Source organism: Alnus glutinosa, chromosome 12, assembly GCF_958979055.1.
Source record: "Alnus glutinosa chromosome 12, dhAlnGlut1.1, whole genome shotgun sequence".
Taxonomy (NCBI): Eukaryota; Viridiplantae; Streptophyta; class Magnoliopsida; order Fagales; family Betulaceae; genus Alnus; species Alnus glutinosa.
The window spans coordinates 3,382,887-3,525,657 of record NC_084897.1 but is presented as its reverse complement, the minus strand read 5'-3'; the positions used below and the strand labels follow the sequence as shown (position 1 = coordinate 3,525,657).

The following is a 142,771-nucleotide window of genomic DNA, read 5'->3' as shown; positions in this document are numbered from 1 at the left end:
TATTATAAGAAAAGCCCACCAGTCCGATTAAGCTGATTAAAGGACCCGCTAAACCATTAGACCCATTACAGTAATTGTGGTTGAATCCGATGAAGTGGGCTTGGAATCTTTGGGGTTTCTGTTTCACTTTTGCCTGGGTTTGAATATGGGTTTTGATTTTGGTATGATGTTCGGGAGTTTTGTCGGATGTTTGGGTTTGGATATTTATATGCAAACTTTTTTTTTTTTTTTTTTTTCATTTCTCTCTCTCTCTCTCTCTCTCTCTCCCTCTCAGCACTTTTCTTTCTTCTCTCAATCTTTCTCACAAGTCACAAGCCTCCACCACTCTTTCACCCACCACTTCCACCGCACGCTTCCGCCACTCTCTTCTCATCTCACGGCTTTGTTTGTGCATAATACTTTCTCTTTTTCAATTCTAATGGCCGCCTTGTCTCTTCTCAAATTTACGATTACAGCTCCTCTGGTCGAGGCATCTAGCACTGAGTTGTCTGACCGCTTCTCCAAGGCCGTATATATTACTCTTTGATCACGCTCCACCATGTACAACCATTTACTCGAACAATTTGCATTGTTGTAGTGTTACAAACATTATTTATTTTTCAACCGTTTTCAAAGGGTGTTTTACTATTTGACATTAATGTTAGCATAAACAAAATTATTAGGGTTAAATATACTTTTAGTCCCTAAGTTTTGAAAATTTTATTTTTTAGTAGCTGAGTTTCAATTCGCATTACAAATAGTACCTCAATTTTGAGAAAATACCAAATTAATACCTCAGTTAAATTTTCCATCCAAAAATTAATGGCCCGCCACTCGTGTTTTAGTATAAAAAAAAAATAAAAAATAAAAAATCTTTAAAAATTAATTAAACAAATAAAAAAAAATAAAAACTTTAAAAAAAATTGAAAAAAAAAAAGAAGGAAAGAAATCAAGGGTTTTGGCCCTTGAGGGTGGTTCGGCCACCCCCAAGGGCCAAAACCCATCAAAATTTTTTAATTTTTTAATTAGTTTTTAAAGATTTTTTATTATTTAATATTAAAACACGAGTCAACCCTCAGAGGTTGACACTTGGCGAGCCGTTAGTTTTTTGACGAAAAACTTGACTGATGTACTAATTTGGTATTTTTCCAAAACTGAGGTAACATCTGTTATGCGAATTGAAACTTAAGTACTAAGAAATAAAGTTTTTAAAACTCAAGGACTAAAAGTGTATTTAATCCAAATTATTATGATAAACAAATAAGCAGCAGAAAGTAAAAGAAAGAATTTAGGGTTACCTCCAACAATCTTTGCTCAAGCATTTCCAAGAACTTTTGAGAACAAAATAATAAGAGTTATCTTCTGACTTATGCCTACCGAATATCGTATTGATGGAATACACAAACTCTTTATTTATAGTCTAGGTCAGGGACCTCAAAATTGGTATACACCATAATTGTTCCTCCCAATAAGGAATAATTAATTAATTAATTAAATTGATTTGATATTAATTTACAAATCAATGCCAATGTCAATTAATTTGATTTGATTTGATTTCATAGGTGATTTAATACAATTAAATTATCATATCGTACACTGTATATACAATTTATTATTAAATATAATAAATCATATATACATGTGGCATATAGGCCATATGTAGAAGATAAAATTGTTTATCTTCACAATTAAGACATGTATATATATATTTTTATGGAAAAAATAAAAAATAAAAAAATTAGTTGCAATTGTTATTACCGTCGCTCATTTTAAACTCTCACAAGCCATTGATTCTTGATGACCGTTGTATTATATTATATTATTTTTTATTATATTTAAAATGTAAATACTGAAAAAATTTGTTTTTTAAAATTATGATAATAATTTTTTTAATTAGCTATTTTAGATTCAAACATAAAGAAGTGATGGTGTGAATGCTCTAAAGATTTGTTGAACCATTTAGACCACCCAATGTGATTCATGTGCACAATGTGAAAGAAGACTTGAAATACTTGAAAAGGTGAAAAAAAGTGACCACGTTTATTTGAATCCTATGAAACTTCAGCAAGCCTAGAGACAAAATTCACAAAATTTTTGTTAAGGTGTAATAAATTTTATTTATTTATTTATTTGAGGATTGAGTAATTTCATTGAGCACACAAAAGAACAATGTCCCAAGCAAATAATTGGTACAAAGTTACATCAGTAACATACAGAACAAACACTACTCACCCAACTAACAATTATTTGTGGATTAAATATTATTTAGCCCCTTAACTAACAGTCATTTTAATATAAGTATTATGAATTGATAAGTGTCGTGATTTGACCATTCAAACTATTTGTATGTTATTAATTACTTAACCACATTCGTCAATTTTGACTGTTATGTTGGATTGAAAATCAAAGTTGACCAAAATATTTAAAAAAATGCTCATATTTTGACTATTGAAAATCGAAATTACCATTGTATTTATTAATTAGTATAAAAAAAAAAAAAAAAAAGAGAGAAAAAAATAAATAGGGATAAATGCAAAATCGGTCTATATGATTGACATAAATTACAAATAGTCTTTTTTTAAAAAAAAATAAAAATAAAAATAAAAAAAGGTCTTTTTCTACTATTAATAAATACAAAGGGTAATTTTTGTTTTTTAATGGTCAAAATATGGGCATATCTGAAACACTTTGGTCAACTTTAATTTTTTATCTAACATAAGGGTCAAAATTGACGGATATATATGGCTAAACAATAATAGATTTGTAGTTTAAAAAGCCAAATCACAACACTTGTTACTTAATAGTGCTTCATAAAAAATGACTACTAGTTTACGAGGCTAAATAATATTTAACCCATTATGTTTACAAACAAATAAGGAACTTCAAGTCAAAACAAGGCAAATAAGCTCAACTAGCCTTTATTCCAATTTCTGCGAAGGTTCATTCTCTCAAGAATACTCGAAACTATCCCTTGCCATACTTCGAGTTCGGACTTTCCAAGCAATAGCTTTTAAAGGAAATTTTACTTAATTTTCTTGAATTTTTATTACAAAGTTAAAAAAATTTCAATTTAATGTATTGAACCTTCAATTTTTTGCAATCGCATTCCTTTCGTTAGGATTTGATGTTAAATTAAATGGTTAAATGGTCAAATAAAACCTTTAAATCTATGTAAAATTTATAAAATTACAAAATTACTTTTAAATTATTATTTAAAAAAAAAATTGCTGAAATTTTGGAAATTTCTCCCCCCATTAGGATTTTTTGTGGGGTAATATTGCAAATTTTTAAAAGTTTGATATAGTAAATTAAAAGTTTTGAACTTTGAAAGAAACATTGTAAAAATAATGAAAGTTCGAGAGAATTACGTAAAGGTTTTTCTAATTTTTATAGTATGCTCCTCCGACTTAAGTTGGCCTCCTTGTTTGATCCCAGTCCTATGTTTTCTTATCTGATAAACACATGATTAATTAGTAAAAACCAAATAATGCAATCAATTTGTTCTTTTGTTTGAGTTTCTTTCTAATTTTGTACTATAATTCTTGTGTCTTACATGGGTTAAGTTTAATCTTAACTATGTATATATAAATTTTTGGACACTTTCTCTTTGTAAGCCGGCCGCTGTGAACGTTGGCTGCTGAAGCATAGTAGTATGTTACGATCTTTATATCCCACACGAGTTAAAAGGCTAATTTTAATCATGTATACATATAAGTTTTTGGACATTTTCTCGTTGCAAACCAATTTTTAAGAATGAATTATACCCAAAAATTTATATCATTTTATTGCACATCTAGACCCTGACCCACATCTTCTAATGCATTCAATTTAGAATTTCAGACAACTTAGACAATTCAATTGAATAGTTACGAAACTTCCCTGTCTCGAGTCTTCTGTGTTGTCTTCTTCATCTTTTGTTTTTTTTCTTTCAAGATATTGTTTTCTTCACCATGCATTTAGCAGAATATTCTACGCATCCGATCCATATCCATGGGATGGGGTAGAGACAGAGCTATACCCTTGAGCTGACTTGTCTTGACGAGTTAAATACTTTTTAGTCTTTATCAATTCTGTCATCAAGTACCTCATGGCTCATACTATTAATACGATCTTTATTTTTCTCTTTATTTTATTTTTTGAACAAATTTATTTTTCTCTTTTATTACGCCATCCATACAACCAACGACAAATTACTTTCATTATTAGTCGGATGGAGTTAAAATTTTGTCATCAATTAACCTAAATACTCGCACTTGTTTCTCTCCCGGTTTGATGACCCGTCATTGAGTTAGAACTGTTAATTTTTTACACGACCTACGAACTGACACAAAATTAAAGATTTTAAATTGAAGAATTTGACTCATTTAATTAAATTGGTTAGATTATGGTTGATTTATACATATGCATCAGCACGATCTGAACCCGACACCCAGCATAATGACAAGTAATTTTTACATGACCCGAGAAACCGACACAAACCTAATACAAAATTAGACGAGGATTAGAGTTGATGAATTTGACCCATTTAATTAAATAGGTCATGTTAAGACTGACCTATTCAGTCTTATACATATACTTTGACATAATCCAAACTCAATACATGAATACGAACACAAACTAACACCCCTACTTTGCACATCCACAAGAGGAGGGGTTAGAGACTAAAGGTGGGAGGAGAAACCTACTTCCAATGAAGGGGCAAGCTCCACCTTTTAAAAAATAAGTAACAAAGTTACAGAGCTAACTTCCATATTGAAATATATATATATATATCTTTTCAAAACATTTATATATGAGATTTTTTTTAAAAGCGTTTGATTGTTTTTTTTTTCTTCAAAAAAAAAAAAAAAAAATGAAAGAGTGGGAGCCTCATATGAAACCCATTTAATAATTATTGTTTTAAAAAATATATTTAAGAGTGAAAAGACATTTTAAAATTTTACCAAACCCCAAATTATCTTTAGTCTTATCCTGTTTATCCACAACAGTACTGAAATTAACCAGTTGGATAGGCATGAGCTAATTTAACCCATAATTTAATTGTTAGATTAACCACAAATGCGAAAAGAATACCTTTTTATTCTATCCTTCAAAAAAGTTAAATTAATTTCTTTTGACTTAGGCCAAGAGTAACCACAATTTTATTTATTTTTAACTATAAAGGAATTTGTATAAGATCTACAAGGGTCTCAAAGATATTGCAAGAGTTTAGCTAGGAATATTCTCTCTAAATTTGTGAGTATTTTAGCTCAACGAAGATTAATTTTTTTTTTTTATTCACATGACTTTAAAATTTAAATGCTTTAAAAATAAATAAATAGAATAATAAAAGTTAACATAAAGAATATGTATTTTTAAAAAAGTGAATAGCTAAAAAATTAAATATATATATAATTTTTTAATTAAGTGCCCCTTAGAAGAATTTAAGGGCATTCCATTGGAGAGATGGGCGGCTCTATGGATGTAAATAAACCAGTCCGTTCGACAGCCCGCTCGATACCCGCTCGGTTTAACCCGATCCAAACTCGAGCTCGATACTGTAAAAACTCGATCGTTACTGTAGAAACCCGCTCGATTAGTAAGTGATACATACCCGACTCGCTCGACAAAACTCGATAGGAGCTCACGAGCTCAGCTCATTTAAAAGCTCGACCGAATCGCTCGCCCGGCTCGTTAGTTCAACTCGTTAGCTCGTTCATATCTTACATATATATTAGTAAATAGTAAATATAGTATAATATATATAGTATTACATATTAATTATAATACTTTGATAATAATATTTAGTATGTTAAATTAACATATTAAGTTATTAACCGTTAGTATATAACAATATAACAATATTAAATAGTTAGCATATATATATATATATATATATATATATATATATATATATAAACACATATATCACATCACACATGGTTAACAATAGTTATATATTATATTTATATTTTAGTTACTTAGTTATATAGAATATATTAGACTTACTATTTGTTCACGTTATACATATACCATAGTTTATACTCTCTACTTATATATAATAACATATTGTTAATTTGCTACTTATAAACTATAGTTATGTACTATATTTTATAATATGCATTATATAGTTACATATTATATATTTTTGTTATTAATAAATGCATAGAGGTTGTTCATAAACTTGGGCTTGAATTCTGCTTTGATTACTCATTGAAAAATTTAATAGTCTACATCGAGCTCTAATTGAGCCGAGCTTGTCCAGTTATCCGGCTCGGCTCGAATGTCATTTTCAACGAATTCGAGCTTGAGCTCGAGCTCGTCCGAGTTTTAAACGAGCCGAGCTATAAGCCGAACTTGAACATGCAATTTATAACTCGGCTCGAATTCAAGCCCGACTATTTAAGCTCGACTCATAAATGAGCCAGTCTTGAAATCTTCAAACTCGACTCAGCTCGGCTCGATTACATCCCTAGGCGGCTCAAAGTCACACTGCAACAACCAATGAAAACATCGCCTTTATCGAGCGGGGGTCGGTGATTGGTTGGGTGCTTTCACAATGTCTGAGCTGGCAGTCTACCAAGGTTGGCTTGACTTCCATTTTAGGTTGCAACTTGAGGGTGGTGACAACTGAAACCCACCAAACAGTAAAGATAAATTAAAAAAATAATAATTAAAAAAAAAAAAAAAAAAAAAAAAAAAAAAAAAAGGTATTGTAGAAGTCATCCACTGCGTAATCAGCTGCCACGTACTTTCTTCATTTTTTTGCGACTCGAATTGCTACTGATTATAATTCTTAACGGTTTAGATTTGATTTTAATTTTTTTATTATTATTATAAGTAGTTAAATCTCCACCGTTAAAATCTATGTAATTTGTTTTCTACGTAGAGGATTCTAGAAAAAGGAGATTGAAACTCAGACCACTCCCCCATCTTTATAAAACCAGCATAAGAAACTCTGCTTCGATACCCATCTACTTCTTGCTCTATCTCTTCTTTGTTCTCGATTGCTTATCACCATTTGCGCAATCATGGCACCCATCAAAGTCCACGGACTCCCTTACTCAACAGCAACACAGCGGGTTCTAGCTACCCTTTACGAGAAGGAGCTTGAATTTGAGCTTGTTCCTGTAGACATGAAAGCTGGTGAACATAGAAAAGAACCCTTCCTGTCCCTCAATGTAAGAACAAGAAACCTTTCTTGTAGCTCAAATTCTTAGGATCCATTATGTTTGTTAGTATGTATGGATCTAATATTTCCTTGTTGATGCAGCCGTTCGGTCAAATTCCAGCTTTTGAAGATGGAGATTTGAAGCTCTTTGGTAAAGTTTACATAAGTTTATATGCAACTGCCGACAGTACTTGATATACTTCATCTGCATGATTTACTGATTTTCATCCTATTGCAGAATCCAGGGCAATTACTACGTACATCGCCCACCAATATGCTGACAAGGGGACCGATCTGGCATGCGGAGACACTAAGCAGAAAGCAATCATAGGGGTGGCGATTGAGGTGGAGGCGCACCAATTCGACCCTTCAGCTTCAAAGCTTGCCTGGGAGTTGGCATTAAAGCCAGTTTTTGGAATGGTTACCGACAAGGCAATTGTGGAGGAGAACGAAGCTAAGCTGGCTAACGTTCTTGATATCTATGAGAGTCGGCTGGCTCACTCAAAATACTTGACATGTGACTGCTTCACCTTGGCAGATCTTCACCACCTGCCCGCTGTACAATACTTGTTGGGCACAGAAGCCAAAAAACTCTTTGATTCACGCCCACATGTCAGTGCCTGGGCAGCTAATATCACAGCAAGGCCAGCTTGGTGCAAGGTCCTTGCCCTGCAGAAGCACTAAGGAGTGGTAGCCGCTGCCGGCCGGCTTCTCTATGAGGATGGTCATTTGCGTTCAATAAGCACGAGTTTTAATCTCATCTAGTTTGAGTCCTAGTGTTATAGTATCCTGAGTCCAGTGAGAGGGCTGAGATTTTACGGTTGCTTTAATGAGTTATCTTGCCTGCAATCTTCAAGTTTATGAACTATTCCATAATTCTAAATGATTACTCTACTTGGAAATGATTGCCCACTTGGCCACTTCTCCCATTCACTCACAGAGAAGTGAAAACAGAGGAAACAATTTGAACAATTTCAATCTACTCTGCGTGCTATGAGTGAATTATAAGTCTCTGTTGCCAAAATTTTAACATGTTCCATTAATTAAGCAAGAGTGTGTTTTTACTTGTGAACTGCAATCAAAATTAGAATGCTGACAGACTGATCACAGTAGAAGTTTCAAACAGGCAAGTTGAGTTCTCGTTAAATATTTGCTTTGACCAACGACAAATAATGGGACAGCTTAAGAATCAAAAGATTTCATCCCAGATATATTCATTCCTTCAGACAGCTATGCAGAGCTTCTGTAGGGACATTCATGTAAGAAGATGCTAGTGAACAAATCTAGCGAACAAATAATGGTGGAAAGTCAGAGTGTTCAAAAAAACAAACATGTCCATACGTCTTCAAAAATTAGAGGGTTGAACAAGCTTTCGTGACTTGTTGGCAACTAGGGATGTCTTGTCTACTCGTACAAAGCTTTTATATTGGGGTTTTCAAGGAAATGTGAGATGTGTTTTTTGTCAATACGTGAGATTATTTATTTTTCTCACGTGGTTTTAGTATATAGCAGAGTGGAAGGGCAAAACCATGAAGGCTTATTTTTGTAGGTTGGTTTTTGGTTCTACGATTTATAATATTTGGAAGAATAAAAATGCTTTGAGACAAGGAAATAATCACAAAGGAGAAGCTTATAATTATAGAACAAACGGGGAGTTAAGATTCGGTTTATTCTTAAAGGTAAATTCAAGAAGACCATAGGAAATGGCATTCTCTGTAGTGCTTAGGGTTTACATCGAGTACGTGAAATGATTATTCTATTAGGAAAATTAATTATTTTTATTAGAAAAAAAATGTGAAAAGAAATAGTCTTGAAATAGTCATTTTTTTTATGGGCAATGAGAGAATGACTATTCCAAGTGTTAAGATGGTTATTATATACTTTAACATCAAAGCTATTCTATTTCAAATTCATCCATTCTCAATAAATATTATTCGTATTTGCTAATATAATAGTCATTCCACCGTTGTTTTGCTATTTTTAATGTGTTTGGTTGTTTGTTAATGAAAGTTACTCGTTCATTAAAAAATAATAATAACAAAAATAAAAAAAAATACAAAATCATTCCCTATGATTTATTTGATTTGCAATTAGTTCCATATATGTGGTATCAAAATGATCTCAAATGTCCTTAGATATGCAAAAAAAAATAATTTACGTCTTATAGTCAAATTACGTGCACTAAGTTAACAAAATCCGTTAGTGTGACATGTGAAAGCCAATAAAATTGTGGCACGTGTCATATTTAAGTCAGTATTACATTAGTGGAATCTGTTAAGTCAATAGATAAAATTTGAATATAAAGAATAAAATATTTTTTAAGCATACCTCACGGATCATTAAATTTATTTTGATATATATAATAAAAACCTAATTACAATTCAACTAAATAAAAAAGGAACTGATTTTGCATATCGAAGGACACGTGTTCAACTCTTGGTGTTACAACTCTAGGCTGCTCTGAATCTCTGATATGAAAAAGGAGACGAAAATGCAATCGTCTCGAACATTTTCTCCACTACACCATTTTTTTTTTTTAATAAGGTCATAAGGGTGATATGCGATCTAAAATTGTGCGTTTTCAAGAATTACTTTATTACCTACAATTTGAAAATATATGTTTTCTACGTATTTAAATAATAAATTTTTAATAAACGCAATCTCGATTTGATTTAAAATCTCACTTAAATCACAATGTCAAATACAAATTAGGATTCTCTCAAATTATTTGTCCAGATTTAAGAGAATTCGGATAGATAATTGTGAGAAACTACTTATAAAATAGGACTTACCTGACCAAATAAAAGATTAATTAGACTACTGATGCCCCTACCCCTATGCAAAACGAAGAAGAAAGCCCTCTCCTGTATAACGAGCTTCTATGGAGATGCTGAAACAGGTTCAAGATTCTCAATCCAAGGCTCACGGTTAGGTGGAGGAGCTTCAGCTGCAATTCAGAAAATTTGCAGAGGATATCAGGAAATTGGTAAAATTCAAATCTCCTATTACTAATGATCATGAGGTTAATTACTAGGAAAAATGTAGAATCTTGGATACCAGAATCTTCAGGTGGGAGTACGTAGGAATGCCCGACCCCGTCAGATGCGATTAGACCTTCACACTTTTGACGGTGAAAATCCATCCAATTCAGTATTACAAAAAATAAGAAAGGGAAATGCTAAAAATACTCCAAGTGCACTTGTCATTATATTCTTATACGTGGAAAAATCTCCAGCAGCAATGGTTTTGAGACATCCAAAGCTTCGTAACTATCCCAAACTCCTTGTAATTAATTAAGATTTGCCAGTGTATCTCATTTAAACCCATCTGTGCTTTTACAGTTTTTTTTTAAAAAAAAAATAAAAAAATAAATAAAAATTTGTTTCATCTATTGACTGCTAAAAAGTATCTTGTTCATCCCTAAGGGATAATTCAATCGGCTGGAGACCACGCCTTATGAAACGGATGTCACTAGTTCGAATCTTCCTTCTTCCTCTTGTATGGACATGTAAAAATAAAATAAAATAAAGTATCTTGTTCTGTTCCTGAGAAGGAAGACTATCAATAAAAGACCTGTGTTTTACAGGACTGTAATGAAGACCAACTCATTTTTTATTCTTTATTTGGATATTCTCTACAAATTCTTCAGATTTTTTTTTTTTTGTTAATTATCCCTCATTTGAATTATTTCTTAGTTCTTAGAATGGAAGGAATGTATTAAAAAGCCACGTCATACTTTTTGGTGATATTGTGAAGCTTCACTCTGTAGGGGTTTTTTTTTTTTTTTTTTCAAGAAAATAAGGAAAGGATCACAAGGATTAAAACACTGAAAAAAGGGTGGCCGGACTCTCCGATATCATACCCAAAAGAAAATTATGGTGCAGGAAATAGAAGGTAAAAGTAGGAAATGGGTCATAAAATGTCCCGGTCCTATAAGTAAAGGCCGCTAAAAGCGGTTTAAGTACGCCAAAACAGAAAAAAATGAGTAGCTTTAACCCTACTCAAACTCCGGCCTGCAATGTAACAACAGCAACTAAAGGAAAAAAACTGTAGAAGAAAAAGCATTATAAAATCAATAGGATCCAAAAAGGAAAGATTACTCAATTTTGGTCCAAGAACCCAAATAAGTGAAATAACATAAAGTCAAATAAATATAAAAACAACAAAAAACCAAAAAAAAAATCAACAGCTTCGACCGCAAGCGGGGCGGAGGACGGAGGTGAGTGGGAGCTGATCCACAAGTGAGATCCACGTGCCGACTCATGGATGTCAGAATGTGCATCGACCGGTGGCGTTGGGGAGCGGGAAAGCCAGCGAATGCAATAGAGTGGTGCATTGGTGGCTGGGTCTATCGAACAACACAGTGGAGGAGGCAGAGTTTTTGATGCTAGATTGACTATTTAATTTGCATAATCATACCCCCCCTTTACCTCTAACAAAGTGGTATTAGAGTGATACGAGACAGGGGCAGGGGAGGAATTGCATAGCATGCCAGCTATGTGTAAGACTAGCTGGACGTGGAGCATTCTGAGATACATGCAGATGGACGTGGAACCTTTTGTGATGTGCTGGACGTGGAGTCTTCTAGTAGGAACCTTAGTAAGGAAATAAGAGACCTGGTGAAAATTGGATTCTTGCTCATAAAGCAAGAATCCCTTTTCTTGTGGGTCACGAAGGAAATAAGGGGATTATACCCCATTAGGTAGATTTCTATAAGTAAAGAAATAAGGGAATTGCTTCCTTCCATTAGCTGTTATATTTTCCTTTTCTGTTCTACCATGTAACTCTATAAAAAGAGGAACTTATTAATAAAAAAGGTATGAAAAGAAAAGAATTATTATTCAACTCTTGTAGTTGAATGGGAGGTTAGGGTTCCTCGAAAACCCTACTATCTATCACCATAGTTAAACACAGGAAGTTAGATCCTGCAGCCTTGCCTATCTCTAGACCCATAACCCGTTCTCAAACATTAACCCATAACATAGAGCTTTGTTTACTTGCCGGTGCGTACATGAAGTGGTCCTATCTTGAAAGAATTCTTCTGACATTAATAAAAAAAAAAAAAAAACAAAACAAAAAAATCTTATAGAAGAAAACAAAGGAATAAGATAGCGATAATTACACCTTCATGATACAAAACCTTTTTGCTGTCCTTTTTCATTAAGGTTACCGGCATTACATCTGTCGGAAAAAACTGCATGTTCTAATTTCATGAATTAGTTTTAGAATGACACAAAACAGCATTATTTTGAGTAATACTCTTCAAAAAATAGCATTAATTTAGGAAAAACTTCAAATTCTGTACCATATTCTACCTAATCTAATGAAGCTTCTCGATCGGTTTTCTTTTGGTGCTAATTATATTCCCTGGCCTTCGGTTTAGTTATGTTCTCTTTCGATATTTGTTAAGGCATTTGGTTGCCGAAAAAATGTTGCGAAGTGAAGAAAATCAAAATTTTGTTTGCACTTCATTACTCAAAACAAAAGACTTGTAAAATAATTAACCATACTTGCATCAAACAGTTAGCCAAGTTGCAGAGATTTTGCTTTTTTCTTTTTTGGTTTTGAGTAATGAAGTGCAAAAACAATTTTTTAACCATAAAGGAATTTGTATAAGATCTACAAGGGTCCTGTTATAAAAATTTTACAACATGCATGTTGACACTACAAAAATCGAAGTGATTTGTGACTAATTTTTAGTGGCCTTTCAGGGCGTCTGAAAGGCCACTAAACATTAGTGGCATGTGATTAGTGGCCTTTCTAGAAGGCCACTAATCAAGGAGTCAGTATTTCTGACTTTGTGGCGTGTCATTGACTGACACGCCACTAATTAAGGTATTTTTTTAAAAAAAAAAAAGATAAAAATTCTACAATCCAAAAACCTGTAATTCTGCATTAATTCGAAATTCTACAATCTGAAATTATGTATTGATCAACAATCAGAATTTGACATATCTATCAATCCATGATCCACACAATTTATTCTTCATTAAACATATATATATGACATAGATTCATAACAATCAAACTAAAACTTACAACAAACCAAATATACAATCAATCTTTGTCCTAGATTGATACCAAAAAGTTATTCCAAAAGTTTCAATAAACATATGTCATAAATTCATAACAATCAAAACAAAGGTTTCAACAAACAAAATATACAATCAATCTTTGTCATAGATTGATAACAAAACCAGAACAAAAAAGGCAAGTACATATTTGTCAATTAAACTAAACCTAAATGTTACCCAATATCAATCATCAGCAAGATTTTCATGATCGGGTAACTGCACAGTATTTTCCGTATGATCTGCGAATGATAAAACAAATATAGTTAGAAAACAATATGATCAAATCATATCAAGTCCTAAGCATTCAACAAAGTGTGAATTTAAACAGACGTAATCATACCACGGAAAAAAAAAAAATCCATTAATTATTACCTGATCTGCTATCAACAGATGATATATTCATATAATATGCGGAATTTTTGTCTGGCACTACGTTATCATTAGACACTCCGGGCACGGATACTGACTGGCGCCACAATGACTCCATTTGGCTAAAACGGAACATAATCTGAGATTGTGCTGCCAACACCTCATCCATTTGTAACTTGTGTTGTGCCCGCTCACCCTCAAGTACTCTCTCGATCTCAGAAGCTTGTCGTGCTCGCTCAGCCTCGAGTGCTCTCTCCATCTCAGAAGTGTGTCGTGTCCGCTCAACCTCAAGTGTTCTCTCCATCTCAGAAGCAAACATTTCTTGTGAAAAGACGGCGTGCCCTCGATTTTGTGAATGTGGTTGTGATGGTGTATGGTATGAGCGTATGGACCCCCGCACAGGCCAAATATTTGGCCCAACCTGCCGAACTCTGCCGGCGTAATCCAGCTTATTACCGAGCGCCTGAGCGTACGCATCGTCATGTCTCCAGCGTACTGTTCCTTGTGTTATGCTTGACGATTCGGCAAAGTCGGTTGGCATTAGCATCACCATCCTCTCCTGCATGTATTAACTGTTGGTGCGTCAAACTAATGTGCATCGTAAATAAGTAATCACACATATAAGTAAAACAATATATAAAAGGTGAATATCATACACATCTCTCTTTTATTATATCATTTGGATAGCTTCCATCCTTCCTCGTGTAAGTTTTTATGTACGATTGTGCTCGCGTAGGAGGAGTGCCATCATTGACAGTCTGCCAAAAGAATAAAACATTATAACACATGTTTATATATATATAAAATGTTTACATTTATATGAACGGGATAAATTGGTGCACATACATCTTCGTGTGACAACCGCGCATAACTTTTGTTGCTAATTCCGCCTACGCACTTCAAGTTGTACAAATGTACAGTAGCACTCAGCTTGCTATGTTTAGTACCCCCATGAAGTGGCTTCTCTGACTTTTTAAGCATGTCGTAGTACTTCTGAGCATTCCCTTCAGCTGATTCTTCATTCCACCCAATTTCTTCACCTCCTTGAACTACGACTTCAGGCTCACAATTGTCTTCTCTAACTTCGTGCATGCCAAATGCATCACGCAATATTGAGTGCATGTCGCCGCCTTGTTCTGTGCTTCCACTAGCCGCATATGCGGCTGAGCGATTCGAGTAAGAACCTGCAACAGGACCCCGAACATGCTTCTCACCATGCCAAAACCATGTAGTGTATGTAGTCATTATTCCCTTACCCCCTATCAAGTGGGCAAGTACGACATCGGGCTGGTGACACTAGTTATTTCGACACGACTTATAAGGGTAGTGTATATTTTTATTGGGGATTCTGCAGTTACTAACTGCGAAGTCAACAAACAATCAACACCCATCTCTATATTCCCTCGTACCCCTAGACTTTGTCATCCAAGTCTTATCCATCTTCTTCTCTACGTACAATACAAAATAATAACAAAATAAAGTAAATCCCTTGTTAGAAAAGTATCGAAGTCCAACTACTCACTCAGGAAATAGTGTCTTACATTAGAACATTGTTCTCTACCTTTATTTCAAATTTGATTGACTATATACTAATCACTAATTATCAAGTCTTAAAACTTCCTCCTTTTGGTGTAAGAACATGACTTCAAAGATCTAATTAATTCTCAAGTCCCATTATGTTATTGTTTGAAAAAATATTTCCATGTAACATAAACGTGAAAAACAGTTTTGATGTTTTTTTAATGTTCATTTTCTTTTTAAGTCATTAAATATTAAATCGATTTTCATGGTTTTCATTTTTATTTTATTAGTTCTTGTACAATAATTGCACCATTATTAAATTGATCATTTTGTTTATATATATATATATATATATATATATATTTAAAAAAAAAAAAAGAATATACTTGATAATAATGCAATTTGCAAGAATCAATAAGATAAAATTGAAAACTCGCGGTTATATAACATATCCAATTGAGAAAATTATTAAATTGGTTCATGTGGTTTAAGTCATTAAATATTAAATTCGATTTTCATGGTTTTCATTTTATTTTATTAGTTCTTGTGCATTGATTGCACCATTATTAAATTGATCATTTTGTTTATATTTTATTAAAAAGAATATACTTGATAATAATACAATTTGCAAGAATCAATAAGATAAAATTGAAAACACGGTTATATATTTTACCAATTTAATAAAATTTTCAATCTAGTTCCTAGCTGTATCAAATTGTAAAAGAATTATAGTGTGGCTATCAGATGATCATGAACGGAAGGAACATCTTAGCCAAAGAAAGAAAGAAGGCCTTTCTAAATTTGATAGTGTCAAGTCAAAGTTGATCTAGAGCAACAAGTATCAAAAGTTAAAGAGTTCAGCATTGACATTCAAGTAGGAAATATCATAGGAAATCTCCTGCAATGGCATGCATGAAACACTTGAAAGAAAAACAAATTTTTTGTCCCTCAGCCAAGTATATACTGATAAAATTAGAATATTAACAAATATGCTGATAAAATTAGAATTTTTTGTCCCTCAGCCAAGTATCTCTAATCAATCTTAATATTTTAGAATACTTATATACATATAATTTTGTCATTGTTTCATGAATATATATATTGAAATAACAAATGAAAATTTATATTATTTCTTGTGAACTTGTGAATACTTGAATGTATTTTATTATTTTTTAACAATGAATTCTTTACTGATCAATGTACTAATAAATTAAACTCAACTGGATATAAAATTCCTTTTCCGCAATAATGCAATAATGCAATTTAATTACTTCATGTCTTTGCTCATGTTTTTAACATTTTTTTTCTAATATAAAAGGCATTAATAAATAAAGGAAAAAAAATCTAAGCATTTATGCATGAATTTTTTTTTTTTTTTTTTTTTGCTAAAAAAAAAAATTCTAAATTATTTTTGCTAAAGAAAAAAAAGAAGAAGAAGAAACGGAGCACTAACGTTACGGATGGACGGCGTCGGAGGTCTTGTGCGGCCGGGGATGGACGGCGTTGGTGGTGACCAGCATTTGAGCTGGGCGGAGGAGCTACAGATGAGAGAGAGAGAGAGAGAGAGAGAGAGAGAGAGAGAGAGAGAGAGAGAGAGAGAGAGAGAGAGAGCTAGAGAGAGAGAGAGGAGATGCATACTGTGTGGTGGTCGGAGCTGGTGCGGCGGCCGGCGATAGAGAGAGAGAGTAGAGTGAGAGAGGGACACAGGAGAGAGAGAGAGAGAGAGTACAGTGAGAGAGGTAAACAAAGGAGAGGGAAACAGAGGGAGAACCGCGCATCCCCGCGCGGTTCTATGAAAATTAGTGGCGTGTCATAAATGACACGCCACTAATTTACCGGCGGGTCTTACTGACATGCCACAATTTTGTTGGGACACGCCAGTATTTTACTGGCGTGCTGAATCCAACACGCCACTAATTCAGTGGCGTTTAATTCATACACGCCACTAATAATTTTAGTGAAGTGTTATGATTTAACACGCCACTAATTAGTGAAGTGTTAAAAACTCATTTACTGTAGACACGCCATTAAATGCAGAGTTTTTTGTAGTGTGAAGACGTTGACCTAACTTGTATTAGTTTATCTTAGAGTAACCGTAATTTAATTAAATAAAGATAGTTATAGTTATCTATATAAGTTAAAGTTTTTTAATTATTTGTAGCATCATGATGCGAAAATCATTTAGTAGTAGGTTTCTATTGTTTTATATAGGAGTTATCTCCATATCTATATTATCACTTATATACGTTTAGTTTTAATGGATGTTTATATCCACTTAGTCCAGTCATGATATGAGTTGTTTTTCGAGTTGTGGAACTCAACTCTACGTAGGTTATGTTCCTCTATTTAAAAAGATGAATTTATTAATAAAGGTAAATATAAAGAGAGAGAGAGAGAGAGAGAGAGAGAGAGAGAGAGAAATGCTCAGTTGTACACTCAAATCCCACTTCTATCTCACCCTTGTCTATGTGGACCAATAATGTGAGAGATAGTAGAGAGAGTGTAATGGGACCCTGGTTTTTTTAATAACATTATTAGTCCACGTAGCAAGGGTGGGATAGGATTAGGATGAGAGTGTACAACCAAACATTTCTCTTGTGAGAAATAGTAGAGAGAGTGTAGTGGGACCCTGATTTTTTTAACAACATTATTGATCCACGTAGACAAGGGTGAGATAGGAGTGGGATAAGAGTGTACAAACTAAGCATTTCTCAAACATAAATTAATTCCAAACTTTGTGTTTGAAAATGTCTAGGTTCCCTCAGAATCTAAGGTCTAAGTTTCACAAAACCTAACAATTTATCCCGTTCCGTGTTTGATAAATTATTCACGTAACATGTCCCACAAAGATATTGCAAGAGTTTAGCTATGAATATTCTCTCTTCCTTGCTATCCTCTTGTGAGCGTTCATATCTATTTCGACATATAAATTTAGGGTCAAAATGTATTTATATTCAACTAGGTATTTTAGCCTAAAAATTAGTGTTATTACATTTGCTCATTAAATTTGTGAGTATATTAGCTCACCAAATATATATGCACATGATTTTAAAATGTAAATGCTTTTTAAAAAAATTAAATAGAATAATAAAATTTAAAATAAAGAATATGTACTTTTTTAATAAAAATGAATAGCTAAAATTAAAAATATATATATATATATATATATATATATATATATGTATGTAATCTTTTAATTAAGTGCCCCTTTGGAAGAATTTAAGGCACTCCGTTGGAGAGATGGGCAGCTCAAGCCATATTGTTAAGGTTGTACAAACGGTTGCAGTTATCGACTATAACTGCTAACCACAATCTTCTAAGGCGGTTATTGAATTTTAACAACCGCAACCGCTTTGCTTAGGCGATTAACGATTATTTTATAACCAGTAGTTAGCGATTATTAAATCCTATAACCGGCGGTTGATAACCGCTTTTTATATGTGCACTTTTGAGTCCCTTTTTGGGCATTTTTTTATTTTTTAATTTTTTTTTTTTAAAAAAAAGAAGGGGCTTACCAACTAATTAATCAAAAGAATCCATATCGTATGCATTGCCAAAGTTATTGTAATTCTCCATTTTATAAAAATTAAACAATCTATACTAAGAAAAGTGTAAAGAAATATTATATATCCATATACATATATAAATGAACTTGAAAAAAGAAAATGGTATAAGTTGCATAACAAACTTACCAATTCAATTATCTATTTGGCCGATGAGATCTCTATCAAACCCTCTTAATTTGTTACCTTAAAGATGAAGTGCATGACTTTGGAGAAAATTGAATAACGCACCGGAAACTTAGATTTAAAGGCTCAAAGGTAGTGATTTAAACTTTTTGCAGATTTAAAGATATTGATAATAAATTGTATCCCAAGTATAATCTTTGCTTGTTATCAAAGGGAATAAAAATTTTAGAGCGGATGGAACGCTATGTGTATCAAAGTTATTTTTTTATATTAAATATATAATATAAATATTGTTATTATTTATATATAAGGGTAAGCGGTTAGTGGTTATTAACCGCCTACTCCTACCTCTAAAACCGCTAACCGTTCCGTCCTAAACAGTTAACGGTTATTGATAATCGCCTTTAAAAGCGGTTATGCATTTAATAGATAATAGTTATAAACGATTTGCACTTACAAAGGCGGTTATAATCACCCCATTTGCACGGCCGTAATTTAGAATTCTAATATAACTTAAGCGACACAATAAAAGCTTTTGAACGGGTTTCGTTCTGGTTGCCCTAAAATAATATTATTCCTCCTAATTAGTTGGACCGTAGGCTTTCAACTTAAATGGTTTCAACTACTCCGTAGTTGATACTCAAGAGCGTGTAGTTAATACCTGGGCTGATATTACTGCAGCAGCCAATGAAAACCACGCCCTTTTTTGAGCGGGGGATGGTGATTGGTTCGGTGCTTTGACAATGTCAGAGCTGGCAGTTTACCAACACTGGCTTGACTTTTGAGGGTGTAGGCCGGAGTCATCCACTACGTAATCAGCTGCCACGGACTTTCTTCATTTTTTGCGACTTGACTTGGTACTGATTGTAATTTTTTTTTTATTAACGGTTTAGATTTGATTTTAATTTTTGTATTATAAGAAAGTAGTAAATCTCCACCGTTAAAAATCTCTGTAATTTGTTTTCTACGTAGAGCATTCTAGAAGAGGAGAATGAAACTCAGCCATTGCCCATCTTTATAAAACCAGCAGTAAATACTCTACTTTGTTACCCTGACCCATCGGCCATCTGCTTCTTGCTCTATCTCTTCTTTGTTCTCGATCGCTTATCACCATTTGCGCAATCATGGCACCCATCAAAGTCCACGGAATCCCTCTCTCAATGCCTACACAGCGGGTTCTAGCTACCCTTTATGAGAAAGAGCTTGAATTTGAGCTTGTTCCTGTAGACATGAAAGCTGGTGAACATAAAAAAGTACCCTTCCTGTCCCTCAATGTAAGAACAAGAAACCATTCTTGTAGCTCAACTTCTTAGGATCCATTCTGTTTGTTAGTTAGTATGTTTCGATCTAACATTTCCTTGTTGATGCAGCCATTCGGTCTAACTCCAGCTTTTGAAGATGGAGATTTGAAGCTCATTGGTAAAGTTTATATAAATTTATATGCAACTGTCGACGTACAGAACTTGATATGCTTAATGTACGTGCATGATTTACTGTTTTTCATCCTGTAACAGAATCGAGGGCAATTACTAAGTACATCGCCCACCAGTATGCCAACAAGGGGACCGATCTGGCATGCGGAGACACTAAACAGAAAGCAATCATAGGGGTGGCGATGGAGGTAGAGGCGCACCAATTCGACCCCCCAGCTTCAAAGCTTACCTGGGAGTTGGCATTAAAGCCAGTGTTTGGATTGGTTACGGACAAGGCAGTTGTGGAGGAGAACGAAGCAAAGCTGGCTAAGGTTCTTGATATCTATGAGAGTCGGTTGGCTCACTCAAAATACTTGACATGTGACTGCTTCACCTTGGCAGATCTTCACCACCTGCCCGCCGTACAATACTTGTTGGGCACAGAAGCCAAAAAGCTCTTTGATTCACGCCCACACGTCAGTGCCTGGATAGCTGATATCACATCAAGGCCTGCTTGGCGCAAGGTCCATGCCCTTCAGAAGGAGTACTAGTAGCCGCTGCAGGCCGGCTTCTCTATGGGGATGGTCATTTGCGTTCAATAAGCATGAGTTTTAATCTCATCTAGTTTGAGTCCTAGTGTTATAGTATCCTGAGTCCAGTGAGAGGGCTGAGATTTTACGATTGCTTTAATGAGTTATCTTGCCTTCAATCTTCGAGTTGGAGGCATGCATCAAGTTTATGAACTATTCCATAATTCTAAATGATTACTGATCTACTTGGAAATGATTGCCCACTTCCCCCATTCACTCACAGAGAAGTGAAAACAGAGGAAACAATTTGAACAATTTCAATCTACTCTGCGTGCTATGAGGATAAATTTTATTGAAAATAGATGAATGTAAAAAGAAATAACCTTAAAACAGATGAGAGAACGACTATTCTAAGTGTTTTAGAGCATCCCTAGTGAGCTCTCAAACTTTAGCTCAAAAAATCGATTTTTTCTATTTTGACTAACCACTTTCTAAAACACAACAAACATTCAACTCTTTAAATTTTTCTCTACTTCAAAAACAATATACATCTTTATTGCTTTTATTTAGTTAATTTTAACTGTAATGAAGAGGAGGCAACGGTATGAAGAGGAACAGCATAACATAAAACGCAGCAACTTTACAGAAAACAAGCAAAATTCTACCATAACCCACTACACACGCATCGGAAGAACTCAAAAGAAATGAAACAACATTCAAATATATATGCAGAAAATGGGTTTCGGGTTCTACTTCTAAATCTCCCAATTTCTTAAGACAACTAGAAAAAAAAATTGTCCAATCTAATAACTCACATCAAAACGATATTACCCAACACCCATAAAACTCAAAATCGTCACATACCCATAGAGAATCTGAGAGAGAGTGAGCAGGGAAACTCAAAAATTCAAAATCGTCACATACCTGACACCCGAAACTGCCCGGGCGAGAGAATGACCTGCTACTCCTCCGATTTCTGGACCGATCCAGGTGTAGCCATAGCTACAACCCCACCACGAAAGCCGCGTTTCTCTGGTGAAATGATCCGCCAAACCCAATTGCAGAAATATCAAATATGAGCTGAAGGGGAGGGCACGAACGGAAAGCCGCTGTTTTAGTACTCTATAGCTTTTATTTTTAAGGTGTTTGGTTGTTTGTTAATGAAAGTCAGCCATTAATGGTATTTATTTGATCTACACGTTGTTGCACGTAGTATCAAAATCAACTCAAAGTTTTTTACGTAGTGAAAAAAATAATTTATTTTTTACTGTTAAATTGTCAATAAAATTGTTATATATATTTTATTGAAGTTAGTATTACATTAACGAAATATGTTAAGTCAATAGATAAAATCTGACTTACAAAATAAGAGTATAACTTCTATTAGGTATTGGCAAAAATTTAAGATTTTGCCCTCCAATAAAAGGTTGACAATCAGCATCAAACAAGAAAAACTAGTGTTAGCAAAACACTAGATTAACCCTTTTTTCACTCTTATTGTCTGAAAGAAAAAAAAAAAAAAAAAAAAAAAAAAAAAAAAAAAAAAAAAAAAGCCGAGCCACCGGCGCACCACCCACCCAAACGCCGCCGCCACTGCCCCATGCCTGAAACCGCCACTCCTTCATCGGTAAGTTCAACCTCTCTCTCCGGCAGTTCCTCTAGCTTCAGTGGTTCTTCTTCCTCGAGCAATTCCGCCAAATACATGCGAAATCTGACGGAATTCGCCAAAAAAATTTGTCGGATACACTAGAGCTCCAAAAAAATCAGATTTGCCGGAACTCTTCGCGGTGGTATTTAATGCCATCGACTCCAATGACGTTGCAATTCTCAACCTGTTCAATAAAAATTTGAAGAACCCAAAGCTCCTCAAGTGGCCGGAGAACGATGTTGACCCTTTTAATGGTATGATTTTGAAGATTTTCCAAATTTGGGTTTCCAAATTGGGTCTTGTGAAATGTTTGATTAAATCGCTCTCTGTCTCTCTCTTCTTGATACTAAAATCTAAAAAATAAATTTTAAAAATAAAACCTAAAAGAAAAATTATCTTCTTCTTCAACCTCTTGAAGTCTCCCCTCCAATGGCAGATCGAGGTCCATTTGCATACCAAAATCGTTCCCAACCCCACAAACCATCAACTACAACTGCATAATTCCACCTAAAAATTTGTTCCAAAGAATAAAATTATTTTTCAGATGGGTAATCTTGAAAACCTTATTGAATTCCGACATGACTTAGTCGGTGAAACCATAGAGAGAGACCCATGCCATGAGAGAGAGAGGAAGAGGGGTTGAATAACCACTCAAGCTAGAGGAACTATCGAAGAGAGAAGTTGAATTTTTAAAAATGCAGTTATGTTTTTGACAAAATTGTAATTGAACTTTTAAAATTGTATATTTTTTAAAAAAATACTTAATTGTTTGTGATTTGGAAATGCTCATTTTTTACATTTTTAAATAACAATTTTTTAGTAAATGCAATTTTAAATGATTCACGTTTTACGATTTAGTTTAAAATCGCACTTAAATAACAATGTCAAACATAGATCAGATAATTATCGGAGACTGCTTATTAAACCTATTTAACCGGATAAAAGATCATTATTTCAATTGTGTTGGAGAAGCATTCGCTATATTAGAGAATGCTTCGAGAACTACCCCAAGGGATAATTTGAAGATACAGAGGGAACGGTATCGTAATGGCTGCGAATAAAGCTGTCACCGCAAAGAAGACACTGGCAATATCGAGCCCGCGGGCGACCTCAGGGAACTTGGACTTCATGAATTTGCTTAGGAAGAAAAACGTAAAGCTTAGTAATAATTCAAAAGATAGCACGTGGAAGGTTGGAGAGAAGGTGGAGTCAATTTGGGCGTAAGTAAGAGGTATCGCTGGTGCGAATGCCAAGACAAAGGTGATCATGATATTAGACCAGTCTCTAATATGATCATGAACTACCCCTGCTTCGAGATCATAAATTATAAAACCTACATTTACGTATAAAAAATTACCAGGCCAGGCTCACTATATATGGAGGCACCACTCTATGATTCTTTCTCTTGCATGTGCTAAAAATTCATAAACATGTTTGTTTATGAACACCAACCCAAATCCTTCCCAAGTCCTCTCAATGCCTGAATCTCGGCCCATTCCAGATTCAGCTTCCCAGAATTAGAGTGGCCGAAAATGAGCCAAGCAACCACGATCTATATCTTCCAACTTGTGTTAAAGACCTGTAACAGGACAGTACGTTTATTCACTGTTTAGGAATTCTAAGGTTTTGATTGAGAATTGTAAGAAGAAATTGAAATTGAAACGAAGAAATGATAGATGAGAATTGATAAAAGAAAATACTAATATAATTTGGATAGAAATAGACGATTCGAGATGTTCGGTATCCTAGAGCATTTCGAGGTGCTCAATCTCCATGAGTGATTCGAGGTACTGAGGTACTCCATCTCCAGATTCAAATCTAATTTACATCTTCAACTTGAATGCCTAATACCTATTACATTGAATTTGGAAATATTACTCCCTTTACCTCCACGGCGATCACTTGCAACGGGTTCTTGAATTCTTTTTGTTCTTGATTTTGTTCTATACTTATTCCCTCACTTTTTGCTTGTTCTTGAATTTTCTCGTCAATGGATAACACTAATTGGGTACCAGAAACAACTTTTAACTCTTCCATTGCTCCCCTTGTTGCACTGGTTCCCCCGTTCTTTCTCAGGTACACCTACAATTTCTTGGCTCTCAATTGTACGTTTCTCTTTTTTGGCTGAATTTGTTCATATTGTTTTTGCGCCTCTGTTTCTATATATCTCCTTCCCAAGCGAATTTTCCATGTCCATAAAAACCCTCTAAAATTCCTCTTGGTGGCTCTGGTAGTTTCCATTTCCCGCTTGCACACTAGCTAGTTGTCAAACTTAGTAATTGTTGTATCATAGCAAGTTTCTTGTTGCTTTCTTCTTGAGTTTTCTGAAATGCTTCTCTGAATTCTTCTTAACTTTTCAAGATTAATTCCCTGAATTCATCTTGATTTTTTTGCATTGCTGCCATGAGCCAAATGTGAGATTCTTGCATCATTTGCCATTATTGACCTTGTTTGTATGGATATAGATCTTGATCTCTTATACCACTTGTAACATAATTATTGAAATAATATGTTATCTTGCGACTTTTATATGGTAGATTCTTGCATTATTTGGTGGTGATCCGCTGGTGGTTTGGTCCAGACGTCCGGTTGTGGCATGGTATAGGCTTGACAGTGTTCAGAAAGTTGCCCGATGGAGGTCAGGCAGTGGGAGAATGAGACTCTCAAACTCAAAAAAAATGATTTACGATTTTGAAAAAAGAAAATGTTTTTACGGAAATTAAATAAAACTTTTTCGATCAAACCGAAAATGTTTTCGGTTGACTATTATTTGTTGCACAAAATACAGGCCACCCCTTTTCTATTTTTAATTTGAATATTTTAAAGAAAAATAATGATAATTTTTAAGTTTTTTTATATATTTTTTATTATTATTTTGATCCACACGTGTCACAATTTTATTGGCGCCTAACGTAAATTTTTTTAATGGAATTTGACTCTAGGGAACAATTTGTAAATTAAGCTAACCACATGAATTTCTGAATTAATTTTAATAATAAAGGAAACAATTTATAATTTAGGTCAACCTAAATGATCAACGGTACAATTTTTCCTTAAACCCATTTCAACAACTAACCTACTAGAATTACGGAGGAATTGGCCCATTAAAACTGACCTATTGTAAGAAAAGCCCACTAATCCTATTAAGCTGATTAAAGGACTCGCTAAACCATTAGACCCATTATAGTAATTGTGGTTGACTCCGAAGAAGTGGGCTTGGAATCTTTGGGGTTTCTGTTTCACTTTAGCTACTGGGTTTGAATATGGGTTTTGATTTTGGTATGATGTTCGGGAGTTTTGTCAGATGTTTGGGTTTGGATTTTTTTTCGATGTAATTGCCTTCTGATTGATGTGAAGGCCGAATGGAGGGGAGCAATGATATATGGACAAGACTCTTAGGCTTGTTTGGTTCGCGAAATAAACTCTTAGAATAGTAAAAGTCTATTCTATAGAATAGTTATTCTCATTGGAATAACTATTCACTTACAAATTCACTTACGAAGAAGAATACTTATTTCTCTAAAAAAAAATGAGAGAAATAGCTATTCTCACAGGAATAGACTACATTCTCCACAAAAACGACTCATTATTTTATATTTTCTCTCAATGTTAGTCGAATAATTCTATAAGAAGGATCCATGTTTTCTTTGAGTCATCTCAAAATTGATGTAGCTTTTAAAATTACGTTTAGATCAAAATTCAATAATGATATATTACACATATAATTGTAATTTTAAAAGTCACATTAATTTTATGAGGATATATCCAAAGTTGTCCTTATAGAATTACTCAATCATATTAGTCTATCATTGTGTATATTTGATGTACCGTCTGTGGCAAATTTTGGATAAATAATGTTAGAGTTGTGTATTTAAATTCTATAATAACAATATTGTTAATATTATTTAAATCAAGGTTTACATAGAAGGTCTGGTTTTAATTATGACAAGTTTGTAATGTCAAAAGAAAAGGAAAAATTTATTTGTGATTATTCCGCTACGGCCATTGGAAATACTCCATTATCGTATCTTTTTTTTTTTCATTTCTCTCTCTCCCTCTTAGCACTTTTCTTTCTTATCTCAATCCCTCTCACAAGCCTCTACTCTTTCACCCACCACCTCCACCGCACGCTTCCGCCACTCTCTTCTCATCCCACAGAGTGAGAGAGGCTTTATTTGTGCATAGTACTTTTTCTTTTTCAATTCTAATGGCCGCCTCGTCTCTTCGCAAATTTACGATTACAGCTCCTCTGGTTGAGGCATCTAGCACTGAGTTGTCTGACCGCTTCTCCAAGGCCGTATTACTCTTTGATCACGCTCCACCATGTACAGCCATTTACTCGAACAATTTGCATTGTTGTAGTGTTACAAACATTATTTATTTTTCAACCGTTTTCAAAGGGTTTTTAACTATTTGACATTAATGTTAGCATAAACAAAATTATTAGGGTTAAATATACTTTTAGTCCTTGAGTTTTGAAAACTTTATTTTTTAGTAGCTGAGTTTCAATTCGTATTACAAATGGTACCTCAGTTTTGAGAAAATATCAAATTAATACCTCAGTTAAATTTTCCATCCAAAAATTAATGGTCCGCCACTCGTGTTTTAGTATTAAAAAAATAAAAAATCTTTAAAAATTAATTAAACAAATCAAAAAATTAAAAATTAAAAACTTAAAAACTTAAAAAAAAAAAATTGAAAAAAAAAAAAAAAGAAGAAGAAGGAAAGAAATCAAGGGTTTTGGCCCTTGAGGGTGGTTCGGCCACCCCCAAAGGCCAAAACCCATCAATTTTTTTTTTTTTTTTTTAATTAGTTTTTAAATATTTTTTATTTTTTAATATTAAAACACGGGTCAACCCTCAGAAATTGACACTTGGCGAGCCGTTAGTTTTTGGACGGAAAACATGACTGATGTACTAATTTGGTCTTTTCCCAAAAATGAGGTAACATCTGTGATGCGAATTGAAACTCAAGTATTAAAAAATAAAGTTTTCAAAACTCAGATACTAAAAGTGTATTTAATCCAAATTATTATGATAAACAAATACGCAGCGGAAAGTAAAAGAAAGAATTTAGGGTTACCTCCAACAATCTTTGCTCAAGCATTTCCAAGAACTTTCGAGAACAAAATAATAAGAGTTATCTTCTGACTTATGCCTACCAAATATCGTATTGATGGAATACACAAGCTCTTTATTTATAGTCTAGGTCAGAGACCTCAAAATTGGTATACACTGTAATTGTTCCTCCCAATTAATAAGGAATAATTAATTAATTAATTAAATTGATTTGATATTAATTTACAAATCAATGCCAATGTCAATTAATTTGATTTGATTTGATTCCATAGGTGATTTAATACAATTAAATTATCATATCGTACACCGTATATACAATTTATTATTAAATATAATAAATCATAAATACATGTGGCATATAGGCCATATGTAGAAGATAAAATTGTTTATCTTCACAATAAAGACATGTATATATATATATTTTTATAGAAAAAATAAAAAATAAAAAAATCAGTTGCAATTGTTATGATCGTCGCTCATTTTAAACTCCCACAAGCCATTGATTCTTGATGACCGCTATATTATATTATATTATTTTTTATTATATTTAAAAATGCAAATACTGGAAAAATTTGTATTTTAAAATTATGATAATAATTTTTATAATTAGCTATTTTAGATTCAAACATAAAGAAGTGATGGTGTGAATGCTCTAAAGATTTGTTGTACCATTTAGACCACCCAATGTGATTCATGTGGACAGAAAACAATGTGAAAGAAGACTTGAAATACTTGAAAAGGTGAAAAAAAGTGACCACGTTTATTTGAATCCTTTGAAACTTCAGCAAGCCTAGAGACAAAATTCACAAAATTTTTGTAAAGGCGTAATAAATTTTATTTATTTATTTATTTGAGGATTGAGTAATTTCATTAAGCATACAAAAGAACAATGTCCCAAGCAAATAATTGGTACATACTGAACCAACACTACTCACCCAACTAACAATTATGTGTGGATTAAATATTATTAGTTCCCTTAACTAACAGTCATTTTAATAAAGTATTATGAATTGATAAGTGTCGTGATGTGACCATTCAAACTGTTCGTATGTTATTAATTACTTAACCACATACGTCAATTTTGACTGTTATGTTGGATTGAAAATTAAAGTTGACCAAAATATTTGAAAAAATGCTCATATTTTGACTAATGAAAATCGAAATTACCATTGTATTTATTAATTAGTATAAAAAAAAAGGGAGAAAAATATATATAGGGATAAATGCAAAATCGGTCTATATGATTGGCATAAATTACAAATAGTCTTTTTTTTTTTAAAAAAAAAAAAAAAAAAAGTCTTTCTACTATTAATAAATACAAAGGGTAATTTTTGTTTTTTAATGATCAAAATATGGGCATATCTGAAACACTTTGGTCAACTTTGATTTTCTATCAAAATTGACGGATATGGCTAAACAATAACAGATTTGTAGTTTAAAAAGCCAAATCACAACACTTGTACTTAATAGTGCTTCATAAAAAATGACTACTAGTTTATAAGGCTAAATAATATTTAACCCATTATGTTTACAAACAAATAAGGAACTTCAAGTCAAAACAAGGCAAATAAGCTCAACTAGCCTTTATTCCAATTTCTGCGAAGGTTCATTCTCTCTAGAATACTCGAAACTATCCCTTGCCATACTTCGAGTTCGGACTTTCCAAGCAATAGCTTTTAAAGGAAATTTTACTTAATTTTCTTGAATTTTATTATTTATTTTAATTTTTATTACAAAGTTAAAAAATTTTCAATTTAATTTATAGAACCTTCAATTTTTTGCAATCGCATTCCTTCATTAGGATTTGATGTTAAATTAAATGGTTAAATGGTCAAATAAAACCTTTATATCTATGTAAAATTTATAAATTACAAAATTACTTTTATATTTTTTTAAAAAAAAAAAAATTGCTGAAATTTTGGAAATTTCTCACCCCATTAGGATTTTTTGTGGGGTAATATTACAAATTTTTAAAAGTTTGATATAGTAAATTAAAAGTTTTGAACTTTGAAAGGAACATTGTAAAAATAATAAAAGTTCGAGAGAATTAAGTGAAGTTTTTTTTAATTTTTATAGTATGCTCCTCGAACTTAAGTTGGCCTCCTTCTTTGATCCCATTCCTATGTTTTCTTATTTGATAAACACATGATTAATTAGTGTAAACCAAATAATCCAATCAATTTGTTCTTTTGTTTGAGTTTCTTTCTAATTTTGTACTATAATTCTTGTGTCTTACATGGGTTAAGTTTAATCTTAACTATATATATATATAAATTTTTGAACATTTTCTCTTTATAAGCCGGTCGCTGTGAACGTTGACTGCTGAAGCGTAGTAGTATGTTACGATCTTTATATCCCACACGAGTTAAGGCTAATTTTACTCATGTATATATATAAGTTTTTGGACATTTTCTCGTTGCAAACCAATTTTTAAGAATGAATTATACCTGAAATTTATATCATTTTATTGCACATCTAGACCCTGACCCACATCTTCTAATGCATTCAATTTAGAATTTCAGACAACTTAGACAATGCAATTGAATAGTTACAAAACTTCCCTGTCTCGAGTCTTCTATGTTGTCTTCTTCATCTTTTGTTTTTTTTTTCAAGATATTGTTTTCTTCACCATTTAGCAGAATATTCTACGCATCCATGGGATCGGGTAGAGACAGAGCTATACCCTTGAGTTGACTTGTCTTGACGAGTTAAATACTTTTTAGTCTTATTAATTCTGTCAAATTTTGTTATCAATTAACCTAAATACTCACACTTGTTTCTCCTCCGGTTTGATGACCCGGCCTTGAGTTAGAACTGTTAATTTTTTACACGACTTACAAACTGACACAAAATTAAAGATTTTAAGTTGAAGAGTTTGACTCATTTAATTAAATAGATTGAATTATGGTTGATTTATACATATGCTTCGACACGATTCGAACCCGACACCCAACATAATGGCAAGTAATTTTTACATGACCCGAGAAACTGACACAAACCTAATACAAAATTAGACGAGGATTAGAGTTGATGAATTTGACCCATTTAATTAAATGAATCAAGTTAAGACTGACCTATATAGTCTTATGCATATATTTTGACATAATCCAAATTCAACACATAAATATGAACAGAAACTAATACCCCTACTTTGCGCATCCACAAGAAGAGGAGGGGTTAGAGACTAAAGGTGGGAGGAGAAACCTACTTCCAATGAACGGCAAGCTCCACCTTTTAAAAAATAAGTAACAAAGTTACATAGCTAACTTCCATATTGAAATATATATATATATATATATATATATATATATATATATATATATATATATATATATATATATATCTTTTCAAAACATTTATATATGAGATTTTTTTTAAAAGCGTTTGATTGTTTTTTTTTTCTTAAAAAAAAAAAAATGAAAGAGTGGGAGCCACATATGACACCCATTTAATAATTATTGTTTTAAAAAATATATTTAAGAGTGAAAAGACATTTTAAAATTTTACCAAACCCCAAATTCTCTTTAGTCTTATCTTGTTTATCCCCAAGAGTAAATAAAATAAAATAAATAAATGAAAGAGTGGGAGCCTCATATGAAACCCATTTAATAATTATTTTTAAAAAAAATATATTTAAGAGTGAAAAGAGATTTTAAAATTTTACCAAACCCCAAATTCTCTTTAGTCTTATCCTGTTTATTCACAAGAGTACTAAAATTAACCGGTTGGATAGGCATGAGCTAATTTATTTATTTATTTTTGAACAGGTAACACGTGATACCATTATTTAATTGTTAGATTAACCACAAATGTCAAAAGAATACCTTTCTATTCTATCTTTCAAAAAAGTTAAATTAATTTCTTTTGACTTATGATTCGTTTGTTTTGGTGTAAAATGGTTTCCGTCGTAAAATAGTTTCAGGAAAGTCATTTTTCAGAAAAATATTTTCCGTCGAAATCATTTTTCGGTGTTGGGCGCGTACGGAAAATTTTCAAATATTTTTTATATTTTAATTTAATCATATTAATTAAAAAAAATAAATTTTATCCACAAAATAAAAAATGTTAATATAAAATAATATAAAAATATTTTTTTAATATTTAATATTTTGTAGATACAAATAATGGCAGAAAACGGCCGAATCTCGGCCAGTTGACCGGAAACCGGCTCGGATCCCGTCGTTCTGGGAGGATCCAGACCAGACTGGCCGGATCCGGCCAGATGCCAGGGGTCCGGCCGTTCTGGCCAGATCCAGGCCGGTATCCCGGCCAGAATGGCCGGATCCGTCCAGGATCTCGGCCAGATTGCCGGAGACCTGGCCACTCCGACCAAATTCTGGCCAGTCTAGCCGGAATCTAGCACGGTATCTCCGGAATCCGGCGACGTTTGCCGGATTTCGGCACCGACTGGAGTCGGAATCTGTCTTGTCGAAATTCAACAATATTCGATTGCTTGAATGTAAAGGTCGACTGCATTGTTTAAAAAAGAGTCGACTGCATCTACCATCTACGGAAAATGAAAAAGCGTAAATCATTTCTGAAATTTATTAAGCATTTTTTGTCAAACGGAAATCATTTTCCGGTTGACCATTATTTTTACCCCTACCAAACACCGAAAAATATCGAAATCATTTTCCAGAAATCATTTTACGCCGAAACAAACGGAGCATTAGACCAAGAGTAACCACAATTTTTATTTTTTTTTTGTGAGTACACAATTTTGTTTATTTTTAACTATAAAGGAGTTTGTATAAGATCTACAAGGGTCCCTCAAAGATATTGCAAGAGTTTAGCAAGGAATATTCTCTCTAAATTTGTGAGTATTTTAGCTCAACAATGATTAATTTTTTTATTTTTTTGATGCACATGATTTTAAAATTTAAATGCTTTTAAAAAAAATAAATAGAATAATAAAAGTTAACATAAAAATATGTATTTTTAAAAAAGTGAATAGCTAAAAAATTAAAAATATATATAATTTTTTAATTAAGTGCCCCTTAGAGGAATTTAAGGGCACTCCATTGGAGAGATGGGCGGCTCAAAAGCCACACTGCAACGACCAATGAAAACCACGCGTTTATCGAGCGGGGGTCGGTGATTGGTTGGGTGCTATCACAATGTCTGAGCTGGCAGTCTACCAAGGCTGGCTTGACTTCCATTTGGGCGGCAACTTGAGGTTGGTGACAACTGAAACCCACCAAACAGTAATGATAAATTAAAATAATAATAAAAAAAAAATAAAAAAGAAAAGAAAGAAAAAGGTAGTGTAGAACTGTAGAAGTCATCCACTACGTAATCAGCTGCCACGTACTTTCTTCATTTGTTTGCGACTTGAATTGCTACTGATTATAATTTTTAACGGTTTAGATTTGATTTTAATTTTTTTTTTATTATAAGTAGTTAAATCTCCACCGTTAAAATCTATGTAATTTGTTTTCTACGTAGAGGATTCTAGAAAAAGGATATTGAAACTCTGGCCACTCCCCGTCTTTATAAAACCAGCAGCGGAAACTCTGCTTCGATACCCATCTACTTCTTGCTCTCTCTTCTTCGTTCTCGATCGCTTATCACCATTTGCGCAGTCATGGCACCCATCAAAGTCCACGGAATCGCTCTCTCAACAGCAACACAGCGGGTTCTAGCTACCCTTTACGAGAAAGAGCTTGAATTTGAGCTTGTTCCTGTAGACATGAAAGCTGGTGAACATAAAAAAGAACCTTTCCTGTCCCTCAATGTAAGAACAAGAAACCATTCTTGTAGCTCAACTTCTTAGGATCCATTCTGTTTGTTAGTATGTTTGGATCTAATATTTCCTTGTTGATGCAGCCGTTCGGTCAAATTCCAGCTTTTGAAGATGGAGATTTGAAGCTCTTTGGTAAAATTTAATTATATAAGTTTATATGCAACTGCCGACAGTACTTGATATGCTTCATCCGCATGATTTACTGATTTTCATCCTATTGCAGAATCCAGGGCAATTACTAAGTACATCGCCCACCAGTATGCCGACAAGGGGACCGATCTGGCATGCGGAGACACTAAGCAGAAAGCAACCATAGGGGTGGCGATTGAGGTGGAGGCGCACCAATTCGACCCGCCAGCTTCAAAGCTTACCTGGGAGTTGGCATTAAAGCCAGTTTTTGGGATGGTTACGGACAAGGCAGTTGTGGAGGAGAACGAAGATAAGCTGGCTAAGGTCCTTGATATCTATGAGGGTCGGCTGGCTCACTCAAAATACTTGACATGTGACTGCTTCACCTTGGCAGATCTTCACCACCTGCCTGTCGTACAATATTTGTTGGGCACAGAAGCCAAAAAGCTCTTTGAATCACGCCCACATGTCAGTGCCTGGGTAGCTGATATCACAGCAAGGCCAGCTTGGTGCAAGGTTCTTGCCCTGCAGAAGCACTAAGGAGTAGTAGCCGCTGCCAGCCGGCTTCTCTATGGTCATTTGCGTTCAATAAGCATGAGTTTTTTTTTTTCCTAATCAAAAAAAAAAAAGAAAAAAGAAAAAAGAAATAAGCATGAGTTTTATTCTCATCTAGTTTGAGTCCTAGTGTTATAGTATCCTGAGTCCAGTGAGAGGCTAGGTCTGAGATTTTACGGTTTCTTTAATGAGTTGTCTTGCCTTCAATCTTCGAGTTGAAGGCATCAAGTTTATGAACTATTCCATAATTCTAAATGATTACTGATCTACTTGGAAATGATTGCCCACTTCCCCCATTCACTCACAGAGAAGTGAAAACAGAGGAAACAATTTGAAAATTTTCAATCTACTCTGCGTGCTATGAGTGAATTATAAGTCTCTGTTGCCAAAATTTTAACATGTTCCATCAAGCAAGAGTGTGTTTTTACTTGTGAACTTTAATCAAAATTAGAATGCTGACAGACTGACAGTAGAAGTTTCAAACAGGCAAGTTGAGTTCTCGTTAAATATTTTTGCTTTGACCAACAACAAATAATTGGACAGCTTAAGAATCAGAAGATTTTATCCCAGATACATTCATTCCTTCAGACAGCTATGCAGAGCTTCTGTAGTGATATTTATGTAAGAAGATGCAGATTAATTAGGTGATTAATCTAGAGAACAAATAATGGAGGAAAGTCAGAGTGTTCAAAAAAACAAAAATGTTCTTATATCTTCAAAAATGGAAATGATAGAAAAACTCCAAATGCACAAAATGTACATTCTCACAAGATACATTGGGGTGGGGCTCAACTCCAACGTGTCTTGTGGGAGTGCCCATGCTGTGCATAGGGAGTGCAAGAATCACTCCCCTGTAGTGTGCTTAATCCGCCTACATTTTGGGATGATGTGGTTTTTATGGGGCTGGGGCTGGGGCTGGGGCTGCAAGGGGGTGGTGGGGGGGAGCTATGAAAGCTTATTTTTGTAGGTTGGTTTTTGGTTCTACGATTAGAATAAAAATGCTTTGAGACATGGAAATAATCACAAAGGAGAAGCTTATAAAACAAACGGGGAGTTAAGATTCGGTTTATTCTTAAAGGTAAATTCAAGAAGACCATAGGAAATGGCATTCTCTGTTACGATATGGATGAGTCCTACGTTCATCACTTTGCACTAGATTAGTTTGAGTTCATGTTGTCACTTTAGTTTGATTTGAGTCTTCTATGTTAATTTGTTAGTTGAGTCCTTGATATTGTTAGTTTGGTCGAGTAGGAGTCAATCACTATGATTTATGTTATCGTGTTAGTTGATAGCCGATTAGTAAGAGTCATTTGATAATCAGTTTGAGTGGATGCTTATCACCACTTAGTTGAGTCCTAGTAAGAATTGTATTGGGCTGAGGTCAATCTTACAATGTTATGTTATCTATTTAAAGTGAAGAAGTCACGAATAAAATGATGAAAAAAATTAATCTAAAGTTTGTGTTTGAAAAGGTCAAAGCTCTCTCAGAATGAATATAAAGTCTAAGTTCTTTCGTAACCTAACGATCTATCAAAGTAAGTCTTTTTTTTAAAAAAAAAATTTCATATATTAGTTTTAGGCATTTTTTTTTTAAAAAAAAAAAAGGGCTTACCAACTAATTAATCGAAAGAATCCATGTCATATACATTGACAAAGCTATTGTAATTCTCCATTCCCTATAAAAATTAAACAATATATACTAAGAAAAGTGTAAAGAATTATATATCAATATACATAAATGAACTTGAAAAAAGAACACGGTATAAGTTGCATAACAAGCTTACCAATTCAAATACCCATTTAGCCGATGAGATTTCTACCAAACCCCCTTAATTTGTTACCTTAAAGATGAATTGCATGACCTTGGAGAAAATTGAATAAGACATCGAAATCTTAGATTTAAAGGCTCAAAAGTAGTGATTTGAACTTTTTGCAGATTTAAAAAGATTGATAATAAATTGTGATCCCAAATAATCTTTGCTTATTATCAAAGAAATTTTATTAAATTAAAAATAAAACAAATGAAAAAAAAAAACCAGTTTTTATTAAATTAAAAAAACGAAAAAGAACAATTTTTTTTAAAAGAAAAAAAAACTGAAAATTATTATTTTTATTTTTGTTTAAAAAAATTAATGACAGTTTTAATTTTTTATTATTTTTTTGGAATAAAATTTTGTTATTTTCTATTTTTTTAATATTTTTTTTAGTTTTTATTTTATTTTAATAATTTTACGAATGACATTTTTGTCATTAGGATGACATTGACATTTTTTTGGTAATTTAAAGAGAATATTAATACAATTAGTAATTTGAGAATACATTGACAATAAAATAATAGTTTAAGGTGATTACATGTACTTTTTCCAAAAATAAATTATAATTTATCCGATTGCACATCCGTGATTAGAATTCTTATATAACTTAGGCCGCATAATAAAAGTTTTTGAACGGATTCGTTCTAGTGCTCTAAAATAATATTCCTCTCAATTGGTTGGACCGTAGGCTTTCAATTTTTCAACCACTCCGATCGTTGAAAACCACGCCCTTTATTGAGCGGTGGACGGTGATTGGTTGGGTGCTTTGACAATGTCAAAAGCTGTCAGTCTACCAAGACTGGCTTCACTTTAGGCGGCAACTTGAGGGTGTAGGAGTCATCCACTACGTAATCAGCTGCCACGGACTTTCTTCATTTTTTTGCGACTTGACTTGGTACTGATTATAATTTTTTTTAGCGGTTTAGATTTGATTTTAATTTTTGTATTATAAGAAAGTAGTTGAATCTCCACCGTTAAAAATCTCTGTAATTTGTTTTCTACGTAGAGGATTCTGGAAGAGGAGATTGAAAACTCAGCTACTGTCCTTATTTATAAAAGCAGCCGCAAATACTCTCTGCTTGTTGGACTAACCATTTTCAATTCTCTAAATCAAAAATCAAATAAAAAATATTTTAATTTTTTTTACACTTTTTATATCACTTCAATCATATTTTATTATTATTCAAATAAAAAAACTCAATACAAAATAAAACTTTTTCAAATTTTATATCACATCAATCACTTTTTAGTATACAACACACAAATATTTCACAACACAAATTAAAAATGTATATAATTTTTTAATTAAGTGCGCCTTAGAAGAATTTAAGGGCATTCCATTGGAGAGATGGGCAGCTCAAAGCCGCACTGCAACAACCAATGAAAACCACGCTTTTATCGAGCAAGGGTCGGTGATTGGTTGGGTGTTTTCACAATGTTAGAGCTGGCAGTCTACCAAGGCTGGCTTGACTTCCATTTAGAGCATTAGCAGCAAATTCTCAATCATTTTTCTTATATTTAGTGAACAAAACTATTTTTTTTGCTTCCCTATAAAAAAAACACCCCACAATAGATTCTCTTACATTTTTCAATATCAATTAAATATTATTTTTTTACTCTTATTTTATTCTTTTTTTTTTTTCTCTATTCCCTATATCAATTAAATATACTTTTTTATATTAAAATAAGGGATTTGATTCCTGCACTACACCAACACAACAACTCCTCACATAAGAGGTTGTTCTGTTAGTGTTGTAAATTTAACATTTTCCTTAAAATAATACATATGGAAGGAATAGTAGACAAGATTTGATCCTTGTACAACAGGTTGTGCAAACTCACATGAATGGAATCCACCCACTCAAATGGGTCTCACCCACGTGAGTGGTTGTGCACAACAACCTGTTGTGCACCAAGCTTTATCCATAGTAGACCGTATATAAAGGAAATTACTATTTATTCACAACCTCCTTATCTAAATATAGGGCATCTGCTGGGAAGTTTTTTTTTTTTTTTTTTTAATGTTTTTCTTGAAATTTTTCATAAATATAAAAAAAAGAACCAATATAAAATAACTGTGGTTAGTGCTGTTAGGCGGCAGCAACTTGATGGTGACAACAATTGAAACCCACCAAACAATAAAGATAAATTACAAAATAATAATAATAAAAAAAAAAAAAAAAAAGAAAGAAGAAAGAAAAAAGAAAAAAGTAGTGTAGAAGTCATCCACTACGTAATCAGCTGCCACGTACTTTCTTCATTTTTTTTTCTAGAAAAAGGAGAATGAAACTCAGACCACTCCCATCTTTATAAATACCAGAAGCAGGATCTCTACTTCGATACCCATCTACTTCTTGTTCTCTCTCTTATTTGTTCTCGATCGCTTGTCACCATTTGCGCGGTCATGGCACCCATCAAAGTCCACGGAATCCCTCTCTCAGCAGCTACACAGCGGGTTCTAGCTACCCTTTACGAGAAAGAGCTTGAATTTGAGCTTGTTCCTGTAGACATGAAAGCTGGCGAACATAAAAAAGAACCCTTCCTGTCCCTCAATGTAAGAACAAGAAACCATTCTTGTAGCTCAACTTCTTAGGATCGATCAATTCTGTTCGTTAGTATGTTTTGATCTAACATTTCCTTGTTGATGCAGCCATTCGGTCTAACTCCAGCTTTTGAAGATGGAGATTTGAAGCTCTTTGGTAAAGTTTATATAAGTTTATATGCAACTGCGGACCGTACTTGATATGCTTAATGTGCATGATTTACTGATTATCATCCTATTAATTGCAAAATCGAGGGCAATGGCTAAGTACATCGCCCACCAGTATGCGGACAAGGGGACCGATCTGGCATGCGGAGACACTAAGCAGAAAGCAATCATAGGAGTGTGGTTGGAGGTGGAGGCGCACCAATTCGACCCGCCAGCTTCAAAGCTTACCTGGGAGTTGGCATTAAAGCCAGTGTTTGGATTGGTTACGGACAAGGCAGTTGTGGAGGAGAACGAAGCTAAGCTGGCTAAGGTTCTTGATATCTATGAGAGTCGGTTGGCTCACTCAAAATACTTGACATGTGAGTGCTTCACCTTGGCAGATCTTCAGCACGTGCCCGCCGTACAATACTTGTTGGGCACAGAAACCAAAAAACTCTTTGATTCACGCCCACATGTCAGTGGCTGGGCAGCTGATATCACAGCAAGGCCAGCTTGGTGCAAGGTCGTTGCCCTTCAGAAGAAGTAGTAGCCGCTGTCGGCCGGCTTCTCTATGGTCATTTGCGTTCAATAAGCATGAGTTTTAATCTCATCTAGTTTGAGTCCTAGTGTTATAGTATCCTGAGTCCAGTGAGAGGGCTGAGAATTTACGATTGCTTTAATGAGTTGTCTTGCCTTCAATCTTCGAGCTGGAGGCATGCATCAAGTTTATGAACTATTCCATAATTCTAAATGATTATTCTACTTGGAAATGATTGCACACTTCTCCCATTCACTCGCAGAGAAGTGAAAACAGAGGAAACAATTTGAACAATTTCAATCTACTCTGCGTGCCATGAGTGAATTATAAGTCGTTGCTGCTAAAATTTTAATATGTTCCATTAATTAAGCAAGAGTGTGTTTTTACTTGTGAACTGCAATCAAAATTAGAATGCTGACAGACTGACAGTCAAAGTTTCAAACATGCAAGTTGAGTTCTCGTTAAATATTTTTGCTTTGACCATCAACAAATAATTGGACAGCTAGCTTAAGAATCAGAAGATTTCATCCCAGATTACATTCATTCCTACAGACAGCGAACAAATAATGGTGGAAAGTCAGGGTGTTCGAAAAAACAAACATGCCCATACCTCTTCAAAAATTAGCGGGTCGAACAAGCTTTCGTGACTTGTTGGCAACTAGGGATGTCTTGTCTACTCGTACAAAGCTTTCATATTGGGGTTTTCAAGGAAATGGGAAATGTGTTTATTTGTCAATATGGGAGATTATTTATTTTTCTCACGTTGTTGGCAACTATGAAGGCTTATTATTGTAGGTTGGTTTTTGGTTCTACGATTTATAATATTTGGAAGAATAAAAATGCTTTGAGACATGGAAATAAAAATTCTACCATAACCCACTACACACACATCGGAAGAACAACAAAAAAATGAATCAACATTCAAATATGCAGAAAATGGGTTTCGGGTTCTACTTCTAAATCTCCCAATTTCTTAGACAACTAGAAAAAAAATTGTCCAATCTAATAACTTTACATCAAAACGATATTACCCAACACACATAAAACTCAAAATCGTCACATACCCATAGAGAATATGAGAGGGAGTGAGCAGGGAAATTCAAAATCGACACACGATTCATTTTTTACAACTTAATTTAAAATTATATTTAAATCACAATGTCAAATACAAATTAGAATCCTCTCAAATTATTTATGTGAATTTAAAAAAATTTGAGTAGTTAATTATAAAAGACTACTTATTAAATTTATCTGACCGGATAAAAAAAGGAGATAACTTAATTTTTATTTAATCATATAAATTTTATAAATGGCCTCTTATAAATGATTTCTTATCATCAACCAAATTCTCTCAAATAATTTTACAATATCCTAACAGGTAAACAGACCCTCCCCGCCAGCTGCTGCGATTTCCCATGAAACACCCGACGACCTCACCCCTCTGCAAAACGAAGAAGTAAGCCCTCTCCTCTCCGGTAGCTGGCCGAATCAAACGCCCAAGAAGATTCAGCAACTGAGGTAATTTTCTCTCTCCCTCTCTTCCTCCTCGGGAATTTTTCCCCTCTTCCGCTCACTCTCTCCCTTGTATATGTCCAAATTTGGAGTTTGAAGAGTGTTAAGAGTTGGGTAATCGATATTCTGATGATTATTTGAAGGTTTAGTATTTATTTAGTAATTTGTGGAATCTGGACAGGAAGAAAAGCTGGGGGCGGACCCAAGTACTCAAAATTTAAAAAATTTCCTTAAAAAAAAGCCTTTTTCATGGTTTTGCCTCTACATCAAGATTTCTGTTCCGCCCCTGGCCCAAAGACAATACCAACTCCCAAACTCTCTTGCCCTCTAGCGCGCCATGAGCTCTTTGGTCTGGGAAGTTATAATATGAAAAAAGAAAGATAATTTAGATCTTACATTTTTTTTTCCTTAAAAAATTATGTATTCTCTTTTGTAAAATCTTTTGTTTTGGTGCTTGAGTGTGTTCTTGCTCTTCTGATTTTTGCATTAAATGATGAAAAATGCAAAATTATATATGGTTTATGATAACTTACGGCAGATCTGTTGTATTGGGTAGATAAAAAATTTGTGATTTTGAGATCTTTTGGGCTTTATTGACTCGATTATGTTTTATATATATATATGCGATGCTAATCTTAAATGGATAAATCTTTTCTAGTTTGATGTGTTTCAAGTATATGATATAAATATTTGGACTTCCCACAAATGGGTTAAAATCATTGTTAATTTGGTCATATTTGTTTGTTTCTTTTGTGGGACAAGACTAAGCTAGACGCACATACTTTATTAGTATTATCTAGATTCAATTCACATTTTTATGACAAAAATACTAACACGGGAGCTGACGTCCAAAGTTGTGACAAGTTTCTTTTTACAGACTGAAATGTGTTTTAGTTGTCTGCTATCAGTTATGTTACAATTCTCACAGAGTAGCTTGCATTGACTTAGATATATGGTTGCTTAAATGGGTCCAAAACAACTTGTTAGCATTGTAGAATGTGATGCTGCAAGTGCATTGTTCTGTTGGATTTAGTACAAAGTGAACATTGAAGCTTTGCAAGGCTGAACAAAGAGTTTCGTTGACAACTTGTGAGGTGATTCTGTTTAGGCTTTTTAGAACGTTTCTATGAGTTGTAAGATTTAGCAAAAGCTCACCATGTTGCCTTTAACCTTAAGGTCTCATACTTTGAGGTATTTGAGGAAATCAGAGACGTGCATTGAATATTTTCCTGATCAAAATATGATGGAAGTAAACTCTCTTGGAATAGGACTCTTAAATTTTGAAGAGTTAAAGCTGAAGTTAAGACTTATAGTTGCTGGATTTTCTTTTTCTTCCGTGTTGTTTTTGGATCAAAATTAGTGAACTTCGAAGCTTAAACTGATATTGCTCTCATGAAAATATTAGGTTATTGAGATACTGAATTGTGATGAGTTTTGAGCTTAAAATAAAGTCTCGTGGTTGCTGGAATATTATATATGACTGTGGGCACCTTTTTAATTGTTTGCAGCTCCTTGTTGCGTGTGAGTAACTAAAAAACTGGACCCAATAGAGCTATATAACAAGAAGAATCCGAAACCCTCTCACAGCTTGGAGAAAGAATGAGAATCGTAGGACTAACTGGTGGAATCGCTTCGGGAAAGAGCACCGTCTCCAACCTCTTCAAGTCCCATGGCATCCCCGTTGTCGATGCCGATGTCGTTGCTCGTGTATGTTCCTCTCTCTCTCTCTGAACCATTTTGGTGGAGTAAATTTTCTATTTCCCATCAACCCCATTAACAATTATTAAAAAGAAAAAGAAATGAGAAGCAATTTTGTATTTTGGGTTTGCTTTTCAGATGTAATTCTGGCTTTTTTGTATTTTTGGGTTTGTATTTCTGTTGGGTTTGGGTGCTTTTGGGCAGATTTGGGTGAATATTGGGGGGCTTCTTTGGTTTTTTGGGCTTTGGGTTTCTTGCGGTTCTGGGTGTTGTAGGTGCTGCATGCGGGTTTTAGGGTTGGTCCTTATGGGTTTGTTTGGGTTTTTCTTTTTATGAGTTAGCTTTGGCTGTTCCTGTGTATACTTCCGGTATACTTAGGGGCGCCTTACGCTTATATATAAAGTTTTCTTACTTATCAATTTTTTTTTGAAAATCATGTCAATCAATTGGAACAAATCTCCATAATTGATGATTCTGATGTAATTTGTGATTGGCAGTAAAAATCTCCTACATAATATTTTTTTGATAAGTAAACTTGCTACATAATATGTAAGAAGCCATACCTTATCCCTTTTTAGCATTTGTTATATATGTTTTCAAGTCACAACTTGCATAATATCTATTTAAAAATATTATTGATATATTAATTGAACAAACTATCAAGAAGTAATGTATCTTTGTGCCATATTGTAACGTATGTGGACCATCGACAAATGCAAGTTTCCATGCGTGTCTTTTTTCTTCTTTCTTTTCTTTTTCTCCCAAAAGTGTCGCATTTTGTCTTCTCAGTATTGATTTGAGCATACATGTGTTGGTGAAAAAAAATTAAGTCCCATATTAGAAATATATCACACTTAATATAACATAATTGGGTCTGAACTCACTAGTTCTAGTGTGTTATATTATGATCTTACTGAAAAAGACCATACAGTTTTTTTCCTTTTTTTTGATCTGACTAAAAAAGACCATACAGTTCTAGTGAGTCTAGTCCTTTCATGTTGATAAGCTTGGTAGAGCTTTTCACTTTCTTGTTTTAAAGCCTTAAGCTGCTAGCAAGTCTCAACCTTTTTGGTGGCTTCTGGTCTTTTTGCATATATTTTATGCTGGATTTTGTATCCAGGATGTGTTAAAGAAAGGCACCGGTGGTTGGAAAAAGGTTGTTGCAGCATTTGGAGAGGACATTTTACAAGCTGATGGAGAAGTTGACAGGCCTAGATTTGGCCAAATTGTGTTCTCTGATCCTGCAAAGCGCCAACTTCTTAATCGGTACTGATAATTAAGTATGTGCTTGAAAGTTCAATGAAAAGTAAAAATTTACCCATTCTTTGTTTCATCTTCAATGCTTTCAGGTTATGGCTTGCGCCTACTTCCTTTTCCTTTTTTTGTTTTAGTCTTCTTTCTTTTTAGTTGCTTTCTCCTAAGTCTGGAGTTTCAAATTGAATTTATCATATTTATATGACACTGTTTCTATTCTTCTGGATCATATGTGGCTATAGTTGTATCTTTCTTGTCTGGCTTTTTGGTAGAGTATGAAGTAGTGTTATCAAATGTAATAAAAGAAACATGAAATACTAATTGGATTTCTATAGGAACTTGGTTCTTTTTATATTTTTTAAACTTAATGCATTCATTCTTTTTTACTTTTTTCTTTTTTCTTTTGGCTTCGAAAAATAAACTGTATGGTATTTTGTAACTTCATACAATTCTTATTTTGCTCTAGTTCCTTTTTTGATATCGAGTAAATCAAACTTAGTTCCAAGTTGGGTCAACACTAACACCATTCAATTGATTGTGGGCTGGATGAAATTTGGTTCTCAAAATGTAGATTATAGAAAGTTGTTATCTTGCAAACATTGGTTATTGAGCTTAATTTGAAGTCAGCCTGTACTTAACTTCTTCAAGGAGACAATTCAGCGGTCATGTTATTGCAAGTTGATTTCATAATTACCAAGCTGGTCACATATAAATTTTATTTTATTTTATTTTATTTTATTTTATTTTTTTTTGTGGCCATTGGAAGCGACTTTCAATCATGAAATGATACCCTTGAAGTTCTACATGCTATGATTTTCATTTGTGCAGGTCAAGTTTTAGGAGTATAATCTCTTTATACATGGATAAATTACGCCAATTACTATTGTCTACATTGCCTTAATTTGCCACATTATTGGAGATTTGTATTGAGCTGCTTTTTCACAGAAATTGCATATCAATCAGTTCTGAAATTTGGTTATTGGTCTTCTTAAAGGCTATTGGCTCCTTATATATCCTCTGGTATCTTCTGGGAAATTGCGAAGTTATGGCTGAAAGGGTTTAAGGTTATTGTTCTTGATGTCCCTTTGTTGTTCGAGGCCAAGATGGAGAAATGGACTAAGCCCATTGCAGTTGTATGGGTTGACCCTGAAACACAACTTAGACGACTCATGGCAAGAGACGGAACAAGCGAGGAGGATGCTGGAAACAGGATAAATGCTCAGATGTCTCTGGATTTAAAAAGGAATAAGGCAGACATAGTGATTGACAATACAGGATCATTAGAGGACTTGAATGAACAGTTCAGGAAGGTATTATTTGAGGTCACAAAGCCCTTGACATGGAATGAGTTTGGGCTTTCCCGTCAGGGAGCATTGTCGGTCTTTGTCTCCGTCGTTATAGGTGTTCTTATATGCCGAAAAATCTCCAGTGGCAATGGTTTTGAGCCATCGTAACTATCCCAAACTTCTTGTACTGAATTAAAATATGCCAGTGTATCTCACTTAAACCAATCTGTGCTTTATAGTTTTTGTTTTTTCATCTATTGACTGCCAAAAAGTATATTGTTCTGTTCTTGGGAAGGAAGACTTATCAATAAAAGACCACCTGTGTTTTACAGGGACTGTAATGAAGACCGACTCATTTTTTTTATTCTTTATTTGGATATTCTTTACAAGTTCTTCAGAGTGTTTTTTTTTTCTTTTGTTAATTATCCCTCATTTGAGTTATTTCTTAGTTCTTCGAACTGAAGGAATGTATTAAAAAGCCACGTCATACTTTTTGGTAGCCAGTGTATTTCTTAGTTCTTCTTGCCATTGAAAGCTCAGTTTGGAAGCCAGTGTATTTGTTGATGGTTGAATTAAATTTGTAGGAATCATGGTAAGAATTTTTATTGAGAGTTAAATTTGTATGGATCAAAGCAATTGGCAATTCTATAAGGGTGGATCTTTCACATTCTTGATCTTAATTGATGAAAGAATAGGAGATCTAGTGAGAATGTTACCAAACAAATGGTGAGTAGCAACCCATTTAGTTAAAACAAGCTATGAAAGCAAGAGAGATTTAAGAGATCTTTCTTTGTTGTTCCGGTTGGAATCCACTCTTGGAGTGGCGCATTTATGTTATGATCCAAGAACGTATAAATCATTGATTGTGGTAGCCTCTAGATATTGTTCTAGAGAAGATATTTGTAATTTCATTATTGTTGATAGTGGAAAATTTAATTGGACTAGATTTTGTGATTTTTCCTTTCATACCGGAGGGTTTTCTAAGTACAAATCTTGATGTCTTGCTTGTGGGATGTTTGATTTATTTATCTACATTGTTGGTGAGTTGTTTTTGGTGCTAGATAGATTATTTAATTTTTCATAAAGAGGAGTAGATAGTTTTTGCGTTGTGTTTGCTAATAATTAGCTCACACCCCCTTTTACCCCATAACAAAGTGATATTAGAACTTTGGTTAATTGTCGGTGCGTATAAGAAGTGGCCTACCTTAAAAGAATTCTCTAACATTAAAGAAAAAAGAACATCACGTAAAAGAATAGAAGAAAACAAAGGAATAAGAGAACGATAATTATACCTTAACGAAAGAAAACTTTTTTGCTGTCCTTTTTATTAAGCTTACCGACATTACATCTGTCGGAAAAACTGCATGTATTAGTTTTTTCTTTTTTCTTTTCTTTTCTTTTCTAATTTAATGTATTAGTTTTAGAATGACACAAAACAGCATTATTTTCAGTAATACTCTTAAAAAAAACAAAAAATAGCATTATTTTAGGAAAAACTTCAAATTCTGTACCAATAATACTCTGACACATATTCTACAACTTGGCTAACTGTTTGATGTAAGTATGGTTAATTATTTTACAAGTCTTTGTTTTGAGTAATGAAGTGCAAACAATCAAACGGAGTCACCTCTATTGAACAAACTGTAAGATTCTTTCTCTTCCATGCAGGTGACTTATTGTGCTAAAAACTCATAAACATTCTCCTGGGGTTCAGGTTCCACAGAACTACAACCCAAGTCCTTCCTAAGTCCTCTATCTTTCATCAGAATCCTCACTTTCTCAACATCACGCCATCTTCCCATCTCTGCGTACAGGTTAGACAGCACAACATAGTAAGCACTATTCTCTGGCTCCAGTTCCACAAGCTTCCAAGCTGCAAACTCACCGAATTCCAAATTCCCCCGCGCTTTAGAACCAGCAAGCAATGATCCCCATATAGCTTTAGAAGGCTCAAAAGGCATATCTCTTATTAATTTGAAAGCGTCTTCCAGACATCCAGCACGAGCATAAAGGTCAACCATACAAGCATAATGTTTGGTACTGGGTGAAAACCCATACTTCCCATCAATCAAGGAACCAAAGATTCGCTGACCAGTATCTACTAACCCCGAGTGATTACAAGCACAAAGCACCCCAATCAAAGTCACTTCATCAGGCTTGAATCCTTCTTGCTCCATTCTATTAAACCACCAAATGGCATCCTCCCCACTCTTAGCAAGAGCTAGCCCTTTAATAAGTGCATTCCACGTAAACACATTCTTTTCCTCCATGCTTCTGAAAACACCTAACCCCTCTTCAATTCTCCCACATTTTCCATACATGTCAATCAAAGCAGTCCCCAAAATCACATCCAATCCCCACCCACTTCTCTTTATAAAATCATGAATCCACACACCCATTTCAAGGGCCCCGAAATTTGCGCACACCGCTAGCGCATTGACCATAGTAACACGATTCGGCACCACGCCCGCATATTGCATTTGTTCAAAAGCAATCAACGCATCGTCATACTCCCCAACATCCTTATACCCCATAATCAAAACCGTCCATGACACAACATCTCTTTGAGGCATTTCATCGAACAATCGCCGACATAATCCCATATGGCCACATGAAGCATACACATGCGACAACGAATTTTGGACATAAATATCATTAAGATAACCCAATTTTATGACGTGGGTATGTAGGCATTGGCCTTGTTTAAGATCACGGAAGTCAGACAAGGACTTGAGGAGGAAAGGGAAGGTGTAGTTATTAGGAGTAATAGAGTTTCTGTGCATGTGGGTGTATATAGAAAGAGGAGTGTGAGGGATGTGGGAGTGAGAGAAGGCTCTGATGAGAGTGTTGCAAATGAAAACATGGGGTCTGTGGAGTTGGGCGAAGAGGGTGAGAGTGGAGTCCAAAAGCCCTAACGATTGAGAGGCAGCGATGAAGTGGTGGGCAATGGTGGTGTTTGAGTGGAGGTTTTGGAGGATTAGTTGGGCCTGAATTTGGTGAAAGTGAGTGGCAGAAGTACAATTGCTAAAGAGATGGAGAATTCTGTTCGTAATACTGTTCATTGGGTTGGCAAAACATCCCCGAATCATGCAGAATCATCTATTAAACGAGTATAAATTCTTTGTGTTCAATAAGTATTCTAAACTTAATAGTCAATGCGAAAAATATGTAAACAATTCAAGAGAAGGAGGGTAACTTGAGGTCCGTAGATATCGAAGAAATTGGAGGCTTGGAGCGCTGGGAACTATCTTCCTAGGAAGACAAAGATTTGAATTTCTGGTCGGGGAGAGCCAATTTCGGACTCTCGTTCACACAGAGAGAGAGAGAGAGAGAGAGAGAAGGCAACTGGACACCCAGTTGGCAAAACCCTTGGATATGCGTTGAATGAGGCTGGAAATTACATGGGCCGGCTCAATAATATGAGCCAGTTTCTATAAGCATGGGGCTTGGGTCCAGCTTCAGGATTAAAAATAGTTTTAGGCCATTTTAAAATAGGATAACGATTTGTGCTGAATTGAGTTAGAGGAAGTTTTACCATATTATTTTATAAAAATAATATGCGTGTCTTTGCACCAGAAAATACATTTTTTTTTTTAATTGCAATGACAAATTTGAAATTTTTTATTATCAAAAAAATATGCTATTAAAAAGCAAAGCATTTGTTTCTCACATACAAGGAGACAGATAGATGTTCTTTTAAGGGAAATTTCATTTAACTCCTTTCATTGTTGTCGCTTTTGCAAGTACTCTTCTAAACTTTAAAAATTCTCAATTTAGTGTATCTATATTTCAATTTCACCAATTCGTTAGGATTTTCTATTAAATAGTGTCAAAATTCTCAAAATACCCTTGTTTTATTTTAAAATATATAAAGTGTGGGTATTTGTGCAAATTCAATTAAATCCTGAATAACGCTTAAATCCTTGTAATTTTTTTTTCTTAAAAAAATGAAAGGTATTTTGGGAATTTGGAAAATCTTAACGGATAGATAAGATTGAAAGATGGATACATTAAATTGAGATTTTTTTAAGTTTATGTGGGGAATTACAATTGTGATGGAAGTTCAAGAGTTAAATGAAATTTTTCCGTATTTTATAGATTCGGCTCCAATCCAATTTGAAAGAAAACTCTGTCTTTTAAAAACGTGACTCTTTATTTTATTTTATTTTAATTATCAAACTATTTGCTAAGTTTTAAACTTTGGTAGTGCTACCAAAAATCTAAATCAACACAAATTGATATGAATTTATATTCTTCCTTATCAAAAGTATTGTCCTTTAATAAATGAAATTATTTCTCTATGAACGATACAGAAAAGTCCAGAAGTTAGGGGTGAAGATGCGGAATCCGAATCCACCAAGGATCCCACCAACCCCCGTTCGATAAAGGCATGGTTTTCACTGGTTGTTGCAGTGTGGCTTTGAGCCTCCCATCTCTCCAATGGAGTGCCCTTAAATTCTTTCTAAGGGGCACTTAATTAAAAAAATTATATATATATATTTTTAATTTTTTAGCTATTCACTTTTTAAAAAAATACATATTCTTTATGTTAACTTTTATTATTCTATTTTTTTAAGCATTTAAATTTTAAAATCATGTGCATCAAAAAAAAAAAAAAAATTAATCTTTGTTGAGCTAAAATACTCACAAATTTAGAGAGAATATTCCTAGCTAAACTCTTGCAATATTTTTGAGGGACCCTTGTAGATCTTATACAAATTCCTTTATAGTTAAAAATAAATAAAATTGTGGTTACTCTTGGTCTAACTCAAAAGAAATTAATTTAACTTTTTTTGAAGGATAGAATAGAAAGGTATTCTTTTCGCATTTGTGGTTAATCACAATTATATTAGCTCATGCCTATCCAACTGGTTAATTTCAGTACTCTTGTGGATAAACAGGATAAGACTAAGAGAATTTGGGGTGTTTAGTAAAATTTTAAAATCTCTTTTCACTCTTAAATATATTTTTTTAAACAATAATTATTAAATGGGTTTCATATGTGGCTCCCACTCTTTCAATTTTTTTTTTTAAGAAAAAAAAAACCCATCAAACACTTTTAAAAAAAATCTCATATATAAATGTTTTGAAAAGATATGTTTTATTATTATTATTATTATTTTATTTTTCAATATGGAAGTTAGCTTTGTAACTTTGTTACTTACAACAAAATAGAAAATTTTAAATTTATTTATTTATTTTTTAAAAAGTGGAGCTTGCCCTTCATTGGAAGTAGGTTTCTCCTCCCACCTTTAGTGTCTAACCCCTCCACCTCTCGTGGATGCACAAAGTAAGGGTGTTTGTTTGTGTTCGTATTCATGTGTTGAGTTTGAATTGTGTCAAAGTATATATATAAGACTATATAAGTCATTCTTAACCCGATCCATTTAATTAAATAGGTCAAATCCATCAACTCTAATTCTCGTCTAATTTTGTATTGGGTTTGTGTCGGTTTTTCGGGTCATGTAAAAATTACTTATCATTATGCCGCATGTTGAGTTTGGATCGTATCGAAGCATAGATATAAGACTATATAGGTCAACCCTAACCCGACCTATTTAATTAAATGAGTCAAACTCTTCTTTTTAAAATCTTTAATTTCGTGTTACTTCGTAAGTCGTATAAAAAATTAATAGTTCTAACCCAAAAACGGGCCATCAAACCGGGAGAGAAACACGTGAGAGTATTTAAGTTAATCGATGACAAAATTTTAACCCCATCTGACTAACAATGAAAGTAATTTGTCTGTGGTTGTATGGATGGCGTAGTAAAAAAGAAAAATAAAGATCGTATTAATATATAGTATGAGCCATGAGGTAATTGATGACACATCTACATGGTTAAGATTAGCCTTATCTCATGTAGGACATAAGGATCGTAACATTCCAACGCGCTTTAGCAGCCGACGTTCACGTCAGTCGGTTTACAAAGGGAAGGTGCATAAGATCTTATATATATATATATAATTAAGATTAAACTCAACCTGCGCAAGAGACAAGAATCATAATACAAAATTGGAAAGAAACTCAAACAAAAGAACAAATTGAATGGATTATTTGATTTTCACTAATTAATCATGTGTTTATCACCTAAGAAAACATAGGAATGCAATCAAACATGGAGGCCAACTTAAGTTCGAGGAGCATACTATAAAAATTAGAAAAGACTTACTTAAATATTGTCTCGAACTTTTATTATTTTTTTAAGGTTCCTTTTAAAGTTTAAAAATTTTCAATTTAGTGTATCAAACTTTTAAAAATTTGTAATATTACCCCACAGAAAATCCTAACAAGGTGAGAAATTTTCAAAATACTTGCATTTTTTTTCTTTTAAAAAATTATAATTATAAATTTAAAATTTATTTTGTAATTTTATAAATTTTGCAGAGATATTGACCATTTGATTTAACCTCAAACCCTAATGGAGGGAATGCGATTGCAAAAAATTGAAGGTTTGATACGTTAAATTGAGAATTTTTTAACTTTATAATGGAGATTACAAAAATAATAAAAATTCAAAAAAATTAAGTGAAATTTCCTTTAAAAGCTATTGCTTGAAAAGTCCGAGCTCGAATTATGTATGGCAAGGGATAGTTTCGAGTATTCCAGAGAGAATGAAGCTACGCAGAAATTGGAATCTTCCATTAACAATAGTGAAGGCTAGTTGAAAAAAAAAAAAAAAAAAAACGAAAAAAGAGAGAGAAGAAAAACCTGTTTTTTTTTTTTTTTTTTGGTATAACTTTTTGTTATTTTAGATTTTTTTAAATAATTTTTTAATTTTATTTTTTAATTTTAATAATTTTAAGAAGGGTACTTTTGTCATTAAGGGGACATTGACATTTTTCGATAGTTTAAGAGGGTAAATTGACACAATTGGTAGTTTGAGGGAACATTGACAATGAGGTGATAGATTGAAGGGATTATGTGTACTTTTTCCTTATTTTTTTGAACACTGACTTTCCACCATTATTTGTTCGCTAGATAAATCACCTAATTGATTTGCATCTTCTTACATAAATGTCACTACAGAAGCTCTGCATAGCGCTGTCTGAAGGAATGAATGTATCTGCTTGAAGGATGAAATCTTCTGATTGTTAAGCTATCCAATTATTTCATTTATTTGTTGTTGATTGTTAGAGGCAGTTTCCGAATGATGACGTGTCGAGCTTCAGGTAGATCCTTAGTAGAGTGAATCTGTTAACCTACAAAATAATAAAGACTTGCCGGGTGTTGTCCGACGAAACCTCCTCCGATTGTTAAGTCAATTCAGATAACTTCTACTAAATAGTAAACGTAATTCAGAAGAGAATTCATTACCTCCTTCATAGGAGAATCTTTTCCTTTTATATATCTCCCTCTTTCTTCTTCCCTTTCTCCATTCAACTTAAAGATTCTCCTCATTAATAATTCACGTGTGAATCACCTCATTGATGGCGATTGGACATCATGGATGCTCCCGGTATGGTTTACAAGGCACACTTAGTTTTGACGGCAACAATCAGTCAAATTAGCTGACCGAATATGACCTGTTCAAGTACACAGTTCATTAAATATTGAGACACTCATTAATTGAGGGAATATCACCTAATTAATGCTCATTTGTTCTTTGACCGTATAAAGCATTTGTTCCCCTTATGCTCTCACCCAAGCGAAGTTCGGGGTTCTTGAGTGTTACCAAATTTATATACTCTTTCCTCAATACTCAAAGATTTCGAATCCTCTGGTGTAAAAAGAAAGGAAAATGCTATTTGTACTTCAGGTGCCCCTGTTGTGCACTTGAAGTGCAAATAACAAGCTCTAGAAAAAAACCCCCCTGGCCCTCAAAGGAGCTAGGGTCCTCCAAACAAACAAGAAAGTCCTGATTGTCCAAGGGCTTACACGTGTGCATTCCCGAATCACTTCCGGGGAGGGCAACCCGGATTCTTATTTCCTATACCTTTTGGCCCAGGTGATGAGTCAGCAGTCTGATGTGTCCAACGCGCAGGGGTATTAGTGTCTTTTCTCATACAGGGGAAATATTTCCCCAACATTGATCAAAGCAAATATTTAACGAGAAATCAACTTGCCTGTTTGAAACTTCTACTGTCAGTCTGTCAGCATTCTAATTTTGATTGCAGTTCACAAGTAAAAACACACTCTTGCTTAATTAATGGAACACTATTGCTTGCAAAGTCCGAGATCAAATTATTCGAGTATTACCTACGCAGAAATTGGAATCTTCCATTAACAATAGTGAAGGCTAGTTTAGTTTATTTGCCTTGTTTTGACTTGGAGTTCCTTATTTGTTTGTAAACATAATGGGTTAAATATTATTTAGCCCTCTAAATTAACGATCACTTTTTTATGAAGTATTATGAATTGACAAATGTCGTGATTTGGCCTTTTAAACTGTAAATCTGTTATTATTTAGCTCCATTCGTCAATTTTGACTCTCATATTGGATGAAAAATTAAAGTTGACCAAAGTGTTTCGGAAATGCCTCTATTTTGACCATTAAAAAACTACCCTTTGTTTTTATTAATTAGTAGAAAAATACTTCTTCTTTTTTAAAAGGGACTATTTGTAGTTTATGCCAACTACATAGACCGATTTTGGATTTATCCCTAAATATTTTTTTATATATTAATTGATAAATACAACGGTAATTTTGATTTTCAATGGTCAAAATATGAGCATTTTTGGAATATTTTTGTCAACTTTAATTTTCTATCAAACATAATGGTCAAAATTGACGAATGTGGCTAAATAATAACATATTAACAGATTGAATAGTCAAATCACGACTCATATCATTCCGTGGTGCTTTGTTAAAATGGTTGTTAGTTGAGGGGGCTAAATAATATTTAACCCAAACATAATTGTTAGTTGGTGAGTAGTGTTTGTTTTGCATGTTAATGATGTAAGTTTGTACTTGATCAAATTTGTGATTTTGTCTTGAGGCTTGCTGAAGTTTCAAAGGATTCGAATAAACTTGCTTAGTCTGAATTCATTTAGGTCCCCACTTTTTTACCTTTTCAAGTATTGGTCTAAATGGTTCAACAAATCATTAGAGGATTCACACCATCACTTCTTTTTGATTCAATGTAAAATAGATTGATATAAAAATTAGGGTTAAATACGTTTTTGTTCTTTGAGATTTAACAACATTATTTGTTCTTTGAGATTTAACGACATTATTTGTTGTTCTTTGTGATTCATTTTGTATCGTAGATGATATTTTATTTATGGTTAAAGATGGAGATGGTACCTCCGTCTAAACTTCTGTCCAAAAATTGAAAGAAGTCTACATCAACACCTTTAAGAAGTTGATATGTGTCTTATGCTTAATTAAAAATTAAAAAAATTGAAAATAATAAAACTCAAAAAAAAAAAAAAAAAAAAAAAAAAAACTTTAAGAGCCAACCCTTTAGGCAAAATAGGGTGGGTGGCCATTAGTAGAGGGATTTTTAACCATTTCAAGGAATTTTTTTTAAAAAAAATAATAATTTTCTATTCATTTGTTAAAAAAAAAAAAAAAAAAAAAAGTATCTCTCTAACCATTGTCTATTCTCTTCTCTGACCCAAAAGTACATCTAAGCGAATACAGAGGCATGAAATGAAACAAAATGCAATCATACTTGTATCAAACAGTTAAGCAAATTGTAGATTTTTTATTTTTTATTTTTAGTAATGAAGTGCATGGTTCAAAATTATTTTGACGGTACAAAAATTAATTCTTGATATATACGTAACAATATTAATCTGAAAATTAACGATAAAATAATAGTGTTGGATCATGCCTTTGGCCATCACATCACAATAACAGATGTCGACCCACTTAGCCTAAACAGGGTTGTGATAGAAGGGGGACCTTTAACCGGCCCCCCTCCTCCTCTTTACAATAGAAAATATAAATTTATTCAAAAAAGTATACTTTTACTATTTATTATTTTGTCTTTTTCAATACAATTGCATTTTTTATTATTAAAGGGATGAGGAGGGCGATTAAAGGTCCCCCCTCTATCACAACCCGCCTAAACACTATCTAATATAACTTCAATTTGCTGAGAGACGTAACCAGAGAGGTTCTTGAAAAACCTAAGTAAAGTCTTAAAGAAAAGGAGGGAAGGGTTTGTTCCTACGATAATTTATTTTTTTATTTTATTTTTTAATGATAATCACTATAATTGTTTAGGGACGGAATCAAAAATTCTTATTGAGGGAGCAAAAGCACGAAGACTAGAACTTTTTAGCCTAGGGCCTCGTTGTGTACTGAAGCTTCTCTTTTCTTTTCTTTTTTGTACTATTTTTTTTTCTCAGTTTTTTTGTGTTTCTAAGTTGTCTGAGTTTTCTTCTTTCGATATTCTTTTCTTTTCTTTTTTTTTCTTTTTTTCTTTATTTTTTTTAAAAATTTATTTTTTTTTTGGTTGTTTCTTGGAACTAAAAGCTACTATAGTAATCAAATAATAATTAAAAGGCATTTTAGTATAGTATACAATCAATTCACTTAAGACTCTGTTTGATTGTTTGCACTTCATTACTCAAAACAAAGACTTGTAAAATAATTAATCATCCTTGTATCAAATAGTTAGCCAAGTTGCAGAGGATTTTTTTTTTTTTTTTTTTTAAAAAAAAAAATCTTTTATCAAGGTAATCTGTTTCACTAATAGCCAAACTGTACATTGGGATAAATAGCTGGCCCAATCGCCAGCGTTATCGAGCATAAAGGCCCAACCTAAGTCCATAGACTAATCCATGTACCTCATGAGAACCTTCACTATCTGCATGGAGCGCTCGAAACGCAGGCAATGCCCGGGAGGCTAGCCTCAAGGGAAATATAGCACCTAGATAGATTCGAACTCGAGACCTCGAGAGGTAATATTCTATCGAATCTGCAAGCCTAACCACTAAGCCAACTTCTTGGGGTTAAGTTGCAGAGATTTTGCTTTGAGAAGATGATTAAAGCGAAGGGAAGCACTTAAAGAAAACCGAGAATCGAAACTTCATGGAAATGGCTGGGGTGGAGCGTGATCAAACCATAACTCGACCACCATTAAATTAGGTAGAATATGTGTCAATGTATTATTTGTACATAATTTGAAGTTTTTCCTAAATTTAAATTAATGCTATTTTTTAATATTATTACTCAAAATAATGTTGTTTTGTATCATTCTAAAACTAATACATGAAATTAGAGGGAAAAAAAAAAAACTAATAAAAAGGACAGCAAAAAAGTTTTGTTTCCTTAAGGTGTAATTATCTTATTCCTATGTTTTCTTCTATTCTTTTGAGTAATTTTTTTTTTTCTTTAATGTCAGAGAATTCTTTTTAGGTAGGACCACTTCATGTACACACGAACAATTAACTAAAGCTCTAGTACCACTTTATTAGGGGCAAAGGGGGGTGAAAACTAATTATAAACAAACACAATGAAAATTATCTACACCTCTTTGTGCAAATTAAATAGTCCGATTTAGCACAAAAAACAACTCACCAACAATGTAGAGAAATAAATCAAATCTTCCACAGGCAAGGCATCTAGATTTGTACTTGAAAAACCCTCCAATGTGACAGGGAAAACTACGGGACTTAGTCTAGTTAGATCTTCCACTGTCAAGAATAATGAGATTACAAATGTTTCTCTAGAACAATATCTAGAAGCTATTACCGCATCAAGAATTCATATATTTTTGGATCATAACATAAATTTGTCACTCCAAGAGTGGATTCCAACAAGAACAACAAAGAAAGATCCCTTAGGTCTCTCTTACTTTCATAGCTGGAATGCTAAAAATGTTTCTAAAACTGTCAATTTGCGTGCACATGTTTTAGCTAAATGAGCTGTTATTTACCCTATGTTTGGTAACATTCCCGCTGGATCTCCTACTCTTTCTTCCATTGAGATCAAGAATGTAAAAGATCCACCCTTATAAGCTTTTCCCTATTCCACAAAACAAAACGGGGGGGAGCCAGATTTATGAAGAAAAGCCCAACTCAAATAGGTTTCATGTAAATGGTGGATCTCAATTTGGATGGGAATTGCCAATTGCCAATGATCCATACAAATTTAATTCAACCACCAATAAATACACTGTCTTCCAAACTGAGCTTTCAATGGCAACAAGAACTAAGAAATACACTGGCTACCAAAAAGTATGACGTGGCTTTTTATTGATAATTAACAAATGAGGGATAATTAACAAAAAAAAAAAAAAAAAATCTGAAGAACTTGTAGAGAATATCAAATAAAGAATAAAAAAAATGAGTCGGTCTTCATTTACAGTCCTTGTAAAACACAGGTGGTCTTTTATTGATAGTCTTCCTTTCCAAGAACAGAACAAGATACTTTTTGGCAGTCAATAGACGAAAAAAAAAAAAACTGTAAAGCATATTTTAATTCAGCCATAACTTCACAATTTCCCAGAAGATATATACCAGAGGATATGTAAGGAGCCAATAGCCTTTAAGAAGACCAATAACCAAATTTCAGAACTGACTGATATGCAATTTCTGTGAAAAAGCAGTTCAATACAAATCTCCAATAATGTGGCAAATTAAGGCAATGTAGACGATAGTAATTGGCGTAATTTATCCATGTACGTATAAAGAGATTATACTCCTAAAACTTGACCTGCACAAATGAAAATCATAGCATGTAGAACTTCAAGGGTATCATTTCATATGATTAAAAGTGAGTCGCTTCCAATGACCACAAAAAAAAATAAATAAATAAATTACATGTGACCAGCTTGGTAATCATGAAATCAACTTGCAATAACATGACCGCTGAATTGTCTCCTTGAAGAAGTTAAGTAGAGGCTGACTTCAAATTAAGCTAAATAAACAATGTTTGCAAGATAACAACTTTCTATAATCTACATTTTGAGAACCAAATTTCATCCAGCCCACAATCAATTGAATGGTGTTAGTGTTGACCCAACTTGGAAACTAAGTTTGATTTACTCGATATCACAAAAGGAACTAGAGAAAAATAAGAATTGTATGAAGTTAAAAAATACCGCTTCGTAAAATAAACCGTATGGTATTTTGTAAGTCAAAAAAAATATAAAACGAACCAAGTTCCTATAGAAATCCAATTAGTATATCATGTTTCTTTTATTACATTTGATAACACTACTTCATACTCTACCATAAAGCCAGACAAGAAAGATACAACTATAGCCATATATGATCCAGAAGAATAGAAACAGTGTCATATAAATATGATAAATTCAGTTTGAAACTCGACACTTAGGAGAAAGCAAAGAAAAAGAAATTAGACTAAAAAAAAAAAAAAAGGAAAAGGAAGTAGGCGCAAGCCATAACCTGAAAGCATTGAAGATGAAACAAAAAATGGGTAAATTTTTACTTTTCATTGAACGTTCAAGCACCTACTTAATTATCAGTACCGATTAAGAAGTTGGCGCTTTGCAGGATCAGAGAACACAATTTGACCAAATCTAGGCCTATCGACTCCTCCATCAGCTTGTAAAATGTCGTCACCAAATGCTGCAACAACCTTTTTCCAGCCCCCGGTGCCTTTCTTTAACACATCCTGGATACAAAATTCAGTATAAAATATATGCAAAAAGACCAGAAGCCACCAAAAAGGTTGAGACTTGCTAGCAGCTTAAGACGTTAAACCAAACAAGAAAGTGAAAAATTCTACCAAGCTTATCAACATCAAAGGACTAGACTCACCAGCTAGAACTGTATGGTCTTTTTCAGTAAGATCATAATATAACACACACTAGAAATATGAGTGAGTTCAGACCCAATTATGTTATATTAAGTGTGATATATTTCTAATATGGGACTTATTTTTTCACCGACACATGTATACTCAACAACTGCTAAGATAAACCAATACTGAGAAGACGAAATGCGACACTTTTGGGAAAAAAAAAGAAAACAATGAAGAAGAAAAAAGACACTTGTCGATGGTCCACATATATACGTTACTTCTTGATAGATTGTCCAATTAATATATCAATAATATTTTTAAATAGATATTATGCTAAGTTGTGACTTGAAAACATATATAACAAATGCTAAAAGGGATAAGGTGTGGCTTCTTACATATTATGAATTAAGTTTACTTATCAAAAAAATATTATGTAGGAGATTTTTACTGCCAATCACAAATTACATCAGAATCATCAATTATGGAGATTTGTTCCAATTGATTGACATGATTTTCAAAATTGCTTCTCATTTCTTTTTCTTTTTAATAATTGTTAATGGGGTTGATGGGAAATAGAAAATTTACTCCACCAAAATGTCAAAATGGTTTCAAGTCTAATGGCGAATTTGCAGAGAGATAGAGAGAAAGGAACATACACGAGCGACGACGTCGGCATCGACAACAGGGATGCCATGGGACTTGAGGAGATTGGAGACGATGCCCTTTCCCGAAGCGATTCCACCAGTTAGTCCTACGATTCTCATTCTTTCTCCCAGCTGTGAGAGGGTACTCCAGTGATACTATACACTAGGACTCTAACAAGCTGAGATTAAAACTCATGCGCATTAATTGAACGCAAATGACCATAGAGAAGCCGGCCGACAGCGGTTAGTACTTCTTCTGAAGGGCAAGGACCTTGCACCAAGCTGGCCTTGCTGTGATATCAGCTACCTAGGCACTGACATGTGGGCGTGAATCAAAGAGCTTTTTGGCTTCTGTGCCCAACAAGTATTGTACGGCAGGCAGGTAGTGAAGATCTGCCAAGGTGAAGCACTCACATGTCAAGTATGTTGGGTGAGCTAGCCGACTCTCATAGATATCAAGAACCTTAGCCAGCTTCGCTTCGTTCTCCTCCACAACTGCCTTGTCCGTAACCAATCCTAACAATGGCTTTAATGCCAACTCCCAGGTAAGCTGGCGGGTCAAATTTGTGCGCCTCCACCTCCAACGCCTCCCCTATGATTGCATTCTGCTCAGTGTCTCGGCATGCCAGATCGGTCCCCTCGTCAGCATTCTGGTGGGCAATGTACTTGGTAATTGCCCTCGATTCTGTAATAGGATGAAAAACAGTAAATCATGCACATTAAGCATATCAAGTACTGTACGTTGACAGTTGCATATAAACTTATATAAACTTTTACCAAGGAGCGTCAAATGTCCATCTTCTATAGCTGGAGTCAGACCAAATGTCTGCATCAACAAGGAAATGTTAGATCAAAACATACTAACATTCTTGTAGCTCTACTTCTTAGGATCCATTCTATTTGTTAGTATGTTTTGAACTAACATTTCCTTGTTGATGCAGCCATTCGGTCTGACTCCAGCAATAGAAGATGGACATTTGACGCTCCTTGGTAAAGTTTATATAAGTTTATATGCAACTGCCGACGTACAGTACTTGATATGCTTTTAATGTGCATGATTTACTGTTTTTCATCCTATTACAAATTCGAGGGCAATTAATAAGTACCTCGCGCAGCTGTATGCCAACGTGGGGCCCAATCTAGTATGCCTACACACTAAGCAGGATGCAATCATAGGGGTAGCGATGGAGGTGGAGGCGCACAAATTCGACCCGCCAGCTTCAAAGCTTACCTGGGAGTTGGCTTAAAGCCATTGTTTGGATTGGTTGAGGACAAGGCAGTTGTGGAGGAGAACGAAGCTAAGCTGGCTAAGGTTCTTGATATCTATGAAAGTGGGCTGGCTCAGTCAAAATACTTGACATGTGAGTACTTCACCTTGGCAGATCTTAACCACCTGCCCGGCGTACAATACTTGATGGGCACAGAAGCTAAAAAGCTCTTTGATTCATGCCCACATGTCAGTGCCTGGGTAGCTGATATCACAGCAAGGACAGCTTGGTGCAAGGTCCTTGCCCTTCAGAAGAAGTACTAGCCGCTGTTGGCCGGCTCCTTTATGGTCATTTGCCTTAAGGAACATGAGTTTTTATCTCCTCCTATAGTTGAGTCCTAGTGTTAATAGTATCCCCTGGATGTGATAACATATATATCTGTTATTGTGATGTGATTGTGATTGGTAATTAGGTCAATGGGTATCTTAGTTGAACCATCAGAACAACCAAACTGCCGCTCATTTAGGCAGCTAAAATCTATGCTTTCATTCGTTACTCTCTGTTGACTATACTATAATACCTTTCAAATTAGTTAAGTTATCATTTTTGTCATTATTTTGCTTTAACTATTAGATTTTGAACTCATATCCATACCTTGAAAAAATCAACAGCAATGAAGTTAGGTCATCATTTTCCCGCTGCTTCATAGCAGGTGTTCACCACGCTAAGTAATGGAGCTGAATTATCCTTGCAAGCTTGAGTTACATCCGGCACATCTCGAAAATAGTTCACTAGGACAAGCTACTTTGAAGTTGTGTTCATGGAAGATGATTCTGCTCGGTTTGGACACGAACCGGTTTTCATCCCGCCATTCCCATCTGTAAGTTCAAACCCCATCAGAATTAGCTCTGGTATAATGGGAAATATTTGTGTCCTCAGTCTACCAAAATCAGAGTGGAGGAGGACCTGGAGGAGAACATATAATAGGACTCATATTGGTTTTATACCACCTATCTCCTCTCATAGGCAATCCCTTCAGAAGCCTCCTTGGATGCTTTTGAGGTGAAAACCACCAAACGCTGATTTTTCTGGACCATGTCATCTATTGTACGTTGGCCAATGGTCCACCATTTTTGGCATTCGAGAAACAGGAGGGATGTGGGAGTGAGAGAAGGCTCCGATGAGAGTGTTGCAAATGAAAACATGGGGTCTGTGGAGCTGGGCGAAGAGGGTGAGAGTGGATTCCAAAAGCCTTAACGATTGAGAGGCAGCGATGAAGTGGTGGGCAATGGTGGTGTTTGAGTGGAGGTTTTGGAGGATTAGTTGGGCCTGAATTTGGTGAAAGTGAGTGGCAGAAGTACAATTGCTAAAGAGATGGAGAATTCTGTTCGTGATACTGTTCATTGGGTTGGCAAAACATCCCCGAATCATGCAGAATCATCTATTAAACGAGTATAAATTCTCTGTGTTCAAAAAGTATTCTAAACTTAATAGTCAATGCGAAAAATATGTAAACAATTCAAGAGAACGAGGGTAACTTGAGGTCCGTAGATATCGAAGAAATTGGAGCGCTGGAAACAATCCTCCTAGGAAGACAAAGATTTGAATTTCTGGTCGGGGAGAGCCAATTTCGGACTCTAGTTCACAGAGAGAGAGAGAGAGAGAGAGAGAGAGAGAGAGAGAGAGTGTCACGCCCCCATTTTGGGATATAAGGGGAACGTGAGTTTGAGTGCTAAAAACCATTTAAAAAGAAGTGTACATTTAAAACATATAGATTGTACTACTTATTATATTATTTCTGTCTAATAATAAATCTTTACAACGCCATGAATTTGAATAAGAGACATACTATACAAAGTAAAAGTTTGGTCGATCTACAATGAATTATTGCTTTTAGCGAGGTCTACGCCATTACAAAGGAACGACTCCGTCTTACTGTGTTATCTGAAAAGATTTGAGAAAATAAGGGGTGAGTTTGACAACTCAGTAAGGAAATCACAACAATAAAAGTATAATTTTCTTTTCAGGAGTTTTAAATAAAATTCAAATAATTTAGCAGATAAAGAAACAGTTAAATAACATGCAAATAGATCAAATGCAGCATGGTGTTGAATCATTTATACAGTGTGTCAGTTTTACCCTCCACCGGCCCACCTCCGCAATTTAACCATGTGCGGTGCACGTTACGTTTGGCACGTCCAAAAGGACCGATCCCGAAGGACCTAATTGCTCATCCTGTCGTCACAGAGAAGAGCCGACGGATTAGGAACTTCCCTAGGTGAAGTCCTCCCGACCGATAGCCCACACTTTTGGTGTGTTTGCCATGCTACCTCTATGGATCCGGATCAGACACGATGCAGCCGTGGGGTAAAACTTTGTGTAATATATGCACATATAATTACGATGATTCCATCATTTATCGCTCACATGGAGCACATGCAACATATACGATATGATGCACAAATACAACTATACCAAAATCTCATGAAATCCTCATATAACACATATACATTTGATATCATATAATCACATGATTTTTCAATCACATTTGATAATAAGAGTAATATCATGACAAAATAATAAAGAGACAATTAATATAAAGGATTAAATGAGTTTAGGAAAAATCCCCGACTTTTTCTTTTGAAAAGTTTTATTAAAATTTTGCCGGGGTTTTTAGGTAGTGTTCCCTTACCTGGATTTTCCATTAGCGACGGGGTTGAGCTTTTACCTAAATAAATTGAAAGTAGAAGCTTAGAAGAATATTCTAAAAAATTTGTAGTCTAAAACTTAATTAAAGTATACTTTACAAAATACGTAACTAGGAGCTCCAAATTATACCCCGTCAACATCCATAAATTCGCATTATTATTTAATGACTAAACCACCAACAAGTGTGACTCACTCAGTCCAATCACAGTAAATCTTCCAAAAATAATAGCAACCCCCATGCTTTACCCAAATTCACCACAGGACTATTCCCAAAATCACCTGCAACATCAAGGCAGTATTTGGCCAACAGGGAAACACGGGTTCTACCCAACATCACACACACACACACACACACTTAACAAGGTCCCAAACTACATCACAACAACTAGCCAATCAAAGCACCCATCCAAAACACCCTATCACATCAACTGTAACCACCACCACACAAACCCAGCCGAACACCCAGAAAATCACTCTACAAAACCGAATTCATCAAAAACCCAATCCCTCATAATTCCCAATAATCACAATCCAGAAAATCACCAACCACTCAGTAAATCAACTACTATAAATTAAAGCATAAAAATTATTTACCTTAATAATTTCCAGTACTAATATCCAAACATAAATTAATACCCAAAATCTTTCAGAATTTGTAATACCCATTTAATCGTTCCTCTCACCCAAAAATCCAACAATAACCAGAATTTTATTCACAATTTAACCAAATGAAATTAACAATTTCCAATAGAACTGAAGTATCCAAAATCTTCAATAATTATCCTGTCTTCTACATGATATTATTCACAACCTACCCAACTCAGGTCCCAAATTAGCCCTCAATCCACAACCAATTTCCATCCCCATAACTCAAGAAAATTATTAAAGAATCACAAATACTCAACATTAAATCCATTTGGTACTTCTCATAAAATCCCCTACAAAAATAACTCCAAACACAAAGCTATTCAGTCTAGAAATTTAATTGGAAAGTTTTGTAAAATTCCTCAAGGATAGAAATTAAACACATAAAATACTCATAAATTTCTACATAAAACTGATCTACTAAAATCCACAGAAATCAACTCATCATCAAATTTAAACTTAAATTTCAACAACGACCCATTTATTTAATTACCAGAAAATCCCAAAATAAATCACCCAAAATTTCAACATATACAAACCCATAGGAGTCCAACAATACCCATCACCAAAGGACAGTATTTCAGCCAGGATCAACACACAGGGACCACAATAATCACACCTCATAAACCTTAAATCAAAACAGGGGATTCATCCAAAATCACCTACACACATATACTCACTGCCTATACAGAACAGGGAACACAATCAGCACTAAAAGTACCCAATTTTATCTAAGCATCACGACAACCACTGGCTAGAGCAACCACCCACAGTGAACACACACATCACTGGCCGGAAAAACCAACACACAGAGAACACAATTCAAAACCATTCAGCCATCATCACCCAAAAACAGAAAATCACCAATCAATTGAAAAGCCCCAAAATCATAAAACCCTAATTCCAAAATAATCACAAATCAAAATACCCAAGCTAGATCATAGGGTATTTATACCTTGAGGATTTAATCCGAAAATCCACCGGAAAAGCCACCGATTCCGCCGGAAAAGCCACCGGAAAACGCACAGGAAGAACCGGGTCTTCCTCTCGGTTCTGACGGGTCTCCGTGGATCGGCCGGAAAATCGCCTTAGCCCGCCGGAAATCGGCATCTGGCTGCCGGACATGGAGGACCTCCGGAAGGCTCAAGTCGCACGGGTTCTCCCGGATCTGTCGGGTTTGGGTCGCGGGTCCAAGCTCCTGGGTTGATGGGTTTTAGCCCACGGGTTCGTCGGAAATCGCATCACCGGCGTTCCCTGGTCTCGCCGGCGTCACCCAGCTCGCCCACCGGAAGATCGGGTCCGATCTTCCCGATTTCTCTCCCTCTCCGTTCGGTCTCTCTCTCTCTCACGGATCCACCGGATCCTCTCTCCCGATCTCACTCTGTCACTCTCTGATCTCATCTCTCAATCTCACTCTCTCCCTCGATCTCTCATCTCAGTCTCACTCACTCCCTCTCGCTGTCTCTGTTTTCGGGCAAAAAGAACAGAGAAGAGAAAATGAGGAAGGAAGAAGAGAGAAGAAGAAAATTAAAATGAGAAAACTTTGTTTCCTATTTATTTATTTTTTTTTTTTTTATAAAAATTTAAGATATTACATAAAGAAAGGCAACCGGACACTTAGTTGGCAAAACCCTTCGATATGGAGTTCGTCTATATGGCTCACCATATATCTCAGTATCATTCTCCACCATTGTGGCAACTGAGAAACTCCACACTGAAACACAATTTTCATTGCCTACATGAAACAATAACAAACTTTCAATAGGAAATAGACACATCTATGAGAACAGAACAAAGTAATTCATAAAATACCATAAACACATGTACCATATTTCGCTTCAATAAACCAACCTTAAATTTTGTGGTTCCATAAGAAGCTCATAATACATGGATAGAAGCCAGAATAAACTTGGAGAAGCTCGAAAAAAAAAAAACAATATGCGAACACCAGTATCACTCAGTTTTAACCATATATTGCCTTGTGAGTCAAATACTGCCCGACCTGAACCCATATTTCATCTCTACTAAACTTCAACTCAACTATTTTTGTATTTACATTATCTTTTTTATATTTCTTTCGTTTAGCCAACATTCAGTTAGACCAATTAACTCAGACATTAGAACAAAGAAATTGAATTTAAAGTTAAAACAAATCCTATGTAAACTTCACTACTCTTTGAATCACCAGAATAACACCCTAGGTGGCAACTAATGAACAGAACACTGAAATAGTCATGACAATTAAGCATTATAACCCAAAAAAGAGTGTTTTCTCAAAATGACAAAAACAAGAACAACATTGGAAGGAAAGATATGAACTTCAAAGCTAGTAGTTAAATAGACATTAAATGTTGGCACCCACAGCCTGCCCTTGAGCATCTAACAAACTCTAAGCAAATAATATAATACACCCACATACAAGATCCAAATCATGCCCTTACTGTCTAATAATAGTTAATTTGTAGAAACCGTGTATGATGTATCAAACTACAGCTCTCAGAACATCTATCTAAGAGCTACGCTTAATAGTACTCTAATCCTAAGTTCAAATTGCTCAGGAAATAATAATAACAATCCTTATTTCAAGCCAAGAGTAGTTCAATTAACTTTTTATTTCTTGGCCAAACATTCTATAAAACACTATCACTGAAAAGTGAAAAGTACAAAATTTAAAAACCGCTAAAAACACAAGGCTCAAGAGATTTAATCAATTGGTGTATCTGGATTTACAAGGCAATGCAGAGTTGCAAACTACAATCTAGCTAAGTGTCACACACAAGAATTTCACTAGTTGAGAATAAGATGCATTAATAAACGCAGATAATCTCAAAATGAAGTTGAAAAAAGAAATCGAAACTTGCAATTAAAATATATCAGTTAATGACACCTAATCTCCTTTTTGTTTTGTTCAAAAACTAAAAGCTTTGACATCAAAGAAAGCCCTGAAAATTGAACCAAAGAAAACCCTAAAAACAATTAAGAAACCAAAATAATGACAAACCCATATCAACAAAATCCCCAAAATCATTTCAACGACATTTCAGAAGTGAAACAAAATCCCAAAAAGACTCAGGTTAGAAGCAAAACCTGAGAATAGAAGCAACTTGCAAGACGAAAAATCAACACAATCAAGTTTGTGGCGGAAGGCTCTGGAAGATGAAGTCTGTGCAATTTGTCCTCTTTCAATAAGTCTGGGTAAGCACTATAGCTGAACAGGTTATTAGTTCACTATTTTTTCATCAAGTGAGCAGAGAGAGAGAGAGAGACTAACCGTGGAGAGATCGGATAGGCAGTGGGTGGCGCGAATGGCCGACGATGGGCGGCGAAATACAGAAAAGGCGGAGAGAGAGAGAGACAGAGAGAGAGGGCGGCGATGAGCGTTGGTGACGAACTCGGCGGTGGGCGGCTAGTCTCCGGCTGCGTTGGCGGTAGGCGGTAGCAGTGAGGGGCGGTGGATTTGTTGGGAGGGAGTTTTTGAAAATTTTGGAGGAAAAGAGTGGGTAACGTCTGATGATACGTGAAGGTTAGCGTGTTTTAGAAGCTTCACGTTTTTTTTTTAAAAAAAAATAATAATAATAATAAATGCCACGTGGCACAAAAGCATGAAAAGGGTGAGCCGGATAGACGAACTCGTGGATATGAGTCGAATGAGGCTGGAAAGCGAACTTTTCTAAATCAACCATTAAATTTGTAACATCTACAATAATTTACATGTAGATTCTACAGATTCAATGATTAATTTAAAAAAGTGATATACAAATAATATGCATGTAACATGTTTCCGTTGGAAATTACATGGGCCAGCCCAAAAATATGAGCCAGTTTCTATAAGCATGGGGCTTGGGTCCAGCTTCATGATTAAAAATAGTTTTAGGCCATTTTAAAATAGGATAAAGATTTCTTCTAAATTCGGTTGGAGAAAGTTTTTTAAGCTTCGTTTAGTTTGCGGAATAAGTATTACATTGAAAAATGGAATATTTGTTATTGAGAATGAAAGAGAGTGAAATTGAATAGTTATTCTTACTATTTAGTTTAGTGACAACATATATACTTTAATTGGAATCGAATCAAAATTATTAAAAAACTCTAGGGGTGGCCTGCTCCAGGGGCGGTCGCACCCCCTAGCTCCATCTGTGGCTGGCCCATTAGAATATTCTATAGGAATAAGCATTCCATTCCATGAGCCTATTCTGCGAGCCAAACGAGGTCTTAGTCTGTAAAAATTATATGCGTGTCTTTGCACGTGAAAACACCTTTTTTTTCTTTTTCTTTTTTAATTACAATGACAAATTTGGAATTTTTTATTATTTAAAAAGTATGTGAGAAGCACATGCTATTAAAAAGCAAAGCATGTGTTTCTCACATACAAAGGGACACATGTTATTTTTAGGGAAAATTTTATTTAACCCCTTTGATTGTCGTCACTTTTGCAATTATTTTCCTAAACTTCAAAAAGTTTCAATTAGTGTATCCATATTTCAATTCCACCCATTCGTTAGGATTTTCCACTAAATAGTGTCAAAATTCTCAAAATACCCTTGTTTTATTTTAAAAAATATATAAATTTTTTTTCAAAGATTCAAGCGTGGGTATTTGTACAAATTCCGTTAAATCCTTAATAACGCCTAAATCCTTGTATTTTCTTTTTCTAAAAAAATAAAGGTATTTTGGGAATTTTGAAAATCCTAACGGATAGGTGAGATTGGAAAACAAAAAAAATTGAAAGATGAATACATTAAATTGAGAGTTTTTTTAAGTTTATGTGGGTAATTAGAAATGTGATGAAAGTTCAGGAGTTAAATAAATTTTTTCCTTATTTTTATAGACTGGGCTGAAGAAAGTTTCTCCTATCCAGTTTAGAAGAAGACTCTATCTTTTAAAAACGAAACTAAATTTTAATTTAATTTATTTTTTTATCGAACTATTTGCTAAGTTTTAAACTTTGCTACCAAAAATTTAAATCAACACAAATTGATATCAATTTATATTCTTCCTCATCAAAAGTATTATCCTTTAATAAATGAAGTTATTTCTCTCTCAACGATACAGAAGAGTCTAGAAGTTAGGGGCGAAGATGCGGGTGGATAATAACCACCCGCATTCGCTATCCGCATGTAATCGCTATCCGCACATGTGGATACGGATACAACTAGCAAAAATCAATATCCACATATGTGGATGCGGATAGTGGTTTTAAAGAATTATTAACCGTATTTGCATTCCATATATATATATATATATATTCACTAAAACAAACGTCGTTTTGAATTTGGTAAGTATATGACCTTTAGGTTATAATAGGTTTTCTTCATTATCATCTCAAAATCATATCTTATTGCATTTACCTTTTTTCTTTTTTTTTTTTTGATAATTCAAATCCAAATTATTCTATGAGACAATGACCATTTATGACTGATAATCGTGAATTGGGTAACAAGTGAAATATTAATTTATTTAAGCTTGCATATAGTAATAACAGTATTATTTAATCTTGCATATAGATTTAGATAGTAATACAAAATGTCTCTTACATCATATGCGGATAGTGGATAATAACCACAATAATTATGCGGATGTAGATAACAATCACATAATGCGGATCCGAAGATCTAAAAGTGATATGCATCTGCATCTGCATCCGCATCCGTATTTTCACTCATACGAGGAGTTTTTCTCTTTCAGCCGACAAACTCCCTTCTCTCTCTCCCAAATCTTTTTAAAAGGGACCACTGACGTAGCTCATCCACGTCGGTACTAAAAAATCTAATTAAAAACGGAGGAACGATAATTTGATTGTATTAAACTTATGGACCAATGACGATCTGTAGGGGTGAAAATCCGGAGTTGATTGGCCAAAATCGCCAACCGGCTCCAATAACCAGGTAGCTGGTTAACCGGATTTGTAATAACCGGCTGGTACCCGGTCTGGACCTGGTATTGAAATTTTGAAAAATTGAATTTTTTGACATATTTTTAGTATTGGGCCTATTAAATGTTATAGCTTAGTTGTGTTTATGTGGCAAATGCCAATATAAATTGGGACTTGCAGCTCTAATCCTAGGCTTGGTTGGGAACATATGTTTAGCATTTCTATTATACCCAGTGACTCGTGTGTCATCGGTGCTACCACTCTTCGGCCTCGCTTCTGAGGGAAGCATAAAGTAGACGCTAGTTCAGCTCAGTTCCAAAATTGCCTAGTTTTTTGTGGGTTTAAACTGGATAGCTCAGGTCTAGTCCCAAACCTCATCATGACGCTCTTCATGGCTCATGGTATTTATTTCATCTTCTCTTGGCCGTCATGAATGAAATTTCCGAGGTAATTAGGTGTAAAAGTAAAACCTTAAGGCTAATTTAATAACTTTCTTATTTTAATTTTTAAAAATGTAGTATGTATTTTTATTATTTAGTTATGAGATAATTGCACCATTGATCCATGTTGTATACCATATGTTGATGGAGATTCTGGTCGGTGACGTGGAAGTTGGTACTGGTGTGATCGCTCCCGGGTTAGTGACCTACAAAATGACAAGAACTCACGGTGGGTTTCCCCAGTGGTTCTCCTCCGACGCCCAAGTCAAACAAATGTTTTAGAGAGAGAGAGAGAGAGAGTGGTGTCGATCCATCATTCTCATACATTTTAGATGATGGATATATATATAGGCTCCATTTTACTGTTGATGCATAGTAAAGTCTTGTTATTGTACAATGTGAACAGTGACCGGTAAAATGTGTAGATATCAGGCATGATGCCACATACCAATTCCTGACTTGATTTGACAAGTACCAAGATCTCAATAAATGCTAAAGATCATGGTCATTCCCGACCAACCATATAATCCTGAGACCTGGGTATAACCCGAGTGGGGAATAATAACTTCCCGACAACGTCATAGGCCATTGTGATCATGGTCAGGTGAGCTTATTTCGGTTTTTAAGGGACATCACTTCTCCTGACGTGAACAGTGTTCGGGTACACTCTCAATAGTGACTGACAGGTTGATTCCTCGCCTGGTGAAGCATGGGCCCCCAGTAAATCCCAGATTTCCTAGGGTTCAGCCACCTAACCGCATCCCTTTGTCAGTCTTATCATTATTGCCTTGAGTCTACCAATGGAGCATCCGACACTTACGCTGCTCGGACCTTCAGTGGTCGGCCAATACATCTCCCGGGAAGGTGGTTTTATCAACAACATAATTACAAATCACTCACTATGTTTTAAAAAGTTCATTGGAGATCCTTATGGTAAACTATAATTACAAATCGATCCCCGGAGTCAAATTCTGTTAAAATTTTTAACATATTCTGTTAAATGCCACGTCAGCATCACGTGTCGCCAATAAGATGGCAACACGTGTCCATCTGAATAAAAAAATATAAATTTATTAAAAAATAAATAAATATACTTATTTTTGAAAAAGAAAAAAGAAAAAAGGAAGGCAAAGTGGTAGGCCAGCCACCCCTTTGCCTTCTTTTTTTGTTTTTTTTTCAAAAATAAGTATATTTATTTATTTTTCAAAAAATTTATATTTTTTTTATTTAGATGGACATGTGTCGCCATCTTATTGGGGACACGTGGTGCGACGTGTCATTTGATAGAAATTTTTAACGGAATTTTAACTCCAGGGATCGATTTGTAATTATTGCTAACCACAAGGATCTCCGATGAACTTTTTGAATCATAAGGAGTGAAAAATAATTATAACATACTACAGAGACCAATAATGCAATTATCCCTTTAATTATTTATATATATATATATCGATAATAATTGGGTATATATAATTGTTAAAACTGATAACTGCTCTAATAACCAGTACCAAACCAGTTACTTGACTGGCCAGATTTACACCCCTTAGAGCACTTGTAGTGAACTCGTCAAAATTTCAGCAGATTTTGATGAAAAATATCACTTTTGTTATTTTAGCTACTTAGTTTTCAAAAGTTCCAAATAATACACAATTCAAATATTATCTACTTTCAAATAAATACTATTTTTTATTATTCTTCAACCAACCAACAAAATACCCAATCCAGACTTCGACCGGACCCAAACCCACTTCCATGGACCCAACCTTCGACGAACAGCGACTTCACGACCGGTGGAGGCTCGACGACCGATTGTTCATCGCGAACCAGCTTCTTCGACAACCGGTGAGGCTCGACGACCAGTGAAGGCTCAACCTTCTCTGCTTCGATGACCGGCTTCTTCGACGACCGGTGGACGCTCGACTTCTCTGCTTCTAGATCCACCGGAACCGGCTTTCCACGACGACCAGTTTCTTCAACGGCTGGCTTTTCCTCACGACCGGCATCTTCTGGATCGATTTTGCCCTAAATCAGTTTCGCCCTTGATCGATTTCCCCCTCTGAGACCAACGACCTTCACCCGCGAAATTGAATAAAATATTGCAAAACAAGAAGAGACAATCGACTTTGCTCTCAGCAGACTAGACGAGCCATTTCAGCGCTCACCAAATTTATTGTAGCAAAGACGAGTTCGTTGCAGACACGATTTTGATGAAACTCGGTTGATTTTGACGATTTCCTCACTTTGACGAGCTCATTACAAATGCTCTTACGATTTGGTTGAGAATTTCTAGCAATGAACCAATAAAAACAAACAATTAGCGCAAAACTGCGCATCCGGGGAATCGAACCCCGGTCAGTACCGTGGGAGGGTACTATGATACCACTACACTAGATGCGCTGTACATTAAGTCTTTTTTTTTGACATCTATATATTCCTATTCTGTGACTCTCTTGCGCCTCTTGACTCTCTAGCCTCCTTCGCGCTCTCTCCCAACTGTCTTCTAGGCCTCTCCATTGCCGTCGTCACCTTCACCCAAATCGTTGCCTCTGCATCTCCATCGCTTCTCTCTCTCTCGGCCTTAAAATTCAGAAACTAAGCGTTAAACCCATTTTCGTTAACATCCCCAAATTTTCTTTTTCTAGGCAAACTACGGACCGCAATCGGTATATAAAAAGCTAAACAGAAGAAGAGGGAAGAAACCACAAATATCACCCAAACCAATAGTTCTTTCCCAAACTAACCCCACCCTGCCTCTCTATCCTCCACTCTACCACCCATCTAGTTATTACCTGTGCAAGACGAAGCTTGAAGCGGAAGCGGGAGCGGGAGCGGGAGCGGGAGCGGGAGCCAGAATCCGAAGACCAAAACGAGACTTGCAAGCTTCTCGTCGTCGAAGACCCAAAGAAAGAAGGTACCGTTTTTAATTATATTACTATAATAATTTTCCCTTGATCATCAGTTTGGTATCAGAAACCGTGAAAATTTATTGATTCTACTTGGTTCTGGTGGTACTATTCCTAGTTGGTGGCAATTACATTTTTATGCCAAGAAACGAAAGAAACATCAAAGTTTGTATAGGATTCACACTTTTTCTCTCGTTTATTCTTCTTTCTTGATAAAATTGTAAGTGGCAAGAATTAAGCCTAGAACCTCTTAAAGGGTAGTAAACCTGATTTCTGTTAAGTGGCGCTAGGATTCACTCAAAGTTTCTGCAATAATCTAGTTTAGAACATGAGATGACTTCCATTGGTCAAATCGCTCTTTAAATGGACGGGCATATAATATTTCTTTTTATTTTTCGAACTTTTTTGAATTTGTGAATTTTTGTTCTTCTTTTAGCCTTTAGTGGGGACTATCTTTGTATAGTATTTTAATTTGGAAATGAAGAGTTTATGGAGTTAGGGTTTAATCAGGTCCGGAAAATGTTGAAAGTTCTCTAGCATTTTAATTGCTGGGAATGCAGGTATATTTGTAATATTGGTGCTTTATGTTACAAGCTGGAACATGCAATTTAAGCACTGTGATTAATTTGATGAAATATGAAAGTAGAGTTATGAATGCATTCGAAAATTGAGAATTTTGGAGCGCTGGTCACAATGCTCCCCAATTGATGACAGAGAATGAAATTGAAGTTCTGAATGGTGATTAAACACGCCAAACAGATCTGACCTTGTGTAAATTGGTTGTAAATTTGGAAGAATTTGACATTTTGGGATTATGTAATTAAGGGGATTTAGGAATTTTGCAATCTAGCTTTGGTTAGGATTGGTGGAACTAGTTAAAGCATGCGGTGAAATCCTAACCATGCATGAACAGAGCAACGTATAGCTAGTTTTTTTTTTAAAGTATTTTTTAATAAGTAAAGAAATATCATTAAAAGCGCAAAAGGCGCAACCCAAGTACACAAGAAATATATAAGAGAAACACCTAGCTAGAATTAGAAAACAAGTCAAGAAAATCATGAAAATTAAAGAAATTAAGATCAAAAGCAGTTGTCCAATGGTAAAGAGTTGTGAAAAAGAAAGACTTAAGTTTCGTCACCATTCTGTCACTGGCTTCAAAACTTCTATAATTTATTTCCCTGCAAATACACTGCAAAAGGCAGGACGGAATCATCTTTCACATTACTGCACTCTGAGAACAGCCTCCCAACCCTCTCCAACAAGCAAAAAGGTCTATCCCAACTTGACTAAAAATAGCACTCTACAAGGCACTGACAATTTCATAATGGAGTAAAAGTTTTTTTTGATAAGTAAAAATGGAATATAATGGAGTAAAAGTTGATCCACAAACTCCCCTCTCACTGTACACATACAACGCCATTCAATTACAATAACATGCGTTTTCCTTAGGTTATTCATGGTGAGGATATTCCCTAGGGTGGCTGTCCAAACAAGACACTTTCACTTTCAAGAGAGCCGTATTCTACCAAATACTCTTCTAAGGGAAGGGGAGTGTTATCATGAGATACAAGGACGTTATAGAATGATCACCTTCCTACCTCAACTTAAAGGAATAAAACAAGTTAAAAAACGAAGCAAAAAATCCACCTGCCAATTGTGAGCATCTCTTATAAAGCTTACATTTCACCGATAGGAATCATTGGATAACTCTAAGTAATTTACCATGGAAGCATCCTTTACACAAGCAAAACTTTACAAATCCAAGAAAATATCCTTTAAGGACCTGATTTGCACACCACTTGTAATGTTAGAATCTAATTTTAGAGACATCTTCCGCCTCAAATCTGGTATGACTAGAAAACTCTTCACAACCCTTCTTGACATTTTTGTACAAATCCACCCCATAAGACCCATGAATCTCATTAGAACACCACGCACTCCATGAGCTATCATATTTGGCGTCCATTATGATTCTCCACAAGGCCCCTCTCTCATGCCCCTATCAAAGCCACTTCCCAAAAAGAGCACGATTGACCAAAAGCAAATTTTGGGCCCCCAATCTTCTCAAGCAATCGGAAAGCAAACCTTGGACTAGCTAAGTAAGCAGGTGAAATTTGAACTCATCACCTAGCCCACCCATAAGAACACTGTAACTTTTCTATGTGATTGGCAACACTAGTAGGAAGGAGAAAAAGAGAAGAAATACGTAGGCAAATTGGACAGGGTGCTCTTTATCAAGGTAATCCTTTCATCCTTACATTCTCTTTCAACTGGCTAAACGATGCTCAGTCTTTTCAATAACACCATTCCAAATATATTTTTTCTTAAAAGGAACTCCTAGCGAAATACCAAGATACTTCAAAGACAAAGAAGACACCGTGTATCCTAAAACACTGGCCAAGCCATCAACATTATTGACATTACTCATAGGAACCAATTTTGACTTGCTCAGATTAATTTTCAAACTAGAAATAGTTTCAAAGCATAAGAATAAGGCACACAGCTAGTGTAGATGTTTGGGTTTGCCTCGCAAAGTAGCAAGGAGTCATGTGCAAATAGAAGATGGGAAATATGAAGTGCACCAATGTTCCTAGATCCCACATAAAAGCCTGGAAAAAAAAAAGAAAAAAAAAAAAGAAGCCCCCATCTACAGTAGCGGACAACATTTTACTTAGAACCTCCATAACAATGACAAATAGCAACGAAGACAAAGGATTTCCTATCTCAACCCACAAGAGCTACTGAAGAAACTAAGAGTGTCATTCACTAAAACAGAAAAGCGCACCAAAGAAAATGAATGTTGGCAATAAATGTGTATTTGGATGTATATTAATACATCCAAATAGTGCTCTTTACTTTCAAAAGAGTGCAAATATGCTTATGGATCCATGTTAAAAATGGTGAGTCAAGCTACACTTTTTGCAGAATGTGATGCATGGTATGCTAATGTCATAATGGTGCCATTATGAAATTATGTGTTGATTTTATTTATGTGATGGGCATAAATGGGTAGTGGAAAGGATTGGTTTTATCAATGTTGTATATATGAGACTTGTTATGATGAAATGGTTCCACAGCATTAGAAAAAGTGAAATTGGCACCTTGTGTGCATATTTCTTCTTAAATATTATACATGACTGTGGGCACCTTAATAATTGTTTGCAGCTCCTTGTTGCGTGTGAGTAACTAAAAAACTGGATCCAATAGAGCTATATAACAAGATGAATTCAAAACCCTGTCACAGCTGGGAGAAAGAATGAGAATCGTAGGACTAACCGGTGGAATCTCTTCGGGAAAGAGTACCGTCTCCAATCTATTCAAGTCCCATGGCATCCCCGTTGTCGATGCCGACGTCATCGCTCGTGTAGGTTCCTCTCTCTCTCTCTCTCATTCATCAAATTCTCCATTAGATCTGAAACCATTTTGACATTTTGGCAGAGTAAATTTTCTGTTTCCCATCAAGCCCATGAACAATTATTAAAAAGAAAAAGAAATGAGAGAAGCAATTTTGTCATATCAATAAGCTGGAACAAATTTCCATAATTGATGATTCTGTTGTAATTTGTGATTGGCAGTAAAAATATCCCAGAACTTGCTACATAGTATGTGAGAAGCCATATCTTACCCCTTTTAGCATTTGTTATATATGTGTTCAAGTCACAACTTAGCATAATATGTATTTGAAAATATTCTTGATATATTAATTGAACAAACTATTGGGGTGTAATGTATCTTCGTGTCCATATTGTATCGTATGTGGACCATCGACAAATATGAGTTTGCATGCGTGTTTTTTTTTCTTCTTTCTTTTCATTTTCTCCGAAAAGTGTCTCATTTCGTCGTCTCAGTAGCAATTTATCTTAGTTGTCGAGTATACATGTGTCGGTGAAAAAGAAAATTAGGCCCCATATTTAAAATATATCACACTTAATATAATGTAATTAAGGTCTGAACTTACTAGTTCTAATATATTATATTATGGTCTCACCGAAAAAGATCATACAGTTCTAGTGAGCTTGGTCTTTTCATTTTGATAAGTTTGGTAGAATTTCTCACTTTCTTGTTTTAACGCCTTAAGCTGCTAGCAGGTCTTAACCTTTTGGTGGCTTCTGGTCTTTTTGCCCATATTTTATACTGGATTTTGTCTACAGGATGTGTTAAAGAAAGGCACCGGTGGCTGGAAAAAGGTTGTTGCAGCATTTGGAGAGGACATTTTACAAGCGGATGGAGAAGTCAATAGGCCTAGATTGGGCCAAATTGTGTTCACTGATCCTGAAAAGTGCCAACTTCTTAATCGGTACTGATAATTAAGTATGTGCTTGAAAATTTAATGAAAATTAAAAAATTTCCTATTCTTTTTCCTTTTGTGTTTGTCTTATTTCTTTTTATTTGGTTTCTTGTAAGTGTGGAATTTTGTAACGACCCAAGAAAAGCGCTAGTCATATCTGCACCGTCACTCCAAAAGGACTAGTTAATTTGAATCTTACATAGAATTATTTATAAAGCTTAATTTCATATAGTAAATAAACAGTGTGGGACTTAGCACCCATAAGTGTCATTATAAACCACCGAATTTATGTGAGCTACTTATCTTCCCAAAGTAAGACCGGGGTGTTACAATCTCTCCCCTTAAACTCCTGACGTTTTTGTTAGGACCATATCATGCAGTGCTCCAGTACCACTTGACGTTATTGGGTGGCTCTGATATAATTTGTAACGACTTAGGGAAAACACTAACCATATCTGCACTATTACCTCAAAAAAACTAGTCAATTTGAAGCTCCCTATAATCACTCATAAAGTCCAGTTTCACCTAGTAAGTATGTAAGCAGTGTAGAACTTAACACCCATGAGTGTTTTAATAAACTACCCACTCTATGTAGGTTACTCATCTTCCTAAAGTAGGACCGAGGTGTTAACAGAGTTTTGAATTGAACTTTTCATATTTTGATATGACATTGTTTCTATTTGTCTGGATCATATATGGCTATAGTTGTATCATTCTTGTCTGGCTTTATGGTAGTATGAAGTAATGTTATCAAATGTAATAAAAGAAACATGATATACTAATTGAATTTCTACAGGAACTTGTTCTTCTTGTATTTTTTTAACTTATTGCATTCATTCATTTTTTTTTTTTCTGGCTTCGAAAAATAAACCGCACGGTATTTTGTTACTTATTTTGCTCGAGTTCCCTTTGTGATATCGAGTAAATCGAACTTAGTTCCACTTTGGGTCAACACTAACACCATTCAATTGGATTGTCTGCTGGATGAAATTTGGTTCTCAAAATGTAGATTATAGAAAGTTGTTATCTTGCAAACATTGGTTATTTAGCTTAATTTGAAATCAGCCTGTACTTAACTTCTTCAAGGAGACAATTCAGCGGTCATGTTATTGCAAGCTAATTTCATGATTACCAAGCAGGTCAAGTTTTAGGAGTATAAACTCTTTATATATGTATAAAGTACCCCAATTACTATTATCCACATTGCCTTAATTTGCCACAATATTCTTGGTAATGCATTATTGGAAATGTGTATTGAACTACTTTCTCACAGAAATTGCATATCAATCAGTTCTGAAATTTGGTTATTGGTCTTCTTAAAGGATATTGGCTTCTTATATATCCTCTGGCATCTTCTGGGAAATTGTGAAGTTATGGAGGAAAGAGTTTAAGGTTATTGTTCTTGATGTCCCTTTGTTGTTCGAGACCAAGATGGACAAATGGACAAAGCCCATTATAGTTGTGTGGGTTGACCCTGAAACACAACTTAGACGACTCATGGCAAGAGACAGAACAAGCGAGGAGGATGCTGGAAACCGGATTAATGCTCAGATGTCTCTGGATTTAAAAAGGACGAAGGCAGACATAGTGATTGACAATACAGGATCATTAGAGGACTTGAATGAACAGTTTAAGAAGGTATTTTTTGAGGTCACAAAGCCCTTGACATGGACTGAGTTTGGGCTTTCCCGGCGGGGAGCATTATCGGTTCTTGTTTCGTCATTATAGGTGTTCTTATTTGCCGGAAAAATCGCTGGTGATAATGGTTTTGAGCCATTATGATAACTTTCCCAAACTTCATGTACTTGATTAAGATTTAAGATTTGTCAGTGAATCTCATTTAAACCAATATTTGCCTTGCACCATTTTTTTTTTTTTTTTTTTTTTTAAAAAAAAAAAAAATAAAGGATCCCTAATGGTCCGTTTGGGTGTTCATACTTTGATAATTTTATTTGTGCTTCATTTTATCCCCGGGCCAAGTTAATGAAAACAACTGTTGGGGCTACTGCTTGGGTCAAGACGCAGATTTGACAAAGTTTTTTTTTTTTAAATTGGGTTGAAAAAATTTATTTATTTATTTATTTTATGAGTAATTTAATCTCATTAAAAGTGCAGCAACCTTAAACTAACATGTGTTCAAAATACATGTAAAAATTATATGCATTTTTTACTTCTCAATTGAGCACATATGATTTGAACTTATGCCGGTGGCCCGGTGCAATGGATTGGGTCGAAAGAAACTTTTCTTCTCTTTTTAAGCTGGAAAAGGCGTCTGCAACCCATCATACTTTCAAAGTTGAGCACTAAGCTGGTTACAAAATATATTTATTATTTATTATTCTTGTTTTTTATTCACTGGGTACTCGAAGTATCCTATCACATTATTTTATCCCTTAAAATTCACTAGGATACCAATGATAATCGTTTTGTTGGGAATAATCTGAGACAGCATTCCACCGCAGTCGTTTTCCATGAATATAGGAACTTTTGTAATCTTTATATGTTCCAAAATTTACTACCTTATGGCATGTTTTGGTAACAATTTTTTTTTTTTTTTTTTTTTTTTTTTTTAAATGACACGTGGCAATGGTATTATAAGAATATTTCGACAAAATGAGCTTTTTTGGTACTCTTTAGTAGTTTGTGGGGCCCAAGTGATGCACTTTATACTTTAAAAACGGCAGGTAATTTAGAGGGCTTTTTTTATAATTAACCCTGTTATTATTTTTCAAAAACATGTTTGAGTTGTTTTTTAGAATTCAAATCTATTTAGATTTTATTCAACTTTTTTTAATTTTGTCTAAGGTTTTCTAAACAATCCAAACATAATTTCAAAAAACTAATTTTCTCTGTATTCGTAATTTTGAATATAATACAAAATATAAAATATAATACAAAAAAAAATAACACGCCCAAACAAGCCCTTATCTTTGATTGCTGCTTCAATTGGCCAAATCCAAGATGAAAATTACATTTAATCTGTTGATTTGTCCCTTCACCAGACCTGGGTAAGCCAAGTCCATTTCAAAGAGGTTGTGTACGCCTCCTAGCCGCCAAATTTTATTGATTTTTTTTTATTTTTTTTTATTTTCATGTTAGAGGTATATCTCTAACCAATAAAATGCTCGGGATATTACATATATTATTACGGTCCTCTTAGAACCAGACGTGAAAGTCCATAATTAACTAAATAATTAAGAGTATACGGTTGACAAGATCACAAGGCCCTAACTACTTAATTTGATAAGTCCGATTTTAACTTAATTATTTAACCAATTATGATCCGTCAAGTCAGTTTGTAAATAACTTTATTTGTAGTAAAAATGAAAGTCTCCTTACAAGCACCCATCCATGAGTGATTATCTAGTATATATTACTGCCATACAACTTAATAATTTAACAGTAAAAATCAATAATTAACTGTCACGTTATCCAAATTATATAACAGTCGTCGTATAACAGTTAAAGCAAAGAACAATTAGGAGTGCCCCGTCTTGTCACAAGTCACTCCTAGCCCTGTAAAGGCAGGGAAAGCCATTGGATTATAAAAAGTGGGAGATGAGTGCTACAATATTGTAGTGTTGGCTGGTGTATTCAGATGGAAATTTTTGTAGCAATATAAAATATAAAATGCTATTTCTACAAATGATCTTGGCCGAAGATATAAAATGTTATCCGCAATAAAAATTAAATTCTTGTGTATATCGTGCTTTTGCCTTTCTTTTTCTTTTTCTTTTTTATTTTTTATTTTTTATTTTTATATAAAGCTCTCCGCCATGCGCGTCCCTAATCAGGTAACAAGAAGTTGCTGTTTCTTTGGAATGCTGATTGACCACTGTCGGGGAGTATATATATATATATAACAACATTTGCTTTAAATATTAGGCTTTCTTTTTCTTTTTTTTTTTTTTTTTTTTTTTTTTGACGGTAAAATGTTTTTCGTTGAAAAAGAACTGTTTCTTTTAAAAACATTTTGTGATGTTTGGCTCGTACAGAAAATAGTGATGGCGGGCAATAGCCATTGACGTTCAAAAACGATTGGGGCTTTTGGCAGCGACATATATATAATAAACTGTGAACGAGCATGCATGCGAGAAGGAAAAGTTTAAACTCAAAAAATAGTTTACGGTATTAAAAAATATAAACTATTTTTTGAAGATTAAATAAGCTTTTCCGGTATGTTTTTCAGTTTGACCATCATTTTCAATTGCATTAAATACCAAAAAATACAAAAAAACATTTTTTGCCAAGAAAAGATGAATTTTATAGAGTTGATGAAAGTTGGTTGTATAAGAATGAGAAATGTAAAGCAAAATGAATCAAGTACTATTGCTATTTGTTTAGTTTTAGATATGTACGTTAACTAGAAAATGAAGCTATTTGTTATTGGGATGTGTTATTTCTATATCACATTATTCTATATCAACTCTACGTTAAGACACATTAGGTGTGAGACCCATGTATATGAGACCCACATGCATGGGTCCTACACCCTATGTATATTGGTGTAAAATTGATGTAGGGTAATGTGATGTAGAAAAATCATTTCCCATTTATCATTATGTATCGATCATACATGATTTGAACAAGGAAGCACGTGAGATAGTATGGAGATATAATTTTTAGTAAAATGGAGATAAATTATTTCATTATTTAGATTAAATTTCACATGCATGTTTAATAATATATAGTGAATATGTTGACACGTTATTTAAATTTTTTAAATGACGTGATAAGATATACATCATTAAATGCAATAAAATAAAAATCTAGACCATTTTATTCCCTTGAAATGGAGATGATCATATTCCATTTTCTGTATGTAGGGGTGAAAGGGCGGACGGTTAATAACCATCTACATACTAACCACTCTAAATCGCTAATTGCAAAATTGCTTTTGTAGGCGGTTGGAAAAAATTTCTAATCGCCTAGAGCGGGGTGGTTAGTGGTTTTAGAAGTAGGCGTTGGCGGTTACTAACCACTAGTCGCCAATCCATATACACACACACACAAAACAACATCGTTTTGGTGATAAACACAAAAAACGACGTTGTTTAATTCATATGGGATTCTAAATGACACCATACATTCGGTTAAAAAAAAAAAAAACTTAAAAACATCTAAACTAAGCTCAAAAAAGAGGTTCAATGAATGCCTAATACCAAAAATAGACTCAAAATGTTTAAATTTAAAAGCGGTTATGCAGTTTGGTTATAGTTTTAAATAACAGCTAGCCGCCTAAGGGCGGTTAGCGATTATAAAATGAAATAATCGCATAAGATGATTACGGTGAGAGGCAATAACTGTTAATTGTAATCGCCTTTTCACCTTTATCTTAATGTTCTAAAATGCTTTAATGAAAAAGAAATTAAACTACAGGAAAAATATGGACCTCACTGCTTAATTATCAAACAATATTGTAATCCCTTTTGATGGCTAGGGAGTTGGATCGGAGTGGGCAAATCCTGGGGATTTCCACTTTTGATCATTTTGGTCCTTTCAATTATGGGTTTGGACAATCTGATCACTAGTGGATGGAATATGTTGCATGTTAATGGGGCACTACTTGTTGATGTCAATTTAAACTCAAATTCTTCGTTGAAAAAGTTGAAAAAGATTATATATATATAAAATTGAAAGAAAAGAAAAAAAAAAAGAAAAACCTCCGAAAATATCATAAATGCAGAAGTTGGCAATTTTATGATGTCAGGAGAACCGGTTTGATTCTTGATTATATATATATATATATATACACCACAAACTTTAATGATTTGATCCTTTGAAATATGCGTTGGTACGTACGTACGAACGTGAAAGTAGTTGATCAAAATTAAATTTTGAGTGGATGCATGGGTGGTATAAATATTAAGAGCGAGCATAAAAGCTTCAATATAACAGCCGGTCGGATTAGGTTGTTTCTTCAATCCTATTGAGGCTGGCCATGGGTATTCAATTGTTTCCATCAACACCGCTCAACCTCAACTAATTTTGCGAGTTCTACACTATAAGCAAAATTCAACCAGAGTGGAAGCACAAAATTTATTTAGACAGGTAAATTTTATATAGAATATTTTGTAATACTTCTTTAAATTGCTAGTAATTTGGGCAAGCCTATATTACATGTAGGGATGTGCAAAACTTGCATGATCCACCCTGTCCCGTAAAATTCCGGATTTAGTTTTTTTTTTGGGTTTCAGGTCCAAAATTGGTATACCCGTGTGGGGCAGGGAGGGGTTGGTTGCGGGTTGGAGTTTTGAAAAAACCTGGGGACCTGTCCAGCAAGAAGCTAGAAAAGAAAAGAAAAAAGAAAAAGAAAAAGAAAAAGACCCTAACCCACTTAACCCTAGCGCACCACACCCCTTCTTCATTTTTTCATTTCTTTTCTTCTAGAGTTTTCACCCTAGCGTCGCACCCCTCCCTCTTCTTTTCATTTTTCTTCCTCTCTTCACAGCCTTCCCTTGCACGGCTGCCCGGATCTTCGCCTATTCATCCTTTACCAAAACCTTAACTTAGTCACCCCCTCCCTAACCCTAGACTTGTTCTTCCTTTCCCGCCATGCCCGTACTCGAAGGCCCCCATTTCTAGTCCTCGCCATAGCTCTCTCGGCCCCGGCTATGGCCTTCCAGACCGAGACGCCTTTCTTAATTAGTAGCGGAACAGAGCTTTTGAAATGTTTATGTTTTGATGAAGTAGATGGTTTTTATGGTTGATTTTGATTTTGAGTGTGTTTTTGGTTATCAAGTTGTGAAAGCTCAGTGAAAAGCAGCGATAGATTTCGAGTAGATAAGGGAGAACAATGTGCCAATCTTCATCTTCTTCACTCCCTACCCTGCCCCACTGAACCCATAGCCCCCGTCCCGCAACAGATTCCCCATTTTTTTATGCAGACTGTAGGTGAGAAATTCTCAACCCGTAGGGGTGGGTGGCAGGGGCAAAAAGGGCGGCACCCCGTGCCTACCCCTAATTACATGGGCTCTCTCAAAATTTATTTGAACATGTGGGTTTTATAAATCCATCCCTGTCGAGAGCACACCCAACTACCAACTAAATGAGCCAGTCCTCATCGCGTGAGTGTAAGTTTTCCCGCCAACTCTGCACTTGTCTCCTCCATCCACATTAACAGTAGTGACAAGATCGATCTCTCTTTGTAGACTCCTTCCCCTTTTAATTAATTATCGCTTAGAAAGAAAAAAAAAATCTAAATATGTAAGGATATACGTACGAGTGTGGCAGACATACATTACATGTATGAGATTTGATTCTTGTACTACACCATCATAACAACTGCACAACAACCCCTCACATGAGGGTGAGTCCCAATGTGTGAGACCCACCTTCGTATAAGGGATTGTTGTGCAGTTGTTATATTGGTGTTGTAAATTTAACGTTTTTCTACATGTATATGTGTATGGTACTTACAAGTAACCCTTGAGGGTAGCTTGAATTAGTTGTTTCTCCATTAATTAATTAACAATATTTGTTGCCTAGAGTTCTGCATTCTCAAAACTAGGATTATTTTATTTACTTTAAGAGTTTGTTTGTTTTGTTTTTGTGACATGTCCACGTAAAGAGGGGAGGGGCTTTAAGAGCTTGTTTAAGAGCTTTAAAAAGTACTTAACAGTATTTTTTTTTTTTTTTTTTTTGGATATATTTGGTAAAAAATTCCAAGTGTACTTCTTTAACTTTTGGGAAAAGCTTTAAATAAAGATTTTTCTAAAAAGCTATTTTTTACTTTAAAAGTTATATTTCCCTAAATATCAGATTTTTTTTTTTTGTTACATTATTGCAAAAGTTTTTATTTATATTCAAATTAGAAAGCTTCATATATAAATATATATTAAGTTTAAAGCCTCTATCTATAGTTTAATTCTAGAACCTGCTAGAAGTAGAATAACATTGACTCGATCGTACCATGAAAAAACAAATATGAATGTGAACAGTACTTTTTGTTTCAAAACATTAATTTGGATTATAATTAACCTAATTGGATTTATTTTCTGGATTAATTAGCTTCACTTGTTAGAATCTTCTAGATCTACCAAGTATATATATATCCCACCAGCCACGAAAAAAGGATTGTGGGTCCATGCTTCTGCTACTCAAATAAAATCACCTAATCTTGGCTGCCAAGTTGTATCTAAAAAAAAATAATAATAAAAATAATTAAATTTACAAATACTGAAGCATAATACAAATACTGTTAATTTTTATTATATCAATTTAATTTATTCGCATAACACTTTACAACATAATTATGAAATAATTAAATTTACATATGGAAACTCACGGAGAGTGTCACCTGAAAATATAATATTTTTCTATTATTATAAGAGTTTGTGAGGATATATTTTTTTTTTGGTAATAAATTCTTTTAAGAAAAACACTTGAGCTTGTTTGGCAAACCATTCTAAATCTCTTTATATTTCTTTTTTACTTTTTTCAAAAAAAAAATCAAATAAAACACATTTTAATTTTTTTACACTTTTTATATTACATAAATAATTTTTTATTACAATTCAAATAAAATAAAATTTACTATAAAACAAATTTTTTTTACCCTTTTATAAAATATTTTCAAATTTTATTCCACATCAGTAATTTTTTACTATTATTCAACTACACGGTTACTTACCAAATAAGTTCGATGCGTTTTCTAAAAGATAAGGAACATCTTGAATCCTTGATCGTCAAGTACTCGGTCACTTGACTTTACCGATCGACGTGTCATTAGGCAATAGTGGTCCCCTGGATGTGGAGGTGATGTGGCGTCCATACAAATGCTTTTTTATTTATTTTTTTTTTTTTGGCCTTTTTCTCCACCTATTTTACTCCCTTCTTACTCCAATTTTTTTTCCCCCTGAAACCTTTGCTCTCACACACACACACACTTAAAAGCTTTCCTTTCCTCTCTCTCTCTCTCTCTCTCTCTCTCACACACACACACACACAGAAAGATGGCAAACAAACCCCCTGAAGAAGCCCCGGAAACCTTAAAATACCAGGTAATTACACAGATGACTACTCTTCCTATGTAGAGTACTCTAGACGTACTTGGGTTCTTTTCTTCTCTCTTTCTCTCTTCTTTAATTCTCTCATTTGTTAATTTCTGGCTAACTCCATCTCCATACCATAATCCTACAGACATGGGTCTTGAAGGTCTCAATCCACTGCGATGGCTGCAAGAAGAAAGTCAAGAAAGTTCTTCAAGGCATCGAAGGTTTTTTTTCCCAACTCTAATACGTAATAATGCCTTTGTTTTCTGCAACTCTGTTTTTTTTTTTTTTTTTCAATATTTGGGAACACTTTAAGGTAGAACCATTTTGTGTACTCACGCTTAAGAGGTAAACCCAAAGTTCATACTTCACACACGTGTGAGTGTTTGCGTTTAATTTATATATACTTTTATAAATTGCTATATCACTGTCTGGATTTTATTTTATTTTATTTAACGAGCATCGGCCTTGTAAATTAAATTCCTCACTCTTTGTACATTCTTCAATGTTTTTAGGTGTTTATACGACGACTGTGGATTCTCAGCAGCATAAGGTTACCGTGACCGGAAACGTGGTCGCAGATACTCTTATCAAGAAGCTTCAGAGATCAGGGAAACACGCAGAGCTTTGGCCTGAGAAGAAGGAGAAGAAGTCCGGGAAACAGAAGAATAACGAGAAACAGAAGGACCAGAAAAATACTGAAGAAGATGGCGGCGACTGTGAACAAACAATTGCAGACAGTGATGGTGGCGAGATGGATAACGAGGACGGTGAAAATGAAGAGGCTGGTGGAGAAAGCAATGGTGGAGGAGGAGGAGGAGGAGCTGGGAAAAAGAAGAAGAAGAAGAAGAAGAAGAAAGCGCAAGTTGGTAATCCCACCAATGCCGGCGGTGAACATTCAGGCGACGCACTAGAAGGAACTGTTTCTCCGGGCGGGGCTCCCCATCCCCATGACATGGCCCCACCTAAGGCGGCGATGAATCTCAGCCCTCCACGTCAGCACGTGTACCCATATCCACCACCAATGATTAATTACCACACTCCTCCATATGGAATGAGTTACAGCACGGCGTACCCTAGCACTAGCACTGCTTCATATTATGCCTTTCCCAATCCCATGCATGCTAATACGTACACTCGCCCTGAGTTCTACCCGCCGCCGCCGCCGGCATCTCATCCAATTGATCATCCCTACGGTGACTACGACGACGACGAAAGTGGATGCTCAATCATGTGATCGATCATGAAATTAATTACGTAATGATCATCGATATATCGAGGGATAAAATTTTGTAAAGAAAATAAGGAGGAGGAGCTGTTAAGAGGGTTGGAGGGCATTTAGTGCGTTGTCTTTATTTAGCTTTATTAATTAATTAAGTGCTATGGTTATGGGGGGTTCGCTTAAACAAGCCAATTAGTCTGTAATCTTTGTTTGTTTGTAGGGCCTCAAATTAATCTCCTTTTCCCTCCCATGTACGTCTTATGTAGTTATGTGTAAAGTAGATCTTTTAATTTGTTTATGACAATCTCTTTTTTCCGATCGATCTCTCTTGCTATAGGAAAAGAGTAAAGAGTAAAGCCGGCCATACAACTCGTCGATCAATTATTAATTTCAAGCTCCTACGCACGTACGTACATCTCTCAATTATATCAAGCATCTCTCTGCCTAATAATGGTCGAGATTCTTTCATCAAAATTATTGGCATTTTCTTTCCCGAAATCCATGAACCGGTCTATATATTTCTCTTTTTATTTTTCTTATTTCTATTCTTTTAACCGACAATAACGATTGGGTCTATCACTTCAAAAGAGCTAGCTAAACAAATTGCATGCAATTGAAGTTCTATAAAATCACTTATAAAGTTCAACCTCATCTAATAATGAATCGTGTAAACCCTCAAACGATCTACGTGAGCTAGTACTTGTTGGGAATAATCTTATTCAAACTCGGCCCATTTGAAAAATCATGGGCCTCTAAGCCAATACCAACCCAAAAAAAAAAAAATTGTGGGCCCCAAGCCAAGACAAAAAAGCTCCTAGATGTGCCTATCCAAGAGATGGACACTCAAACGAATCATTCCCGAAAAATGATATTTTCGGGAATACATGACAAGTGGCACATCCAGTTTGAGTCTTTAGAGTTGACACATCCCAGTACCAAGATAATTGAACCTCTCCAACCAAGGCTTGAGACAAGCATGTCCCGAGAACCCAGGTCTCATCTCATAGAATCCAGATTAGAATCTTACTCCAAGCCGAATTGGGGTAGGAGTCACAATTCGGGTTCAATTAGGACTCCTTGAAGAATCTGGTCAATAACCCTACTCTCAATTGAATTGGGATAGGACTCTCGGTCCAAATCTAATTTCTGAAGATCTGGCACCGAATCTTACTCCCAAATGAATGTGGAAAGAATCCCAATCCATGTTTGATAAAGAATCCAAGTCTAAATCAGGTTGATGGTGTTCCTAGGTCAAGTTGGTGCAGAAGACCTAATTCAAGTCTAACTTTACTTCTTAGTCTATAAATAAACTCTTAAACCAGTTGGTATAAACTTTAATTAGATTGAGTTTTTGTACATTGAACATACTTTTTTTTTCTTCATAGATTGACTTAGGTATTAGAGTGAAACCCTAGACAACGTCTCTTAATTTGAGTTGTTTTGCATTAATAGCAAAAAGTTCTAATTAGCATTACTCAATTTACTCATTATTAAGGTGAGACTGAAGTACTGTTAGATAAACGCCAATCGGGTTGGCTTCCTATTCTCCTCGAGAAAGCAAACTAAAAGATGTTTGTGTATGTCTCCTTTTACTTTCGATGTACTGAGAAATAGTCTAGTCTCCCTACTCTCCATTGAAACGCACGCTAGTTTGTGGTGGTTGTGTTTAGCCTTTTTCTTTCTCTTTTAACTAATCTCTGCAGTACTGGACTACTGGGTATGGGGACCAACGCGTGCAGAAGAAATGCCTTCTTCTTCCCTTTTTTTTTTTTTTTTTTTTTTCGACTTGGGTCGGATTTTTTTGGTGGAAAATCTGGTGGGGTTGGGCGAGAAGTTGCATTCATTGATGATTATAAAGAAAAGCCTCCTAATAAGCCATGCTCGTATCAATGATCATGTTACGACCAAAGTCTCTTGGGTCGAACAATACGTACAACATCTCTTTAAGAAATATGCACGATCGGCCAAGTTGAAAGCAGCTTTAATTTAGTAACTGCGTAGGTAAAACAAATGTTCGAACCTGCTTTAAATAAGGAAAAGGACCCTGAAATCTCTCTCAATCATCTTTATGGATCGAACCAAACGGACTTTCGACCGAGCAACCTGATGATCACTTTTTATTTGGATTAGAATATTCACAACGGATTATACCTCTTTTCTACCATGAAAGAGCATTTAGTATGCTTTATCCTCTCACATATTCTAGAACAAAAATAGAAACCCTATGAATTAACGGGCGCATGCATCGATCTAGAAGGCTCGATCTATATATATATATATAATTTGATTGTTAATTATATACAGAACAGAGCTATATATATTGTAATCATTCGAGGGGTACCATATGCGAGATTAGCATAAATTGATGAACTTATCTGAAGTAATTATAACACTGAAACATAATAATTAAAAGATGCCCTCACGTACGCTCTTTAGATGCAAAGGTTGAATGATGTGATTTCTTGGGTCCCTCTTGATGGGGTTTGGATTTATAGAATCTAGAGAAAAAATCCACCTTTTTTCTATATCGAAGTCCTCCCAATATATCTTTGATCATTAAAAGTTGTTCCATTATTATGTAAAATTGCCCGTGTTGCCTTTTCTGTCAGGTTTGCTCTAGTGATAAGTCATTTAATTTAAGTGTCTTGTCTTATAAAATATTAAGTCTAATTAAAGTTTGATTTATCTCAAATATAAATAATATTTTTGAGGCTACACTCACAAGCGAAAGTTTGAACTTTATCCGACCAGTATAAAGAGAAAGTTTTGCACAGCATTTTGAAGATCAAGTCAGAACGAAGCCCCAAAAATTAGAAGAAAAAAACAATTATATATGGACTGCAATGTCCTTTCATTCCCTAATCATGCATGCTTTCGGGTGATCAGTCCACAGGCAGCATTGCTTTTGCAGTACACATTGAATGCAACTTTTCTTTGTGTTAGCATTCGGAAATTATTGAAATGCTTTAGCGGATTAGATGTCTTCGTCTTTCTAACTATTACAATCAAAAGAAAAGCTACCAAACTAAACAAGACAGAAGCTAGGCTCCAACGTAATGCTGAGCTGAGCCTGAGACCACAAGTATTGATAGAACTATTACCTCTTGTGCTATTCTTATAACTTGACATATACATACATACATACATACATACATACATACATATATATATATATATATATATATATAGAGAGAGAGAGAGAGAGAGAGAGAGAGAGAGAGAGAGAGAGAGAGATTTGGCAAAATAACTGGTGGAAAAGGGTACAAAATTAGGATATTTGTTTGATGTTAATGAGATGAAACGAATGGGGACGGCATATGTTGTAGTATTCATAATAATGAGAAGAGAATCTTAGTCCAAAAGCAAAATGCATCTCGTATATATATAAAATCTGCTAAGTCTGTGACCCGCCTATCAAATAATTGTAATGGATTTTCTTACTTTAAGAATTCTTGGTGCTGCTCACTCCATCTACTGAGATTTTTTCGGCAATGCTTCTAGAAAAGAATAACTATATCCCAGTGGTTCGATCCTGGGACCTAGAGTACTGTCTCGGTAAGGGCATACATAAAACCCTTTTATTGCTTTGACTATATATAATTGCAGCACGTACGGGCCCGCGGGGAAAACAACAGCGATGCTTAACTTAGACAGAAAGAATGCCTTTTTTTCTTTTTCTTTTGAAAGATCGAGTGATTCTTGCTGATCAATGAATGAAATAATTTTTATTTTATTTTCTTTTTTAAAAAAAATTGGTCTGAGGAGATTCTTTCAATTCAATCTATTAAACTACTTACATTCGTTCTTAATTAGAACATGTGGAGAATTAAAAATTCTTGTGAAAATTATATGCTTTAATTAAAGGATAAATGACAGTTTAATACACTGAGTGTAAAAACTTTCCTCCATTCTCATTTGGGTTTGTCTTACTTTATTATGTATAGTGTTAAATCATATCACCACTTATATCAAAAACTTAATTAAGCAAATAGGACGAGATGCATTCAATCATTTATTTTATATTCTAACATTTCTTCTTACATGTGGGATCAAACTTGATCTCCCTTAATTAGTGATGCCAAACACGTAAAATATTATTTAATTGAATTAGAAGGTGAATGGCAGAGTCATTAGGTTCGAGCTCAGGACCTTTGACTTTGATATCATGTTAAATATTTTATTTTATATTCTAACATATAGATCGAAGGTGGAACGTTAGCTTTTTTTGGGAGCAATTTTTTTAATTTTTGTTTTTGTTTTCACTACAAATTATCATATGCAAATTTAGAATTCAATTATGTGAAAAAAATCAAAATTTTACCTTTGGTTTTTTTTCCCGTGAAATTCACATTCGTACAAACTCAAAGCGCCCAAAATATCAAAAACTACATGATCTATTTGAATTTTAAGGTTTGGAGTTAAAAAAAAAAAAAAAAAAAAAAAAAAAAAAAAAAAAAAAAAAAAAAAAAAATTCCCTCTTGTTACATTTTTTGACCAAGTCCAATATGCTTACTTTGAGAGTGATGGAGAGGAAAAAACATGAATATCTTTTGTGTAATAATGATCGATGTTGGTGAAAATTCTAAAGATAAGATAATGATCGATATATATATATAGAAGAACATCAACATCGAGAGCAAAAGGTGACCCACTTAATTAATTGGTAGATAAAAATGTTGCTAGGTTAATTATCTAATTAGCAGGTGATCATAATTATTAGCATTAGCTAGCACTTAATCAGTGCACGGATCGAACTCATTGATGTTAAAAGACATGTCCCGTTAGCGGGGGACCATTGGGGTTGTGATAGATGGTCACAAGCAAGTACTTTTGCACAACTTGATGGGTCGATGGATCTTTGATCGAATGATCCACACCGCCCATAAAGTGCATCATTTGACTCGAACCCTTTGTTACAACCAGCTAGTGTACATAAACCCCCCACATAATCCATTTATATATATATATATATTCTCTTTCCGGCCGGCCTTATACTCCATCCACATGTGTCCACATCACTAAAATTTTGTTCCAACTCAATTTTGCTTGGGAGATCCTTTAGGGCTACCGATCAAATGCCTGACCAAACTTGTGCTAGCTGAAAGTTACGTTGTTGGTAATAAAAATCTTGGAAAAATAAATAAAAGCAGGAAAAGAATATTAGTGAATTATTTACCTATGTAGCTTCTACCACATCTGTCTTCAAATGATTCCAAAGTAGAAGATCTTTTGGGTTTTCTTTATTTATTTCTTTCTTTTTTTCAAAATAAAAAAGAATGAAGGCTAAACCAAGCTCAGTTTGCTTCAATGTAAAATGTTTTTTTGTTAAAACAATTATTTCAGTTCAAAATAATTTTTACGTATCTTAAAAGAAGTTTTTTTGGTCAACCGAAATACTAAAAAATAAGTAAAACCTTTTTCACGTCGAAACAAATAGAGCCTTAGTGAAAATAGGTTGTCCAATTAGACTACCTCAATTGATGCAACCGCATAGAACATCTGTCTTTTTTTTTTTTGTCCAACCCAAACGGAGCCTAAAAAAAAAAAGAAATTGGGTTTATTTAGCTCTTCAAAAGGAAATTTACATATGGCCGGATTTGCTTTTTTACCGGAAGTTTATGTCTAATTTTTTTGAAAAGCCTATTAACGGGCCGAGCGGCTTCCTATTAGCAAGTCTTCCCACATATTGTGCCACGAGATCGAGTAATTATTTTTATGTATTATTCTAAAAAAAAGTCCAATAATGTTAAAAGGAAGGCTTCTATTTATTTTTTGTCTTTCAAAATATAATGTGTCTTTTAAAATTATTATTAGGTAAAAAAATTCAATATTCGATTTATTTAAAATTTAATAATAATTTTAAAAATTACGTTATCTTTGAAGGGACGATCTTTCTTCCAGCATTACTTGAGTCTCGAGGGAGCCAAACATTCTGAAGAGTGGCATCAACATGAACGATTAAACGACAACAACAAATGGTAAAGAACATCAACGGACCTAGAAGTTTCTCTGTCGTTTCTATTACTGCTGAGACCACTTTCTCATACTCTTTGCCTCTTTGGGCACCTCCAGGCTCCATTGGTATTTTGTCCGTCAGGCTTGGGCTATTAAAATAATAATAAAACACATAGCTTGGTCATTGGTTTGGTTTAAAGACCATTAGAAGAGGGCTCTATTGTGTGCTAGGCCTGGCCCATCATGTTCAACTCGACATGGCCTGCCAAAAAAAAAAAAAAAAAAAAAAATACTTGATGGACGGGATTTAAGAAAATTATTCTAATCCAGTTTATTAAATTGATATCTATTCTTTAAGCACACGATTCTTAATAAACTGAATTAAGGATGTATAAGTGGACGGTTATTAACCGTTTTTATAGGTAGTTAGATATAACCGCTAACCACATACCCTTATATATATATACTAATAATAATATACTAAACGATATTGTTTTGGTGCATTTGATATAGAATTTTTATTTTGAGTTCAATGGAATTGATCTTTATTCACAAAATAATAATAATAATAATAATATTCTTGAGCTTGTTACATTTTAAAGCCTTCTAATTATTTAAAAAATAATCAAAACTATCTAAAATAAACCCCCAAAAAGAGGCTCAATAAAGGTCCAAAATGTCAATTTTTAAAAAGCAGTTATGCGGTGCAGTTATAAATTTCAATAATTGTTAACCGGCAGTTATTTTAAAATCACTAACCGCTTAAAACAGAGTGGTTACAGTTATGAAAATTTGATAACCGCCTAAGACAATTAGTAGTTAGAAATAATAATCGCTAACCGCAACCGCTAGACTGAATACAAGAATTTTTTTCACTCCGTTTGAAAAAAAAGTTTATCAATTTGTAATTGCCCTCAAAATTTAAAAATTGATTATTTTTTTATTTTTTATATTTTATTTTTGTGTGTTTTTTAAGAAGAGAACACAACACGAGTGGTGCAAGAATTGTGTAGGCTTAGTCGTACGGAACAGACTATCAAAATCAAGGCCCAATGGGCTTTAACCCATTGCCTAGATTGATCCACGTGGGCAAATCTAATTGGTTATCAGCATCTTGTTGTTATACGGATGATAAAAGGTGATGTGCCATGTTTGTGAATGTTGTCGACATTTTTACCTCATGTTGCTGTATTTCGAATCTGAGCCTCCTTAAAAGTAAATTCGAATATTTTAGTGGGCATCCTAGAAATTTCCAAGCACAGCACAAGAATTTTGCATATTCCACTGAAATCATAATTAGGCAGTACAAATTGCATCAAATTATGGGCATCTCAAATATGAGTTCAATTGGAAATTTTCATCTATATATCGATTTTTTTTTTTTTTTTTTTTGAACAAGGGAAATCTTCTCATTAAAAAAAAAAGACCATTAGAGTCTAGAGACCAAAAGATCTCTAAAAGAAGTTGAGGAGATAAACAAAGGCATATCCTCAACCCATACATGTGAAAAAACACCTTGAAGAAGCCCTTCTAGCAAGAAGATGAGCCACTTCATTTGCATCCCTAAAGTAATGACTCCACTTGCAGACTGAGAAGCTAGCTGCCTTTTGTTTGATGGCATCCAGAAAATGCCCGATTTTGTCCAAAGAGTGATCGATTTTATTTTATCAGAATGAGAAGGGGAATCTATTCCAAACCCAATTCAAATATTATAAATGTATTTATAATCCAATATATCTAATTAAGTTGTTGATTTGTCTTTGGCTAAAGGGTTGTAACCGATTAAATTCAATGACCGATGGGCATTGCCATTTGCCACATCAGTATAGTGAAATTGGAGTATAGTATGTAGTATTTCTCGTACTTTCTCATCTCTTAGGCATGGGTAATGAACAAAAATTAATGATTTTAATTCTTTAATGTGCACGAGTAAATTGAAAAAAAATAAAATTCACATTTATACTCGTCTTGAAATTTTGGAGCTTCCCGTGGGATTGAAATTCAAGTAGTTTAATAAATGGGAGTTGCAGAGCTCACCTGCCTTAAGTAGTTTAAGGTGCAAATAAGCCCTACATACAACTCCACTCGAATTCAGACAACCTAATTTTATGGAATCCCGATCCATTTCATGTGTGTTTTAGAAAATCATCTTTGCAATATTGTTTATTATCATAGTTCATTAAATTTGCAGAAGCTAATTATAGAACTTGAAATATAATTAAGAATAGAACAAATATAAACAAATTAACAGGAAATGAAACGGACAAATGGAGGCAGAAAATAATTATGAAAAGACAACATGGGGGGAATAGTTTACACAACTTGGTTCAATGCATCAACTATTTAGCTGAACTGTCATCCACACAAAGAGGAATCAACCCAATCTCAATAGGACACGTGGGCCCCAATACCCACCCACTTCCCTTTTGCCACATCATCATGCCCATACAACCCCACTATGCTCCTTTTTTATTTCTATATATATAGCCTCCCAAGCCCCCTCTCCAATTCTAATATCTTAGCCTAGAAAACAAGCACAAATTGTTAAGGATGAATCCTCAACACCTCTCCGGAGAGGGTTCTTTGGCTCAAGAATCAAAGAAAACGGTCAGAGAAAATCTCCGGCTAGCTTATGAGGTGGCCAGAATAGCCGTAGCCAAGAATAGGGTTTGGGAGGGTTGTAGTCTTCCGATTTCGAAAGAAATTGAGAGACGAAGATGGAGCTACCATGCAGAAGACCCCATTAGAACTATGATGTTCTTGGGGTCTTGGAGTCACACTTGAGAAAATGAAACGAAAAATTATGAAAAAATGTCAACAATAGGTATGTATGATGGGTACGTTGGCGATATATGTGAAAAGAAATTGATATGTATTAATCATGAGATTTAATGAAGAAAGTTGTATTGTAAATCGAAGAAAAGTTTGTGTTTGTATGGATATCAATAAAAAATGTTGTCTTCAATGAATCTAAGGAAAGCTTAGATGTATGTGCATGTGTGTGTGGGTGTTTTTGACCAAATGTATTCATTAATCTCAAGTAATTTAATTAATATACTTTGAACTTTTGGCTAAAATGTATTCATTTTACAAACTCCTTAATGATATGGTAGTTCCTGATTTTAATTTAGTAATTTATGTTGATATCACCTCATAAGCAATTACCAAGTTAGTGATATATATATATATATATATATATATATATATATATATATATATATATATATATATATATATATATATATATATATATATATATATATATATAAAACTTGTACAAGAAATCATGTTTAACATGGTAAATGTGTTGATTTTATAATGTAAATAAGAAAACAAGAATTGAATTAACAAAGGAAATAAATAGATCTCAAGTCCAAATTTCAAGATACTAGAACGACATTTTCTATGTTATAAAAGAGTTTGTTGAGCACTATATTTTTTGGCCCAAGAAGAAGGCCCAAGAACAAGGAAGGGTCCAATACAAACGGGCCCCCCAAGCTCATATCAACCGCCTGACAAAAGAATGGGCCTATTTGGGCTATTTTTTAATAAGAAATCTCTTAATGATTTTTTTAACAAAACACCGTTGTCGATGATCTGATATTAGATTTTATATTTGGCAATTGACTAGTATACGGTTATGTAACTTAGATCAAGAATTAAAGTTGATGCATCTAAAGGTGTATATAATGTCAATGGTAATACGCATTTTAAAAGATAAAATAAAATGATTTAATGTACACCGTTAAATGAACTAAATTTAAATCCTGATTATGAAATGAATAATCTTTATTTAATTTGAAATAGAAAGAATTATTGTCAGACATACGTGCGTTGACCATGTTGAGGTGATTTGGGGTTAGAATAATATAAAAAAAGAGAATTACTACAATGCTGAGTGTTATGCTTAAATTTTTTACAACGCCTGGGTGATTTCAAAATTTTAGAGGCCGATGCCTAGGCTAATAAATCAGTCCGTTCGACAACCCGCTTGTTTAAACTCGATTAGAACTCGAGTCATGACTGTAGAAATCCGTTCAATTATTAAGTGACACATACCTGACTCGCTTAGCAAAACTCAATTAAGGCTCGCAAGCCTAGTTCGTATACACACATATGTTTATATTTGTATAAACATATACTAATTTAATATTACTAAGCAACTAACTATGTAAGCATAGTTACGTAGTTAACTATAGTTTATAGGTCACTTTGATAAAAATAAAAAAGAAAAAGAAAAAAAAATGAAAAATGAAAAAAGAAGAAAGAAAAAAGAAAAAAGAAGAAAGGAAAAAGAAAAAAAGGAGGAATATATATATATATATACACACACACACTAAATAAGCGTATCATAGTTAGTTTTAACTAACTAACTATACTACCTAAGTAAATATAGTATCACACATTAATTATAATACTTTAATATAAATATTACTCTAAATGTATCATTATGTATGTATCAATGTATATATATGATACATCACACATAGTTAACAACAGTTATATATTATACTTATACTACAATTAATTAGTTATATCTAGTATACTAGACTTAATACTTGCTCACATTATACACATATTATAGTTTATACTCTCTAGTTATATATAAGATAATGTTAATTTTTATTTTTGGATGAATCAATGCATTTATAAACCAAACTCAACAGAAAAGTCACTCCAGTAAACACTGGATACAACAAACAGCCAAGAGAACAAACTCTCTACACAGCAAACGAACCCCCAAAACAAATTACAACATATCCAACAAACATAGAATTACAAACGCCACTGCTGAGCAAGACTACCCGAGATGTTCTTCAACTTCCTACTAGACAGAACACGAGTTCTAACTTCCACTTTAATCTGAGCAACAAGAGATTCTTTAGTCAAATGAGTATTTCCATAACAAAGGTCATTCCTCAACCTTCATAGATGGTATATAGTTGCTGCCAAAACAGAGCTTACAGAGTATTGTTTGCAGACTTTTACCCTTCAAATTGCAGCTCTAGACCAACACTTCATCCCAGTGCACACAAGGGTTAGAAATAAAATAATCAGCCATCAAATGATGCCAAACTCGTCTACAGAAACTACATTGGAAGAACAAATGATCAATCGATTCCTGGCATCCAAAACAGAACCGCCATAAAGAGTTTCCAGTAAAACCCCATCCACACATACGTTCTTTGGTAGTAAGAGCATTCCTACAAACAAGCCATAGCACAAAAGCATGTCGAGGAATGGCTAACGGAAACCACACAACCTGCCACCAAGGGACCTTAGGGGCTTTATTCTGAAGAGAATTCCAAGTCTCCGAACAAGAGTAGATTCCCTTTACCGATTTCCACACAGGGACATCATCTGCACCAATGGTAATACTCGGAAGTTGGCTCTGAATATTTACCAATGCTTTCGAGCGAGCAGGGGCCCAAATCCAATTGCCATTTTGCAGAACAACAGCTAGTTTAGCATCAATGCCAATCCCGAAATCATAAACTATCCGAAATCCGTAATTATCAACAAGCCTACTAGCCGGGTGCCAAGCATCAAACCAAAGAGATATATCATGACCTTTCCCAACTTTAAAGCTCAGAAACTCCTTAGCTACATCCCGGAACTTGAGAATCTTTTTCCAACTCCAAGAACAAGTTTTCGGAAAAGGAATATGCTAGAAACTCCTCCCCTTCAACCAATTTTGCTGGACTCATGCAACCCATAAAGAACCGGCTTGAGAAAATAGGTTCCATATATGATTAAGCATGGCAGCACAATTCCAAACATCAAGTTTCCTAAGCCCAAGACCCCCCTCAGATTTTGGAAAGCAGACTTTGTCCCAAGCAACCTTAGCTTTAGCTTTGGTATCCTTCCCACTCCACAAAAATCTGTTGAATTTCTGTTCAATGAGTCGGATCACTTTCTTAGGGAGAATGAACACTCTAGCCCAAAAAACTTGAAGACTAAAGAGTATAGAAGAGATTAGCTGAAGTCTCATTGCAAAAGACAAATGCCAAACCAACCAAGAATCGATACGACCCGCAATCTTGGCCACCAAAGCATCACAATCCATAGCCGAGAGTCTTTTAGTAATCAAGGAAACTCCCAAATACCGGACCGGCAAAGACCCCTCAGGCATCTGCAAGACCTCTAAGAGAGCTAGCTTATCATCTCTATGATAATGCTAATTTGTTACTTGTAGACTATATATATATATATATATATATATTGTATAATATGTTTTATATAGTTACATATCATATATTTATACTATAGATAAATGTATAGAGGTTGTTCATAATTATTCGAGCTTGAACTCTGTTCGGATTATACATTACAAAATTTGATAACGTAGCTCGAGTTTGAGTTTATCGAGTACTTAACTTGGCTCGAATGACATTTTCAACAAGCTTGAACTTGAGCTCAAGCTCGCCCAAGCTTAAACACACATTTCATAGCTCGGCTCGAACTCAATGTCGGTTCGAATAGATATCTTCCTAAACGAGTCAATCTTAAAATCTTAAAACTCGACTTCGCTCCATTCAATTACGGCCCTCACATGCCCTAGTTGCTTCCTTCATGTCTAAAGCTAATAGTTGACTAAAATCCTAGCCGTCCATGTCATCTAAGGGTCCAAAATATGCCAAGTGTTCAGAACTTAAATTTTATATTTCAAATTCTCTAGTTTTCTCATATTCCCCAGGCACTGAAATGGATGCTTTTAGACTTTTTGGCATATTTTGGACCCTTAGATGACATGGACGGCTAGGATTTTAAAATTTGAGATTCTCAAATCTTCGTGAATTTGAGGGGTCTCGTGGAGTCGTTGGCCGGCTCAGTTTCGAACTCCGAATCGTGATCCACTACGGTTAGAGACGACATAGTCTCATTAGACCACTCCAGCAAGTCCCACCCGTCTGATCTCTTCGACAAAATGGCCTCACCGTCAGAGCACAAGGCCACCATAATCGACGGCAAAGCCATCGCCCAAACCATACGCAATGAAATCGCCGCCGAAGTCCACCATCTCTCCCAGAAATTCAACAAGGTACAAACCAAACCCAGTATTTTGTTGATCAAAATGATGTCTGAATTGCCTTATTTTCCTACTAAAAGCGATGAATTAGTGCAGTAGATCATGTAGAAGATAATAATGGTGCATTTGAATTTATGGGTCAACCAAATAGGCCCTAAAGGCACTGATTTGTGAACCCAAAGGGGCTGTCTTTTATAGTTTGTAAAAGGTTTTGAGAACCACCAATCTATAAGCTATGTGTATTGTAAAAGGTCACGAAGTTCTGTTCTGTTGTTGTCAAATTATAATGTAGTGTTTAATGAGAGAGATTTTGAACTGGGATTGTGATATATTTACTTAGGTCCCGGGACTGGCTGTGGTGATTGTGGGCAACAGGAAAGATTCTCAAAGCTATGTGGGTATGAAGAGGAAGGCATGTGCTGAGGTTGGGATCAAGTCCTTTGACATAGACCTTCAGGAGCAAGTGTCTGAAGCTGAGGTGGTCAGCAAGGTTCACGAGTTAAATGCAAATCCTGATGTACACGGTTGGTCAGTTCTTAATGTATATATATGTACATTAATTTTATGCTAGATCACTTTTAACGTTTTGAGAGGGTTTTGTGTTGTTAATTAATGGGTTTGATCATGTTATAAATATATGTTTTCTAGTAATTAGGAAATTACAAAATCAGAGTAGAGCGCACTTGACTGAGAGATTAGATTTGCGGACCTTTTCATATTATAAATATGTGATTTCTATGCTTTAGTTTCTTAACATAACATTCACAGAGAATGAATTGTCACATACATTAAAAAGAAGTTGCTGCATTTGAACTAAAAATATGATCAGTGACGTTATCTTTGTGTTTCGGCGAGATTACTAAAACTAGTTTTAAGTTTTAAATTATCATTAGATTAGTTCTTGTTTCCTACAACATAAGAATGTATTAGTTGTTTCAACTTAACTACTATAAAACCAGGTGAGAATCAAATTTTATGTATTTGGGCCCTTTGCTTCTTAAAATCTGCATAATCAGCCTAAAACCCTGGTTTCTCACATTGACAGGCATATTGGTGCAGCTCCCATTGCCGAAGCATATAAATGAAGAGAAAGTTCTGACTGAAATCAGCATTGAGAAGGATGTAGATGGCTTTCATCCGCTGAACATTGGCAAGCTCGCAATGAAAGGCAGAGAACCTGTGTTCCTTCCTTGCACCCCAAAGGCAAGGCACTTAATTTGAGAAGTTACTGTTATATTTACTTCAAAATTAATATTTTTCTTTCTGTTCTACAAAACAAGCAACTCTTGTTGTTCAGAAATTATACATATGAATGTCAGCTGAAGAAATCCTCAACCATGTAAGTAGTGGTTTTATTTTTTGAGCAGGGATGTATCGAACTTCTGTCACGGAGTGGTATAACTATTAAGGGAAAGAAAGCGGTAGTGGTGGGCCGAAGTAACATAGTTGGATTGCCAGTTTCATTACTGCTTCTAAAAGCAGATGCTACAGTTACCGTAGTCCATTCACATTCTCATGACCCTGAAAGTATCATTCGTGAAGCGGACATCATTATTGCAGCAGCAGGACAGGCAATGATGGTAACTAAAGACAGTTCATGGATTTGTTTTTCTTGTTTTACATATAACATCTCTTATTTGTGTTGCTTCAAGTATAAACCTTTTCTGGCTTTGCTTGGAATATCTAGTACTTCAGGTTGGTTCATGGTAAAATATGCCATAAAACAAGTAGTAGCCCTTAACACATCGTCATAAATCTCAAACATAAAATTGAATATCTAGACTTAAGCTTGTTCATGTGCTTCAACCGTCATAAAATGATAAAATCTACTTGTCAAAGGAAACACAAATGGACTTTTCAGATTACATATGTTACAAATCAGAAAATGTCAAAAAGAATAAATCAGGTTTAGCTGTTAGAAAAATGAAAGACAAAAATTGGAATTCCTTCCTGGGGACCTTCCTTTGTGCATTAGTTGTAAGTTGCAACACAATAGCTTCAATAATTCTACTTGGTTGGTAAATTTGTCTGATCTATATTTAGCAAGGTTAGTTCTAAGAATCCATATAATTACTTCATTGGATTAAAATCAATTTACCCGAGGAACAAACCCAGTTTTTGATTTGTAACAGTTCCTTCTATAGACTCTAATTGCTTGTTGGCCCTAGCCTGCTGGGGATATGTTTTAATTTTTATGTTATTATGGATTTAATTACTTAATTTCAGATCAAGGGTAGTTGGATCAAACCTGGTGCTGCAGTTATTGATGTTGGGACAAATGCTATTGACGATCCGAGTAAGAAGTCAGGTTATAGGCTAGTTGGAGACGTTGATTTCAAGGAAGCCTGCAAAGTAGCTGGATGGATAACTCCTGTTCCGGGTGGTGTTGGCCCAATGACTGTTGCAATGCTACTCAAGAATACTTTGGATGGTGCCAAGCGTGTGATGGAACATTGAAGCCATGCCTTTATTCACGTCATAATTAGATGCTGCTCATGCGATGCAGTTTTGAAGGACCATTTTTTTTTTTTTAATTTTTTTTTTAAATATTTATCATTAGATCGTTATTTTGTTTCCTTGGTACAATCATATTGTTGTATTTTGCTTCTGCTTGTATGAATGTTATTCATCAAGGAACTTTGTTTCAACAACAATATATCCTGATGTGGTGGTTTTATTTTAACTGATAATCAAGCTACCACATTCTTTATAGTCATCTTAACCAAAACCTACTACTTGGTGTGCTTGTAAAGTAAGAGGATAGGATTTCAAGCAACTATTAAGAATTAGGTAGGTATGTAATTATTAAAATCATGACCTTAAAATGAACAATTAAGATTTTGCAAGTCATCTACTTTGACACAAACTTGTAATAAAGGGTTCTTTATCTAACTACTTCAGAGAGGTGGTGGTCGCCCTCAAGAGACCACCCCTTTGTAGTGGCCGACCATTCCAAAAATCTTAAGAAGAGGGTTTCGGCCACCCTTTTTGAGCGGTTGGTTAAAGAAGTTATTTCTTATAATTTTTCTAATTTTTTTCTTTTCATTTCAAAATAGATGATGTGTTAAAATCTTGACCATTCATTTTTAAACGAATGGTTATAATTTTAAGAATTGTAATCCTGATCCTTCTAAGCATGTAGTGCATAGACGACAATTTTAGCTTGGCTTCAATTCTTTCATACCCCCACCAAGTGGGGATCAAAGCTAAGAGCAATGCGGGCATCTTTAGCCTTTGAGTACGAAATTGGTGCAAAGGTATGAAATTGACTGATAATTAAGGCAACACTTTCTTTCTAGCTATCTTAACTAAAACCTACTACTTGGCGTACTTTAGGTGCATTTCTCTAGATTCCCAAAAAGACATAAATCAATGGAGAAATGCTCAAACTACTCATGATACACAACAAGTGCACTATCACAAGACAAGCTCGATGACTGGGTGCATTTAATGGGCCATCACTACTTGACATCTGTAAGGACACGTGCACATCAGGGAACATGACCCATTAATTTTTACCTTTAGGCCTTGAAAAACCCATCGAAGGTAAACCAACAGTAACCCGTGCTTGTTCAATAGTTTAACTCCCCTACAAGCCCTTGATTCTGACCTAAATTATGTGAAATAGAATTCCTATCACTCAGTTCAGAATTCCAACCGAGTATGGGAATTGGGAGCAACTCGTGGTGCCATTTACTAGAGCCCCCCAAAGTCCCACTCGAGCCCAACAAAGCCTATTACCTCTTGGTTTGTGGGGGATCTATTCAAAGCAGGCTGAGGATCGCCTGACGAATCATCCCTCATTCGATAAGGTTACCAAAATACGTTCATCAAATTGACAGTCACCTGCCCCTTATTAGACTAAGGAGATATTTTGCAGGATAGTTTGTACTAACAACCCCTTTATGTCAAAGAGAATGGAGGTTACCTAAGATCAAGATTTCTTGCAACTACTAAAAATTACAAAGGTATGTAAATTTTAGAATCATGACCATTTATTTAAAAGCGATATATGTAAAATCAGTCCCTATGTTTAGCTTAAATTACAAATCGCTTTTTGTGGCATAAAAAAAAAATTTCAACAGTCCTCGTGGTAGGCTAAAATAACAATTTAGTTCAAGCAGTCAAATTTCGTCAAAACACTTAACGAATTCTGTTAATGTGCCACGCCAGCACCAATAAAATGATAACACGTGTCACGCTTAATAAAAAATATATAAAACTAAAAAATTAAAAACATAAAAAATTAATTTTAAAAAAGAAAAGAAAAGAAAATGGGTGGTTGCCCCTTATGGGAGGTAGGTGGCCTGGGAGTGACCCCATAGCAGGTTGGGGGTGGCTGATGGTAACCTGTAGACACCTCTCGCGGTGGCTCGAAGGCCACCTCCACCTTTGGGGTGGCCTACGAGCCACCTAGATAGGATGAGGGTGGTGTGCAGACAACCCCATGGCCCGGGCCGGGGGTTGTAGTGAGCCACCCCCCCTCCCCAACAGAAGGCTGCTGACAACTATCTTTCTTTTTTCTGTTTTTTTTTTCTTCTAAAAAAAATAAAAAATAATTTTTAAATTTTATACTTATATATTTAATATATTAATAATTTTTTTTTATTAGAAGTGACATGTGTCATCATTTTATTGGTGCTGACGCGGCACACTAACAGAATTCATTAAGTATTCAGATAGAATTTGGCTGCAGAGACTAAATTGTTATTTTGGCTACCCCGATGATGTTTGAGTTATTATTTTTACCGCAAGAAGCGATAAATAATTTAGGTCAACCACATGAATTGATTTTACATTTATTTCTATTTAAAATGAATAATTAAAATTTTGCCACATCATCTACTTTGACACAAACTTGAAGTAAAAGGTTTCTTTAGCTAACCACTTCAAAGAGGTGGTTTGTCACCCCAAAAATCATTTCTAAGGCTTTTGGGGGTGGTTGATGACCCCTTTGCGATAGCCTACCACTCCAAAAATTTGAAAGAGTCGTCTGATCACTCTCTTGGAGTGGTTGCCTGAAGAAGCCCTTTCTTACATTTTATTTTTATTTTTTTTATAAAAAAAAAAAAAATCTTAACATAGATATTGTGATAAAATGTTGATCATTCATTTTAAAACGAACTCTTATGATTGGAAGAATTTTAAGGGATCTTGATTGTCCAAGTAGGCATGTAGTGCATAGACAACAACCCTACGCCTGCTTCTTTCATTCCTCTACCAAGTGGGGATCAATGCTAAGAGCAAGGTAGACATCATTTTAATCTTGCTCTTAGCTTTAGCCTTTGGGTACGAAAATGGCGCCTCTTAGCTTTAGCCTTTGGCCGGGTACGAAAATGGTGCAAAGGGATGCAATTGATGGATAATCAAGGCAACACATTTTTTCATCTTAACTAAAACCTATTACTTGGTGTACATTAGGTGTATTTCTCTAGATTCCCAAAAAGACATAAAATTCAAAAGGTTTAATTATTTTGGTAAAAATATAAATAGCCCCCCTCAAACTACCGCCGCCCCGTTGTTAATGTCCTCCCCAAACTATCAGTAGTGTCAATGTACTCTCTAAGCTACTAAAAAATGTTAATGTTCCCTCCAATGACAAAAATAGCCTTCATAAAATTAAAAAAAATCTTAATTTTGTTAAAAAAAAACTATTTTATTTTAAATATATATAAAAAAATATTAAAAAAATGATGAAAAAAAAGATATATATATATATATTTTAAAAAAAAAACTGGTTTTTCATTTTTTTTAATATAATTTTTTTAAATTATAATTTTGAGTTATTTTTTTTTTCGTTTGTTTTATTTTTTATTTTGTCTTATTGAAAAATTATAGTGTCATTTTTGTCCCTTTATTGGTCTTGGGAGACATTGAGATTTTTTGGTAGCTTAGGGACAAATTGACACAATTGTCCTTATAAATTGTTAAATTGATCCTTATAATTTGAAGTTGTGACAAATAATTACCTGAAGTTTAAAAAGTGACAAATAATTTCTTGTGGTATATTGTGTACATAACAAATAACTTTTTCCGTATATATTCTGACAAATTTTTCGACATGATCATTATAAAATTACAAATTTAATCTAAAAAAATTATCGAAAGTAAATTTTGGTTTATGGTGAAATTATTCTATTGTGTCAGAATAAATTCAACAAGGCTGCGCGCTGTGAGAATGAGATAATTTGTGAATTTTCGTCTTGTAATTTTATAATTTTATAATTGAGACTCATGTATGAAACCATGGCGAATGAGGATGCCCTTATGCCGGAGGCAAATGGGCATGCCTAAACTTGCCTAGTGATGATATCATAAATAACTCTAAAGCCAAATACCGTTGGACCGAATTAACATAAATGCCTACTCATAGGAGAGGAAAAAATAAAAATCCTAAAAGCTTCCTATTCATATATGGCTATTCTATAATTACAGGGTGGTAAAACAATGAGCTATCTCTATCTTCGACTTTTCTCAATAAATTTCTTGATTTAAGCATCGGAAGCTTTTTCGCTGGCCTCATGGCAACGCATTCCGGTGATTTCTTCTTGCATTGTAGGTGACCTATCATCCGGTCCGATCATCCAAAAATCTGTTTTTGCACTTAGTCTAAAGTATGTGGTTATGGAATATTTTTCAATTAACACAACTATAAATCTATTTAGGCCTATATATATCTTCTAATAAAGATGCACCACAGATTCTAAATTGTTTCAATATATATATTGTAATATGATTTCTTGTATTGCGAAAGTTGGAACACGTTCGTTGATATATATCACTAGAACATTGTGATTGAGACAATTGTTTGCATACGTTGAGTTTTGACGATTCAGTGAAATATCATTATCAAATTAACATTGAGATAATTGCTAGCTTGCATATGTGGAGTTTGACAATTCAGTGAAATATCATTATCAAATTAACATTTACAATTATCCTTGATAAATTAATGAAGTTAATTTAATTAAAATGGAAGGTGAATTATGGAAACTGAATTCGAACTCAAAACTTTTGCTTTGATATCATGTTAAATCCCGTGTTCCTTCCTTGCACCCCCAAGGCAAAGCACTTAATTTGAGAAGTTACTGTTATGTTTACTTCAAAATTAATATTTTTCCTTTATGTTCTACAAAACAAGCAACTCTTGTTGTTCAGAAATTATACATATGAATGTCAGCTGAAGAAATCCTCAACCATGTAAGTAGTGGTTTTATTTTTTGAGCAGGGATGTATCGAACTTCTGTCACGGAGTGGTATAACTATTAAGCGAAAGAAAGCGGTAGTGGTGGGCCGAAGTAACATAGTTGGATTGCCAGTTTCATTACTGCTTAATTCTAAAAGCAGATGCTACAGTTACCGTAGTCCATTCACATTCTCATGACCCTGAAAGTATCATTCGTGAAGCGGACATCATTATTGCAGCAGCAGGACAGGCAATGATGGTAACTAAAGACAGTTCATGGATTGTTTTTCTTGTTTTACATGTAACATCATCTTATTTGTGTTGCTTCATGTATAAACCTTTTCTGGCTTTGCTTGGAATATCTAGTACTTCAGGTTGGTTCTTGGTAAAATATGCCATAAAACAAGTAGTAGCCCTTAACACATCGTCATAAATCTCAGAGTACCAACATAAAATTGAATATCTAGACTTAATTAAGCTTGTTCATGTGCTTCAACCGTCATAAAATGATAAAATCTACTGGTCAAAGGAAACACAAATGGACTTTTCAGATTACATATGTTACAAATCAGAAAATGTCAAAAAGAATAAATCAGGTTTAGCTGTTAGAAAAATGAAAGACAAAAATTGGAATTCCTTCCTGGGGACCTTCCTTTGTGCATTAGTTGTAATTTGCAACACAATAGCTTCAATAATTCTACTTGGTTGGTAAATTTGTCTGATCTATATTTAGCAAGGTTAGTTCTAAGAATCCATGTAATATTTACTTCATTGGATTAAAATCAATTTACCCGAGGAACAAACCCAGTTTTTGATTTGTAACAGTTCCTTCTATAGACTCTAATTGCTTGTTGGCCCTAGCCTGCTGGGGATATGTTTTAATTTTTATATTATTATGGATTTAATTACTTAATTTCAGATCAAGGGTAGTTGGATCAAACCTGGAGCTGCAGTTATTGATGTTGGGACAAATGCTATTGACGATCCGAGTAAGAAGTCAGGTTATAGGCTAGTTGGAGACGTTGATTTCAAGGAAGCCTGCAAGGTAGCTGGATGGATAACTCCTGTTCCGGGTGGTGTTGGCCCAATGACTGTTGCAATGCTACTCAAGAATACTTTGGATGGTGCCAAGCGTGTGATGGAACATTGAAGCCATGCCTTTATTCACTTCATAATTAGATGCTGCTCATGCGATGCAGTTTTGAAGGACCATTTTTTTTTTTTAAGGGATAATTACACTTAACCCCCTTGATTTATCCACGGTGTGGCGATTTACCCCCCAATGTACCAAAATTGGTACATGACCCCCCCGAACTTGCCAACGTGTGGCAAAATTAACCTTCCGTCCAATCGACCGTTCGTTTGGACGGAAAATCGGTCACGTGCAAGTCACGTGACCGTTTAAGACAGAGACCCTCCCCAAGTCACGTGACTTGCACGTGACCGACTTTCCGTCCAAACGAACGGTCGATTGGACGGAAGGTTGATTTTGCCACACGTTGGCAAGTTCGGGGGGTCATGTACCAATTTTGGTACATTGGGGGGTAAATCGCCACATCGTGGATAAATCAAGGGGGTTAAGTGTAATTATCCATTTTTTTAAATATTTATCATTAGATCGTTATTTTGTTTCCTTGTTACAATCATATTGTTGTATTTTGCTTCTGCTTGTATGAATGTTATTCATCAAGGAGGAGTGTTTCAACAACAATCCTGATGTGGTGGTTTTATTTTAACTGATAATCAAGCTACCACATTCTTTATAGTCATCTTAACCAAAACCTACTACTTGGTGTGCTTGTAAAGTAAGAGGATAGGATTTCAAGCAACTACTAAGAATTAGGTAGGTATGTAATTATTAAAATCATGACCTTAAAATGAACAATTAAGATTTTGCAAGTCATCTACTTTGACACAAACTTATAATAAAGGGTTTCTTTATCTAACTACTTCAGAGAGGTGGTGGTCGCCCTCAAGAGACCACCCTTTTGTAGTGGCCGACCATTCTAAAAATCTTAAGAGGAGGGTTTCGGCCACCCTCTTTGAGCGGTTGGTTAAAGAAGTTATTTCTTATAATTTTTCTAATTTTTTTCTTTTCATTTCAAAATAGATGATGTGTTAAAATCTTGACCATTCATTTTTAAACGAATGGTTATAATTTTAAGAATTGTAATCCTGATCCTTCTAAGTATGTAGTGCATAGACGACAATTTTAGCTTGGCTTCTTTCATTACCCCACCAAGTGGGGATCAAAGCTAAGAGCAATGCGGGCAGCTTTAGCCTTTGGGTACGAAATTGGTGCAAAGGTATGAAATTGACTGATAATCAAGGCAACACTTTCTTTTTAGCTATCTTAACTAAAACCTACTTGTTTCAAAAAACCACAAAAAAAAAAAAAAAAAAAACTAAAACCTACTACTTGGCGTACTTTAGGTGCATTTCTCTAGATTCCCAAAAAGACATAAATCAATGGAGAAATGCTCAAAATATTCATGGTGCACAACAAGTGCACTACCACAAGACAAGCTCGATGACCGGGTGCATTTAATGGGCTATCACTACTTGACATCTGTAAGTACACGTGCACATCAGGGAACACGACCCATTAATTTACCTTTAGGCCTTGAAAAACCCATCAAAGGTAAACCAATAGTAACTCGTGCTTGTTCAACAGTTTAACTCCCATACAAGCCCTTGATTCTGACCTAAATTCTGTGCAATAGAATTCCTATCGCTCAGTTTAGAATTCCAACCGAGTATGGGAATTGGGAGGCAACTTGTGGTGCCATTTACTATAGCCCCCCTAAGTCCCACTTGAGCCCAACAAAGCCTATTACCTCTTGGTTTGTGGGAGATCTATTCAAAGCAGGCTGAGGATCGCCTGACGGATCATCCCTCATTCGATAAGGTTACCGATTGACGTTCATCAAATTGATAGTCACCTGCCCCTTATTAGACTGAGGAGATATTTTGCAGGATAGTTTGTATTAACAACCCATGTATGTCAAAGAGAATGGAGGTTGCCTAAGAGGATCAAGATTTCTTGCGAATATTAAAAATTACAAAGGTATGTAAATTTTAGAATCATGACCATTTATTTAAAAGCGATATATGTAAAATTAGTCCATGTGTTTAGCTTAAATTACAAATCGTTTTTTGTGGCATAAAAAAAAAATTCAACAGTCCTCGTTGTACATTAAAATAACAATTTAGTTCAAGCAGTCAAATTTCGTCAAAACACTTAACGAACTTTGTTAATGTGCCATGCCAGCATCAATAAAATGATAACACGTGTCACGCTTAATAAAAAATATATAAATATATAAAACTAAAAAATTAATTTTAAAAAAGAAAAGAAAAGAAAAGGGGTTGTTGCCCCTTAGGGGAGGTAGGTGGCCTGGGAGTGACCCCATAGCAGATTGGGGGTGGCTGATGGTAACCTCCAGACACCTCTCGCGGTGGCTCGAAGGCCACCTCCACCTTTGAGGTGGCTTGCGAGCCACCTAGATAGGATGAGGGTGGTGCGCAGACAACCCCATGGCCCGGGGGTTGTAGTGAGTCACCCCCCCTCCCCATTGGAAGGCTGCTGACAACTACCTTTCATTTTTCTGTTTTTTTTTTCTTCTAAAAAAAATAAAAAATAAAAAATAATTTTTTTAAATTTTATATATTTAATATATTAATAATTTTTTTTTATTAAAAGTGACATGTGCCATCATTTTATTGGTGCTGACGCAGTACACTAAAGAATCCATTAAGTATTCTGAAAGAATCCATTAAATTGTTATTTTGGCTACCTCGATGACGTTTGAGTTATTTTTTTTTTACCGCAAGAAGCGATTAATAATTTAGGCCAACCATATGAACTGATTTTACATTTATTCCTATTTAAAATGAATAATTAAGATTTTGCCGCATCATCTACTTTGACACAAACTTGAAGTAAAGGGTTTCTTTAGCTAACCACTTCAAAGAGGTGGTTTGACAGGTTTGTCACCCCAAAAATCATCTCTAAGGCTTTTGGGGGTGGTTGATGACCCCTTTGCGATAGCCTACCACTCCAAAAATCTAAAAGGGTGGTCTGATCACTCTCTTGGAGCGGTTGCATGAAGAAGCCCTTTCTTACATTTTTTTTTTTTTATATTTATTTAAAAAAAAAATAAAAAAAAAATCTTAACATAGATAATGTGATAAAATGTTGATCATTCATTTTAAAACGAACTCTTATCATTGGAAGAATTTTAAGGGATCTTGATTGTCCAAGTAGGCATGTAGTGCATAGACAACAACCCTACGCCTACTTCTTTCATTCCCCTACCAAGTGGGGATCAATGCTAAGAGCAAGGTAGACAACATTTTAATCTTGCTCTTAGCTTTAGCCTTTGGGTACGAAAATGGTGCAAATTAAGGGATGCAATTGATTGATAATCAAGGCAACACATTTTTTCTAGCTATCTTAACTAAAACCTATTACTTGGTATACATTAGGTGTATTTCTCTAGATTCCCAAAAAGACATAAAATTCAAAAGGTTTAATTAATTTGGTAAAAATACAAATATTCTGTTCAAACTACCGCCACCCCGTTGTTAATGTCCTTCCCAAATTATCAGTAGTGTCAATATATTCTCTAAACTACTAAAAAATGTCAATGTTCCCTCCAATGACAAAAATACCCTTCATAAAATTAAAAAAAATTCTTAATTTTGTTAAAAAAAAACTATTTTTTTTTAAATATATATAAAAAAATTGATGAAAAAAAAGATATATATATATATATATATATATATATATATATATATATATATATATATATATATATATATATATATATATATATATATATATATATATATATATATATATATATATATATATATATATATTTAAAAAAACTGGTTTTTCATTTTTTTAATATAATTTTTTTAAATTATAATTTTGAGTTTTGTTTTTTTTCGTTTTTTTTTTCTTTTGTTTTTTATTTTGTCTTATTGAAAAATTATAGTGTCATTTTTGTCCCTTTATTGGTCTTGGGAGACATTGAGATTTTTTGGTAGCTTAGGGAAAAATTGACACAATTGTCCTTATAAATTGTTAAATTGATCCTTATAATTTGAAGTTGTGACAAATAATTACCTGAAGTTTAAAAAGTGACAAATAATTTCTTGTGGTATATTGTGTACATAACAAATAACTTTTTACGTATATATTCTGACAAATTTTTCGACATGATCATTATAAAATTACAAATTTAATCTAAAAAAATTATCAAAAGTAAATTTTGGATTATGGTGAAATTATTCTATTGTGTCAGAATAAATTCAACTAGGCTGCGCGCGGTGAGAATGAGATAATTTGTGAATTTTCGTCTTGTAATTTTATAATTTTATAATTGAGACTCACGCATGAAACCATGGCGAATGAGGATGCCCTTACGCCGGAGGCTAATGGGCGTGCCTAAACTTGCCTAGTAGTAGTGATGATATCATAAATAATTCTAAAGCCAAAACTATTGGACCGAATTAACATAAATGCCTACTCATAGCAAAGGAAAAAATAAAAATCCTAAAAGCTTCCTATTTATATATGGCTATTCTATAATTACATGGTAGTAAAACAAGGAGCTATCTTTATCTTCTATTTTTTCTCAATAAATTTATTGATTTAAGCATTATAAGCTTTTTCGCTGGCCTCAAGGCAACGCACTCCGGTAATTTCTTCTTGCATTGTAGGTGACTTGTCATCCGGTCCGATCATCTAAAAATCTGTTTTTGCACTTAGTCTAAAGTATGTGGTTATGGAATATTTTTCAATTAACACAACTATAAATCTATTTAGGCCTATGTCTTCTAATAAAAATGCACCACAGGTTCTAAATTGTTTCAATATATATATTGTAATATGATTTCTTGTATTGTGAAAGTTGGAACATGCACGTTCGTTGATATCACTAGAACATTGTGATCGAGACAATAGTTTGCATACGTTGAGTTTTGACGATTCAGTGAAATATCATTATCAAATTAACATTGAGATAATTGCTAGCTTGCATATGTGGAGTTCTGACAATTCGGTGAAATATCATTATCAAATTAACATTGAGATAATTGCTAGATTGCATATGTGGAGTTCTGACAATTCAGTGAAATATCATTATCAAATTAACATTTACAATTATCCTTAATAAATGAAGTTAATTTAATTAAAATGGAAGATAAACTATGGAGGCTGAATACGAGCTCAAAACTTTTACTCTGATATCATCATGGACGGATCTAAGGGGGGGCTGGCTGCAGGGGCCATGGCCCCCCCTCAATTCCAAAAAACAACAAAAAAATATTAGGTAAAAAAAAATTATAAGGTAAAAAAAATAAAATTTAGCCTACTGGCTCCTACCAATAATTTTTTTTTGCCCTTGACTTCTGCCCATAAGAGTTTCTGGTTCCGTCTCTGTATATCATGTTAAATCATATATTAGTTGTTCGGAAAACTTAAACGGATAAGAATAGATCAATTTAATAATTTAATTAATATTTTAACTCGAATAGATGTGAAACACGTCGGATTGGCCGGAGATGCAGTCGATTCAGCATAAAGTTTTGGAAAAGTATATTCTTTCTTACAAGACTTGTGTCTATATAAGCTTGGTAATGATGATCAGTCATGCACGTATATACCAACCAAGCAAGAAGCAAGAAGCAAGAAGCAATGGGCAGCCCTTTCTTCGTTGTCTTTATCTTTCTTATTACATTGGAAGTTAGCCAGGTGATGGGTGCTCCCAACTGCGGGCCAATTCTAGCCAGTGATACAGACCGGATTGAATTTGCTCTTAACCTTGAATTCCTTGAAGCAGAGTTTTTCTTGAGTGGTGCACTTGGTAGAGGGCTCGACAGCATTGCTCCATCTTATGCCGACGGCGGCCCGCCGCCCATCGGTGCTAAGAAGGCCAATCTCGACCCTTTAGTTGCCGCGATCATCGAGGAATTCGCATATGAGGAAGTTGGACATCTCAGGTCCTACAGAAAAAATATTTTTCTTTTTCATTTACTTTATAATTATCACCTCTATTTTTCTTTATTTGTCTACTCATTTGATTTTTGAATTGATATTGTTTGAAATTCTGAAGAGAATTCGAGCAGAAAATAAAAGAAGAGTGCAAGGCTCAAGGTGCGGGATTCACTTGCCGAGCACCCTGAACCTTGGATTCCTTGGGAAATTGTGCCAGAAAATTTCAGAATATCCAGATCTTTTATTTTTATTTTCTTAATAAACTGATGCTTGCTCTTAATTTGATGGCGATTTGTCAGGTCTATAATTACAACAATAGGAGGATTTCCAAGGCCGCAGTTGGATCTTAGCCCTCAGAATTTTGCAAACCTATTTGACGCTGCAGTTGGTTTCAAATTGAGCCCTCCATTCGACCCTTACTTGGACCCAACCAACTATCTCTTAGCATCTTATGTGATCCCTTATGTAGGATTGGTGGGTTATGTTGGCACCATTCCAAACCTAGTCAACAAAACTTCTCTTAGTGTAAGAACCTCTATACTTCTTTTAAATTATAGCTTATTTAAAAAATTTAAGTAAATAGAAAATAATTGATTTAATCATATTTTAACACTTATCCTTAATTACGTACCGCTCATCAGTGCGTAAAATATTTCATTGTGAATGACAGAGATAAAGTATTCGCTCAACGGGTTTGTCGGGTTGCTCGGCAAACTAACAGGTTGGGTTCGGGTTGACCTTAACGGGTTGGCGGGTCAACCCGAACCCTACACGCCAACTCATTTTGCAAGTTCTAATTAAAATTCATAACATTTGTCTTGATACCATGTTAAATTATCACGTATCTCAAACGCTTAAAACTATTTTCTTCAAACGATGCAAATCTCACTCTATAGAACTAATCAATACTCTTTCGTGGCAGTTGGTTGCGTCGCTTTTGGGCGTGGAGGCCGGACAAGATGCGGTTATAAGAACACTGCTATACGAGAGAGCCAACCAGAAGGTACAGCCGTACAACATGACAGTAGCCGAGTTTACTATCAGTCTCTCTGCGCTTAGAAACAAGCTGGCCATGTGTGGCATCAAAGATGAAGGGATAGAAGTACCTTTATTTCTCGGGGCAGAAAATCGTACGGACAGCAACATCCTCTCCGCCGATCCTAATTCCCTTTCGTATTCTCGGACGCCACCGGAGATCTTGAGGATAATATATGCAACCGGCAGCGAGTACAAACCTGGTGGGTTTTATCCTAACGGTGCTGGTGGGAAAATCGCAAGCAGCTTTCTTCAAAAAGCCTAGGACGCTCTATACTATTCTCAGCTACATGATTAATAATTTTATTATATGCACGAATAAATAGACATGGATGTTAAAAAAAAAAAAAAAATTTACAATTTGGTGCAGGAATAAATAGATGGATGTTAAAATAATGAATAAATTATATATTGCCAAATCAAAGCTTGTGGTTTTTGTCAAATGCTATATGAACCATCAAGAAATGCCAATATCTTATACAAAAGGGACATGTATGTTAGACATTTATATTGGAGATGTGTAAGAGATGAATTTAGATTATTTTTTTACACAAAATTGGCATGTGTACCCATAAATGTTAGAATATATATTAATTAAATATATACATTATAATTTCTTATAAGTTTAAATTTTTAGAATATGTAAAAATTTAATATAATATTGGGACAGAGATATCAATAATGTGAATGTGGCGCATAGCAAAATAGCAAAAGGTTGAAAAGATCAAGGTCGATCTCATTTGATCGATAATGCGCTCTAGAAATACTATTTGATTTTTAGCAAAAAAGAAAAAGGCACTAATAAATAACTTTAAACATAAAACACTTTAAATTATTTTTATTTTTATTTTCATGTGTCATATGAAAATATTTTTTCAATCAATTTTTTTTAAAAAAAAAAAATCTAAAAGGTTTAATCTTTTAAGAAAGGACTTTCATAACGTGCATGTTAAGATTCAAAAAAAGAATAAAAAAATTGTTAGTTCCCAAAGTAAACTTGTTAACGCTATATGGGATACCGTCTAAATTGGTCTTTTAACAGCATACCTCCCAAATGATAACTTGACTAAGTACAAGATGGAATGGTTTTGTCTATGTGCAAAAGCTATGGCTGTGTTTGCTAATCACCCTTCCCTCCATTTTTCTTATTTTCATTTATTTAAAAAAAAAAGAAAGTCAATTTTAAAATATTTGAACTTTTTTCACTTTTTATATCATATAAATAATTTTTTATTACTATTCAAATAAAAAAATTCACTACAAAACAAAACTTTTTTACTTTTCTATCAGTTTTTAATTTCTTTCAGTTTATATATATATATACTTTTAAAATTGACACGTCTCATCATTTTATTGGAGTTGACGTGACACACTAACGAAATTTGTTAAGTGTTTTGATGGAGTTTGACTGCAAAGAGTTATTTGTTTTTGTGGCCTATCTCAGGGACCTCTACGTTCATTTTGATACCACATGGAGCTAATTATAAATTAGGTAAACCACATGGATTGATTTAACATTTTTGCCTTATTTTTTCGTATCAACCATTTTTTTTTTTTTGGAAGAATCTTGTGTTTAGAATCCAATATTATAAAATTAAACAATAGAATTTGTTGGGAAATATTCTCAATAGTTAGTAAATGGGCTTATTTAATTCATACAATCCCATTTACATATATTAATCCTGAAAAACTAGCTACATTAGAAGGTTAAGGCTAAGTCCCATCAAGAAACAAAGGCTAAGGCCCATCAAGAATTTCACAAAAAGTCATAATTGTAATGTCCAAGACATTTTGTAGTAATTAAAACATGAAATTTGAGTAAATAATTAATTAAAGTTAATTTAATGTTAGTAAAAATGCAAAAGAATAGTTTTAAAGTCCAAAGAAATAGAAAATAGAAATAATAAAAGAAGAAAAGAAGAAAAGAAAAGAAGAAAAAAAAAGTCAAAAGAAAAAGAAAAAAGGGTCGTCACAACTAATTGTATCAGAGCAGTTAGCTCTAGGGTTAATTAGGAAAAGCGGAAAGCAGAAACTTAAGGTTGTGTTAGAGTCCAAGAATAACAAAAGAGCCATAAGAAATCTTAAAAGCTTTAACAAAGATAGGAAATTAAAATGTATTACTTCATGTGCATTACATGGATTTGGTGATGCATATTATTTGATTTACGTATAGTTATCTTACCTCTCACTTTCACATTGTAGGTTAACTTCAATGTGATTGTGTAGAGTATATTGCTTAGATGTGGATCGATTTAAAATAAGCTTCTTAGGTGCATTGCATAGGTATTCTGATGCATGTAATATTCTTTACGCAGTATTGTCTATGTGGCATTTCATTGTACAGACAAGTCATGCCGCCTAGACAAGCAATGTCGATACGCAATGACGAAGAAGATTCCTCAGTGGGTGATTGAGGTGGAAGTGATTTTAGGCGCCTCTACCTCCTTCTCCCCTTCTGTCGAGGAAATTGTTAATTAGTAATGGTTTTAGGCATTCCTCATTGATGGACCTTCGACCACGAATCATTTGAGTAGAATATAGTCAATGCCATAGCTTCCTCACCGCAGAAGAAGCAACTTATTGGTTGTGACTCTAAGTTCCTTGGAGAAGAGGATGCCTTTACTAGCCGCTTCGGTGTCACGCGATGCACCAATTATGGGAAGCCACATTTTGGTGTATGTGTCGTGTAGAATCACTGGTATGCTTTTGCTGTGGTAGACTTGGCCACCTCGTAAAGCTATGTTCCTCGTTAGCCGTTTTGACTCAAAGCAGCTCTAGCATTGCCCAGTGTAGAGTGTGGGAGCTACGCTCGGATATATGTCGTAGAAGATCTAGGGCACGTTGTAAATTTGGTCAAGGAGGCCATTTCATGAGAGGTCGCCAACTTGTTGCCGCCAAAGTCAAGTACCTTTAGCAGGCAACTACCAGCCGAGACAGTTTGCTCAAGTATGGTGTGCCCACTCACACCGATCAATGCTGAAGTCCGTCAAACCACCGCAAATATTGCCGATGCTGCCACATGTACTACACCTTTATGTTGTAGCATTGTGTGCATTTGGCTTATTTGAGTTTTATTCATTCATATGTCTCTTTATGCATAGTTACATGCATAATGGGCACCAAACCTTTAAAATCAACGTGCGTGACCATTTCCATTGGTGACGCATTTGCCATGGTAAACGTGTAGGTCGTCGCCTTAGCATTGTACAGGTGGTGACATTGCTAGCTCTAGTGTTTGACGTGATGAGCTACAGTGTCTAACTCATTAGTTTGAATTGTTAAGTTGTACACCTTTGTCTCATTTGCATTTGTAATCTATACAAACTGAGCATTGAACGCTTAGATTAGAACTTATGCGTGGCCACTTATGTTGATGACGCCTTCGCTTATAGGGAGGGTGTGGACAAGTGTGCCATCGGTAATAGAGAAAAGACTCTGCTAGCAAAGCTAGCAGTGTTATGCGTGTAGAGTTCCAATGTTGGCATATTTAGCTTTAACATGTAATATGTTGAGTTTTAATGCCATGCATATAGAATTTTGATAGTCAACATGCTAAACAATAAAACTTACCATATTGAATTACGATATTAATTCGTTAGGACTTTGGGTCAATTTGGAATGGATTGACAATCAAAAAGTAGAAGTGAACGTAGATAATCACGAGTGGGTAGTTGTATTCCTACCCCATACTATAGAAAGTCCGAACTTTGCGGGTCTCGTTTGCGAGTTACTCCACTATCACTCTCCGACGACAATGATGTGTCCGAGAGTGTATACTTGTGTGTTTGGCTTATGTCTAAGCCAAGCTCAAGTCGGGTCTAAGTTGGGAACATCGGGATAGTGCAAATGTTTTCACTATAGTCACAAGTCTATTTGGTTGTGCATAGATCAACGTGTATTAAGTCCAAGAGAAACCTAGGATGAGTATTTTCGGGTTTTGGGCTAAAAGTGAAAGGAGAGGGGTATTTTCGGATTTTGGGCTAAAAGAGTCAGTGTCGTGCACGTGACTTTGTTTCCGTCTACTTAGACGGCATAAAGTGACGGATGGGGCCAAAAAATAAGGAATTAGTAGTTTACGAGGTTGGACTACAAGGACCGGTAGTTCGGGAGGCCATCCGGAGAACGGGTGGTAGTTTGGAGGGCTTTTTTGTATTTAACCCTATATATACGAGTCGAGCTTAACAAGTTATTCGAGTCTTATACGAGCTTGCTTACGAACATTAACCGAGTCGAGTGGAGTTTTAAATGAGTATGTATTGTTTAATAATCGAGCTTACTTTCATGTTAACGAGTAGTCGGCTTAATAATCAGACCGAGTGCAAGCCGATCTCGATGGAGTTTACGAGTAACTTTGTTCAGTTATAGCCCTACTTGACCCCATGCATATCTTATGTAGCCAACAGTGGCTCTATGGCTACTGCCTGTTGTAGTGGGATGAAGTCCCTCTACGATCTGGCGTAGACCACAATAGACCGCCAGAGCGTTTGCAAGTGTATAAAGCAAGCTGTTAACGGTGTTCCTTACATTGGTTACAATAAATATTGGTCTCGCAGCTAGACTTCCTAATAAATGTGGTGTCAATCTTCCTCACAAGATCAACCCCTCCGCAAACTGCAACAAGTACTATATATATATATGACTGCAAATTAATTTTTATTATGCATGAGTAAATTTTATCTGTCATGGAATGTTTCTAACTCCTTTTTGCTTTCTCTTGCTTGTAATCGTGTTGCAGCATAAAGTGAGGGTGATGGAGAAATGATATGGATTAGGCCAACATTTCTTTTGTGTGTATATATATATAGTTAGCTTATAATCAACTGAGGTGATAGTATACGGGAGATGGACATACACTCAAACAAATCATCTCTGGAAAATGATATTTTCGGGAATACATGACAGGCAGTATATCCAGATTGAGTCTTCGGAGTGGACACATCCTGGGACCAAGATTAAACCTTTTCAGCTAAGGCTCGAGACAAGCATATCCCTGCAACCCAGGTCTCATCCCATGGAATTCGAATTAGAACCCTAGTTCAAGCCGAATTGGGGTAGGAGTCACAATTCATGTCCAATTCTCTCAGTTGAATTGGGATAGAATTTTTGGTCCAAATCTAATCCCTGAAGATCCGGCACCGAATCTTATTCCAAGATGAATGTGGAAAGAATCTCAATCCAGGTCTGATAAGGAATCCAAGTCCAAATCAGGCTTTGACGGCGCTCTTAGGTCAAGTTGGTGCAGAAGACCTAATTCAGATCTGGCTCTACTTCTTAGAGTTCTTGTGCATTGCGCATACTTTCTTTTTTTTTTTCTTTTTTTTTTTTTTTCTCACAAACTGATTTAAGCAACGGAGTGAAATCTCTTAAGGGTCTCTTAATTTTAATTATTTTACAATGATCCTAAGAGGGTAAAGAACGTATCATCAACACCGTACTAAAAACTTTTCTGACATTACTCATTATTAATGTAAGACTGAAGTGTCAAGTAAACGGTCATCGGGTTGAATGGCTTCCTATTCTCATCGAGAAAGCAAACTAAAAGATGTTTGTGTGTCTTCTTTCGCTTTTAATGTACTGAGAAATAGTATAGTCTCCTAACTCTCTCCATTGAAACGCACACTAGTTTGTGGTGGTTGTGTTTAGCCTTTTTCTTTCTCTTTCAACTAATCTCTTTCAATGCGTACAGAAGAAATGCCTTCTTCTTTTTTCTCAACTTGGGTCGGATTTTTTGGTGGAAAATCTGGTGGGGTTGGGAGAGAGCAGAGAAGTTGCATTCATTGTTGATTATAAAGAAAAGCCTCCTAATAAGCCATGCTCGATCATATCAATGATCATGTTACGACCAAATTAAGTCTCTTGGGTCGAACAATACGTACATTCGTACAACATCTCTTTGAGAAATATGCACGATCGACCAAGTTGAAAGCAGCTTTAATTTAGTAACTACGTAGGTTAAAAAAAAAAAAAAAATGTTCGAACCTGCTTCAAATAAGAAAAAGGACCCTGAAATCTCTCTCAATCATCTTTATGGATCGAACCAAACGGACTTTCGACCGATCAGCCTGATCACTTTTTATCCGGATTAGAATATTCACAATGGATTATACCTCTTTTCTACCATGAAAGAGCATTTAGTATGCTTTATCCTCTCACATATATATTCTAGAACAAAAATAGAAACCCTATGAATATATAATTTGATTGTTAATTATATATATATATAGAACATAGCTATATATATATATTGTAATTAATCTTTCGAGGGGTACTATATGCAAGATTAGCATAAATTGATTAACTTATCTGAAGAATCTAGAGAAGAAACCCACCTTTTTTCTATATCGAAATCCTAGCTCCCAATCTTTGATCATTAAAATTAAAGTTGTTCCATTATTATGTAACAACATAGCATTCCTAGCAGAGCTTGATTTCGTTACACATCATAACATTTCTAGCAGACTCATTAAAATAGATTATTTAATTATTTTGGTGAGACAATTTGGAAAAAACTCACAAAACTACTCTCAATAGTCTCACTACTATAACTAAAAAGTTTTGGTGAATGAACAATACTGACCAACAAAAGTGAGTACTGTTCACTCACCAAATCATTAAAAAACTATAAAAATTTAGTCTTTTCTCCGTCTTCATTTTTTTTTTCTTTCTTTCTCCTGCACAGCTTTGTTTTGTTCTGCAATGTTTTAGGCTAAAAGTGTATATCTTTTTCTCTTAAACTACAATATTTCCACACTTTAAACATCCAGTCCTGTACAAATTTCTTGTTCACATAATATTCCAACAGTTTTTGTCGAATTGAAGCAGCATGTTTGGGTATCACTTTATTTTTGATTATTTTTTTAAAACATGTTTGTGCAGGTTTTTTAAATTCAAATTCTACTCAAGTTTTATTAAACTTTTTTCAATTTTGTCTCAGGTTATCTAAACCATCCAAACATAACTTCAAAAAACATTTTTTTTTTAGTATTCGTAATTTTAAATATTGTAAAGAATAATAGAATATAATACAAAATTTTAAAAATATGACCATTAGAATAAGACAAATATTAAAAACAATATGACTATTAGGAAAAGATAAACATTTAACAAAATTAAATAGTGAAAGAATAAAGAAATCTGAAGAAAAAAAATTATTTAAATATACTAGTGATAGTGAATAGTTAAAATGGTGAGGCTACTGGGATGAATTAAAAAAGTGATCATCTAAATAGAGAAAAATAATTTTTAACTATTTTATCTAATAAAATTTGATGAGGCTACTACAAATGCTCAAACTAATATTAAAACCACGCTTTTATCTCTTGATCAGCCGTCTTGCGCATGCAGCTGCCAACTCAATCTCATTCTTGAGATTTCAAACTAATACCGGCTGGCAAATTAAGAAGACAAACCATAAGCAAATTTCTTCATAATTTTTGACTCATGATTTATTAGACTGTTGGCTGATTTTTTTTTTTTTTTTTTTTTTCCCACTATTTATTGAATATGATCGACAACACGTCGGCTTTGTCTTTCTAAAGTTGCTGTTGGCTCCTCTTTGTTCATCGAGCAGGCATTTTTTTTTTACTTTTTATTGAATATGACCAAAGAGGCTAGGAACCGACAGCAACTTTAAAAATTAAAAAAAAAAAATTATAATGTCTCAGTAACTTATATATCAAATTAATGAATCTAATTGGTTAATAAAAAACAATCAATCTAATTTTGAGGTTTTATTAGAGGGCTGCTGGTTATTGGGTCAATGGCGCGCCGACAACATTAGTGAAGCAAAGCGAAAACGACATGGAGTAGAAGTAGGACTCAACTACTTATGACCGTCGTTGGCCGTTGCCAGGCGAAAGGTTAACACGTACATTGAGTAAACCAAGTAAAAAAGAAAAAACAAAGAAAACCTTGAAAAAATGTGTTCGGAATTTTCTAAAGTTGATGTTGGTTTCTCTTAATTTTGTCATATTCAATAAAAAAATTTAAAAAAAAAAAAAAAAATGCCTGCTCGATGAACAAAGAGGAACCAACAGCAACTTTAGAAAGACAAAGCCCACGTTTTGTCATATTCAATAAAAAAGTAATAATAAAAAAACTTTAGTTAACAGTCAAATAAAAATGATGAGTCAGAAACCGTGAAGAAATTTGCTTACGGGTTGTCTTCTCAGGCCGACATTGGCGGTTGGTATTAGTTTGAACTCATAAGAATGAGATTTAGGTGGCAGCTGCGCAAGACGGCTGATCAGGAGAGAAAAGTCTAGTTTTAATTTTGGTTTGAGGATTCTTAAAAGTCTCATTAAATTTTATTAATTTAAATAGTTAAAATTTATTTTTCTCTATTTTGATGAGTTACTTTTTTTAATTCACCCCAGTAGCCTCATAATTTTAACTACTCATTATTACTATCTCATTTAAATTATTTTATTTTATTTTTCAGATTTCTTTATTCTTTCACTATGTAATCTTTTTGAATGTTTGTTTTTTGCTAACCGTAATATTTCCTTTTATTGTTTTGACTCTAATTGCAGCACGGGGAAAACAACATCGATGCTTAGGCTAAAAGAATGCCTTTGTGTGCGTGTGTGTGTGTGTTTTTTTAGAGTGCCTGTTGTACAATGAATGAAATAAAGTTTTTATTTAAATTGGGTGGAAGGAAATTTTTTCAATTCAGTCTATTAAAATTATTACATTGGTTCTTAATTAGAACATGGGAGAATTAAAAATGCTTGTGGGAATTACATGCTCTAATTAAGGATAGATGCGAGTTTAATAAACCGAGTGTAAAAAATTTCCTCCAATCTCATTTGGCTTTGTTCTACTTTAATATATGTAGTGTTAAATCATATCACCACTTATCTCAAAAATTTAAGAAGCGAATAGGAAGAGATGAATTTAATTATTTATTTATATTCTAACACTTTTCCTCACATGCGGGCTTAAAGTGCCCCTTAGTTAGTGAGGTCCAACATGTGAATTATTATTTAATTGAACTGGGAATTGAATGACGAGGTCATTAGGTTCGAACTCAAGACCTTTGACATGCATAGATATCATGTTAAATATATCACCATTTATCTCAAAAGTTTAAGTACTTAATAAAAAGAAATGAATTTACTTATTTATTTTATATTCTAACGTATAAAAGTCCGAACGTCAGAGTGATCATCTTAATTGAGACCCACATACGAAACCGTGGCGAGTGAGGATGCCCTTTGCCAGAGGCAAAGGGGCATGCCTAAACTTGCCTAGTGATGATACCATAAATAAGTCTAAAGCCAAAACTTTTGGGCTCAATTAACATAAATGCCTGCTCATTGGAATGGAAAGAATAAAAATCCTAAAAGCTTCCTATTTATATATGGCTATTCTATAATCACAGGTCCATCTGGCGGTAGTAAAACAAAGAGCTATCTCTCTCTTTTATTTTTCCTCAACAAATTTATTGATTTAAGCATCGGAGACTTCCTCAATGGCCTCAAAACGACGCACTCCGGTAATTTTTTTTCTTGTATTTTAGGTGACCCGTCGTCCGTTTTGACCCTCCAAAAATCTGCTATTGCCCTTGGTCTAAATTAAGCGGTTATGGCCGGCATATTTTCCAATTAACACAGCTATGAATCTATTTAGGCCTGTCTAATAACAAAGATGCACAGCAGATTCTAAATTGTTTCAATATTGTAATATGGTTAATTTCTTGTATTGTGTCTTTCTTGTATCCTTCTGAAAATGATGTGTCTTTTAAAATTACTATTTAATTTGTAATAAATTATTATTAAATTTTAATCTGATAGTAATTTTAAAAGTCATATAATTTTTGGAGGGATATATAGAGCACTTCTAGAATTACTTGGTTTGTTAGTGGGACATTTTCACAACGTTAGGCTTATCTAATCATGACAAAATTAAGCCTAAACTTAGAAAGTTGGAACATGTTCGTTGATATCACTAGAACATTGTGATTGAGACAATATATTGCTTGCATATGTATATATATATATTCTGTTGTGTGTTTGATTCGTGGTTTATCAGAGGCATGTCTATGTTGGGTGTTTTTGGAACTAGTACTAGAGAGTACATTAAAGTAACTGCACGAGTGGGTTCCTCTTTTTTTGTATGCTCAGCTTTTAACGTGGAGTTTGGTTGAAAGAGAGCATGAGCCAAAAATAAAAAATAAAAAAATAGTGGAACTATGAGCTGGAAGTTGCATATAGGGGAAATATATATATATATATATATATATATATATATATATATATATATCTTTTTTTGGGATCGCCAATCAAACTATTAAGGCTTGTACTCTGACCCACCAAACTATCAAAATCTTTGAAAAATGTCTATTTTAGCGAAATATCCTCATAATATTTCTACCACGTGTCATTTTTCAATTAAAATAATAATAATAATAATAATAATAATAAAAATTAAAAAAACTTCAAAAAAAAAATATAAAAAAAAATAAACAAACTAAAATTTTATTTCTTATTGTTTTGAATTTTTTGAATTTTTTTTAAAAATGGGTGTTTGGGGTGGCATTATTTCTCAACCGCGACCCGATCTTCCCGACAACCCTCCAATCACCATCCGTTTGCAACGCCGTGATGACCGATTTTATAACTCGGCTCGGTGAGTTCCGATTTGTAATCATCAGCTCGCTGTTCACGGCCAAATTTAAGAGAAAAGCTTGTGATCCTTGACCCCAGGTAGTTATTGGCCAACATTTTGAATGCCAAAAATCATAGAGAGGAAAATGGATATGAACATCAACGACAAGCTCACGGCCGTTGATTTCTCCGTCAGAAACCGATCGAGGTCTTCCACAACGATGATATATTTGCCTGTACATCGTTTGTAACAAAACAAAATTTAGATTGAAATCATTCATAACCTTTGAAATATCAATATCATAGATATCGAAGGATATAAAATTAGTCATGTCCTCGTTCGGAGAGGTGGGGACTAGTTCATCGAGCTGCAGGAGTGCATCGTGCCCAATGACGATGTTGGAAAGAAGCAGTACGTCCTTCGGTCGATCGCAATATTATTTTAAAAATAAAAAATAAAAAAATAAAATTTTTGTTGGTTTTTTTTTTTTTCTAGTTTTTAATTTTCTTAATTTTTTTTGATTTTTTTTAATTGAAAAATGACACGTGGCAGGGGTATTATAGAGATATTTCGCCAAATGGGTCTTTTTCAAAGGTTTTGGTAGTTTGGGGAGCCAAAATGCAAGCCTTGGTAATTTTGGGGGCCATCTGGAGAAAGGATGGTAGTTTGGGGGGTTAAATTGTATTTTTTCCTTACATATTTGGGGCATGTAGTTCTGGTATGTTAAATATGTGAATGGTACATTAGATTTGCAAAATGTCTAAGTTTAATATTGTACCATCAGAAGATCTTCATACATGGGTTTGTAATTGTTGATTTATTTTCATTAGTTACATTTAGTCGATAAAAACACTGCCTTATCAAGAACACTGTAATTTTAGAAGATCATGTTGCAGAATATTTAATCCAGAATGGAAAGAGCTTAACAAAACAATTGATCAAAAAGGGAAATGGCTGAACAAGGCAATGTATCTTCCAGAGAATGATAGAATAAATTCGAAAGACTTTACAGCTCAGATAAATCGGTACGGTTTTTCTTGCAGACCGTCAAGACGGCCAGAAGCAGCATCCAGACGCAAGTCACAGAAAGTCAGTATTCGATACCTATCCGGACGGTAAAGCGGACGTAAACCACAAGGAGCTCCTGTTCGCAACCTGTTCGGACGGCCCAGTGGACGCAAACCACCGAGAGCATCGATTTGTAAGGATGTCTGGACGCAAAAGTGAAGACTGCAGACAAAGGGTTTGCTATTGCCTGTTAGGACTCTCAAAGTCCTGTCTGGATGCCGTCGAGTAGAAATCCGAATTTGAACAGAATTAGAATTTCCGAAACATATTTAAAGGGGCTTCTAGGCATTGTTTTTTCATGAATTCTGAATAGAATTCCAATGTATTAAGAGAAGAGTTTTTTGGCAGAAATTGTTATATGTACTATTTCTCTTAGAGTTATTTGTGTTGTAACTATTCAACCGTTTGAAGCGTAACTAGAAATGAGTTCTAGTTGAGGAAGTTAATTGAAGAACTCTTCAGACGGGTATGGTAGAGAGGCGCTCAAGTATAGGTACTTATTAAAGTTCAAGATATGACTATTGTAAAGATATTCTGAGTACGAATATCTTGTAACTAGTTTTTTTTTTTATTTTTTTTTATTTTTTTTTTATTTTTTATTGTTGATTTTCTGGGTTTGGCTGCTCCGGAGTAATTTTTCTCTTTGTTGCAAAGAGTTTTCATTTCGTAACCAAATATATGTTTCTATCTCTTTATTGCTTTAAATATTTAGTTGCATGCTTGGTTGCGGTTAATTTTAGGAGTTTATATTATTTTTAGTAATCAATGTGAATATGTGATGATGATTTAGGCTACTGTGGATCCGATACGTTTGTTTATGTGTTTTCCAATTTGATTCACAATCTTGGTCACAAAGCCAACAACTACTTTTGGTTCATGTTTGTAAATGTTCTGTAGCTTGAGATATCATAGACACCTCTACATTTCCCAGATACCCCTCGGGAATTAGGTTCTTTATAGCCTCCATTGGATGACCCAGAAGGCCTCTGCCCAAAACTTCAAAACCAGCTGAGACCCGAGATGAGGAGCTAGGACACACAGGAGGTACAGCCCCTGTACTTGGAGCCGCTTCGGACCCATCAGATCTTAGTTTGGAAGGGCTGGCCTCAACACGAGACCCGCTCCTAGTAGAAGACTCGGGAAGCACACCTGCTTCAGGAGTGATGTTCTCGGAGTCGATCCGAGACTCTTCAAGCACTCCGAGATGGGGAGTTACTTCGGGTTGACTTGCACCCTGTACTTCAGAAGTGGCACCCGGCATATCCTGATCAACCGCTTCCCGAGAAGTTCTAGGCTCTTCGATATTTTCAACCTCAGGTGCTCTAGTATGAATTTCAAGTTGTACAGGTGCAGAACATGGAGCTTGGGGGGTGGCATGCCCCGTTTCACGGTTCTCCTCGGGAGGTGGTGGAGTATCTGGACGTTCCGAAGAAGGAGTCCGGGGAGTACCTTCGGCTTCAAACTCCTCAACAAGAGGCTCATCTCGGGGGGTGCCAGCTTCCTCATCCCTCCCTTCAAGAGATTCACCACCTGAAGCAGTGGGCTCTTGACGCACCTCCTCGGCATCAGAAGGTCTTATAACCGCCTTGCCCCACATCCGCTCGGCCTCCAAGATCTTTTCAGCAATTCGGTCCTGGGCTGTGAACTTCAGCTTTCTGGCCGGATGTTTCACCCTGCGCGCGACTTGTATGTCTCGGGCCTCAGGAACAGTTTCATCTCCTTCTCCAGATCTCTCTGGTTCCGGGGCAATAACTGTCGAAGTTCCGAGAGGAGGTTCTTCAAAAGAAGTCTCTGCACCCTGTTCACCCTGATACGATGCCTCGGAGCCAGACTCATCCCTTAAAACAAAGGAAGGAGCAGCACTAGCTTCTGGTGTAGGAGAAACTTCTGGAATGAAACCCCGAAAACTTGCAGATCCTTCTTCAACGTTCATTCCAGATGACGGTACTGAAGGGGGAGTTCTCCTTGCACCCAAGGCAGCTAGAGAAATGTTCTGTTTCTTCCGCAAATGGACGTCTTCGGGAATTTCTTCGGAACTTTTGAATGGCCTCTTCTTAGTAACAGGCCTCGGAGATGGAGGGGCATCATTCCTCTTCTTAATAGCCCCTCTCTTGGTAATAAGCTGTTTGTCTCTCGGGATGTCGTACCCAAGAAATTGCCTTAAGTTCTCCTCGGTGACAAGATTGTCAAAATCAACTTCCTCAAACTTGTCAGCCTTGACCCTAGCTGCGGACCACCCACTTATCTTCTTGACATCCTCCTGGTCGGATACACTGAGTGAAGGGGGGTCTCTTCGGTCAGGTCGTAGCAATTGCCAGGTCTGAGGCATCCTACGGTTTTCAGGCAGAAGAGTACCTTCAGGGCATTTCCACTCCCCAGAAACTCTGAAAAATTGCATCTCCCAGAATTTGTTGTTTGTTAGCCCACTCTTGAGCTTGATGAAGACAGGCGGGTAACGAACACAGAGTTCAATCATCCCCTCAGAAGTTTGCCTCGGTTTGTAGATGTTGAAAAATTGCAGGATCTTCATCTCCTTCTTCAACACGAGCCTCCAAAGGATGTACGAAGCAAACAAATACCTCCAGGCATTAGGCATAATCTGACTGGGTGCAACCATCAGAAAAAGGACGAAATCCCGAGCAATCTCCGGAAATGGTAACCGTAGCCCAGCAAGAAACATCCTCTCATATAGGGTAATGTCGCCGCCGTTGATAATCCGAGCTCTAGGCGCTTGATAGAACATCCTCACTGTTGGAGGAATTTCGTAGTTCAGACGAAGAACACCCTCATGCTTCGCAAAAAGGGCGATTTCCACCCTACTCTCCAGGGGAGAGAGATCCACGAAGCCGTCGGACCTTTTCGTTCAAGCCCGAGACGTAGCAGGAACAGCCGAAGCAGCTTTCTTAGGAGCCATGGAAGAAAGAAGAAAGGTAGAAACAGAGGATACAGAGAAAGAAAAGAGTTTAAGAAGAAGGCAACAATGGAGGGTCGAGAGAGAGAATAGGTAAATGACGAGGATGAACAGTGAAAGTGTTCAAAACTTTAAATACCCCTTCCCCTACTTGTCCAAAATATCAAAAGGCCCCATCATTTCAAAATCTCCGAAGTTCAAAAGGCGCGTGTTCCGTATTCCAAAATTAAATGCGCTACCTCGACAGTACCGTTTCATGATGACAAAGGGCGGCGGTACAGAGTTGACGTCGTCATTGGAAAAAGAAGCGGTAAGGTTTAAATGTTTGAACTGTTGAAAAGACGCGCCCTTCACAGTAGCAGGCACAGGTTGGCAGACGGAAAGTAATTCTCTTATTTCCATTTATTTCTAAAATCAGAGAATTAGGGGGGTAACTGTTAGGGATAAAATCAACCCTAGAGACACGTGGATTCAGAAACATCTCGGAGTTACGTCTCGGACATTTGTCCCGACCAGCAAAGAAAAGATCGTCTAGGTATAAAGACATCTCGGAGGTATAACGACGTCTCGGTCTTAACAATCCAGGTTACGGTATATAAAATATTCCGAGATCTCCTAGTCTGATCGGAGCGAACATATCTCGGATATTTGAGTCTCGGGGTAATAGCGCCTCGGGGTAATCACACCTCAGGGGTAATAGCGCCTCGGGGTAATCACACCTCAGGGGTAATAGCGCCTCGGGGTAATAACGCCTTGGTGTAATATCAAGTCGGAGTAACAACATCTCGGCCTTACACAACCCTGTTATGGTGCGGCGATACCCCGAGATCTCCAAGTTGGAGCGAACATATCTCGGGTATCATCACCTCGGAGGTTGGCTGAAGTGTGCCGCAGTTGTCTTAGAATGCGATAAAGATAGAATCCCAAAAGATCAGGGATAAACCATAATTCCATAATTAATGGGATAAGATAGTTATTGATACAAAATCAAGTTTAAAGAGGTGCAAACGCAATCAACTTCGGACTCTACAATCCCATTCGAATTTCCTGAAGATATGGTTAAAGTTCAACCAAGCTAGGACTCAAACTCCTAATCCAACTAGTCGTCAAGAAGTCTGGTGAGACCGCAAGTCTGGCCTATAAATAAGACCGTCACACCAGGTATGAAATTACGAATTCTCTGAGCTCTTGAGATTGAGATTGAAAATACTCTTCAGAAAATTGATTTGAACTGACTTAGGCATCGGAGTGGGCGTAGTCGGCACCCCCGACGAGTTGTTTGTTCTTTTTGCAGGATTGAAGTAGTAGATCAGAACCTAGCAGCGAATCACCAGGCGACACGTCACCATACCGGAAACTGTACCAACAAGACTAGTGTCTATATAAGCTTGGTAATGATTATTAGTCATGCACGTATATACCAAGCAAGAAGCAAGAAGCAATGGGCAGCCCTTTCTTCGTTGTTATCTTTCTTATTACATTGGAATTTAGCCAGGTGATGAATGTTCCCAACTGCGGGCCAATTGTAGCCGGTGATACTGATCGGATTCAATTTGCTCTTAACCTTGAATTCCTTGAAGCAGAGTTTTTCTTGAATGGTGCTCTTGGTAAAGGGCTCGACAGCATTGCTCCATCTTATGCCGAGGGTGGCCGGCCGCCTGTCTGTGCTAAGAAGGCCAATCTCGACCCTTTAGTTGCCAGGATCATTGAGGAATTCGGATATGAGGAAGTTGGTCATGTCAGGTCCTACAGAATTTTTTTTTTTTTTTTCTTTTTCAATTCATTTACTTTATAATGATTGCCTCCTTTTTTCTTAATTTGTCTAATCATTTGATTTTTGAATTGAGATTTCTTGGAATTAAGAATAGAATTCGAGCTGAAAATGAAAGAATAGAGTGCAAGGCTCGAGGTGTGCGATACACTTGCCGAGCACCCCGAACCTTGCATTTGGATCCTCTTCAGTTTAAATGAATTGGAGAAAAGACGGTTAGTTTAAATGAAAAGGTAAAATTGTTCAAAAAATATGAAATGACAATTTCATTCTTATTTTTATACTAACTGGCTCATCTCCCGTTCATTTGAACCGAAGAAAATCCTTGTCCCCAAACCCGGGATACCTCAGGAAATTAGGCCAAAAATTTCCAGAAGATCGAGAGCCTTTATTTTTAATAAACTGATGCTAGCTCTTCGATGGCGATTTGTCAGGTCTATAATTACAACAATAGGAGGATTTCCAAGGCCGCTGTTGCCTGTTGGATCTTAGGCTCTTAGCCCTCAGAATTTTGCAAACCTATTTGACGATGCAGTTGGTTTCAAATTGAGCCCTCCATTCTACCCTTACTTAGACACAACCAACTATCTCTTAGCATCTTATGTGATCCCTTATGTAGGATTGGTGGCTTATGTTGGAACCATTCCAAACCTAGTCAACAAAACTTCTCTCAGTGTAAGAACCTCCATATATACTTTCTTTCTTTTCTTTTCTTTTTAACAAAAAAACTACATATTTAAAAACTTTAAGCAAATAGAAAATAGTTGATTTAATCATATTTTAACACTCATCCTTACCGCTTAGTACCTAAAATATTTCATTGTGAATGATGAACACAAAGTTTGAATGACGGAGATAAGATGTTCGCTAAATGGATCTGTCGGGTTGCCCAGCAAATTAACGTGTTGGGTTTGGGTTGACCCTAACGGATCAAGCGGGTCAGCCCGAACCCGACACGCCAACCTGTTTTGTTAGCCCTAGTTAGAACTCATAACCTTTGCTTTAATACAATGTCAACTTACAAAATATCCCAAACGCTTAAAACCATTTTTTTCAAACCATGCAAATCTCACCCTATAAAACTAATCAATACTCTTTTGTGGCAGATGGTTGCATCACTTTTGGGCGTGGAGACCGAGCAGGATGCGGTTATAAGAACACTGCTATATGAGAGAGCCAACCAGATGGTGCAGCCGTACAACATGATCGTAGCCGAGTTTACTATCAAACTCTTTGAGCTTAGAAACAAGCTGGCCATGTGTGGCAACAAAGATGAAGGCTTAGAAGTACCTTTATTTCTCGGGGCAGAAAATCATACGAACAACAACATTCTCTCCGCCAATTCCAATTCCCTTTCGTGTTCTTGAACGCCACCGGAGATCTTGAGGATAATATATGCAACCAGCAGCGAGCACAAAGTTAGTGGGCTTTATCCTAATGGTGCCGGTGGGAAAATTGCAGGGAGGTTTCTTCAAAAAGATTAGGACCCTCTGTACTATTGATGGAGCCTGGAATTTGTCACGTATTAAGTAGTAATTTGTATTCCAATAAAGGGCTGGATCTATAACCTGCTCATCTTAAGTTGCACTAATAATGGGCTTAGCCCTAACCCACCTAACTTAGGGTTAGGGTTCCTCGGGTTCCTACGTGAAACTATTTAAGAATAACTTCATGTAATGTTATGCATGCAATAATATAGCCTCCTTCTATGTGTTTTGATATGAGCCGTTCCTTGGCTTGGTGAGACGCCAAGGCCATAGCTTGTGTGTGCGCGCGCGCGTATTCTTGTTCCTATACTATGTCAAATAGTCTCAGCTACATGATTAATAATTTTATTATATGCACGAAAAAATAGATATGGGTGTTAAAAAAAAAAAAAATACAATATGGTGCAGGAATAAATAGATGGATGTTAAAACAACGAATAAATTATATATTGCAAAATCAGAACTTGTAGTTTCTGTCAAATGCTATATGAGCCTTCAAGAAATGCCAATATCTTACACAAAAGGGACATGCATGTTAGACATCCACATTGGAGATGGGAAGGGGATAAATTTCAATTATTTTTCTACACAAAATTGGCATGTGTACCCATAAATGTAAGAATATATATTAATTAAATTATATAATTTATTATTTCTTATAAGTTTAAATTTTTAGAATGAGTAAAAATTTAATATTGTATCATGACAGAGATATGATAATGTAAATGTTGTGTATAGGAAAATAGCAAAGATTGAAAAGATCAAGGTCTCATTTGATAATGCGCCTTAGAGAAGCTTTTTGACTTTTAGCCAAAGAGAAAAGGCATTAATAAATAGCTTTAAACAAAAAAACATTTTAAATTACTTTATTTTTTTATGTCATATCAAAATATTTTTTCAACTAAAAAAAAAACACTATCTAAAATGTGTTATCTTTTTTTTTTTTCATTGATATAACCAAACATTACAACAAACAATGCATCATTCATACAACATACAACCATTGCAGCATTCATCCACCCTAGGTGTACATTCAATTTAAGTCAAAAAACTCAAATAAATACAGACAGTTGCAACTAAGAAAATCCAACCAACAGAATAGTGCCTCTGCGTTGATATACACCTTTACTTGAACAAGGAGTCGGTCACACAAACTAAGCAAAAGCCAATGACTGAATTAGTACACGCACAATGCAAACTGTCAGAGAAACCCACAACTAAATCAAACACAGGAGAGCTCAAAGAGGATTCTGTCTTCCGGGAGAGCCACCATCTGTGACGGCGCATGTAACACACGCGCCGGCGCCATAGCATCCCTTCAACCCCCAAACACCGAAAGGCATCCGATCACCACCAGCCCCACCATACACGCCGAAAAAAACACATGGTTTGTAGCCCTCACGCACGCCCAAATCAGAAAGAAAGCACTGGCGCGTGAAGCCCACGCACTGACCACCGTGAAACCGCACGGCCGTGAAGAGCAGCTGAAGCACCGGAGACTGACGGCGAATAAGGCTAGAAGGCGCGTGTCCACCAGAAGACAACGGAGAATCGTAGATCTAGCCACCAAAATCCGACCATGAGAACGTAAGGCCACAGAATTCCCCCGTCAACACTCCGAGATCAACCACACCCCTCCGACACCCTCCACAGAGAACTCTCTTGCCACCACAAACTAAAAACTAGAAAAAACAAACAAACTCCACACCCCTAAAGGGTGGGAGACTAACCAACACCCAAAAAACCAAGGGAGGAGGGAGGCGTGAAGCCTCCCTCCCCCACCACAACAGCCAAAGACGCCCTCTCTCTCTCTAGAAAAATCGGGAGCCTCTCTCTCTAGATCGGTTTTTAAAATGTGTTATCTTTAAACAAAGGACTTTCAATAACGTGCATGTTAAGATTCAAAAAAAGAATAAAAAAATTGTTAGGTCGAAAAGTAAACTTGTTAACACAATATGGGATGCCGTCTAAATTGAACTTTTAACAGCGTACCTCCCAAATGACATAGCCTATAGGTCAATGGTCATAGCCTATAGTACAAGCTGGTTGAAAAGTACATGATGGTTTTACTACTGGGTAATGCTACAGAGTAGCAATTTGTCCGCATTTTCACTAGTTAACCCAACTCGGGTTAACCAACTTTTTTTTTTTTAATAAAAAGTGGTTAACCCGAGTTGGGTTAACCACTAAAAAAGCGGATGCTTTGCGGGCAAATTGCTACTCCTTAGCATTACCCTAATGCAATCTGTGAGGGGCATGGGTTTGAATGCAAAGCTCTTTGATTCTTGTGGGATATTTTGTTTTTTTTTTTTTTAAGGAGAAGAAGAAAATATTGCAAATGAGCGTCTTTACGACTCTTAATCTTTAAAGTAGAAAGAAAAGGGGAGCTTTCGGGAATGCTTCCAAACACGAAGCTAGTGGAAAGCGATCCAATTAGCAAACGAGTATGCCCGAGAGTTCACTACAAAAAAAATTTGCTTATTAGCGGCCAGCAAATTTGGCCGCTAATAATATTATTTTGGCCACTATTGATCAACAGCAGCCAAACCTGGCCGCTAATAGTCAGACACAAAAGACTATTGGCTGCTACATTTTTGACTCACCGCTAATAATTGTTTTATAGCGATGAAATGAACGGCCGCTAAAAATAATTTTATCCGCCACAATTTTTTGTTAACCGAGTTCAAGAGTCGCCGCTAATAGTTAAGCATTATCGGCATTAGCGGCCACCTACTAGTGTCACCACTAATACTTAATTCTTAGATAACTGCAAGCACATAAAAAAAGAAAAAAAAAAAAAAAAAAAAAAATTGGGCCCACTTCAGTATAAGGGTTGGGTCAATCTAGAAACTAAAGAGTTGGGTCAATTCTAGGACACTAACTTTAATGACTTTGCATTGAGCTTTGAACAAATAAAATGCAGCAGAATTTAAGAAAATTCCATAATTCATTAGTAACTTGTAATTCTTACAATTATACTGTAGTGGGCCTTTAAACTTAATTTTTATTAACTGTTTACAACAGTAAACATCAAAACAATCATATTCCTGGGACTCCAAAATAGCTGGAAACTAATTGTGACAACAAAGCATAAATCGTAGTCTATGCTCTTATATACTAGATAATTGCAAGCATAATAGATGAGCTACCACGCACACTCAACAGGCAAAAGAAAAAGAAATTAAGAATTACTTCTTCATATTGTAAAAAAGAAAAAGAAAAGGAAAGATATAAAAAAAAAAAGGACATGGATCCAGACCAACAGCAACTTTACCCTGTTTAAATCAGCCAATCAATTCCATATATAATAGTGATTATATAATATATAGCAGTTATATTTAAATCAACACTGTAGATTTTTTTTTAAACAAGCACTCAGTATAATTTTTAAGCATTACTCACAACATATTTATCCAATCTTATTTTTATTTAATTACTTGTTAAAAGATCCTATAAAACGACAGAGGCAAATGTTGAAAGCTCCTATAAAACGCCGGTTGAAACATGAATCTGAAACGTTTGGTGCTAATTTTCCCCCTTTTTTTTTATTTATAAATTGGTAAAAAGCAAAAAAATAAAATAAAATAAAAGAGAAACCGAAATTCTTTTCTAATGCCCCTTCACCATCTTCCTCAGGTCAAACGCAGTCTCTGGTACAATAAGGTTCTCGCTCTTCAGTAGTCAGAATCAAAGACACCAAAATATATAACTTAAATTTCAAACAACCGAAAGCAAAATTCACAAATTTCTCGACCTCTTGACTAACACAATGGGAACACTAGAAATTAAGCAAGATCCAACCACGAAATTTAATTTAAATTCCGAAACAAAAATACAAAGATCATAGTAAATTGAAATTAGCGGAAGAAAGAAAAAAAAAAAAAAAGGGGCGAAAACCTAAGCAAAAACTAAAAGTAACAGGCAGTTGGGCACATGGAACGCAGGGGCCTGAGGTGGTTACCTCCTCAACCGTTGGTTGGCCCACTAAAGCATAAATGTAAACATCAAAACAATCATATGCTTGGGACTCCAAAATAGCTGGAAACTAATTGTGACAACACACAAACCCATATACGTAAAAGCTAGTACGAGCGAAAAGGGAAAATAACCCAGAAGAACTTCGAGTGTAGAAATGGAGAAAAATACTTTTACAAAGGAGAACACAGAGCTAAGAGTTGCCATATGAGAAAAAAAAAAGGTGGGGAGAGAGAGAGATGCTGACCAATAGAGAAGCTTGTGGATTTGCAATGATGAAATGAAATTGCTGGAGAAAAATATTAGAGAATAGATGAGAAACTGCTCGGCAAAACAGCATAAATCATTTGAAAGAAAGAAGAGAGCCATGAACAGCAGTCTCTACCTGAAAATGCACTATTGTTGATTTGACAAGCCTCGTATTCTTCCAGTGAAGTAGGCGAGAAACAGAGAGGAGAATGTGAGAGAGAGAGAGAGAGAGAGAGGGGATTAGAATTAGGAATTTAGGGCAAACGTACGGCCAGATACCGCAATTTAATTTGGTGCGAAATTTTCATTTAGCGCCACTATTTTCGATTTTTTTTTTTTAATCTAAACGGTACCGTTTGCTATTAGCTTTTGCCCTTGCTTTTCATTTTCATTTTTTTCATTTAATTAATTATATGTTAATATATTTCTAAAAAATGAAATTTATTCATTTAAAAAAAAAAACAATTCTTTTTATTATTTTATTTTTAAAAAAAAAAAAGAAAAAGAAAAAGAAAAAATGCACAATCAATCCCTGTAATTGGCCTAATTAATAAATCGTTTCCTATGGTATCAAAGTGAATTTAGAAGTCATTGTGGTTGGTACCTAATTTTATGATAATTGCACCATTGATTCTTGGGTTGGCTTAAATTACGAATCACTCACTGTGGTATAAAAAATTATTATAGGGTCCTTCCGATAAACTAAAATTACGAATCACTACCTGAACTCGTTTTTCGTCCACCAAGTTAACAAAATCCGTTAGTTTGCCACATCATACCCAAGAGAAACGCGACATGTGTTGATTACAAAAAATAATTAAGTTTATTTATTTATATTTTTAATAGATTTATATATTTTTTTTTATTGTAATCAACACTTCATTTTCATTTACACCACCAAACTTTAAAAAGTGGCATCTGGGGCCCTTGAACTACCACTGTATGTCAAATTAGATACGTTTACATTTGTCTACCCAAAATACCCTTGAAGTTATTAAAAAATAAAATAGCAAAAAAAAAAAAAAAAATAACAAAAATCAATAGAGCTAATATGAAAAAGGCCACCCCTTTTTGGCATTTTCAGTTTTCCCCCTTTTGTTTATTTTTTTAATAATTTTCATTTTTAGCAAATGGAAATTTTTTTAATAACCTCAAGGGCATTTTGAGCATAAAAATGACAAAATGTCTAATTTGACACGCGGTAGTAGTTCAGGGGGCCCCGTTGTCAATTTTTAAAGCTTGCAGACTTAAATGAAAATATGGTCATAGTTTAGGGGGCTAAAGTATATCACGATCGATCGGATTAGTGCTTATGATCAATCATATATTAGATCAATTTAATATTCAATCGATCCAACAATCTTATCATAATCGAACGGATTAATGAACAATGATCAGTCTTATGCACAAGGATCGTTCGGATGTTTGTATTATGATTGACAGTTCTAATGTACAAGAATAGTAAAAATCTATAGAGTCATGATCGATTGAAATAACTGCAAAAGGATCAATCAAATGTTCTTATCGTGACTGATCATACTAAAGCAAAATTCATGGAGTCAAGTTAGATCGAACTAATGCACTAGGATCAATCGAATGTTCGATTGATCATGCGATCCTATCATGATCGATCGAACTAATATGCATTAGGATCAATACACAAGTATTGGTCTTATGCACAAGGATCGTTCGAATGGTCTTATCACAATCAATTGGACTAATGCAAAATGATTTATTAGATGCTTGTATTACGATTAACGGTTCTAATGCACAATGATAATAATAATAATAATAATAAAATCATAGAGTCATGATCGATTGAAATAGTTGCAAAATGATCGATCAGATGCTCTAATTGGGATTGATCATACTAATACAAAATCCATAGAGCCAATTTTGTATGATTATTCGATCTTACCACGATCGATGAGACTAGAGCACCAAGATGATTAGAAAATCCAAAGCATGTTATATCACGGTTGATCACAAGCAAGGAATTGGACCTTGTCATTTCCTTCAAATTGTATTTTGAGCTGCCATTAATTAATTAGTGACTTTAGTAATTTTAGTATTGAGCACCCATGCAAGATAAAGTTTGAGTCAATGGAAATGGAAAAATCCTCAACATTCTGCAACTTATGGTTGTACCCAGACTTTGTGAGAAAAAATGAGAATAACCTTCCATGGATACGGGAGAAATGACAAAACCCTTTGATTGTATAACAAATGATCGTTTAAAATTAATTGTTCAACGACCAAATAATTTAGATGTAAAAATTGAATCTTTACTAAAAATTGAATAGAATGGTCCATATATAATAAAAAAAACTTTACAAAAAATACACAAAAATAATTTTTTTTTTCTAAGCTGTATAAAAAAAACAAATGAGGCATTTTAGTCTTTATTTAAAATGTCACATCAGTTTGTAAACTTGTGTTTGTAAAAGTGGAACTAAATTTTAAAACAACTATTAGTGGCCCATTATAAAATTGGCCGCTAATAAAATATTATTAGCGGCATAACATATATTATTAGTGGCGACATCAAAATATTGCCGCTAATAGTGTTGTTATTAGCGGCGAATAATGTCGCTGCTAATAGCTTCTCGGAATTTCCTGCGAATTCTCGCCAAGTTATTAGCGACCACTTATTAGCAGCGACCCGAATTTCGACTCTAATATTAATATTTTTGTGTATTAGCATCCACTTTTAGCGGCCACAGTTAGGTGGCCGCTAATAGTTTACAAATAGCAGCAACTATTAGCGGCGAGTTGTGTCTTGTCGCTAATAGTGTAATATTAGCGGCCACTTTTAAAACTGGCCGCTAATGATCAAATTTCTTGTAGTGGTTAGATCTTAAATTTGCTTTCAAGCTAGGAGATTGTGATGTTAAATTAAGTTGCTAAAAGTCATAGTGACTTGCGCAATTCAATTTGGACTAATTGGCATTATAAGGGCCATTCCCATATGATGAAACGTGGCATGGTGAGGCCGGGGCATAACATAACCTTGAAATAACTCACAATTCTTCTATAGATTTTAAAAAATTCTAAGACTTTGTTGCACATAAAAACCAATGAAAAAAAAAAAGATAAGAAAACTAGGGAAGGAAGGAGAAAAGAGAAAGAAAGGGGAAGGGAGGAGAATGGAGACATGCTCCATACTTCCTCCCTCAGTCACTCACGAAGGAGAATAAGGATCTCACAAGGTAGAATAATTCATTTTTATACTTCTCAAAACTTAAAGGGTAGTACATGGTACTCAACATTTATAATTTTACATACCAACTTTTCAAATGTAGGGGTCAAATAGTTCAACTGATGAGAGCAGCCTACAACAAGTTTAGGGCACGGAAATTATGATCACGAGAGAAGACTTCAATGACCTTCGGGCATGGTGATGGTCATCTCATTTAGAGAAGCAGGTGCTCCTTTAGAACCTTTGGAATCCTGACCAGAATTTGTGGGTCTGTTGATAAATGCTGGCTATTTAGGAGATGGAACAGTTGCTTCATTTCCAAGCATGGTTGCCAGTCTATGGCTTGTTCTTGCACACATAAGAACCCTATTTGAATACATCTCAAAACTTCATGAGCAAGATATTCCTGGCCCAATAATGAATCGACTATTTCCAAGGCTTTTCCTTCCATCCATAAGTCTCATACCTACAAAAATTGAAGAGTATTATGTTAGAGAAGTTCATCACTGAATCGTAATGAAGAGTGATAATATATTTTGCTTACATATATATCCAATCAAATTTAGGCTGGCACTTCCAACGTGATGATAATTGTTTCTCTTGCCACTAATTATCTCTAGTGTCAAGACGCCATAGCTGAAGACATATGATTTTATTAAATATAACCCTTCCATTGCATACTCTGGAAACATGTATCCACTGCAAATGCACCGAAAAAAAAATAAAATTGAAACTCGTCTAAGTTTTGCTTTTAATTAACATTGTACGTTCATGTGTGTGCGAAATGTTAAATCACTACTGATTCAAAAAAAAAAAAAAAACTCTTATAAGAAGAGATGGATTTAATAATTTAATTTATATAATTATAATACAGAGAGAGAGACATACTATGTGCCAACAACTTTTCTTGTATTTGCTTCATTTTGATCATCACCAAACATTCTAGCCAACCCAAAATCTGAAATTTTTGGATTCATTTCCGCATCCAGTAGTACCTTACTCGCTTTTAGATCTCTGTGGATGATTTTTAGCCTTGAATCTTTGTGAAGATATAAGACTCCTCGAGCAATTCCAGAAATAATTTCAAATCGCTTTCTCCAATCTTGTAGTTTCCTTCTTATTGCGTCTGAATTGAAACATCAAACATGAATTTAAGCTTCAATCAATAATTAATACATATTGAAAACAATTGCATGCTAAAATATCAAATTTACCAAAGTTGAAAAAGTCTAGGCTTTTGTTTGGCATGTATTCATAGATCAACATCCTCTCTTGTCTGTTTATGAAAAAATTACAAACAAAAAGCTTCACAAGATTCCTATGCTGGAGTTTTGCAATGAGGTTAACTTCGTTTTTAAATTCTTCTATGCCCTGTTTTGAACTTCTTGAGAGTGTTTTCACTGCTATTTCATGTCCATTGGCTAGTTGACCCTGCATTTATTGTAAATTTATAATGGGGACTTACACCAATTAACATATGTTATTTGATTAAATTTTTTTTCATTATCTATATATATAAAACTTGTAGTGAAATAGGAATAGTAATATTGGTAAATATTTACATTTAATATAAGTTGACAATTCTGAGATTCTTATCATCATATCATGTATAACGGGAAGAAACTAAACTTATTAATTACCTTATAGACCGGGCCAAAACCACCTTGTCCAAGCCTATTAGCTGGGGAGAAATTGTCCGTGGCAACAATTATGGTGCTCAGATCGAAAAATTGTACATCTAGCTTTCTACCAGTTTCATCAACCTTCTTAGAATCTTGAAAGGATGGTGAACTAGTAGTAACATCATTAAACAACGCGAACTGTCTTCTGTTCCCTGTCCAATCATACAAGCTCATGCTTAATTACAATTTACAATATACAAATGATGGTTGTAAAAATTTAAGCAATTATTTATTTATGAAGCCTATTCAGCTGCAGAGAAAATTAGGATTAAAAATAAAAAAAGCTATCATCCTTCTTCATTTACATGAAAACTGAAAATATGATTGAATATGGAAACCCTAGAATACATGACCTACT

The 142,771-nt window shown here is 34.9% G+C and overlaps 12 protein-coding genes, 2 long non-coding RNA genes, 1 other non-coding gene and 4 pseudogenes across 17 annotated transcripts; 11 read left to right on the top strand and 8 right to left on the bottom strand.

Annotated features, from left to right (window-relative positions):
- Positions 1 to 6,905: 6,905 nt before the first annotated feature.
- On the top strand, positions 6,906 to 8,031 carry LOC133851094 (glutathione S-transferase-like). The gene is made up of 3 exons (XM_062287398.1): positions 6,906 to 7,139; positions 7,232 to 7,280; positions 7,368 to 8,031. The coding sequence occupies exons 1-3, from the start codon at positions 6,990 to 6,992 to the stop codon at positions 7,811 to 7,813; spliced, it is 645 nt and encodes a 214-aa protein (XP_062143382.1). The 5' UTR covers positions 6,906 to 6,989; the 3' UTR covers positions 7,814 to 8,031.
- A 5,186-nt stretch (positions 8,032 to 13,217) lies between these two features.
- Positions 13,218 to 21,866, bottom strand: LOC133851092 (uncharacterized). Of its 2 annotated transcripts, none has more exons than XM_062287395.1 (5): positions 21,649 to 21,866; positions 14,419 to 15,020; positions 14,229 to 14,330; positions 13,576 to 14,131; positions 13,218 to 13,442 (listed from the first exon to the last, which is right to left on the bottom strand). In XM_062287395.1, the coding sequence occupies exons 2-5, from the start codon at positions 14,815 to 14,817 to the stop codon at positions 13,387 to 13,389; spliced, it is 1,113 nt and encodes a 370-aa protein (XP_062143379.1). In that variant the 5' UTR covers positions 14,818 to 15,020; positions 21,649 to 21,866; the 3' UTR covers positions 13,218 to 13,386. The 2 variants fall into 2 exon arrangements, with proteins under 2 accessions (XP_062143379.1, XP_062143380.1); XM_062287396.1 differs by having other exon boundaries at positions 14,419 to 14,756.
- LOC133851093 (glutathione S-transferase-like) lies at positions 19,838 to 20,967 on the top strand. The gene is made up of 3 exons (XM_062287397.1): positions 19,838 to 20,056; positions 20,153 to 20,201; positions 20,297 to 20,967. Exons 1-3 carry the CDS (start codon positions 19,907 to 19,909, stop codon positions 20,743 to 20,745), a joined length of 648 nt encoding a protein of 215 aa, XP_062143381.1. The 5' UTR covers positions 19,838 to 19,906; the 3' UTR covers positions 20,746 to 20,967.
- An 11,076-nt stretch (positions 21,867 to 32,942) lies between the features above and the next one.
- Positions 32,943 to 34,154, top strand: LOC133851147 (glutathione S-transferase-like). Its single transcript, XM_062287457.1, has 3 exons — positions 32,943 to 33,184; positions 33,277 to 33,325; positions 33,417 to 34,154. The coding sequence occupies exons 1-3, from the start codon at positions 33,035 to 33,037 to the stop codon at positions 33,860 to 33,862; spliced, it is 645 nt and encodes a 214-aa protein (XP_062143441.1). The 5' UTR covers positions 32,943 to 33,034; the 3' UTR covers positions 33,863 to 34,154.
- A 3,866-nt stretch (positions 34,155 to 38,020) lies between these two features.
- Positions 38,021 to 39,060, top strand: LOC133851625 (glutathione S-transferase-like). Its single transcript, XM_062288126.1, has 3 exons — positions 38,021 to 38,245; positions 38,342 to 38,390; positions 38,482 to 39,060. Exons 1-3 carry the CDS (start codon positions 38,096 to 38,098, stop codon positions 38,925 to 38,927), a joined length of 645 nt encoding a protein of 214 aa, XP_062144110.1. The 5' UTR covers positions 38,021 to 38,095; the 3' UTR covers positions 38,928 to 39,060.
- A 1,207-nt stretch (positions 39,061 to 40,267) lies between these two features.
- On the top strand, positions 40,268 to 45,013 carry LOC133852336 (dephospho-CoA kinase-like). Its single transcript, XM_062289078.1, has 4 exons — positions 40,268 to 40,436; positions 41,939 to 42,137; positions 43,249 to 43,394; positions 44,377 to 45,013. The coding sequence occupies exons 2-4, from the start codon at positions 42,030 to 42,032 to the stop codon at positions 44,834 to 44,836; spliced, it is 714 nt and encodes a 237-aa protein (XP_062145062.1). The 5' UTR covers positions 40,268 to 40,436; positions 41,939 to 42,029; the 3' UTR covers positions 44,837 to 45,013.
- A 1,186-nt stretch (positions 45,014 to 46,199) lies between these two features.
- On the bottom strand, positions 46,200 to 47,999 carry LOC133851167 (pentatricopeptide repeat-containing protein At1g09190-like). Its single transcript, XM_062287485.1, has one exon. It carries the CDS (start codon positions 47,755 to 47,757, stop codon positions 46,342 to 46,344), a length of 1,416 nt encoding a protein of 471 aa, XP_062143469.1. The 5' UTR covers positions 47,758 to 47,999; the 3' UTR covers positions 46,200 to 46,341.
- Positions 48,000 to 57,734: 9,735 nt separating this feature from the next.
- LOC133851527 (glutathione S-transferase-like) lies at positions 57,735 to 59,675 on the bottom strand (annotated as a pseudogene).
- Positions 59,676 to 59,764: 89 nt separating this feature from the next.
- LOC133851526 (glutathione S-transferase-like) lies at positions 59,765 to 60,505 on the top strand (annotated as a pseudogene).
- Positions 60,506 to 61,942: 1,437 nt separating this feature from the next.
- Positions 61,943 to 65,337, bottom strand: LOC133851168 (uncharacterized). The gene is made up of 2 exons (XR_009895759.1): positions 64,492 to 65,337; positions 61,943 to 62,126 (listed from the first exon to the last, which is right to left on the bottom strand). It is a non-coding gene; the product is annotated as an uncharacterized LOC133851168 (long non-coding RNA).
- Positions 65,338 to 72,171: 6,834 nt separating this feature from the next.
- TRNAG-CCC (transfer RNA glycine (anticodon CCC)) lies at positions 72,172 to 72,242 on the bottom strand. Its single transcript has one exon. It is a non-coding gene; the product is annotated as a tRNA-Gly (tRNA).
- A 67-nt stretch (positions 72,243 to 72,309) lies between these two features.
- Positions 72,310 to 78,911, top strand: LOC133851014 (dephospho-CoA kinase-like). Of its 2 annotated transcripts, none has more exons than XM_062287303.1 (4): positions 72,310 to 72,756; positions 75,993 to 76,112; positions 76,900 to 77,045; positions 78,359 to 78,911. In XM_062287303.1, the coding sequence occupies exons 2-4, from the start codon at positions 76,005 to 76,007 to the stop codon at positions 78,762 to 78,764; spliced, it is 660 nt and encodes a 219-aa protein (XP_062143287.1). In that variant the 5' UTR covers positions 72,310 to 72,756; positions 75,993 to 76,004; the 3' UTR covers positions 78,765 to 78,911. The 2 variants fall into 2 exon arrangements, with proteins under 2 accessions (XP_062143287.1, XP_062143286.1); XM_062287302.1 differs by having other exon boundaries at positions 75,914 to 76,112.
- Positions 78,912 to 85,895: 6,984 nt separating this feature from the next.
- On the top strand, positions 85,896 to 87,571 carry LOC133852490 (heavy metal-associated isoprenylated plant protein 36-like). The gene is made up of 3 exons (XM_062289255.1): positions 85,896 to 86,038; positions 86,178 to 86,253; positions 86,545 to 87,571. The coding sequence occupies exons 1-3, from the start codon at positions 85,991 to 85,993 to the stop codon at positions 87,264 to 87,266; spliced, it is 846 nt and encodes a 281-aa protein (XP_062145239.1). The 5' UTR covers positions 85,896 to 85,990; the 3' UTR covers positions 87,267 to 87,571.
- Positions 87,572 to 97,982: 10,411 nt separating this feature from the next.
- Positions 97,983 to 99,273, bottom strand: LOC133851525 (uncharacterized). The gene is made up of 3 exons (XM_062287968.1): positions 98,986 to 99,273; positions 98,545 to 98,832; positions 97,983 to 98,069 (listed from the first exon to the last, which is right to left on the bottom strand). Exons 1-3 carry the CDS (start codon positions 99,271 to 99,273, stop codon positions 97,983 to 97,985), a joined length of 663 nt encoding a protein of 220 aa, XP_062143952.1.
- A 746-nt stretch (positions 99,274 to 100,019) lies between these two features.
- Positions 100,020 to 102,890, top strand: LOC133852465 (bifunctional protein FolD 2-like). The gene is made up of 5 exons (XM_062289223.1): positions 100,020 to 100,248; positions 100,577 to 100,760; positions 101,282 to 101,439; positions 101,604 to 101,816; positions 102,463 to 102,890. Exons 1-5 carry the CDS (start codon positions 100,135 to 100,137, stop codon positions 102,691 to 102,693), a joined length of 900 nt encoding a protein of 299 aa, XP_062145207.1. The 5' UTR covers positions 100,020 to 100,134; the 3' UTR covers positions 102,694 to 102,890.
- Positions 102,891 to 107,263: 4,373 nt separating this feature from the next.
- Positions 107,264 to 108,642, top strand: LOC133851522 (bifunctional protein FolD 2-like; annotated as a pseudogene).
- Positions 108,643 to 114,106: 5,464 nt separating this feature from the next.
- On the top strand, positions 114,107 to 115,840 carry LOC133852192 (ferritin-like catalase Nec2). Its single transcript, XM_062288891.1, has 3 exons — positions 114,107 to 114,433; positions 114,728 to 114,953; positions 115,351 to 115,840. The coding sequence occupies exons 1-3, from the start codon at positions 114,129 to 114,131 to the stop codon at positions 115,726 to 115,728; spliced, it is 909 nt and encodes a 302-aa protein (XP_062144875.1). The 5' UTR covers positions 114,107 to 114,128; the 3' UTR covers positions 115,729 to 115,840.
- An 18,439-nt stretch (positions 115,841 to 134,279) lies between these two features.
- LOC133851164 (uncharacterized) lies at positions 134,280 to 137,791 on the bottom strand. The gene is made up of 3 exons (XR_009895758.1): positions 137,669 to 137,791; positions 137,531 to 137,572; positions 134,280 to 134,867 (listed from the first exon to the last, which is right to left on the bottom strand). It is a non-coding gene; the product is annotated as an uncharacterized LOC133851164 (long non-coding RNA).
- Positions 137,792 to 140,945: 3,154 nt separating this feature from the next.
- LOC133851521 (G-type lectin S-receptor-like serine/threonine-protein kinase RKS1) overlaps positions 140,946 to 142,771 on the bottom strand; it is a 13,924-nt pseudogene continuing 12,098 nt past the window's right edge.

Coding starts and splice junctions, on each gene's coding strand:
- LOC133851094 (XM_062287398.1), top strand. CDS start 6,990: ATGGCACCCATCAAAGTCCACGGACTCCCTTACTCAACAGCAACACAG. Junction 7,140..7,231: donor AACCCTTCCTGTCCCTCAAT/GTAAGAACAAGA, acceptor TTGTTGATGCAG/CCGTTCGGTCAAATTCCAGC. Junction 7,281..7,367: donor TGGAGATTTGAAGCTCTTTG/GTAAAGTTTACA, acceptor ATCCTATTGCAG/AATCCAGGGCAATTACTACG.
- LOC133851092 (XM_062287395.1), bottom strand. CDS start 14,817: ATGACTACATACACTACATGGTTTTGGCATGGTGAGAAGCATGTTCGG. Junction 14,132..14,228: donor ATATAATAAAAGAGAGATGT/GTATGATATTCA, acceptor TAATACATGCAG/GAGAGGATGGTGATGCTAAT. Junction 13,443..13,575: donor ATCTGTTGATAGCAGATCAG/GTAATAATTAAT, acceptor TATCATTCGCAG/ATCATACGGAAAATACTGTG.
- LOC133851093 (XM_062287397.1), top strand. CDS start 19,907: ATGGCACCCATCAAAGTCCACGGAATCCCTCTCTCAATGCCTACACAG. Junction 20,057..20,152: donor TACCCTTCCTGTCCCTCAAT/GTAAGAACAAGA, acceptor TTGTTGATGCAG/CCATTCGGTCTAACTCCAGC. Junction 20,202..20,296: donor TGGAGATTTGAAGCTCATTG/GTAAAGTTTATA, acceptor ATCCTGTAACAG/AATCGAGGGCAATTACTAAG.
- LOC133851147 (XM_062287457.1), top strand. CDS start 33,035: ATGGCACCCATCAAAGTCCACGGAATCGCTCTCTCAACAGCAACACAG. Junction 33,185..33,276: donor AACCTTTCCTGTCCCTCAAT/GTAAGAACAAGA, acceptor TTGTTGATGCAG/CCGTTCGGTCAAATTCCAGC. Junction 33,326..33,416: donor TGGAGATTTGAAGCTCTTTG/GTAAAATTTAAT, acceptor ATCCTATTGCAG/AATCCAGGGCAATTACTAAG.
- LOC133851625 (XM_062288126.1), top strand. CDS start 38,096: ATGGCACCCATCAAAGTCCACGGAATCCCTCTCTCAGCAGCTACACAG. Junction 38,246..38,341: donor AACCCTTCCTGTCCCTCAAT/GTAAGAACAAGA, acceptor TTGTTGATGCAG/CCATTCGGTCTAACTCCAGC. Junction 38,391..38,481: donor TGGAGATTTGAAGCTCTTTG/GTAAAGTTTATA, acceptor TATTAATTGCAA/AATCGAGGGCAATGGCTAAG.
- LOC133852336 (XM_062289078.1), top strand. CDS start 42,030: ATGAGAATCGTAGGACTAACTGGTGGAATCGCTTCGGGAAAGAGCACC. Junction 42,138..43,248: donor ATGCCGATGTCGTTGCTCGT/GTATGTTCCTCT, acceptor TTTTGTATCCAG/GATGTGTTAAAGAAAGGCAC. Junction 43,395..44,376: donor AAGCGCCAACTTCTTAATCG/GTACTGATAATT, acceptor GTCTTCTTAAAG/GCTATTGGCTCCTTATATAT.
- LOC133851167 (XM_062287485.1), bottom strand. CDS start 47,757: ATGATTCGGGGATGTTTTGCCAACCCAATGAACAGTATTACGAACAGA.
- LOC133851014 (XM_062287303.1), top strand. CDS start 76,005: ATGAGAATCGTAGGACTAACCGGTGGAATCTCTTCGGGAAAGAGTACC. Junction 76,113..76,899: donor ATGCCGACGTCATCGCTCGT/GTAGGTTCCTCT, acceptor TTTTGTCTACAG/GATGTGTTAAAGAAAGGCAC. Junction 77,046..78,358: donor AAGTGCCAACTTCTTAATCG/GTACTGATAATT, acceptor GTCTTCTTAAAG/GATATTGGCTTCTTATATAT.
- LOC133852490 (XM_062289255.1), top strand. CDS start 85,991: ATGGCAAACAAACCCCCTGAAGAAGCCCCGGAAACCTTAAAATACCAG. Junction 86,039..86,177: donor CGGAAACCTTAAAATACCAG/GTAATTACACAG, acceptor ATAATCCTACAG/ACATGGGTCTTGAAGGTCTC. Junction 86,254..86,544: donor AGTTCTTCAAGGCATCGAAG/GTTTTTTTTCCC, acceptor CAATGTTTTTAG/GTGTTTATACGACGACTGTG.
- LOC133851525 (XM_062287968.1), bottom strand. CDS start 99,273: ATGGATTGTGATGCTTTGGTGGCCAAGATTGCGGGTCGTATCGATTCT. Junction 98,833..98,985: donor TTGGGCTTAGGAAACTTGAT/GTTTGGAATTGT, acceptor AGTTGGAAAAAG/ATTCTCAAGTTCCGGGATGT. Junction 98,070..98,544: donor ATGTCCCTGTGTGGAAATCG/GTAAAGGGAATC, acceptor CTTGTTGCTCAG/ATTAAAGTGGAAGTTAGAAC.
- LOC133852465 (XM_062289223.1), top strand. CDS start 100,135: ATGGCCTCACCGTCAGAGCACAAGGCCACCATAATCGACGGCAAAGCC. Junction 100,249..100,576: donor TCTCCCAGAAATTCAACAAG/GTACAAACCAAA, acceptor ATATTTACTTAG/GTCCCGGGACTGGCTGTGGT. Junction 100,761..101,281: donor TGCAAATCCTGATGTACACG/GTTGGTCAGTTC, acceptor TCACATTGACAG/GCATATTGGTGCAGCTCCCA.
- LOC133852192 (XM_062288891.1), top strand. CDS start 114,129: ATGGGCAGCCCTTTCTTCGTTGTCTTTATCTTTCTTATTACATTGGAA. Junction 114,434..114,727: donor GAGGAAGTTGGACATCTCAG/GTCCTACAGAAA, acceptor GCGATTTGTCAG/GTCTATAATTACAACAATAG. Junction 114,954..115,350: donor TCAACAAAACTTCTCTTAGT/GTAAGAACCTCT, acceptor CTTTCGTGGCAG/TTGGTTGCGTCGCTTTTGGG.